Source organism: Pelophylax lessonae (assembly GCF_965119305.1).
Source record: "Pelophylax lessonae genome assembly, chromosome: 8".
Taxonomy (NCBI): Eukaryota; Metazoa; Chordata; class Amphibia; order Anura; family Ranidae; genus Pelophylax; species Pelophylax lessonae.
In genome coordinates this window covers 20677637-20799532 of record NC_138775.1, presented here as the reverse complement: position 1 = coordinate 20799532, position 121896 = coordinate 20677637, and the positions used below count along the sequence as shown (strand labels likewise).

General features: G+C 45.6%; 2 protein-coding genes across 2 annotated transcripts; one reads left to right on the top strand and one right to left on the bottom strand.

The window, feature by feature from the left end:
- Positions 1 to 708: 708 nt before the first annotated feature.
- XPC (XPC complex subunit, DNA damage recognition and repair factor) lies at positions 709 to 53629 on the bottom strand. The gene is made up of 16 exons (XM_082265399.1): positions 53478 to 53629; positions 50419 to 50614; positions 47223 to 47332; positions 44193 to 44313; positions 41710 to 41794; positions 41288 to 41445; positions 39445 to 39565; positions 35269 to 35358; positions 31859 to 32743; positions 29892 to 30052; positions 25502 to 25583; positions 12961 to 13098; positions 12677 to 12846; positions 10597 to 10690; positions 10328 to 10411; positions 709 to 1074 (listed from the first exon to the last, which is right to left on the bottom strand). The coding sequence occupies exons 1-16, from the start codon at positions 53557 to 53559 to the stop codon at positions 862 to 864; spliced, it is 2790 nt and encodes a 929-aa protein (XP_082121525.1). The 5' UTR covers positions 53560 to 53629; the 3' UTR covers positions 709 to 861.
- On the top strand, positions 53625 to 63757 carry LSM3 (LSM3 homolog, U6 small nuclear RNA and mRNA degradation associated). Its single transcript, XM_082265397.1, has 4 exons — positions 53625 to 53768; positions 60326 to 60433; positions 60568 to 60663; positions 63553 to 63757. Exons 1-4 carry the CDS (start codon positions 53748 to 53750, stop codon positions 63631 to 63633), a joined length of 306 nt encoding a protein of 101 aa, XP_082121523.1. The 5' UTR covers positions 53625 to 53747; the 3' UTR covers positions 63634 to 63757.
- Positions 63758 to 121896: the final 58139 nt, after the last annotated feature.

Here is a 121896-nt window from a genome sequence, read left to right as displayed (position 1 = left end):
CAGGGGTTCGATCTGTCCGCCGCAATGTCGCAATCCCGCTAAAATCGCAGATCACTGCCATTACTCGTTATATAAAAACAAAAAAAAACAAAAACAATAAAAATGACATAAATCTTTCCTGTAGTTAGTAAACGCGATAACTTTTATGCAAACCAATCAAAATACGCTTATTGCGATTTTTTTTTTACCAAAAATATGTAGCAGAAAACAAATTGGCCTAAAATGTTAAATTTAGATTTTTAATAGTTTCTTTTTGGGAATGTTATATAGCAGAATGTGAAAAATATTTTTTTTTCAGAATCGCTGCTCTTTTTTTGTTTATAGCATAAAAAAAAAAAAAAAAAAAAAATCGCAGAGGTGATCAAATACCACCAAAAGAAAGCTCTGTTTGTGGGGGGAAAAAGGGCATCAATTTTATTTGGGTACAGCGCCACACGGCCGCACAATTGTCCGTTAAAGTAACGCAGTGCCGAATCGCAAAATATGGCCTCGTCATTAAGGGGGAAAATCTTCCGCTCCAGAAATGGTTAAAAGCCCATCCAAAATAAAAATACAAAGAAATGCACACCGTGTGTTTCTTGGCCCCTTGAATATCAATGACAACAAATTTACAAACTTGTATTTATTTCTATGAATGGAAAATGTACACGGCTTTATCTTTTTATTATAAACAAAACATTATTATCGCTACATTGGAAAAAAAAAACTGATGTCAGTTATTAGAAATGGAAAGGACTTCGACTTCTCATCCCAGCTGCTGAAGGATTACAAGCTTGCAGTCATGCTGCGACTTGTAGTTCCTCTGCAGCAGGAAAGGAGCAGATGGTCCAGGTTCGGTTGGGGTTTATAGCACTGATGCTGTCAGAGTTTCTCAAATGGGAACAAATGCTTCTCCTCCCCCTTCTTCTCCCTCCTGGTTTTTCTTTTAGCTTTCCCCTCCTTCAGTTCCTCGGCCTGGCGGTTTTGAGGCCAGGACATGGCGGTGTCCTGCGCTGGGGTCTCAGATGTTGGTTTTTCCTCCTCATCAGATGAGAATCCTCCTCCCTCGAATGCTGCGTGTGGATAATCAGCATCCTGTTATAAGAAAAAACGACTGAAGTGACATGCAGAATCATTTTCACTGCTGTCAGGATGTTAGGCTGGTGGTGGCGGACAATTTAATAATAAAAGTGGGAGTAATCTACACCTACCGCACAACGTCTGACAATACACATAAAGGGTAACTCCACTTTCGTGGGGGAAAAAAAAATCAGCAAAAAAAGAAAAAACAATATAGCGTATAAAATTGTGACACTAATCATTGTAATTGAATCAAAGTGTTGAACTCCGCGCTAAAGGATATACAGGTCCCTCTCAAAAAATTAGCATATTGTGATAAAGTTGATTATTTTCTGTAATGTACTGATAAACATTAGACTTTCATATATTTTAGATTCATTACACACAACTGAAGTAGTGCAAGCCTTTTATTGTTTTAATATTGATGATTTTGGCATACAGCTCATGAAAACCCAAAATTCCTATCTCAAAAAATTAGCATATCATGAAAAGGTTCTCTAAACGAGCTATTAACCTAATCATCTGAATCAACTAATTAACTCTAAACACCTGCAAAAGATTCCTGAGGCTTTTAAAAACTCATTACTCAAAACCGCAATCATGGGTAAGACTGCCGACCTGACTGCTGTCCAGAAGGCCATCATTGACACCCTCAAGCAAGAGGGTAAGACACAGAAAGACATTTCTGAACGAATAGGCTGTTCTCAGAGTGCTGTATCAAGGCACCTCAGTGGGAAGTCTGTGGGAAGGAAAAAGTGTGGCAGAAAACGCTGCACAAGGAGAAGAGGTGACCGGACCCTGAGGAAGATTGTGGAGAAGGACCGATTCCAGACCTTGGGGGACCTGCGGAAGCAGTGGACTGAGTCTGGAGTAGAAACATCTAGAGCCACCGTGTACAGGCGTGTGCAGGAAATGGGCTACAGGTGCCGCATTCCCCAGGTCAAGCCACTTTTGAACCAGAAACAGCGGCAGAAGCGCCTGACCTGGGCTACAGAGAAGCAGCATTGGACTGTTGCTCAGTCATGCCCAGAAGCTGTTTAGCAGGGAATGAGGCGTCGCCCCGGAAGTGACGAACGGGGCCAGTGCAGGCGCATTCTGAGAGAAGAAGACACGGCGCAGGCGATGACGTTCAGCTCCCAGTAATCATTGCAAACCGGAAATGACGGTGCGGGCCGCGGCCGCCGAGGGAGGAAGTGGAAGAAAGGTGAGTATTTCTTTTTACAATAACAAGGTAAGTAAAAAAAAAAAATCCTAACTATCCAATTCCTTTTCAGGTGAATAAAAGCAAGCGGATGGCCACAAAATCAATTGTGTCGATTTTGTGGCCGGAACTCCGCTTTAAAGTGACTCAGTGGCAGCAAAAAAACTTTGCTGTATATATCTGGTGCATCAAAGATGATAAATAATAAATGAAAATGAACTCAGTGACAAAAAAGGTTAGTGGTCCAATGAAGTGACAAAATTAGTCCATATTAGTGACAAAATTCTTCATGTAGAATATTGGGATCAACTCCGTGGTGGGTGGTAGGTGAGGTGCTCGGTGCCCCTAAGGTAGGTAGCCCACTCACCAGAGGAACAGGATCCAACAGAGGGATTACCTCCTGTATCTATATACCTGTTCTTTACCCCTGTGTGGGGTGAGTATTTCTGGTGAGTGGGCTACCTACCTTAGGGGCACCGAGCACCTCACCTACCACCCACCACGGAGTTGATCCCAGTATTCTACATGAAGAATTTTGTCACTAATATGGACTAATTTTGTCACTTCATTGGATGGGAGGGATGTCGTTCCCCAATCCCCCCCCCCCCCCAGTGTTTTTCAGGCTTACCAGTTTTATCGGAGAGCCCATGAAACGATGCGACGGTTTGCATGGCTGGCCATAGAGGTGAACAGAGACCAGATTGTCTCTGATCACCTCTATGATCTTGGGAGGACCGGAAACTATGTCATGACATCAGTTTCGGTCTAGGGCGGAAGTAAATAATTTTTTTTTAAGCAAAACTCAGATTTTTTTTTTGATCTTTTGCTTTTAAAAAGGTAGAGAGATTTGGGGTCTCTCCATAAAGAGGACCTGTCATCTGTACCAGTGTGAAAAAATAATAATAAAACGAAATAAGCAAAAACAAAAAGGTATTCGCACCACACGTGACGTATCACTTCGACCATTAGAGCAAGAGCGAGAATTCTAGCACTAAATCTCCTCTGTAACGCTAAACTGGTATCCTGTAAAAAAAATGTTAAAGCGTCGCCGATGGAGATTTTTGAGTATTGTAGTTTGTTGCTATTCCACACGCATGGCAATTTTAAAGCGCGACATGGTAGGGGTATCCATTTACTCTGTGTAACATTATCTTTTATATTTGACCAAAAAATAAGTTATAAATTGTGTTTTTTGCAGTAAAATTTATTAACCACTTGCCGACTGCCTAACGCCGATCTACGTCGGCAGTCAGCCCCTCACAGGCAAAGTGACGTAGGGCTACATCACTAGCTTGTGAGGGTCTAGGGAGCGAGCGCGCGCCCCCGGAGGCGCGCTCCCGCGTGGTCACGGACCCCCCCCCCGCGTGTGACCAGCGGACCCGATGTCCGCCGGTCACTCGGCGATCGGCGGGGGAGAGGGAGAATGTCAGGCAGCTTGTGTAAACAAGCCACCTGTCATTCTCCTCGCTGTAAAGACACTGATCACACGGATCTACTATGTAGATCCGTTGATCAGTGTCCTTACAGCTCAAGCCACAGCCAATCACAGTAGAAAGCACGCCCCTAGGGACACACACAGCCCCTCCCTCCCAAATAAAGTTAACCCCTTCACTACCAGTGTATTTTTACAGTAACAGTGCATATGTATAGCACTGATTACTGTAGAAATGTCACTGGTAACCCCAAAAGTGTCACAAATGTCAGTCAAGGGTCCGATCTGTCCGCCCCAATGTCGCAGTACCGCAAAAAAATCGCAGATCGCCGCCATTACGCGTTAAAAAAAAAAACAACAAAAATGACAAAAATCTTTCCCTTTGTTAGTAAACGCGATAATTTTTGCGCAAACCAATCAAAATACGCTTTTTGCGATTTTTTTTACCAAACATAGGTAGCATAAAACAAATTGGCCGAAAATGTTAAAAAATTTTGATTTTTACATTTTTTTGGGGGGGAATTTCATATAAAAAAAATGTGAAAAATATTGCTATTTTTGCAAAATTGACGCTCTTTTTTTTTGTTTATAGCGCGTGATCAAAAAAATCGCACAGGTGATCAAATACCACCAAAAGAAAGCTCTATTTGTGGGAAAAAAAGGACGCCAAATTTGTTTAGGTACAGCGTCGCACGACCGCGCAATTGTCCGTTAAAGTAACACAGTTCCGAATCGCAAAATACCCCCTGGTCGGAATGGGGGTAAAATCTTCCGGGGCTTAAGTGGTTAAAGTGTATTATTTTCAAAAAGGTTGCATTTGAAAAACCGTTGTGCAAATACCATGTGACAATTATAACGATTGCCATATTATTCTCTAGGCGCAGTGATGGTGAACCTTGGCACCCCAGATGTTCTGGAACTACATTTCCCATGATGCTCATGCACTCTGCAGTTGAGTTGAGCATCATGGGAAATGTAGTTCTAAAACATCTGGGGTGCCAAGGTTCGTCATCACTGCGTCTCTGCTAAAAAAAAAAACAAAAAAAAAACAAAAAAAAAAACATATTTTTGGGTTTCTTAGTCATTTTCTAGCAAAAAAATACTGATTTTTACATGTGAAAGTGCTAGAAAATACTTGGTCTTCAAATGGTTAAACTTTTCCCAGATACAGGTGGTCCCTAGGTTACAAACAGGATAGGGTCGGTAGGTTTGTTCTTAAAGCGGAGTTCCGGCCCCAAAATAGATTTTGGGCCATCCGCTTGCTGAGGGTCACCTGAAAAAGAAATGGATGCTCCCCATTTTTTTTTCTTTTTGTTCACTTACCTTGTTTTAGAAGAAAATATAATCACCTTCCTTCCACTTAATCCCTCTGCGGCCCGCACCGTCTCTTCCAGCTTGCGATGACGCTCAGCTCCCAGGAGTCAATGCCCTGCACCGGCCCCATTTGTCACTGCCGGTGCAGGCGCGCCATTCCCTGCTAAACAGCTTCTGGGCATGCCTGCACCAGAAGTGATGAGCAGGGCTGGTGCAGGGCATTCTGGGACTCCAACGTCACGGAAGAGGATGCACGCGCTGGCTTCAGCTGCCCACACCTGAGATGGCAGCGCTGGAGAAGAAAATTTTAAGGTAAGTATTTCTTCTAAAAGGTAAGTGAACCCGGGGACGGTTCAGAGGCTATCCATTGTGGAATGTACAAACCCTGACTGTTCCGGGGGTATTTTTATCTAAATTTCACCCCCAAGGCTGGAACTCCGCTTTAAGTCGAATTTGTTTGGAAGTCTGAACAGGTATATTTTTTATGTTTAGCCCCAGCCAAAATAATAATTTCTAGGTTTTTTGGATAGCATAGGGAAGGGCTAACACCCCTGTACCATTTGTTTTGCTGTCTGTACCCCTGTTCAGAAGATTTCACCTCTCTTTCTGTCCCTATTACAATTGGATTTTGAAAATGTTGGGATGTTGTGGAAACAAGGATTGGTGATAAAGCTTCAGTGGAGACACCTTTTTCCCATGAGAACTTTTCCAGGAGTGAATTTCCCTTCATAGGGGGAGATTTCCCCTCACTTCCTGTTGTCTCTCTCCGTTTGTAACCCAGTGACCGCCTGTATTAAGAATCTGAATGAATGTAGGGCCAGATCACACAGGAGCACTGTGCGATTTACATGCATTTCTGTGCGGTGCAATTTCATCTTGTTTTCTTGCCTTTATGTCGTTTGCATTTCGATGTCTGAGAGGAGGTTGTGCACCAAGGCTAAGAGTTCATTGTGGAAGGATTTCTGGATGTCTTGGCGTCCCTAACACTATAAAGCTTAGTGGTCCCTGGGACCGGGGGTGTGACGAGACCCTTGCTCGCTCGCTTCCGCTCTCCCGACACTCCTCTGCTACTAGTGAGTCAGCTTGCAGATCGCAACGTCTGATGGTTTGCTCACCCAAGGCTCCGGGATCTGAATTACAGCTATGTGCCGTTCGGAATCCATTAGAACAAACACCAGGCAGGCTGTATGTAAGCTCAAACAGGAAGGCCTTTATTGGAAGTAAACAACACACTTTTATACAGAATTGGAAACATCCCGCCCCCAACAACTGCTTTCCTATTGGTCAATTGTAAAGTACATGGTGTCCTCCTTCAGGTCCTCCTTAGCCATGCAAATGAGGACTTGAAAATGAGTCAGCAGGGATTGGTCCGATAGCTTGATTGAAAGGACTGCCATGTGTAATGAGACAGAAGCCCCAGGGGGCAATCAATGTACACAATAGCCAGACACAGAACAATGGAGCCGTCTGGAGCCTAAGACAGAGCAGAAGACCCCCCCCCCCCCCCCCCACTGTGTAACAGATTTCAAGGAGGAAAACCTCCGCATTCCAAGGTCCATGACAGGGGGACTCTGACTCTGGCATATATTTTTCACGGGGTGGAGCACTTTACTTTACATTTCTTTACTGGTTGTGGTCACAGTGATTGGAGATCATCACAGATTATTGGCACTTTATTTTATAGTGGACTGTCACCGTTATGAATATATTTTTGGTTATTAAGTGCTAACATTTTGCATTTATTATTCAGTTTTTCACTTGCACTTCAAGTTATTTATGGGGAGTTGATGTACACCCACCTGTTTGTTATATATATATGTACACTGGAAAATGCAAGTTATGTCACAACAGTGCCTTACTTTAATAGAGATTTCAGTACAATTTCAGCCCATTCATTTTCAATCGCTTGAAAACCTCATAAAAAGTAGTACATGCACTACTTTTAAAAACTCCCTTCAACTGGATCACATGGTACTTCAGTACCACGCAATCCAGTGTGAGCAAACGCAATGCATTTGGGGTGTCATTAACTTAATATTGACACCAGTCTTAGGTCACAACTGCGGTGCATTTTAAATGCAGTGTGGGAAACGCGCAAAGAATGTGGGTTTCCCGCACCACGCTCTGGTGTGAACAGGCCCGTACTAAAGATGTAGATGTTTACTCATTAAAGTATAGGTATACCTAGCCTTATAAATAAAGAAAAATGTTTGACTCATGACCCCCCGTTGCTCTCACCACTCTGCCAAATACTCTCCCTAACCAAGCACTCCACCAAACACCCCCCTGCTCTCACTACTGCAAATACTCCCCCTCCCCAGCACTCTCCTGCTCTCACCACTGGAAATACTCCCCCCCCCAGCACTCCGACAAACACCCCCCCTGCAAATACTCCCCCCCCGAGCACTCCGCCCAACACCCCCCCACTGCTCTCACCACTGCAAATACTCCCCCCCCGAGCTTTCCACCAAACACCCCCCCCTGCTCTCACCACTGCAAATATCTCCCTCCCTAGCACTCCCCTGCTCTCACCACTGCAAATACCCCCCCCCCCACCGAGCACTCCGCCAAACACTCCCCTGCTCTCACCACTGCAAATACTCTCCCTACCCAACACTCTGCCAAACACCCCCTGCTCTCCCCACTGCAAATATCCCCCTCCCCAGCACTCCCCTGCTCTAACCACTGCAAATACTCCCCCCCCGAGCACTCCGCCAAACACTCCCCTGCTCTCACCACTGCAAATACTCCCCCTCCCCAGCAATCTGCCAAACACCCCCCTGCTCTCACCACTGCAAATACTCCCCCCTCCCTAGCACTCCCCTGCTCTAACCACTGCAAATACTCCCCCTCCCTAGCACTCCCCTGCTCTCACCACTGCAAATACTCCCCCCCGAGCACTCCGCCAAACACCCCCCCCGTAAATACTCCCCCCCGAGCACTCCGCCAAACACCCCCCCCCCTGCTCTCACCACTGCAAATACTCCCCCCCCCAACACTCTGCCAAACACCCCCCTGCTCTCACCACTGCAAATTTCTCCCCTTCCCCAGCACTGCCCTACTCTCACCACTGCAAATACTCCCCCCCCCCCCCCAGCACTCCGCCAAACACTCCCCCTGCTCTCACCACTGCAAATACTCTCCCTACCCAACACTCTGCCAAACACCCCCCTGCTCTCACCACTGCAAATTTCTCCCCCTCCCCAGCACTCCCCTACTCTAACCACTGCAAATCCTCCCCCCCCCCCCGCAGCACTCCGCCAAACACTCCCCTGCTCTCACCACTGCAAATACTCTCCCTACCCAACACTCTGCCAAACACCCCCCTGCTCTCACCACTGCAAATTTCTCCCCCTCCCTAGCACTCCCCTGCTCTCACCACTGCAAATACCCCCCCCCCCCCCCCCACCGAGCACTCCGCCAAACACTCCCCTGCTCTCACCACTGCAAATACTCTCCCTACCCAACACTCTGCCAAACACCCCCTGCTCTCCCCACTGCAAATATCCCCCTCCCCAGCACTCCCCTGCTCTAACCACTGCAAATACTCCCCCCCCCGAGCACTCCGCCAAACACTCCCCTGCTCTCACCACTGCAAATACTCCCCCTCCCCAGCAATCTGCCAAACACCCCCCTGCTCTCACCACTGCAAATACTCCCCCCTCCCTAGCACTCCCCTGCTCTAACCACTGCAAATACTCCCCCTCTCTAGCACTCCCCTGCTCTCACCACTGCAAATACTCCCCCCCCGAGCACTCCGCCAAACACCCCCCCCGTAAATACTCCCCCCCGAGCACTCCGCCAAACACCCCCCCCCTGCTCTCACCACTGCAAATACTCCCCCCCCCCCAACACTCTGCCAAACACCCCCCTGCTCTCACCACTGCAAATTTCTCCCCTTCCCCAGCACTGCCCTACTCTCACCACTGCAAATACTCCCCCCCCCCCCCCCAGCACTCCGCCAAACACTCCCCCTGCTCTCACCACTGCAAATACTCTCCCTACCCAACACTCTGCCAAACACCCCCCTGCTCTCACCACTGCAAATTTCTCCCCCTCCCCAGCACTCCCCTACTCTAACCACTGCAAATACTCCCCCCCCCCGCAGCACTCCGCCAAACACTCCCCCTGCTCTCACCACTGCAAATACTCTCCCTACCCAACACTCTGCCAAACCCCTCCTGCTCTCACCACTGCAAATACTCCCCCTCCCTAGCACTCCCCTGCTCTAACCACTGCAAATACTCCCCCCTCCCCAGCACTCCCCTGCTCTCACCACTGCAAATACTCCCCCCCCCCGAGCACTCCGCCAAACACCCCCCCCTGCTCTCATCACTGCAGATACTCCTCCCCCCGAGCACTCCCCTGTTCTCACCACTGCAAATACTCTCCCTACCCAACACTCTGCAAACCCCCCCCCCCCCCACTCTCACCACTGCAAATGCTCCCATCTCTCCTCTCCATCCTCTCCCAACACCCCCTGCTTTAAGCTCTTTGCCAAACACACCCCTGCTTCCAGCATACTGCCAACCCCCCCCCAATCCTATTCTCAGCACTCTGACAAATATTCCCTACACTCCGCCTCCCCCCTTACTCTCAGCAGTATGCCAAACACCACCCACTCCCCCTGACTCCCAACACCCTGCCAAATACCCTCTTCTCACTTTCAGCACTCTGCTAACCCCTCCCTCCACCTTCCCGACTACCACTTTGTCAAAAGCCCCCTGCTCACATTACTCTGCCAAGCACCCCATCAGCTCCCATAACTACTCTGCTCTCAGCACTATGCCAAACACCCCCCACTCCCCCTGGCTCCCAGCACCCTGCCATACACCCCCTTCTCACTTTCAGCGCTCAAACAGCCCTGACAAACAACCCCCCCAAGCATGCCAAATGCCCACTTCTCTTACTACTCAAACACCCCACCTGCTCCCATCACTCTGCCAGACCCCCACTCCCATATTCCCAGCACTCTGCCTGGTTCACAACACCCTGCCAAACACCCCCACCCGCTTTCAGCACTGCCAAATGCCCCCCTTCCCTACTCTCAGCACTCTTTCAAATGCATCCTTCCTTCATTGTCCATTCTGTATTGGCACACCTTTGACAATAGGGCAATTCATCTGCTGGCTAAAACTCTTGAAAAATCCGCAACTCTACAGCTATAGTATTTGACTTGGTTCTTGCTCACATTGGGATGTTGCCACTCCTCCATAATGAAAATTATATTACAGATTTTATAAGGAGAGAGGGGACTCTGAAATCTCTCTACACGAAAGGCAAAATAATTCCTTATTCTATCGATTCCATCACTCACTCACCCTATTGCGTGCTTTTAATCTTTCCCGGATCAGAAGTCCCTTGATCAGCAGCTTCCAGTTCCCCAGGGCTCGCTTTTCACGCTTCTGCAGCACAAGAACAGATTAGGTGGTTATATGGGCGGCTCGGCCCTAAAATTATCACAGTCGTGTTTCAGCTGGCGGATGATTCTTTTTAGCAGCAGGGAAGATGCTGGGGAACCCAGACAATGGGGTGACAATCCATGCATCCCCATGCAGATCTGTTTTATTGCAAGGACTCATCGACTCACCTCCTTCTGCTTGCGCTCGATCTCAACCTGTTCGTTTTCCCAGGCGCTCATCAGGATGTCCTTGTGCTCCTCACACACTATGTAACCGTCCATCCTGAAAGAAAACCAGTTGCACATAACAGATATAAAATCTTGCTCAGAGCTGCCACAAACATTACAATTTCTACTACAGGAGCAGGAAAAAAATGTAGGTACAGGATTAAAGTGACCCTACACACAAAAGTGTACAGGCTCCCCTCCTGGACGGAAATGGCATACTCTGATTTTACTGCACACAGCGAGCTTCTCATAATGTGCATCAGAAGCTGCAGCAAGTCAGATAAAGCCCAAATTTCCTGTTTGGATATCCAGAATTAGCTAGCCCTTTCCTCCACAGCCTGACTGTCCCTGGCCTGCCCCTTTCATTCATTATATTTTTAGTTCTATCAAATCATGGAGGCTCAGCATCACATGCAGGTGTTCTGCATGCAAATAAAAAGTCCAAGGCTGCTCATCCATCAAGGCATTTTGATATTTGCATAACTCCTCCCAAGAGTCAGCCCACTGTTTGCATCAGGGGTGGGGGCTGTTGAGAGGAGTACTGAGGCAGAGTGATGTGATGTTTTCAGGGTGCTATGTACAGATTCCTGCTGGGACAGTAACTGGTGTGGTGGTGATCAGGGACAATATGACTTGTGTGGTGGTGATCAGGGACAATATGACTTGTGTGGTGGTGATCAGGGACAATATGACTTGTGTGGCGGTGATCAGGGACAATATGACTTGTGTGGCGGTGATCAGAAACAATATGATTGGGGTAGCGGTGATTAAGGACAATATAATTGGGGTTGCAGTAATTAGGGACAATACGACTAGTGTGGTGGTGATCACAAACACTGTACCTGGTGTGGCGGGGATCAGGGACAATATGACTGGTGTGGCGGTAATCCAGGACAATATAATTGGGGTGGCGATGATCAGGGAAAATATGAATGGTGTGGTGGTGATCAGGGACTGGGACAATATGACTTGTGTGGCAGTAAATAGGGACACTGTGTGGGAGTAAGGGATCAGGGACACTGTGAGCGGGAGGAAGCGATCGGGGACACTGAGTGGGAGGAAGCGATCGGGGACACTGTGAGTGGGAGGAAGCGATTAGGGACACTGAGTGGGAAGAAGCGATTAGGGACACTGAGTGGGAAGAAGCGATTAGGGACACTGAGTGGGAGGAAGCGATTAGGGACACTGAGTGGGAGGAAGCGATTAGGGACACTGAGTGGGAGGAAGCGATCGGGGACACTGTGAGTGGGAGGAAGCGATCGGGGACACTGAGTGGGAGGAAGCGATCGGGGACACTGAGCGGGAGGAAGCGATCGGGGACACTGTGAGCGGGAGGAAGCGATTAGGGACACTGTGATTGGGAGGAAACGATTAGGGACACTGTGATTGGGAGGAAGTGATTAGGGACGCTGTGATTGGGAGGAAGCGATTAGGGACACTGTGATTGGGAGGAAGCGATTAGGGACACTGTGATTGGGAGGAAGCGATTAGGGACACTGAGTGAGAGGAAGCGATTAGGGACACAGTGAGTGAGAGGAAGCGATTAGGGACACAGTGATTGGGAGGAAGTGATTAGGGACACTGATTGACAGCACTGGTCTGGTGACATTGTACAGATGTGGCGGCGATCAGAGATAATGACATACAGTGATATCAGAGCAGCCAGCCATTGTATATGATCACTGCCACAATGGTACAAGGCCCAATTCTAGGAGGAAGTACCGATATGTCCTCCCAGGATGAGAGCGCACCCGCCTGGCCATTTATTTAAATTGTCCGGGCAGGAAGTGGTTAAAAAACTAGTAATTGATAAAACACAGATGTAATAGGAATGCATGTGCTGGTCAATGCTGCCACTTTTTAGCGGCCATGCTGCAGCCTGAACAAGTACTGATCATTCCAGGCCTACTCGCTGTGTCCGCTCTCGTATCAGCTGTATACAACTGAGCCTCGGCCCTCTGGACGGGGTGTAATCACAAGGTATGCTGCAGGAATTCAGTACAGACCGGGGCTACAATGACAAAGGACCCTTCAGCCTTACACTGGGTGCGAGAAGCCGCCGTGGAAGTCAAATCCGGTGACGGCGTGGACGCAGTCGATGTCCAGCTTCCTGGCCACGCGGTGCAGGTTAGCCAATCGCAGTTGAACACAGCCTATCGGCAACATGCAAGGCTTGAACAGATAAACGTTTCCAAACTCGTTGCGTGGAACCTGCAAGTAAAAGGAAAAGTGGAGAGCAGACAAGATGAGCGAGAGACTCCTTCAGTGAGACCAGAGGTGACCCCCGGACACAGCCAGAGGTGACCCCCGGACACAGCGACTCACCTTCCCATCCACAGCGATGGGCGGCTGATACTCCTCCGTCTGCCACAGGCCAAACAGACCAAGGTCATTGCTGTCCTTCTTCTCTCGATCCATCCATATATGGGCTTTTCTCGCTCGGTTGGACCGTCCTTTCACCATCTGTGCAGCAGACAACCAGAGAAATGCTGACACCGAGCAATGGACTTTGTCTGCACAAAGTGGACTTGCTTTATATATGTAACGTAAAAGCTGAACTCTAGACCAACCCCAGAAAAAAAAAAAACAGATGAAATACACTTACAGTGGGTACGGAAAGTATTCAGACCCCCTTAAATTTTTCACTCTTTGTTATATTGCAGCCATTTGCTAAAATCATTTAGGTTCATTCTTCTTCCTCATGAATGTACACATAGCACCCCATACTGACAGAAAAACACAGAATTGTTGACATTGTTGCAGATTTATTAAAAAAGAAAAACTGAAATATCACATGGTCCTAAGTATTCAGACCCTTGGCTCAGTATTTAGTAGAAGCCCCCTTTTGATCTAATACAGCCAGGAGTCTTTTTGGGAAAGATGCAACAAGTCTTTCACACCTGGATTTGGGGATCCTCTGCCATTCCTCCTTGCAGATCCTCTCCAGTTCTGTCAGGTTGGATGGTAAACGTTTGTGGACAGCCATTTTTAGGTCTCTCCAGAGATGCTCAATTGGGTTTAAGTCAGGGCTCTGGCTGGGCCATTCAAGAACAGTCACGGAGTTGTTGTGAAGCCACTCCTTCGTTATTTTAGCTGTGTGCTTAGGGTCATTGTCTTGTTGGAAGGTAAACCTTCGGCCCAGTCTGAGGTCCAGAGCACTCTGGAGAAGGTTTTTGTCCAGGATATCCCTGTACTTGGCCGCATTCATCTTTCCCTCGATTGCAACCAGTCGTCCTGTCCCTGCTGCTGAAAAACACCCCCACAGCATGATGCTGCCACCACCATGCTTCACTGTTGGGACTGTATTGGACAGGTGATGAGCAGTGCCTGGTTTTCTCCACACATACCGCTTAGAATTAAGGCCAAAAAGTTCTATTTTGGTCTCATCAGACCAGAGAATCTTATTTCTCACCATCTTGGAGTCCTTCAGGTGTTTTTTTAGCAAACTCCATGCGGGCTTTCATGTGTCTTACACTGAGGAGAAGCTTCCGTCGGGCCACTCTGCCATAAAGCCCCGACTGGTGGAGGGCTGCAGTGATGGTTGACTTTCTACAACTTTCTCCCATCTCCTGACTGCATCTCTGGAGCTCAGCCACAGTGATCTTTGGGTTCTTCTTTACCTCTCTCACCAAGGCTCTTCTCCCCCGATAGCTCAGTTTGGCCGGACGGCCAGCTCTAGGAAGGGTTCTGGTCGTCCCAAACGTCTTCCATTTGAGGATTATGGAGGCCACTGTGCTCTTAGGAACCTTAAGTGCAGCAGAAATCTTTTTGTAACCTTGGCCAGATCTGTGCCTTGCCACAATTCTGTCTCTGAGCTCTTCAGGCAGTTCCTTTGACCTCATGATTCTCATTTGCTCTGACATGCATTGTGATCTGGAAGGTCTTATATAGACAGGTGTGTGGCTTTCCTAATCAAGTCCAATCAGTATAATCAAACACAGCTGGACTCAAGTTAAATATATGAGTGTCACAGCAAAGGGTCTGAATACTTAGGACCATGTGATATTTCAGTTTTTCTTTTTTAATAAATCTGCAACAATGTCAACAATTCTGTGTTTTTCTGTCAGTATGGGGTGCTATGTGTACATTCATGAGGAAGAAGAATGAACTTAAATGATTTTAGCAAATGGCTGCAATATAACAAAGAGTGAAAAATTTAAGGGGGTCTGAATACTTTCCGTACCCACTGTATGTGAGCCAAAGAATTTGTATTTCTGTCCATCCAGTCTTAAGATTTGCACCGCTCTGCCACACAGTGCAGCTCTCTGGCAGAGCAGCAGACCGGATTTGATTCTCAGTTGCATTTAAGTAGCACCTGCAGGTCTTCTCTCTCCCTTAGCCTGTAAAATGACAGTGAAAAAAGAAGCAGCAGAGTGATAAACTCCTCTCTCTGCTCTCCCCTATCTGCAGGGCCATTGCACTGCAGCAACTTGTGATTGTCTCTCCCAGTATAAGCTCTGCTGTATAGAAGAGGATTAATCCAAGTCTTACTAAGATACCTAAAGCAGAACTAAAAGGAATGCATTAGGGTAAAAAATGTTTCGATAGTAGCATCCCATGAACCGTGATGTCACGCAGCCACCAAGATCTGTGCAGAGTGGGGAGCAGAGGAATGGGAATGTGATTACAAGCGCTTTTGATTTTATATTTTGTAAGTGGTTTTTATATGGGGGCTTTTAATAAACTTTACAAACGAACTGAATATCCGCGCTACCAGTGTAAGCAGCTGCCATAAACCACAATGTGATCAGAAAATGAAATATAAAATGCAGCGCTGAAAATGAAATCCTATGTATATATGGAAATGTAAATACAATAAAAAATAACGATAAAATTCTGGAACAGTCCAATCCACTCATGCACCATGGCAAGTGAGGAAATCCGTCTAATAGGTGCTTGAAAAAGTGAGAACCTCCACCACATGTATAGTGACCAATTGGCCTCTTACCGAATACAGGTGACCAATGCTCTCACAAAGGTCATTAACGCTTTTGCTCAAGGCAGGACGACCAGATTCCCAAAATGATGACAGAAGCTCCTAGATTTCTTAGATCTCCTTCCAAGGATAGGATCTATCATGTAGTGTCCCTCTCAGACATGGAATAGAGACAGGGAAAGACCATGGTGCAGTATGTTCCAAATAAAAGCGTTTATTTAAAATAAAATGCACTCACCACACGTAAAAACATGAGGGACCTTAAGAATAAAATTCAATGATCGCTGGCGGGCGATGCATTCAATCCGGCTTGTGACGTCGACGCTGACAGCTCCGCCTACATGTTTCGCAGGCAACTGCGTCATCAGGGGGGGGGAGGGAGCAGCGTAATAGACGTCTTATAAAGGCCAATAGAAACCGGACGTGCAAGCGGTCAATCGGCACGCCCTCCGAGGTCACACAGGAAGTGAAACCACGTATGGACCGCATTACGACACCGAAAGGGGTTCTCAGACCTTAGAACTAAAGGCTGATGAACCGGAAGTGTGCCTTCGTTCCGGAAACAAAACAAATGATCATCTCCCGGAAAGATGCATCCACCTTCCATGAGAAAGATCATTTAACGAAAACTCATTATACATGGATAAAAAAGGTATATGTCCACAAATGGGAAATATTACCAAAACTATATCAAAAAACATGAATTATTGTAAACAGCCCCATAGACCATCCAAGGACTCATGGGAGCTAATATGTAAAAACCGGATGTGGATCTCCAAACCCAAACCGGGGGAGAAATACAAGAATTAAAATCGAAAAAGAGTCGAGGTCACAAGCCAGAAGAATTACCAATATAACAAACATATACAATGGTGATATAAAAATCCAAAAAGTATACAATAACTCAAAGCATACAGGTTAAATGAATGTGTACAATCTAACACAACTTGATATAAAATTTAGAATCAGAAAATGATTTTATACCAGCATAATAGTCCATAACGACATAAAACACAATGTCCAAGGTTAACTGTTATTAATGAATGAATTGAGATCCAGGTCTACATTCAAACCAGATGGCCTAAGGCATTTGAGGAGATAAATCCATCGGGTTTCTAACTGTGAGATACCTCTACGTAGGTTGCCACCCCGCCAGTTAGATTGGAAAAGATCAATGACCATAAATGAGGTCCCTGTAGGGTCCCTCCCATGGTATTTGTCATAATGTTTGGATAGGTTGTGCTTCGGAAAACCCCTGCGAATGTTACCGATGTGCTCATTCATTCTCACCCGAAACTCCCTAATGGTACGCCCTACATAGTGTAGCCCACAGGGACAGGTGATTAAGTACACTACATTTTTAGTGCTGCATGTTGCAAAACATTTGATGTCATAGGTTAAACCTGTCGCATTGCACAAAAATTGAGTGTACTTCCGCTGTTTCAAATGATTAATTGAACAGACAGCACAACGTCTGCAAGGGTAGAACCCATCTCTGTCAAAAAAGAATTTAGGTCTAGTGGGAGGATCAATGATGTTCGGTGCTATCCTTAACCTTAATGGAGGGGCACCCCTAAAGACAACCGGGGGCTGGTCTGGAATCAAAGAACCCAGGACCCTGTCACTCTTCAGAATGCCCCAGTGTTTAGTCAAAATTCTTTTCACCAAAAAATGGTGAGAAGAATAGGACGTAAAAAAGGAAAAACGAGGTGAAAACCTAGTTGTCTCCCCCACTGGCCCATTAATAGGTAAAACCTCCCTCTCACGGTACAAGATCAGACTCCTATCCTCCTCCGCAGTGGCACGAATAGCGGAGTCAAGTTCGTCTGATCCATAACCTCTGTCCAGGAATCGTTCTTTTAGTACCTTGGCCTCCTCAAGGAAGTCCTGCAACAAAGTGCAGTTTCTCCTGAGTCTCCGAAACTGACTTTTAGGGACACCTTTTAGCCATGGTCTATGATGACAACTCTCTAGGCTGATGAACCCATTACGGTCCGTTTCTTTAAAAAACGTAGATGTGATTAGTTTATTATCCTGGACCCGAATTCTCAAATCCAGAAAACTAATCTCCTCCCTACTGATATCATGTTTCAGGGCTATGCCGCGATCATTGTTGTTCAGAGTGGAGAAAAAGGACTCTAAAGAGTCCCTATCTCCACCCCAAATCAACAATATATCGTCGATATAGCGCCCCCAATACAGGAGTTCAGGGATGTTCTGTCCATAAATGACTTCACCTTCCCACCTGGCCATGAAGAGGTTAGCCATTGAGGGGGAGTGATCGCTATATCACTCAACACCCCAATGAGGGTTGGAACAGACAGGGTGATTTCCAAAGGGGTCAGGGCGATTATGGTCCTTCAGGAACCCCCTCCTATAGAGGTACCCCGGATTTGAGGAGGCCTTACCAATATGATTATAGAGAAGAATGGCCCCAACAGGATGTAAGGTCACATGCCCCCTCGGGCCATGGTCAACAGTTTTTTCCCGAGGGAAAGAACAAATTCAAAAGAAGGTTAGACCAAAACGAGGGTCCAGGGGGGGTAGAAGACTCAGGGCAAAAAAGAACAAGGCGGGCCTAAGAGACCAAGGTCTTTTCAATCTGAGTAATTCAATATTGAGTGAGGAGGAGAAGCTTGTTCTTGGCGCGGGTATGAAGTTTGTACCTCCTCGCAGCCTGAACAAGTTTAATGTATTTATAGATGTACATAAATATGTCAGGAAGTTGCATGTCCAGAGATATTTAACTTCCAACCCTATTAGAAGCACCATCCCTAATTCAGATGGCTTTAGACATTCATCTCTAGCCAATGCATCACTTTTCAATCCGCCAGTGAATCTTCCACCCTCTCTGAATGTGTTCAGGGATGTGGTACTCGCGGATTTAGAAAAGGTGAATTGCAAGAGGGTGTACATGGATCCCAAATTTAAAGTGGGTATGGATTCCCTTAACAAACGTAATGACATTGTGGTACGCCCGGCGGACAAGGGCGGAGGGGTAGTGATCTTGAATAGGGTGGACTACTGTGCAGAAATGCACAGGATATTGTCCGATCAGGACACTTATCGCCCCTTGCCCAAGAATCCCACTGCTTCCTATAAGAAGGATTTGGTCTCACTGGTGGAGGATGGTTATAAGCAACAAATTTTGAATAAAAAGGAGAAGGAGTTCTTGATTCCTGTGGCACCTCGTATACCCATCATGTACTATTTGCCCAAAGTCCACAAGGACCCTCTCCACCCCCCAGGAAGACCTATCATTAGTGGCATAAATTCTATTACATCTAAAGTAGGGCGCTATATAGATCATTATCTCCAACCCATTGTCACTACTATGCCATCATATATCAGGGATACCACTCAGGTGGTTAGATCTCTGGATTCTTTTGAGTGGAGAGAGGGCCTTCTGCTGGCAACAGCGGATGTGAATTCTCTCTACACGATTATCTCTCACCATCATGGACGAGAGGCTGTACAATATTTTCTTCGGGAGGATGCGTCTCTTCCTAGGAAACAACAGGAGTGCATACTTAACCTTATGGATTATGCGATGGGGCATAATTTTTTCTGGTTTGGTGGCACCCACTATGTGCAATGCAGAGGTGTAGCCATGGGGGCAAAATTTGCCCCCTCAATGGCTAACCTCTTCATGGCCAGGTGGGAAGGTGAAGTCATTTATGGACAGAACATCCCTGAACTCCTGTATTGGGGGCGCTATATCGACGATATATTGTTGATTTGGGGTGGAGATAGGGACTCTTTAGAGTCCTTTTTCTCCACTCTGAACAACAATGATCGCGGCATAGCCCTGAAACATGACATCAGTAGGGAGGAGATTAGTTTTCTGGATTTGAGAATTCGGGTCCAGGATAATAAACTAATCACATCTACGTTTTTTAAAGAAACGGACCGTAATGGGTTCATCAGCCTAGAGAGTTGTCATCATAGACCATGGCTAAAAGGTGTCCCTAAAAGTCAGTTTCGGAGACTCAGGAGAAACTGCACTTTGTTGCAGGACTTCCTTGAGGAGGCCAAGGTACTAAAAGAACGATTCCTGGACAGAGGTTATGGATCAGACGAACTTGACTCCGCTATTCGTGCCACTGCGGAGGAGGATAGGAGTCTGATCTTGTACCGTGAGAGGGAGGTTTTACCTATTAATGGGCCAGTGGGGGAGACAACTAGGTTTTCACCTCGTTTTTCCTTTTTTACGTCCTATTCTTCTCACCATTTTTTGGTGAAAAGAATTTTGACTAAACACTGGGGCATTCTGAAGAGTGACAGGGTCCTGGGTTCTTTGATTCCAGACCAGCCCCCGGTTGTCTTTAGGGGTGCCCCTCCATTAAGGTTAAGGATAGCACCGAACATCATTGATCCTCCCACTAGACCTAAATTCTTTTTTGACAGAGATGGGTTCTACCCTTGCAGACGTTGTGCTGTCTGTTCAATTAATCATTTGAAACAGCGGAAGTACACTCAATTTTTGTGCAATGCGACAGGTTTAACCTATGACATCAAATGTTTTGCAACATGCAGCACTAAAAATGTAGTGTACTTAATCACCTGTCCCTGTGGGCTACACTATGTAGGGCGTACCATTAGGGAGTTTCGGGTGAGAATGAATGAGCACATCGGTAACATTCGCAGGGGTTTTCCGAAGCACAACCTATCCAAACATTATGACAAATACCATGGGAGGGACCCTACAGGGACCTCATTTATGGTCATTGATCTTTTCCAATCTAACTGGCGGGGTGGCAACCTACGTAGAGGTATCTCACAGTTAGAAACCCGATGGATTTATCTCCTCAAATGCCTTAGGCCATCTGGTTTGAATGTAGACCTGGATCTCAATTCATTCATTAATAACAGTTAACCTTGGACATTGTGTTTTATGTCGTTATGGACTATTATGCTGGTATAAAATCATTTTCTGATTCTAAATTTTATATCAAGTTGTGTTAGATTGTACACATTCATTTAACCTGTATGCTTTGAGTTATTGTATACTTTTTGGATTTTTATATCACCATTGTATATGTTTGTTATATTGGTAATTCTTCTGGCTTGTGACCTCGACTCTTTTTCGATTTTAATTCTTGTATTTCTCCCCCGGTTTGGGTTTGGAGATCCACATCCGGTTTTTACATATTAGCTCCCATGAGTCCTTGGATGGTCTATGGGGCTGTTTACAATAATTCATGTTTTTTGATATAGTTTTGGTAATATTTCCCATTTGTGGACATATACCTTTTTTATCCATGTATAATGAGTTTTCGTTAAATGATCTTTCTCATGGAAGGTGGATGCATCTTTCCGGGAGATGATCATTTGTTTTGTTTCCGGAACGAAGGCACACTTCCGGTTCATCAGCCTTTAGTTCTAAGGTCTGAGAACCCCTTTCGGTGTCGTAATGCGGTCCATACGTGGTTTCACTTCCTGTGTGACCTCGGAGGGCGTGCCGATTGACCACTTGCACGTCCGGTTTCTATTGGCCTTTATAAGACGTCTATTACGCTGCTCCCTCCCCCCCCCTGATGACGCAGTTGCCTGCGAAACATGTAGGCGGAGCTGTCAGCGTCGACGTCACAAGCCGGATTGAATGCATCGCCCGCCAGCGATCATTGAATTTTATTCTTAAGGTCCCTCATGTTTTTACGTGTGGTGAGTGCATTTTATTTTAAATAAACGCTTTTATTTGGAACATACTGCACCATGGTCTTTCCCTGTCTCTATTCCATGTCTGAGAGGGACACTACATGATAGATCCTATCCTTGGAAGGAGATCTAAGAAATCTAGGAGCTTCTGTCATCATTTTGGGAATCTGGTCGTCCTGCCTTGAGCAAAAGCGTTAATGACCTTTGTGAGAGCATTGGTCACCTGTATTCGGTAAGAGGCCAATTGGTCACTATACATGTGGTGGAGGTTCTCACTTTTTCAAGCACCTATTAGACGGATTTCCTCACTTGCCATGGTGCATGGGTGGATTGGACTGTTCCAGAATTTTATCGTTATTTTTTATTACTTTTAATAAACTTTGTTGCAATGGAGAGCACTATGTAGTCTGACTTTGTACTTGCATGAGATTCGCAGAGCAGTAGGAGGAGCTTGCAGAGCCGGATGCCAGGAGAGACCGGATCGGGAGATTGCAGGAGTGTTTATATACAAAACGGATTGATCTCATCTGTGAGGTGAGCAGGTTTTCCAGCCCGGTGGGGGTGTGCACCTTTTGGTGTCATTAACCACTTTAGCCCCGGAGGATTTGGCTGCTCAATGACCAGGCCCTATTTTGCGATTTGGTACCGCATGTCTTTAACGGACAATTGCGCGGTCGTGCAACGCTGTAGCAAAATGAAATTGACGTCCTTTTTTCCCACAAACAGAGCTTTCTTTTGGTGCGATTTTTATTTTTTGCGCTATAAACAAAAAAAAAAGAGCCACAATTTTGAAAAAATAATATTTTCACATTTTTTTTATATGAAATTCTCAAAAACAAAATGTAAAAATCTAAATTTTGTAACATTTTAGGCCATTTGTTTTCTGCTACATATTTTTGGTAAAAAAAAAAAAAAAATCGCAATAAGCGTATTTTAATTGGTTTGGGCAAAAGTTATTGCGTTTACTAACTACGGGAAAGATTTATGTCATTTTTTATTGTTTTTTTTAACTAGTAATGGCGGCGATCTGCGATTTTTTTTGTGGGACTGCGACAATGCGGTGGACAGATCGGACCCCTAACTGACATTTTTGACACTTTTGGGGGGACCAGGGACATTACTACAGTAATCAGTGCAATAAATATGCACTGTTACTGTAATAATGACACTGGCAAGGAAGGGGTTAACTTTATTGTTGATCAAGGGGTTAAGTGTGTCCCTAGGGGCGTGATTCTAACTGTTAGGGGGCGTGGCTAGTGAAGTCATCACAGAGACATAGGATCCTATATAGCAGGATCACATAGCTTCTGTCGTCAGCCGTCTGTCCTTCTCCCTCTCCTGAGGGAGATCGCGAGTGGCCGGCGGACATCGGAGCCGCCAGTCACACGCGCTGGCTAGGCAGGGAACGAGCGGGGGCGGGAGCGCACCGCCGGCGGCGCGCGCTCGCCCCCTACAGGCTCGTGGGCGAGCGACGTACCCCTACGTCACTTTGCCTGTAGGGGGCTGACTGCCGCAGTATATAGTCGTGCGGCGGTCGGCAAGTGGTTAAGTGATTGAAGAGCACTGCGGCGGATCTCTCTTTATATTGCATTTTTGATTTACACATGGACATTGTTTTCTGGGGGGTAGTTTTATGTATTGTTGATTTAAAAGGACTTTGATTGAAGACACACGATTTGTTATTGCAGTAAAACCTTGGGGGTTTTGCAAGACAAGCAAATTTTTTTTATAAATTATTTTTTTATATAATTTTTTTTTTATAAGTTTTGATTTGATAAACAAGCGAGGTCTTGATATACATGTAGTGTCATGTCACAACTGAGTATAATATAATATAATCATACTGAATATAAGAGAGGCGTCTCTAAATGTAGCAAGATGGTTACATTTAACCACTTGCCGACCAGTCACGTTGACTGTACTGCGGCAAAGTGGCTCGATTCCGTCCAGCGATGTAGTACTACGTTGCTGGACTCCTCCCCTTCTGGGCGGCGCTCGCGCACCGCCAGAGGCTGGCTCCCGCTGTTTTCAGTCACAGCAGGAGTCGGGCCAGGGGAGGAGCGGCGGTGATCACCGCCGCTCTTCCCCGATCGTCGGGGAATCGAGTGTGGAGATCCGCCTGCTTGTGTAAACAAAGCGGGCGGATCTCCTAAGTGACAGGCAGGGTCAGATTGCAGGGTTCAGCATAGCTGAACATGCGATCTGTCCCTGTGTCACTCAGTCACCTCCCCCACACACACGTTAGTAAGCACCAGGCATACATTAACCCCTCCCTCTCCAATAAAATTAACCCCTTCCCTGCCAGTGTAATTTTTACAGTAACAGTGCATATTTATAGCACTGATTACTGTAGTAATGTCACTGGTACCCCCAAAAGTGTAAAAAATGTCAGTCAAGGGTCCGATCTGTCCGCCGCAATGTCGCAGTCCCGCAAAAAAAAAAAAAAAAAAATTGCAGATCGCCGCCATTACTCGAAAAAAAAAACACCAAAAATGACAGATATCTTTCCCTTAGTTAGTAAACGCAATAACTTTTGTGCAAACCAATCAAAATACGCTTATTGTGATTTTTTTTTTTCTAAACATATGTAGCAGAAAACAAATTGGCCAAAAATTTTAAAAAATTTTGATTTTTACATTTTTTTGGGGGGAATTTCATATAAAAAAATGTGAAAAATATTGTTATTTTTTCAAAATTTACGCTCTTTTTTTGTTTATATCGCAAAAAGTAAAAATCGCAGAGGTGATCAAATACCACCAAAAGAAAGCTCTGTTTGTGGGAAAAAAAGGACGTAAATTTCGTTTGGGTACGGCGTCGTACGACCGCGCAATTGTCAGTTAAAGTCGCACAGTGCCAAATCGCAAAAAGTGGCCTGGACGTAAGACAGCAAAATCCTCCGGTGGTAAAGTGGTTAATTAACCAATAAAAACGATATTTAGCGGCTGTGCGCTTGTGTCTCCTTTTTGTACAGATATTTTGTCCGTCACCCAATGGAATCAAGGAGAGCTGCAACAACCTGGCATTTGAAAAGTGAATTATTTTCTAAGACTATCTACCGGCCAGTACTGAAGTGTATATTTGGTCAGCACATGAATTGGTGAAAAATATCTTTTATGGCGTTAAAAATGACCTTTCCTTTTCAATCTGCAGCTGCTGTAATTTTCTGAAATTGCAATACAATATGGCCGCCTGGAGCTGTTCTGTACACAGAATGTTTACTGACCACACCCCCAGAAACATCATTTCCTGCTTGTGTAATTGGCTCACCAATTTTCCCAGAAGTCTCCACTAAGATACAAGTCAGATTTCTGGCATCCCCTGCAACAAAAATGTCATTTTTGGTGAGATACCCCTAATAAGAACACGTCTAAAGGGATGCAGGTGTTCTAAAATTTAGTCGGACCCGTGAAAATTCCGGACCCTCGTCACTTCCGGGGACGCTCCGTCACCACCAGCTGCTGCGAGCCCCGGTGCGCATGCGCACAAGGCATTTTCAAGGTCCGATGAAATTCTAAGACTTACGAACAGCTGACTGAGAGGAGGAGGGGCTGAGGTGGGACGCACACACCGCTGCGGGAAAATGTTACAACAGAGCTGACTTAGAGGAGGAGGAGGTGGGAAGGAAGTGAATACTCATACTAAATAGTCATTATAAAAAATGTTTAGTATTTCTTATTATTTTTTTTATCATTACTATTTAGTATGAGTATTCACTTCCTTCCCGCCTCCTCTAAGTCAGCTCTGCAACATGTTCCTTGCTCGATGACGCGGCGGTGTTGTAACATTATCCCGCAGTTATGTGTGCGTCCCACCTCAGCCCCTCCTCCTCTCAGCTGTTCGTAAGTCTTAGAATTTCATCGGACCTTGAAAATGCCTTGTGCGCATGCGCACCGAGGCTCGCATCAGCTGGGTTATGACGTAGCGTCACCGGAAGTGACGAGGGTCCGGAATTTTCATAGGTCCGACAATATTTTAGAACACAGGCCCAGCAGCTTTCCTCATTAGAGTCCTGCAGCTGTCACAGCTGACAGATAATTATGAAACCACTCCCATTAGACCCACTCAGCACAGAGGAACAAGCAATGATTTATTCAGAATAACAAAAGATAGGAATCTTCAACAAAGGTTGTTATAACCCCTGCAATGTACAGAGATCACCCAGAGGGGAATGTTTTTTTCTCAACAAAAGTGGAGTTACGCTTTAAATATTACAATTGTGTATGTATCTGAATCATCACACATAATTATGGGCACATAGGAGATGTTGGTTACCTTGTAAGGCACTTCTCCCAGCCGCACCACACGGGCCTCCTTCAGCCAAGTGTCTTTGGAGTGCAGCGTCTGAACACACGACCTGAAGGATAGATCACAATCAACTCTGTGCAAGATTTACATGGCCATCAGTTGTGGGTAACCCACTGCACACATCTCATCTCACTGCTTCCAGAAAGGAGGAAAATACACTAAATGGTCAAACTAATGTGCACACCCCTCCAAACGAGATGTCCAGGTGTCCCCAATGAAGAGTACAATTACAGCATGCAAAGACATTATAGAGAATTGTCCCCTTCCAACCTTATGAGAACAGTTTGGGGTGTCATGAATGAAGGAATAATCTATCCTCCCATTTTGTTTTTTCAACTCCATCTGATTACTAAAACCCTAGACTCAGCTTAATTAAAAAGCCTATCTAAGTAAATGTCCTTGAAAGTTTCCAGGACATTACGCTTTGTGGTCAAACTGACCCTTAGAGCAAGTCTGTTTGAAGTAACTAATTATACCTTATCTTAACCCTTGGAACAAGATTGATCTAATGCCAATTAGAACTATGCCTTATTTTAATTAACTCACATGTAAGTACGTGACTTGAAGCACGTAATGGTAAACTGCTATTCTTGTATCAATTCTATGTATAATCTCCTGGAAAGGGACTTCCCCCTTCTACTCTCTCTATAGAATGTTCTTTACTGTCTGAATAAAGCCGAGCATTCTCTCACATCGTTCCTGCCATCTCTGTATCTCATTGAGTGCTCCTAGATATCTGAAGGAACTTTGATGCCTAGGGCCATGGAAGTCTGAATTATTGACAACAATGGACTGGAGCCTGAATCCATGGACACAGAATAATCCTGGTGACTGCAGGAGCAGATCAGGAGGTGAAGTAGAGGTTACTAGTAGAGGAGTGACTGCTGGGCGTATCGGAGGTTGAGTGGAGAAACAGGTCATGGAGGGGCTCACTTGGAGTCACGGTGCATACTGGGATGCAGCTGGAATTAATAGATGACACAGGATGCTTTGGGGTGCATTTAAGCCGAACATACATGGATCAACATTTGGCCGGTTTAGCAGCGGGGACCAGCCAAATTTTTAACAATATATGGGCTAGCTGGTTGTACACAAGTCCATCTATATGTACACCCAGTCTGTTGGATTGTTACAGCTGGCAACACTGATCATTGCATTCCGCCGGCAGGGAAGGCTCCCCAGAATAAAATGAAGTATAGAACAAATCCCCCTAGGGTGGGACTATGTGGGCAACCAAACATCCGCAAATAGTAAAAAATATATTTATTTAGTCATATTGGTAAAATATACATTGAAGTCACAGAAAGTGAATGTACAGCAAATACAACAACATATATGTAAAAGAGATTATATCACGGCTTGATAAAAAAAAAAAAATACTTAAACACATGAAAGAACTTTGTTGCAATAGAGCCACTTGAAACCCGACGCGTTTCAGGTGCGACACACCTTTCATCAGGGGTATATATGTAGTATCAGTAAATACCCCTGATGAAAGGTGTCGCACCCGAAACGCGTCGGGTTTCAAGTGGCTCTATGGCAACAAAGATCTTTCATGTGTTTAAGTATTTTGTATCAAGCCGTGATGTAATCTTTTTTTATTCATTATCAGATTTGAGGAGTACAACGCAATCAGCTGTCATGTTCTTTGTGAAGAAAAAGATAACACTAAGAATGAAGTGTATCCCCTGCGCCTAGGTGTGATATGTGTTCTCAAACATAAATAAAAGCAGCAGCTATAGGAATGGGTTAAAGTGTCAAAAATAGTCAATGTAGAGACTATCTACAGCGCTTGCTAATTTTACTAGTGCAAAAAAATTGATAAAAAGATATAGATAAATTAATCTAGGAAATTAGTATAAATATTCTAGTGCAATCAATGAAGAATAAGTAATAAATAAATGAATACATTAATATGGTAATATAAAACTGTATATTTAAATATGATTCAAATGTGTATCTTATGATGACAAATCAAAAAAAAAAATCAATAAATAAGCAATAGTGCAAATTAATGTGCAACCATAGAAAGTCCATAAAAATTACAATAAATTAGTCCAAGGAATCTTCCAGATCTAAATCAAAGTGCAGGTGGTTTTGTGCTCAATTATCCAATATTCGTGACTTTTGGTGGCGTGGGTTCTTTTTCCAGTGAGTTTGGTAAAAGTGGATGTGGATCACTTACCAGAGGTAGTGGGTCTTATATGCTGTATAGCACTAAGACCAATCACGCCTGTAGGCCTTCCAGGCCAAAAAGTGGGTTCCCCTGTGTCGCTCCTAATATGGGGTGAAGGCTAGATTCCTCCTCACCTTGTTCCACTCCTCAGGGTTAGGGGCCAGGGTTATGCAAGAAAGGAAATGCTCCAATAGTGTATTAAAAGTTTAAAAGTTTTTCCCACATAAGGTAAAATCACATCAAAGTAGGCTCAAATGACAGACAACCGCTGACAGTGGCGAGCGGTGTGTTCTGGCTTGCGTTCCAAAATGCGCGGTTGCGTCACGCCGTGCATTCCAAACTGACGTGTTTCGTCACTTTCTGTGACGTTATCAAAGGTCACCTACCTTTGATAACGTCACAGGAAGTGACGAAACGCGTCGCTACCTTTGATAACATCACAGGAAGTGATGAAACGCGTCATAATTGGAACGCACGGCGTGACGCAACCGCAAATTTTGTAACACAAGCCGGAACACACCGCTCGCCACTCTGCATGTCAGCGGTTGCCTGTCATTTGAGCCTACTTTGATGCGATTTTACCCTTATGTGGGAAATAAACTTTTAAACCTAATACACTATTGGAGCATTTCCTTTCTTGCATAACCCTGGCCCCTAACCCTGAGGAGTGGAACAAGGTGAGGAGGAATCTAGCCTTCACCCCATATTAGGAGCGACACAGGGGAACCCGGTTTTTGGCCTGGAAGGCCTACAAGCGTGATTGGTCTTAGTGCTATACAGCATATAAGACCCACTACCTCTGGTAAGTGATCCATTTTTACTCACTGGAAAAGGAACCCATGCCACCAAAAGTCACGAACATTGGATAATTGAGTACAAAAGCACCTGCACTTTGATTTAGATCCAGGAGATTCCTTGGACTAATTTGTCATTTTTATGGACTTTCTATGATTGCACATTAATTTGCACTATTGCTTATTTATTGATTTTTTTGATTTGTCACCATCATAGTTACATAGTAGGTGAGGTTGAATAAAGACAATAGTCCATCCAGTTCAACATGTGTAGGTGTGTGTGGCCGTAATCATCTCTCATACCCCTGAATATTCTGATCCTTGAGATGTACGTCTAAGAGTATTTTGTAAGCCACCATACTTCCCGCAGAAACCACCTCTTGTGGTAGAGAATTCCACAATCTTGTAGCCCTAACAGTAAAGAACCCCCCACGTTGCCTGAGGTTAAAACGCTTCTCCTCTAATCGCAATGTATGCCCTCGAGTCCTCATGCAATCCCTTCGACTGAACAGCTTTTTTTCTAAGCTGAGATCCCCATTGAGATATTTTTAAATTGCTATCATGTCCCCTCTCAGGCGTCTCTTCTCCAGGGAGAATAAATCGAGCAATTGCTGATGCTCTTCATAATTAAGGTCCTCCAATCCTCTAATTAGTTTAGTTGCCCTTCTCTGGACTCTCTCCAGCTCCAACACATCCCTTCTGAGGACTGGCGACCAGAACTGGACAGAATACTCCAGATGCGGTCGGACCAGAGTTTTATAAAGTGGAAGGATTATAGTCTTATCTCCGGAATACATCCCTTTCTTTATGCATGCTAATATTCTGCTGGCTTTGGCAGCTGCCGCTTGACATTGCATACTATTGCCTAGTCTATCCTCTACCAGGACTCCCAGATCTTTCTCCATTTTTGATTCCCCCAAAGGTTCCCCCCTAAAGTGTATTGTGCAAGTGCAATACCTTACACTTCTCCACATTAAACCTCATTTGCCATGTCGTTGCCCACTCCGTTATTTTGTCCAGGTCATTCTGTAGGATATCTGCTTCATGCTGTGCAGTTATTGCCCTGCCCAATTTTGTGTCGTCTGCAAAAACTGATAATGAACTAATGATCCCGACCTCAATGCTGTTTATGAATAAATTGAACAGGGTTGGTCCCAGGACCATCTTCATAAGATACACATTTGAATCATATTTATATATACAGTTCTTCATTGCCATAATAATGTATTAATTTATTTATTACTTATTCTTCATTGATTGCACTAGAATATTTATACTCATTTCCTAGATGAATTTATCTATATCTTTTTATCTATTTATTGCCCTAGTAAAATGAGCAAGCGCTGTAGATAGTCTCTACATTGACTATTTTTGTCATGTTCTTTACCTGGAATAGACGGCTTCCCCTCGGCAGTAGCCCAGGATGACAGCAGATTCTGGGTAGATAGCCTCGTATTTCAATAGATGTCTCTTCAAGGCATAGAGCGGATGATTCTTGTATTCTGTGATGGAGGTTGGCAGTGGTTTATCCAGTAATTTAGCTTCAAACTGCAGGTACAACATCAGAGATTTACAGAGTCATCACAGATATTTAAGGTTGCCTTCATTCAGTAACACATTTTCCAGCTAGAGTTTTTAAAGTCTTGAATCAAAGCGGAGCTCCAGCCCCCCCCACCGAAAAATTAAAATGTAATATTAGGACACTTAGCTGTCAAGGGATCCCACAATGTCGGCACCCCAGCAGATTTTTTAATCAGCTCTGGGATGCTGCCGTCACCATTCGATGTTAGGGAAATCGGCATTGAAGCCGCAAAGCATCACAGCCGGCTCCCTACTGTGCATGCCCAAAGCGCGCTGTGCTTTGCGAATGGCCCAGGAAGGAGGAGGGGGCCCGAACTTCCGAGGGAGCTTGCTGTTGCCACATCTTCTGGAAGTGGGGACGGGTACCTTTCCAAATCAGGATCGTTCTGTCTGAATCCCCCCCCCCCCCCCGTGCCGCTGTGTCAGAAGGAGCCGATGGCTCTGTTCTGACACTGAATCTCCGAAAAGGGTGGACCCGAGGCGCAGAGCAGTGCGCCTCGAGCCAGCCCATTTGTGTGACACTAGCGAATGAAAATTCGCTACTGTCTCACAGATCCTCCTCCTCCTTGGCCAATGCCATTGGCCGAGGAGGAGGCGGGACGCGGGAGGACTCGAAGAGACGCAGGGACTGAAGAGAGGAAGCCGCCGCTACAACAGGTAAGTCAAGTGCACTGGGGCTTGGCACGCTGTTCACTCTGCATTGTGGTCAATCAGTCTGCATTAAAATTGGGCACGCTGTGGTCAGTCTGAATTAAAAGGGGGCACGCTGTGGTCTCTCTGCATTGAAAGGGGGCACGCTGTGGTCTCTCTGCATTGAAAGGGGGCACGCTGTGGTCAGTCTGCATTGAAAGGGGGCACGCTGTGGTCAGCCTGCATTGAAAGGGGGCACGCTGTGGTCAGACTGCATTGAAAGGGGGCACGCTGTGGTCAGACTGCATTGAAAGGGGGCACGCTGTGGTCACTCTGCATTGAAAGGGGGCACGCTGTGGTCACTCTGCATTGAAAGGGGGCACGCTGTGGTCACTCTGCATTGAAAGGGGGCACGCTGTGGTCACTCTGCATTGAAAGGGGGCACGCTGTGGTCTCTCTGCATTGAAAGGGGGCACGCTGTGGTCTCTCTGCATTGAAAGGGGGCACGCTGTGGTCTCTCTGCATTGAAAGGGGGCACGCTGTGGTCACTCTGCATTGAAAGGGGGCACGCTGTGGTCACTCTGCATTGAAAGGGGGCACGCTGTGGTCACTCTGCATTGAAAGGGCGCACGCTGTGGTCACTCTGCATTGAAAGGGCGCACGCTGTGGTCACTCTGCATTGAAAGGGCGCACGCTGTGGTCACTCTGCATTGAAAGGGCGCACGCTGTGGTCACTCTGCATTGAAAGGGCGCGCGCTGTGGTCACTCTGCATTGAAGGGGGCACACTATACCTTGATTACTGAAGGCCCCTTTCACACTTTTGTGACCTCAAAGTCACGCAATTTTTTACAGCGTTTTTTCCGCAAAGCAATGCCTATTACATTTATGCATACATTTTGTACGGCCCCTGAATGATGTTACAAAAATCCAAATGGCCCTTGGCAGAAAAAAGGTTCCCCACCCCTGGTATAGAGGGATATGCTTTAGTCAGATTTCATGTCTGAGTGTTACAACCACTTTAAAGTTTCAGTGAGGGAAATGCACTCTGTGCTCCCACACATACAGTATGGTTATCACAGTCACTCTGTCTTCTGCAATCATGAAAATGCTACTAAAAAGGATAGAAGAAATATAGTTCTCACCTCGGCTTCTTCTCGATCTTCCTGATTCATGTCACGATTTCTAAAAGGCATCAGCGTCTCTTCCCACCACTCCGGATCGACGCGGCGTTTGCGGGTATTGGTCATCCACTCCGGATCATATCTACGCGTCACGTCGTTAATGTGGCCTGAGGTATCGATCCCCACAATGTAGGTGACGGGCTTGGTGGCAGCCTTGAAGCATGTTGAAGGCTTGTTCACCGTCCCATGGAGGCAATCCACACAGATCCACTTCTCCTCCTTCTCCAGGTAGACTTCCAACCACTGATCGCTGCCTCTGGGGACCGGTGGTATCTCCTCATCCTCATCTGATGAGATGACCTTGCCTCTTCTTGTCGGCTGGGCATCGTCACTCTTAGGGGAACTTTTCGCTTTGGGCTGTCCCGGACTCTTTGATGGTACTATTGAAGAGTTCGTCTTGCTCTGATTTAAGGGACTTGCAACTTTCCACACAACAGGCTCGTCCGAGTCAGAGGAATCGCTCTCCTCGCTCTCCTCGCTGTCCTCGCTCTCACTGCAGGCATATTCAGAACCGCTGCCGCCCGTCCCGCTCTCACTTTCTTCCTTGTAAGAAATTTTAGAGGCTGCTTTTCTCCGAAGCTTGTTTTTGGGGCCGGTTCTTGGCTTGGCCTCCTCATCACTCTCGGCTTGGGCCTTTTTAGACTTCTTCTTTGATTTTTTTGCCCCTTTCACAGATTTTTCTGCTGCCATTGGAGTCTCATCCTCATCGTCCTCCCCAAAAACCGGCTCCTCTTGTTTCAGCTTCTTCTTTATTTTGGGCTTCGCTTTTGATTTAGAAGGCCTCCTGGGTTTGTGGGATTTCTTTGTTGTTTTAGAGGCTGACCTCCCTGTAGAAGGACGTTTCTCCTGGAGAGGAGCACAAATCCATTTTAGAAAACTGAGCCAAAGTCTGATTCCAATGTTACCAAAACTATACTAGAAGGCCAAATTATTATTACAATAATGCACATCCCCTACAGATGTGAGCACATGGCTTGCTGCCGCCATGTTTGTTTGATGGTGAAATGACCATCAAGGCTGAACTATGACAACACGGTGCTGTGAGGGTCAAATGCTGGGAAATTAGAGAACCATGTTCACAGGGGATAAACAGCATTTGGAATACGATTAATTACGGATATCTACTGGGAGGATGTTCTGTGCCTGCTGATATCAGTTCATTATACCCACATCATGAAAAACGATCAATAAATGCTGTTTTATATGTTGCTTATACAAGGATATTCGTTTTTTTGTATTCTTCAAAAAAACCTGGTTGATCCTGCTGCTCTCTATCTCCCCCTTCTGTCCATGCCCCCAATTCAGATAGGAATTCTGCAGAGCAGTGTTGGCAGCTCTGCACATGCTCAGTTCTTAGTGAGTTTCTATGCTGAGCATTTCCTCCCTATCACATCTGAGCAGCCCACGTAACTATAGCGTACACATGTGGGCATATACACAGTGGTAAATGACAGCCCACTCCATCCCTCCTCCTCCATGCCCACTATCTAGCTCAGTGGTCTCCAAACTATGGCCCTCCAGTTGTTCAGGAACTACAATTCCCATCATGTCTAGTCATGTCTGTGAATGTCAGAGTTTTACAATGCCTCATGGGATGTGTAGTTCTGCAACAGCTGGAGGGCCGTAGTTTGGAGATCCCTGATCTAGCTAAACACAATGGGGAAAATTATATGTAGATTGATGGAGGCTTTACCTCCCTCTTATACTAACACACAGGCTGGAGGGGCGTGACACAGCCTGTGACTGGCAGAAATCCGCCCACAACTTATTGCCAAAGAATAATAAAGATTTAATTTCAAATATATATTTGTATGGCAATTAACCATTTGCCTACTGGCCACTTTCACCCCCTTTCTGCCAAGGCCAATTTTCAGCTTTCAGTCCAGTCCCCATTTGAATGATAATTGCGTGGCCATGCAACACTGTACCCATATGAAATTTTTAAAATTTTGTCCACACAAATAGAGCTTTCTTTTGGTGGTATTTAATCACCACTGGGTTTTATATTTTTTTGCTAAATAAACAAACACTGAAAATTTTGAAGAAAAAAAAAACTTTTTCATAGTTTGTTATCAAATTTTGCAAACAGGCCATTTTAATCCTTCACTGATGGGCACTGATAGACTGCTCTAATGGGCACTGATGAGGTGGCACTACTGGGCATTGATGGGCAGATATAGGCGGCACTGATGAAGCGGCACTGGTGGGCACTGATGGACTGATATGTGGCACTGATGGGCACTGGTAGGCACCACTGATAGGCACTGTTACGTGGCACTGATAGGTGACATTGATGAGGAGGCACTGGTGGGCACTGAGTGGCAGCAGCAGTGGGCACTAATTGGTAGCAGTGGTGGACACAGATTGGCAGCACTTTTGCAGAAGCCAATTATAGTCTAATTTCTCCTGTCTGAGAAGGAGCGTTAAAGAGAGCCGGTAACCGGCTTCTGTTGACATCGTGATGAGCTGTGATTGGACAACAGTTGATCACATAGTAAAGAGCCGCTGATTGGTTTCTTACCTCAATCTGTGATCGGCAGTGTCTTGAGGACACTGCGAACACAGAGCGCGCCGCCCGCGCCCAGCACCGGTTGCAATCATGGGAGGCCGTCAAATGACGTATTTTGATTGGTTTGGTGCAAACGTTATCGCGTCTACAAACTACGGGAAAGATTTATGTCATTTTTACTTTTTATTTTTTACTAGTAATGGCGGCGATCAGCGATATTTAGCGGGACTTTGACATTGCAGCGGACAGATCGGACCCCTAACTGACATTTTTGACACTTTTGGGGGGGACCAGTGACATTACTACAGTAATCAGTGCTATAAATATGTACTGTTACTGTAATAATGACACTGGCAGGGAAGGGGTTAAATGTGAGCCTAGGGGAGTGATTCTAAATGTGGAGGGGCGTGACATGTGAAATGATCATAGAGACCTGTGATCCTATATAGAAGGATCACAGGAGCTCTGTGATCATTCCAGGGAGACGAACAGTTGGCTGTGTTTACAACAGCTGACCGTTCGTCTCTCTCAACGGGGAGCGATCGCGGGTGTCAGGCGGCAAATGGAGCCGCCTGCCCCGTGCACCGGCTTTCCCGCAGACGAGCGGGGGCGGCACGCGCTCGCCCCCTAGCTGCCTGCGTGCGACCGACATATACCTACGGTGGTTTGCACAGGAGTGGCTGCCTGCCATAGTATAACTGCGGCGGGTGGTCGTAAAGTGGTTAAAAGTGAACTAATTCTGTAAAACAAAAAAAAAGTTATATATAACTGTCATTTTATGCTTCAATATATCCAAATATGGATAGAGCAATAAGTAAAACGGGAAATCATTAGAATTTGAGGGACACAGAGCCGATCTTACTTTGGCAGGTGGCTCCTTCAGAGGGATGGGCTGCAGCGACAACACCAATCGGCTCAGAAGCTGCAGAGCTCGCAGGAGGATCAGGAACAGCTGCAGAGAAACCAGAAAAAAACACAATCAGATGCATTTGTGAAAATTATCACATTTTAACCGTACATTGGTGCTTTTCAAGTGGTACCCATGCCAAGTGGCCGACCTCCTGCATTCAAAATGCAGCAGGGCAGCCGCTTGGCCTGGGACACGGAAGCAAGTGGAGATCGCTGGGTTTGGGATATCACAGTTATGGTATATACATAGTTGCACTGGTCCAGGCCAGAGCAATCTAACTATGTAAAAATATCTTTATCTGAATTTCTTCTTTAAAACACCAAAAAGACATTAAGCAGGTCAACAAACAAGACTCCAATTATTAAAGTGGTTGTAAACCTCAGATGTGAAATATGAACAAAGCATATCCCTCTATAGTGTGTACTTATCTCTATCCAGAGCACTGAGTGTCATTTTGGTCTGCTGCCTCCTTCCTCTGCTATCAGCATGAGTCACTTCTGACATGTTTTCCTGACACCAAGAGAAAAAAAGGTGACATGGGAGGGACCTCCAGCACACAGCTTGTTCCTGTGTGCTGTGTGAAGGCAGGTGTGTATCTTCCGTCCAATCAGCTCTCAGAGCTCTCCTCAATGAGCTCTGCAGTGTGTAATTTCAGCTCTCCGCTCCCTATTTTCTGAACTCTCAGACGAGCTTTATACTTTCAGCACTTTGAACAGCTGTAGAGGAGAGAAGACTGCAGAGAAACAGATACAACTTATGTGGGAGGATTTGTTTAATCTCTGTGTATCACCTGAGGCCAATCAATTCACTGGGTATATGCGAGTGTTTACAACCACTTGTCACTTGACTCTTTAACCACTTCCATACCGGGCCCATTCTGGCACTCCTCTCCTACATGTAAAAAATCATCATTTGTTTGCTAGAAAATTCCTCAGACCCGCCAAACATTTTAGGGATCGACCGATTATCGGTTGGGTCGATTATCGGGGGCCGATATTCACTTTTTTTTGAAGTATCGGTCACAAACTTGCTGATATGGCCAATATTGCTTCAGGAGGTTGTACCGGAGTGATTCCTGCAGTTATAGGCTTCACCCCGGTACCGTTTTTATAGAGCCGATGGTCGGATTTCTTGTAATAAACAACAACTGATGCAGCTAATCCGCCACTCTGCTGTTATTACAAGCAGTGGGAGGGGACGTCCCCTCCCCCCCTCCCACCGCTACGCCCAGGTCTTCCGTCCCACAGGTAGGCCCAAGCGACCAGCCAGCACGTCCGCCGGTTGGCTGAAGACCCAAACAAAGCCAGAATCGCCTCTGATCGGGTCTCCGAAGTAGTAACCCAGAATCGGTCATGACATCACTTCCGGTTACTGGAGCCTTAAAAAGAGAGCATTCAAAACAGCCAAACTTGGGGTTTTGAATGCTTTTAAGTGCAGAGGAGGGGTTTGGGGTCCTGTCACTGCCTATTACTGTCACAAGGGAGGTTTACATTCCTTGTGACAGCAATAAAAGTGATCAAAAAAAAAAAAAAAATAAAGGACAATGTGAAAAAAGAAAAAAACAAAAAACGTTAAATGTACAGAATATCAGCACCTAATATCGGTTATCGGCCTGAAGGGTGGCTGCAAAATTGGTACGGGTATCGGCACTGAAAAAATTATATTTGCTGATCCCTAAAACATTATATATGTTTTTTTAACACAGACCCTAGTAAATAAAATAGCAGTTGTTGCAACTTTTTATGTCACACAGTACTTGCACAGCAATTTTACAAACGCGTTTTATTTTGGTAAGAAAATGGTTTCATGAATAAAAAAAAAAAGCACACAAAAGTTAGCCCATTTTTTTTGTATAATGTAAAAGATGATGTAAATAGATACCCAACGCTTTCAAACTACACAAACTCGCGGAATGGCGCCAAACTTCGGTACTTAAAAATCTCCATAGGCGACTCTTTAAAAATGTTTACAGGTTACCAGTTTAGAGTTACAGAGAAAGTCTTGGACTAGAATTATTGTTCTCGCTCTAATGCTGGCCATACACTATACGAAAAAATCGTTCAAACGAATTTTCCAAAAACAAACACTCGGCCGTGAGAGCAAACGATCGTGCCATCATGTAATGACCAAATTTTGATTGATAAATCGTTCAATGGACATAAATTAATCTGTTTTTTGTTCATTTTGTCACATACATCTAGTGCAAACAGTTCGGGCGAGAAATACATTAACCTTTCAATTTATCTTTCGTTTGGCAGAATTTTCCAAACGTTCCTTTGATTTTTCAGCTCTGAAAAGTTAAAACCGGTTTTCTATTCTTGCCCATTAACTGGACGAAAAACGAATGAACGGACCAAATGACAGATTTACGAATGATTTTCAGCTAGTGTATGGCCAGGATTACGTTCGCGACGATACCTCACGTGTGGTTGGAACGCCTTTAACATATGTGGACGCGACAAAGGTATGCGTTCGCTTCTGCGTGCAAGCATGTGGAGACGGGGGCGCTTTAAAAAAATTTTTATTGTTTATTTGATTTTCTTTTTAAAATATTTTTACACTTTCCCTTAAAAAAAATGTTTGGATCACTTTTATTCTTAATACAAGGAATGTAAACATCCCTTGTAATAGGAATAGTAATACAGGAAACAGGTATGGGTTAGGGTGATATTGACAAATTGATATGCGTCATGCCATCCCCCAAAGAATTAGGGTACAAAAGGAGAAAAAATGGTCGCGATGGGGTTTTAGAGCCGGTTCACACTGGGGCGACTTGTCAGGCGACTTGGTCGCCTGACAAGTCGCCGTGGGTCGCCTGCCATAGATTAGCACAGGATCCATTCTAATAGGAGCGACACAAGTCGCTCCGACTTAGAAAAAGGGTCCTGTACTACTTTGGGGCGACCTCGGAGCGACCTGCATTGACTTCAATGATATGAAGTCCGTGCATGTCGCTCCGAGGTCGCGGTGTGTGCTGTGCACCGCGACTTCACAGGTCGCCCCGGCAAGTCGGGTCGCCTGTATGTGAACCGGCTCTTAACGAGGCACATACATACATAGGAGTAACAGACAAAGAATATTTTATATAAAAATGTAAATATTTATTAAACATATAAAAAGACAAGGAAAGAGGCTGAGTAAACCAAACAATACTCAAAACCTCATAGAAATGCAACAAGGTTACCAAATCGACTAAACGGCACGGTATTAGCCTGTTGAATAGTGATTCGAACCAGGTAGTCCCAACATGTTTCGAAATCCTATAATGATTTCTTCATCAGGGGAAAGGATAGCACAGAGTTATCTATTTATGAGAGATCATGTAATATCAATAAATCAAATCAATACATATCCAAATATATTTTTGAATAAATATACAGTAGTATATCAATATATCTATTGTCATTTGAAAGGAGTTGAATTTTTTGAGGTTGTGAGTATTTGGTTTACTCAGCCTCTTTCCTTGTCTTTTTAAAGGTTTAATAAATATTTACATTTTTATTTAAAATATTCTTTATTGTCTGTTACTCCTATGTATGTATATGCCTCGTTAAAACCCCATCGGGACCATTTTTCCTCTTTTTGTATTGTAATAGGAATAGGGCATGACAGGTCCTCTTTCTGGAGAGATGTGGGGTCTATAAGACCCCGCATCTCTCCTCTAGGCTGGAAAGACTGAGATAAAGAAAAAAAAAAGAAAAAACAATTTCAGCCTTTCCAGCCGAGTCCACAGCAGTATTTACAACTGCTAGGCCGGACGTGACATCATAACATCACACCCGGGCCTCCGAGAGTCATAGAGACTGCCAGGGACCATCTGGTCCTCGGTATTCTCTACGATTCCTTCTCTAGCTCGCTGATCGCATTGCATGGGTGAGCTGGTAGAAGCACGGTAGCGTGGCGGGGGCGGGGGAGGAAGGAGGGAAATGTCCCCTATCGCCACCTGTAAGAATGATCAAGCGGCTGAACTACCGCTATGTTTGTTCTTACAGTGCAGGGAATCGCCAGCTGCAAAAGAGGAGCTGCAGGCATTATCCAGATATCTCCACTCAAAGTCCAGGACGTCATATGACCTCCTTGGGCTGCAAGTGTTTAATAGGCCATGATAGGCATTATTTCTTCTCTTACATGAATCATTTCCTCTGCGTCTCTCACTCCGTACACCCCAAACCTCCGCTCCAAGGTACCGGACAAAGATTCTTGTTCATCCAATGACATTTCAGGATTCAAGGTGAAGGTCGATGTGAACCTGAAAATAAATCAGACATTTCCTGTGAGATCCTAGGCAGGGTGGTGACTCTTGCCCTGCAGGATGCAGAGCAGGAGGGAGACACTAAGGTGATGAAGACACAAAAGAAAAAGATGAAGCAAGTAAAAAGGTTTTCTATATATGGTTGGGGTATCTATGTGGATTTACTATTAACCACTTGACCTCAGGAAGATTTACCCCCCCCCCCCCCCCCCTTCATGACCAGGCCATTTTTTTGCAATACAGAACTTTTCTTTCCTACCAGCGTGGAAGTAATGGATTTTCTTTCCCTGCTCTGCAGGGAAAGAAAATCCATTACTTCCACACTGGCAGGACAGAGCTCTTGTTTACATAGGCAGAGCTCTGTTCTGTGTGTCTTCCTGAAGATCAGTGGGTGCCAGCGGTCATCTATTGGCCGGCACCGGCCGATCAGCATCTGTACATGATCTAGCGCAGCAGAGCCGCCTTGCCGTCGTACATGTAAGTGATATGGTCAGCAACTGGTTAAAGCTAAACTCTGAGATAAACTAATATTTTCTTTATCAGAGTCATGTGTATTCATCCTTCAGTCTTGGTTGCTTCATGTATTTCTTCCAGATCTGTGCAGTAATCCAGTGTGAGACTTCCTGTAATAAAGACCGCTCACTGCTGCTCTCTCTCCTTGTGCAGGGTGACTGTTCTTGTCTCCGCCCCCTCCTGTCGTTTTCTACAGGCAGCCTGTAGTGGGTGGAGCCTGCTAGGTCCCTCCCACATCTCTTCTTTCCCCTCTTGTGCAGGGTGACTGGTCTTGTCTCCGCCCCCTCCTGTAGTTTTCTACAGGCAGCCTGTAGTGGGTGGAGCCTGCTAGGTCCCTCCCACATCTCTTCTTTCCCCTCTTGTGCAGGGTGACTGGTCTTGTCTCCCGCCCCTCATGTAGTTTTCTAGAGGCAGCCTTTAGTGGGTGGAGCCTACTAGGTCCCTCCCACATCTCTTCTTTCCCCTCTTGTGCAGGGTGACTGGTCTTGCCTCCGCCCCCTCCTGTAGTTTTCTACAGGCAGCCTGTAGTGGGTGGAGCCTGCTAGGTCCCTCCCACATCTCTTCTTTCCCCTCTTGTGCAGGGTGACTGGTCTTGTCTCCGCCCCCTCCTGTAGTTTTCTACAGGCAGCCTGTAGTGGGTGGAGCCTGCTAGGTCCCTCCCACATCTCTTCTTTCCCCTCTTGTGCAGGGTGACTGGTCTTGTCTCCGCCCCCTCCTGTCGTTTTCTACAGGCAGCCTGTAGTGGGTGGAGCCTGCTAGGTCCCTCCCACATCTCTTCTTTCCCCTCTTGTGCAGGGTGACTGGTCTTGTCTCCGCCCCCTCCTGTAGTTTTCTACAGGCAGCCTGTAGTGGGTGGAGCCTGCTGGGCCCTCCCACAGCTCTGCTATTTGCACAGGCTATGTAAGGCATAGTGATGATGTCACTACTACATTTACAAGGGTTTGCAAGGGAATTTGGTGCGTACAAAGTGAGTTTTTAGCCTCTCTGGTTATTGAGGGATATATTTAAAGCAGGGGTTTTCAAACTACAGCCCTCCAGTGTTCAGGAACTACAATTCCCATCATGCCTAGTCATGTCTGAATGTCAGAGTTTTACAATGCCTCATGGGATGTTCCACAACAGCTGGAGGGCCGTAGTTTGAGTATCTCTGGTTTAAAGGATAGTTTTTGTTCCCGGAATTCGGCTTTAAATAAAAGATGGACATACCACTTCACCAGGTTGGTCAGGTACACCACATCCACTCTAGCAGCTGGAATGTTGGCAAACTTGGTGGGAACGACAGACAGCGCCACAGCCTGGAGGTCAGGTGAGTTGCAGGTGTTGCTGCGGTAAATGCCATTGGCCAGGAGGCAGAGGAGGTGGACCTGGAGAGTGAGAGATGTCTGAGATGAGCTCAGAGTACAGAACGACCCAAGACATAAGGAGGCATTAAACGACACACACCAGGGACCTTTATTTTATTGCTATCTGCAGCCTTGAATCTGCCCATCTTAATGCTGCAGCTGAAGATATTCTTAAAAATGCTGGGAGATTACCATAGGTACCTTGAGTGTTAGTATGAAAACCTTCACCATGCAAGACAGGAGAGTTTTATCAGTGACACGGGGATCTGTGCCCCGTCCTCTCACCTTGTGAGTGTCTTCTCGAAGCTCCTTGCAGAAGCGGCTCATCATTCTGCGCAGATAAGCAGCAAATTCCGCCTTCCTCTTCTCCCTGTAAAGCATTAAGGACTGTTATAAGCTTCTCCCGCATCTGCAAAGCCAAAGCCAAAACCCAGCACTCGGCACACTCTACATGGTGTGACATTTCACCCCCCAGACAAATAAAAGCTGGGCCAGGGAAAAAACTGTATTTAATGCACCATACCAGTCCTTGGATGTGGTGGCTGCATTGGTTTTCTTTTTTTAGTCTAGTCTAACGACAGTTTCAGCATGCACAGATAATCACTGTTGATCCTGCCAGAAAGGCAGCATCCTTCTTATGTCTTGTGAACTAAACTGCAAGCACAATGTTGTATACCTTCTGTAAAGTACTAATCCCACCCCCTCCTGTAAAAGTAGAGCAAGGGTGACAACCATTGCTCTCTTTATAGATACAGTGGAGGAGTGAGGGTAGTGAAATGACCACAGAGACCTGTGATCCTGTATAGGAGGATCACAGGCGCTCTGATCAATTCAGAGAGAAGAACGGTCAGCTGTGCCATCCTCTCTCCGTAGGCAGCAATCATGAGTGCCTGCCCGCAATCACGGCCACCGGTCGAGTGGATCGGCATCTCCGCTGCCAGGGGGGGGGGGCAGGAGCTTGCTGCTAGCTGTGCGCGAACGACCGCAGTAGGGCTACGTCCTTTCGCGCAGCCGAGCCAACCTGTCGCAGTAAATCTGCGGCGGACGGTCGGCAAGTGGTTAAAACTGAACTCCGGGATAAGCAAATATTGTTTAAACCCATTCCTCATGTGTATTCTTCTTGAATCTCGGTGAGCTTTGTTTATTTATTCCAGATCTTTGCAGTAATCCAGTATGAGAATTCCTGTAATAAAGACCGCTCACTGCTGCGCTCTTTCCTTGTACAGGGAGACTGGTCTTGTCTCCGCCCACTCCTGTAGTTTTTTGCAGGGAGCCTGTAGTGGGTGGGACCTGCTGGGCCCCTCCCACAGCTCTGCTTTCTCTCTCCTTGTGCAGGGGTACTGGTCTTGTCCCCACCCCCTCCTGTAGTTTTCTGCAGTGAGTGGGATCCCACAGCTCTGCTCTCTGCGCAGCCAATGTACAGCACAGTTTATGGTGCCCATAAAGTGGATTTATATCCTTTGTGGCTATTGCAGAATATGTTTAAATGAAAGATTTTTGTTACCAGAGTTCAGCTTTAAGGTGGTTGTAAACCTCAGACATGAAATATGAACATAGCATTTCCCTCCACAGTGTGTACTTCAATCCAGAGCACTAAGTGTAATTTCTGTCTGCTGCCTCCTTCCTCTGCTACAAGCATGAGTCACTACTGTCAAATTTTCCTGACACCATGTTTTGTCACACTTTTGGGGTTTGATATGTGTAAAGAGAGATCACACAAATACTTAAAGGAGTAACATTAAAAGTAATGACAGATACAGATATTAGAAAATATAACAAGAATACTTAACTAAAGATGCAGTTTCGCCACGGAGTCCCCCATAAAGGCGTGGCCAGGTAATCAGACTAGACACTTAAATGTTGCATGACGCAGCTCTGGATGAGACTAACTTATTCCAGTTTGGGCTGTGGTATTTAGAATTGTGTATAAGGAATAAACAACTGCCAAGCCAACTCCCTTTGCAATAGAACACCTCAAGGACTTAGTTAACAATACCATTCCTTTGGCATAAGGTAAACCCATGCTTATGTCCTAAAATGGCCTCCCTAACCAAGATTTGGAGGATTAAAATTAATTAGTGAGCCTTATTATTAATAAGGACATATAAAATATACAGTATGCCCATCACACCAAAAGAAAAAAGGTGACCAGGAGGGAGCGCCAGCACACGGCCTGTGATTGGCAGCCTCAGCTCTGTTCCTGTGTGCAGGGGGTGTGTCCCTTCCCTCCAATCAGCTCTCAGAGCTCTCCTCACTGATGTAACTCTCCATCCTCTGATTTTCAGAACTAAGATTTCTGCATTTTGAATGGATGAAGGGGAAAGACAGCTGCAGATAAACAGGTACATGTTATTTGGGATTTGTTTCATCTCTGTCTATCACATAAGACTAATCACTTTACTGGGTATATATAAGGGTTTACAACCACTTTAAGGGTCATGTCCCCCTAAAGCTGGTATTTCGGTTTAGAGTGGACAGGGCTTGGGTAATCATTGGAGTTGGTTTACTAAAACTGGAGAATGCAAAATCTGGTGCAACTATGCATGGTAGCCAATCAGCTTCTAACTTCAGTTTATTCATTAAAGCTTTGACAAAAAAAAAAAAAAAAAACTTGGGAAGCTGATTGGTTTCTATGCAGAACTGCACCAGATTTTGCACTCTGCAGTTTTAGTAAATCAACCCAATTGATTTCTTTTACATCCTTTGGATACCAGTGATGGGATCCCTTTCTCAGATTTATTAGCTTGTACAAACTAAAATGTAATTACCTCATCAGTCTTTTCTTTCTTGCCTCCGCGGTCTCAATCTCGATCTCTACTGGCTTCACGGAAGGCTCCAGGTCAGCGGATGTCGAGGCCTGTAACGACTCCAGAGTCGGCTCGTTGAGCTCTAAACACACAAAATGGATAATTGATGAGGATGGAAATAACTGGCTACCGCAAACAACAGTCCTCATTCATCAAAGAGTATGATAAAAACTGTCTGTATTCCCCACACCAACCAATCAACTCTCAGTTCAACATCTACTGAAAATCTGAAGCTGAAAGAAATAATCTGATTTTAGGTTAAAGCCGGTGCTCCAGCTTCCCCCCTCCAAAAATGAAAAGTCAGCAGTTACACATACTGTACACATATTGTAGCTGCTGACTTTTAATATTAGGACACTTACCTGTCCTGGAGTTCAGCGATGTCGGCTGTTTCCATCGGCTGTCGGGTGCTCCCGCCGCCATTGCCGGTCAGGGAACCCGGCAGTGAATCCTCGCGAAGCGCACTGCGCATTCGGATTGGCTAGGCGGCGGAGGAGGGGTCCTCACTTCGCCGCGGTGCCGTTCCAGGAAGTGCATACTTGCAAACTGTCCCTTTTTTCCTGGGACAGTCCCTGCAAATAGGAGCCTGTCCCAGGTAATTTATATTGTCCCTGGAAGCGCCCATTAATCGGGCTGCCCATAAATGTTACGCAGAAGTAGTGCAGCTGAATGGGAGAATTATTCCAACTCTGCTACTGTGCCCTTAAGTTTGAAATTCCCTTTTTTATTTCCTGTAATTCTCTCTATATTGAGTATACTCTATAATCTGATAAATAGGCGAGATTAATTATGCAGAGTGGGTGGAGCTTCAGGGAAGTGGGTGTGGTAAGTAATTGATAGCTGTGCTGCAAAGTGTCCCTGGACATTTTTTTTAAATGTTGGCAACTATGGAAGTGGGGAAGGGTACCTGTAAAAAACAGTTACCCCCCCCCCCCCCCCTGAAAGGTGCTAAATGTGGCACCGGAGGGGGGAGGAAGCAAATGAGCGGAAGTTCCACATTTGGGTGAAACTCCGCTTTAATACCGGTTCCTCTTTGATGTTGTTAAGTAAAATAAACTTACTCCCATGCAGATGATTGAAAATTTACTAAGATATACTTGGAAGTGGAAATGGATGAATCTCCTGCTGTGCTATATAATTTTACGGCTATATAATTTTTGTCGACCATCAAAACACGTCCGATTTTCGTCTCATTAGTACAGATTTCGATGGGGAAAAATCTTATGAGCAAGACTGGGCATGCTCAGAGATGAAAGAACACATAGAAAGCAATCCAACACATGACATCACTTCTGAAGTAGAATTCGGTCGTGCGGGAAAATTCGTGTGCAGTCTAGAGCACATTCCAACCAACAGACACCACTCTGGACAAAAGACGGACGACCGGTCGGCGGAAATTCGTTGCGTGTGTACGAGGCTTAAGGCTGGGTTCACACTGATGCGGTGTGGGATCCACAGTGATCCCTATCCCCACACTGCAACAGAATCGAAGGCAGTTCACACTGCGCTCTGCGAACCACTGTGGGTGTCCATTTAAAGCTAACCACTTGCCGACCACCCACCGCAGTTTTACTGCGGCAGGCTGGCTCGGCTGCGCGAAACAACGTAGGGGTACGCCGGTAGCGCAAGTGGCGCTGGGGGGCGAGCACGCGCCGCCAGAGGCGCGCTTCCGCCCCCACTAGGCAGCGGGGATGCCAATCCACGGGACCAGCAGCCGCGATTGCCACCGGGCACCCGCAATCATTCCCCGCTGAGAGAGGACGGTCAGCTGTTGTAAACACAGCTGACCGTTCTTCTCTTTGAAATGATCACAGAGCGCCTGTGATCCTTTTATATAGGAACACAGGTCTCTACGGTCATTTCACACCCATTAACACCCCTGTTAACCCCTTCCCAGCCAGTGTCATTAGTACAGTAATAGTGCATATTTTTAAAGCATTGATCACTGTATTAGTGTCACTGGTCCGCATAAAGTGTCAGTTAGTGTCCATATCGGCCGCCACAATATTGAAGTCCCATTATAAGTGGCTGATCGCCGCCATTACTAGTTTAAAAAAAAATAAAAATATCCCATAGTTTGTAGACATTAAAACTTTTGCGCAAACCAATCAATACATTGGGATTTTGTTTTTGGCCTTTTTGTGACAAGGGAAGGCTGGGATCCTGTGTTTTTGCTAAGCAGGGTTATCGATCTCTGCCTTCCCACAGTAGAAGCACCCCCCCCACACACATACACACACAGCAAGCACTCCCTAGGAACACATTTTAACCCCTTGATAGCCCCTGAAGTTAACCCCCTCCCTGCCAGTGTCATTAGTACAGTGACAGTGTATATTTTTTAGCACTGGTCCCCAAAAAATGTTGGTTAGGTGTTCAATTTTTCCGCCGCAATATCGCAGTCCCGCTATAAGTCGCTAATCGATGCCATTATTAGTAAATAAATAAAAAATTCACAAAATGTATTCCACAGGTTGTAGATGCTATAACTTTTGCGCAAACCAATTAATATACTCTGATTGGGATTTTTTTTTACCAATTTGTGTAAGCAGAATACATATTGGCCTAAATTGATGAGTATGTTTTATAGCAGAAAAGTGAAAAATATTGTTTTTTTTTTTTTTGAAAAATTGTCCGTCTTTTCCTGTTTTTTAGCGCAAAAAAAAATGCACAGGTGATCAAATACCACCAAAAGAAAGCTCTATTTGTGAGAAAAAGGACATCCATTTTATTTGGCTACAGCGTCGCACGACCGCGCAATTGTCAGTTAAAGTAACGCAGTACCGTATCGCAAAAAAAATGGCCTGGTCATGAAGGGGTGTAAAACTTCCAGAGCTCAAGTGGTTAAGACATTTCCGAATTAACAAATTCTAACATTCTGGGGTAAAGGACTATAAAGAGTTAAAAAGTTGTAGAACTCCAATTGGACACCAGAAGTGTTGTATGAAGAACACAGATGATCTCATTTCTGGATTTTAATATTTGCAGCAATACCTTCCACATCCTCCCATTCCTCATCGCTGTCCTCCGCTTCCTCCTCGCTGCTGTCTTTAATTACGGTCACATCAGGGACTGAGGCTTTCCCCTCCAAACTCAGCAAGGCTCTGCACAACACAATGTATAAAATACAGACACTAAATATTTGGATAAAAAGATAAATGACCCCTTCCCCACCCCCAAGCTTTTCCTCCCTTCCCCACTCCTGAGCCTCTCCTCCCTTCCCCACCCCCAGGCCTCTCCTCCCTCCCCCCCCCCCGAGCCTCTCCTCCCTTCCCCACCCCCGAGCCTCTCCTCCCTTCTCCACTCCTGAGCCTCTCCTCCCTTCTCCACTCCTGAGCCTCTCCTCCCTTCCCCACTCCTGAGCCTCTCCTCCCTTCCCCACTACCGGGCCTCTCCTCCCTTCCCCACTACCGGGCCTCTCCTCCCTTCCCCACCCCCAGGCCTCTCCTCCCTTCCCCACCCCCAGGCCTCTCCTCCCTTCCCCACCCCCGAGCCTCTCCTGCCTTCCCCACCCCCGAGCCTCTACTCCCTTCCCCACCCCCGAGCCTCTCCTCCCTTCCCCACCGCCGAGCCTCTCTTCCCTTCCCCACCGCCGAGCCTCTCCTCCCTTCCCCAGTCCCGAGCCTCTCCTCCCTTCCCCACTCCCGAGCCTCTCCTCCCTTCCCCACCGCCGAGCCTCTCCTCCCTTCCCCACCGCCGAGCCTCTCCTCCCTTCCCCACTGCCGAGCCTCTCCTCCCTTCCCCACTGCCGAGCCTCTCCTCCCTTCCCCACTGCCGAGCTTCTCCTCCCTTCCCCACTCCTGAGCCTCTCCTCTCTTCCCCACCATCAAGCCTCTCCTCCCTTTCCACCCTCGAGCCTCTCCTCCCTTCCCCACCCCCAAGCCTCTCCTCCCTTCCCCACCCCTGTGCAGAGCCGCTCCTCCCTTCCCCACCCCTGAGCCTCTCCTCCCTTTAATTACGGTCACATCAGGGACTGAGGCTTTCCCTTCCAAACTCAGCAAGGCTCTGCACAACACAATGCAGAAAATACAGAAACTAAATATTTGGATAAAAAGATAAGAAATTACCCCTTCCCCACCTCCAAGCTTTTCCTCCCTTCCCCACACCCGAGCCTCTCCTCCCTTCCCCACCCTCGAGCCTCTCCTCCCTTCCCCACTCCCGAGCCTCTCCTCCCTTCCCCACCCCCGAGCCTCTCCTCCCTTCCCCACTGCCGAGCCTCTCCTCCCTTCCCCACTCCCGAGCCTCTCCTCCCTTCCCCACTCCTGAGCCTTTCCTCTCTTCCTACCCCCGAGCCGAGCCTCCCTTCCCCACCCCCGAGCCTCTCCTCTCCTCCCTTCCCCACCCCCGAGCCGAGCCTCTCTTCCTACCCCCGAGCCTCTCCTCCCTACCCCACCCCCGAGCAGAGCCGCTCCTCCCTTCCCACCCCTGAGTCTCTCCTCCCTTTAATTAATGTCACATCAGGGACTGAGGCTTTCCCTTCCAAACTCAGCAAGGCTCTGCACAACACAATGCAGAAAATACAGACACTAAATATTTGGATAAAAAGATAAAAGAAATTACCCCTTCCCCACCTCCAAGCTTTTCCTCCCTTCCCCACACCCGAGCCTCTCCTCCCTTCCCCACCCTCGAGCCTCTCCTCCCTTCCCCACTCCTGAGCCTTTCCTCTCTTCTTACCCCCGAGCCGAGCCTCTCCTCCCTTCCCCACCCCCGAGCCGAGCCTCTCCTCCCTTCCCCACCCCCGAGCCTCTCCTCTCTTCCTACCCCCGAGCATCTCCTCCCTACCCCACCCCCGAGCAGAGCCTCTCCTCCCTTCCCACCCCTGAGGCTTTCCCTTCCAAACTCAGCAAGGCTTTGCACAACACAATGCAGAAAATACAAAAACAAAATATTTGGATAAAAAGTAAAGAATTGACCCCTTTCCCATCCCCGAGCCTTTCCTCCCTTCCCCACCTCCTTCTAACCTTTCCCACCAAGTACCCTCCTTCTTCCCACTTCCCTCCTTCCTCCACCCTCTCTCTTGTTTATAGAATTACCTCCCCTTGGACTTCCCAGTTAATTGCCTGGCTACCTTTCTCCCCAGAAATTCTAGGCCGACTCTTCATGAGTTGCTCCAAACTGATGACCTGTAGGGGCTTTTTAGGTGGCGCCTATGGAAAATTTGGAGTACCAATATTTGTCACCATATCACAGGTGCAAGAAGTTGAGGCTTGACATGTTTGGTATCTATTGACTCGGTGTATCCTCATCGATTATATTTTATCAAAACAAAGGTGTCATTTAATGCAATTCGGTGCCTTAAAATTAACTTTAGTTTACTTTTTACTGAAAATATAGGTTTGATAAACATAGTGTGACATTAAAAAAAAAAAAAATCAGAACTTCTTCCATTTTATTTTCCAGGAAACTAGCATTCAGTAAAATTGAGAAACTATACACTGTTGGTTGTCTTTATGGGCCTTGCTTTGTGCACTGGTCCAAATCATTTGGTGGAGGGGGGATTATGGTGTGGGGTTGTTTTTCAGGGGTTGGGCTTGGCCCCTTAGTTCCAGTGAAGGGAACTCCTAAGGCGTCGGCATACCAAGACTTTTTGGACAATTCCATGCTCCCAACTTTGTGGGAACAGTTTGGGGATGGCCCCTTCCTGTTCCAACATGACTGTGCAGCAGTGCACAAAGCAAGGTCCATAAAGACATGGATGAGCCAGTTTGGGGTGGAGGAACTTGACTGGCCTGCACAGAGTCCTGACCTCAACCCGATAGAACACATTTGGGATGAATTAGAGCAGAGACTGGGAGCCAGGCCTTCTCTCCAACATTAGTGCCTGACCTCACAAATGCCCTTCTGGAAGAATGGTCAAACATTCCCATAGACACTCCTAAACCTTGTGGACAGCCTTCCCAGAAGAGTTGAAGCTGTTATAGCTGCAAAGGGTGGGCCAACTCAATATTGAACCCTACGGACTAAGACTGGGAAGCTATTAAAGTTCATGTGCGTGTAAAGGCAGGCGTCCTGAAACTTTTGACAATATAGTGTACATTGTATTTTTTTTATTTTTGTAAAAGTGTATTTTTTTGCACAATGTACATATTGTTCTGATAAATGATACAAAGTAGGGAATTTCTGATGTGAGCACTTTTTGCCTTTGTCTAATAAAAAATCTCAGTGATTGCACATCTGATGTCACACTCACTCGATCTCCCTCTCCGTGTCTTCAGATTTAATCGGCGTGGTTTTCTTGGTTTTTTTTGCGCCTCTCTTTGCCGCGCTCCCTCTAGCTGGCTTGCCTCCGCCTCCATCAGCCTTCTTTGTGGTTTTACCACCTGGCGCTGAGCTTCTCCTTTTCTTCTGAGGCGCCTTCCCATCATCGGAAACGTCTCCCTTCCCATCTGTCAGATGAGAGCACAAAACAACAACAGATGTCCACAGGTGATCAACCTCACAAAAAACAACATATGACACACAAGCAACTGTTTGTTCTACAGCCGCCAGAGGGACTACAAGGCTCAGCCAGGACAAACACTGCATGGAGGAGGGGCACTTCGGCTTGGATTTGGGATGGGCATGTTTTATAGAGGAGCCGTCACTTCTCCCATCCAGGACATAGTGACTGCTTCTCTGGATAGGAAATCGTCCACCCACGGAAATATACAGAACTTTACCCACCCACCTCCACCACTCTGCTCACCATCCACCTCCACCACTCTGCTCACCATCCACCTCCACCACTCTGCTCACCATCCACCTCCACCACTCTGCTCACCATCCACCTCCACCATTCTGCTCACCACCCACCTCCACCACTCTGCTCACCCACCCACCTCCGCCACTCTGCTCACCGCCCACCTCCGCCACTCTGCTCACCCACCCACCTCCGCCACTCTGCTCACCGCCCACCTCCGCCACTCTGCTCACCGCCCACCTCCGCCACTCTGCTCACCCACCCACCTCCGCCACTCTGCTCACCCACCCACCTCCGCCACTCTGCTCACCCACCCACCTCCGCCACTCTGCTCACCCACCCACCTCCGCCACTCTGCTCACCGCCCACCTCCGCCACTCTGCTCACCGCCCACCTCCGCCACTCTGCTCACCGCCCACCTCCGCCACTCTGCTCACCCACCCACCTCCGCCACTCTGCTCACCCACCCACCTCCGCCACTCTGCTCACCCACCCACCTCCGCCACTCTGCTCACCCACCCACCTCCGCCACTCTGCTCACCCACCCACCTCCGCCACTCTGCTCACCCACCCACCTCCGCCACTCTGCTCACCGCCCACCTCCGCCACTCTGCTCACCCACCCACCTCCGCCACTCTGCTCACCCACCCACCTCCGCCACTCTGCTCACCCACCCACCTCCGCCACTCTGCTCACCCACCCACCTCCGCCACTCTGCTCACCCACCCACCTCCGCCACTCTGCTCACCCACCCACCTCCGCCACTCTGCTCACCCACCCACCTCCGCCACTCTGCTCACCGCCCACCTCCGCCACTCTGCTCACCCACCCACCTCCGCCACTCTGCTCACCCACCCACCTCCACCACTCTGCTCACCCACCCACCTCCACCACTCTGCTCACCCACCCACCTCCACCACTCTGCTCACCCACCCACCTCCACCACTCTGCTTACCCACCCACCTCCACCACTCTGCTTACCCACCCACCTCCACCACTCTGCTCACCACCCACCTCCACCACCACTCTGCTCACCACCCACCTCCACCACTCTGCTCACCCACCCACCGAAACATACAGAACTTTACCCACCCACCTCCACCACTCTGCTCACCACCCAACTCCACCACTCTGCTCACCACCCAACTCCACCACTCTGCTCACCCACCCACCTCCACCACTCTGCTCACCCACCCACCTCCACCACTCTTCTCACCCACCCTCCGAAACATACAGAACTTTACCCACCCACCTCCACCACTCTGCTCACCCACCTCCACACTCTTCTGTATGTATCAGTGGGTGGTGAGCAGAGTGGTGGAGGTGGGTGGTGAGCAGAGTGGTGGAGGTGGGTGGTGGTGGGTAAGCAGAGTGGTGAAGGTGGGGGGTCAGCAGAGTGGTGGAGGTGGGGGGGGTCAGCAGAGTGGTGGAGGTTGGTGGGTAAAGTTCTGTATGCATCAGTGGGTGGTGAGCACTTTACCCACCCACCTCCATCACTCTGCTCACCACCCACCGAAACATACAGAACTTTACCCACCCACCTCCACCACTCTGCTCACCCACCTTCCTCCACCACTCTGCTCACCCACCCACCGAAACATACAGAACTTTACCCACCCAACTCCACCACTCTGCTCACCCACCCACCTCCACCACTCTGCTCACCCACCCAATGAAACATACAGAACTTCACCCACCCACCTCCACCACACTGCATCCTTCCATATACGAGAATAGAATGATGGAGATGCAGGCAATAAAAATGATGATAATGATGCAGATTTGTTAAATAAATATTAAATAACAATAATAAAAATGATGATGCAGATCTAATAATAATAATAATAAGTATGCACAAATAATAATGGTGCAGAGGATGTAAAAAAAAAAAATAAAATAAAATAATAGTAATAATAATAATAATAATAATATACAGCTAACATAATAATGATGGGGAAAAGTAATAATAATGGTGCAGAGGATGCAGAAATAATAATAATATTATTATTATTTCTGCATCCTCTACACCATTATTATTACTTCTGTATCCCATCATTATTATTTTAGCTGCATCCTATTATTATTATTATTATTTCTGCATCCTCTGCACCATTATTATTACTTCTCCCCATTATCATTATTTTAGCTGTATATTATTATTATTATTTTTTACATCCTCTGCACCATTATTATTTCTGCCTCCCTAATAATATTATTAATAATAATAATGATGCAGAAATAATAATGGTGCAGAGGATGTAAAAAAAATAAATAAAATAAATAAAAATAATAATAATATACAGCTAAAATAATGATGATGGGGAGAAGTAATAATAATGGTGCAGAAGCTGCAGAAATAATAATAATAGGATGCAGCTAAAATAATGATGATGGGATACAGAAGTAATAATAATGGTAATGAGGATGGAGAAATAATAATAATAATAATAGAATGCGGCTAAAATAATGATGATGGGGGATGCAGAAATAATAATAATAGGATGGGCCATGTGACACTCAGCAGTGTCTCTCCACCAATCCGCTCTCAGTATTAGTCCCCGCCCCCTCACCCTCTGTCCTCTTGGCTGGGGCTCTCCGGGCTCTCTTCCCCCCGCTCGGTCCCCCGCACTCCCCGCCGCCTCTCTTTGCCATCTCTCGGCTCCCCTCCGTCCTCACATGCTTCTGTTGTGTAACAAACCCCTCGCAGGAAGTCACGTGTCCCTCGGCTCCATTCTGATTGGCGAAGCCGTCTCCTCTTCTCCCGGACTGGTCACGGATTTCTCGCGAGAGAGCGCGGTTACCTTGGAGACCGTCCTCTTCCGCTGCGCGCCACCGGCAACATGGCGGACGATGGAGAGCAGGTGAGGCTGTGCACAAGGGGGAGTCCAGGGGCTCCCTTGTCCTTACGTGGAGTGATGTCAGCTCTGTGTATAGGAGTCCCCCTATGTCCGACCCTCACTTGGAAGTCGGCTGTCTACCCCTCCCCCAGGCCCTGTGCTCTGGGCTGTCCCCCTTGTACTCATTCTATAACTGCCCACCTCATTGGAGGAGTGTTCTGGGGCTCCTTATGGTAACCCATGGCAACATACATGGCTGTGCCATTCACTGACGCCGCAGTCCGCCATGGCGCTTTTTGCCATATTTATCCAATTTTCAGAAGGTTTTGGTGTGTGGGCTGTCCAATGACTTCATCAGACCGGGCCAGTTTATTGTGATTCGGCACTGCGTTACTTTCACTGACAATTGCGCGGTTGTGCGACGCTGTACCCAAATAAAATTGATGTCCTTTTTCCCCATAAATAGAGCTTTTTATTTGGTGGTATTTGGTCACCTCTGCGGTTTTTATTTTTTTGCGCTATAGACAAAAAAAGAGCAACAATTTATAAAATAAATAAAAATATATATATATATATATATATATATATATATATATATATAATTTTTTTTATTAATTTATATATTATTAAAATGTATATATTTTAATAATATATAATAATAAAAAAAGTGTGTGTGTGTGTATATATATATATATATATATATATATATATATATATATATATATATATATATATATATATATATATATATATTTTTTTTTTTTTTTTATATTATTATTCATTTTTTTATGTTTACTGGATATGTTATAGCAGCAAGAAAAAAAAATTAATATATATATTTTTTTATTATTATTATTAAAATATATATATATATACTTTTTTTTATTATTCATTTTTATATATATATATATATATATATATATAATAAAAAAATATATATTAATTTTTTTTTTCTTGCTGCTATAACATATCCAATAAATGTAAAAAAAATCGAATTTCTTCAGCAGTTTAGGCCAATCTGTATTCTGCTACATGTTTTTGGAAAAAAAAAAAATCCATTAAGCAAATATTGATTTTGTGCAAAAGTTAAACTGTCTAAAAACTATATTTATTTTTTTTACTAGTAATGGCGGTGATCAGCGACTTATATTGGGATTGAGGCGGGCATATCGGACACCGAACTGCCATTTTAGACACATTTTGGGGACCAGTGCCACTAATACAGTGATCAGGGCTAAAAAAAATATGCACTGTCACTGTACTAATGAGGTTGGCTGGGAAGGGGTTAACATCAGGGGCGATCAAAGGGTTATCGGTGTGCCTAGCCAGTGTTTTCCTACTGTGTGTGCGCTGCTTTTACTAGAGGTAGACATGGATCCATGTCTTTGCTTTGCAGGAACACAGGATCCATGCCTTCCCTCCTGACACAATGGCGGATCTGCCTTGTTTACATAGGCAGACTTCCATTCTGCCTGACATCAACCCCGCTGTATCCGCCAATCGGCTCCCACTGTGTGTGTGTGTGTGTGTGTGATCACAGCGGTAGCAAGCCGCTGGCTGCGCGCCCCCTGCCCGCAAGAGCCAGATCATGTGTTCTGGCTCTCTGCTTAATGATCGGCGGGTGCAGGCGGACATCAAATCCAGGGTACCTCCAGATTTTGCCCCCGCTGTGTAAAATCACAGTGGCAGTGGATCGCCTGCGGCGCGCATGCGCACCCCAGACCCGGAAGTAAGAGATCACAATGTTTGCTGCAGAGCCATCTTGCCACTATATATGGAAGTTTATATGGTTGGCAAGTGGTTAAAGGGTTATAAGGAAATGACTCTGGATGGCTGCACTTCCAAAAATCCTTTTATTGAAGCTTCATATGGTTGACAGAGCTGGGGACAAAGAGGTAGACGCATTTAGTGCAAATGTTAGCGCTTAGTCATTACCTATTGGTGACAACACTGAAGAAATGACACTTTGCTACAATGTAAAGTAGTGAGTGTACAGCTTGTATAACAGTGTAAATTTACTGTCCCCTCAAAATAACTCAACACACAGCCAATAATGTCTAAACCTCTGGCAACAAAAGTGAGTACACCCTTAAGTGACAATGTCCAAATTGGACTCAATTAGCCATTTTCCCTCCCCGGTGTAATGTGACTCGTTAGTGTTACAAGGTGTCAGGTGTGAATGGGGAGCAGGTGTGTTATAATTGGTTTTATCACTCTCACTCTCTCATACTGGTCACTGGAAGATCAGCATGGGACCTCACGGCCAAGAACTCTGAGGATCTGAAAAAAAGAATTGTTGCTCAACATAAAGATGGCCTAGGCTATAAGAAGATTGCCAAGACCCTGAAACTGAGCTGCAGCACGGTGGCCAAGACCATACAGCGGTTTAACAGGACAGGTTCTACACAGAACAGGCCTCACCATGGTCAACAGAAGAAGTTGAGTGCACATGCTCAGTGTCATATACAGAGGTTGTCTTTGGGAAATAGAGGTATGAGTGCTGCCAGCATTGCTGCAGAGGTTGAAGGGGTGGGGGGTCAGCCTGTCAGTGCTCAGACCATACGCTGCACACTGCATAAAATTGGTCTGCATGGCTGTCATCCCAGAAGGAAGCCTCTTCTAAAGATGATGCACAAGAAAGCCCACAAATAGTTTGCTGAAGACAAGCAGACTAAGGACATGGATTACTGGAACCATCTCCTGTGGTCTGATGAGACCAAGATAAACTTATTTGGTTCAGATGGTGTCAAGCATGTGTGGCGGCAACCAGGTGAGGAGTACAAAGACAAGTGTGTCTTGCCTACAGTCAAGCATGGTGGTGGGAGTGTCATGGTCTGGGGCTGCTGGCACTGGGGAGCTACAGTTCATTGAGGGAACCATGAATGCCAACATGTACTGTGACATACTGAAGCAGAGCATGATCCCCTCCCTTCGGAGACTGGGCCGCAGGGCAGTATTCCAACATAACGACCCCAAACACCTCCAAGATGACCACTGCCTTGCTAAAGAAGCTGAGGGTAAAGGTGATGGACTGGCCAAGCATGTCTCCAGACCTAAACTCTATTAAGGATCTGTGGGGCATCCTCAAATGGAAGGTGGAGGAGCGCAAGGTCTCTAACATCAAACAGCTCTGTGATGTCATCATGGAGGAGAGGAAGAGGACTCCAGTGGCAACCTGTGAATCTCTGGTGAACTCCATGCTCAAGAGGGTTAAGGCAGTGCTGGAAAAAGTGTATGGAGAGAAAAAGACTCAGGTGGGGGGCAGTGTATGGAGAGAGAGACTGGGGGGGGGGGGGGCAGTTCATGGGGGGGAAAAAAAATTTCAAAATGCCCACGATAACAATACCATACGTATGCAGTATTGTGATTTATCGCATTACCGAAAACCGGCACATCTCTAGTATGTGTGTGTAATATATAGTGTACGTCCCATTGCCAGAAGGTTTGCTGTGTCTCCCAGCACAGTCTCAAGAGCATGGAGGAGATTCCAGAAGACAGACAGTTACTCTAGGAGAGCTGGACAGGGCCATAGAAGGTCCTTAAAGTGGAGTTCCACCCAAAAGTGGAACTTGCGCTTATATGGTTCCTCCCACCCCTCTGATGCCACTTTTGACAGGTACCCTTCCTCACTTCTGACAGCGTCACGGCACTGTACCTCTGAAGTTTGGCCCCCTCCTTCTTTCTCCGCCGCCGGGCCAATTAGAAAGCGCAGTGTGCTTTGTGCATGCGCACTAGGGAACTAGCTGTGAAGCCGAAAGGCTTTACTGCCGGGTTCCGCTAACCTGAATGGCGGTGGCAGCAACTGAGAGCCGACACAAAAATCTGCTTTGGGTGCTGACATCGTGGGAACCCTGGACAGGTAAGCTCTAATATTTAAAAGTCAGCAGCTACAGTATTTGTAGCTGCTGACTTTTATTCTTTTTTTTTCTGGGAGGTGGGCGCAGCGGAACTCCCCTTTAACCCATCAGCAGGGCCGGTATCTGCTCCTTTGTGCAAGGAGGAACAGGATGAGCCCTGCCAGAGCCCTACAAAATGACCTCCAGCAGCCACTGGTGTGAATGTCTCTGACCAAACAATCAGAAACAGACTTCATGAAGGTGGTCTGATGTCCTCTAGTGGTCGCTGTGCTCACTGCCCGGCACTGTGGATCTTGATTGGCTTTTGCCATTGAACATCAGAATTGGCAGGTCCACCACTGGCGCCCTGTGCTTTTCAGTTATGGACAAAAATGACCCTCTAGTGCAGGGGTGTCCAAACTATGGCCCTCCAGTTGTTCAGAAACTACAATTCCCATCATGCCTAGTCATGTCTGTGAATGTCAGTTTTACAATGCCTCATAGGATGTGTAGTTCTGCAACAGCTGGAGGGCCTTAGTTTGAGGATCCCTGCTCTAGTGGGAGTTTTTTTTTTAGGGCATGGGAGTACACAGGAGTATGAAAAATATAACCATATTATTGTGAAGAAAAACATGAAATTACATAATAAATTATGCGGTAAACAGCAGCGTTGTGGACCAATACATAGATAACTATACATTAACTGTTGAACGTGATGTGACAGACGATGGGACCGACACGTTTCGAAAATAGACTTTTTCCTTCTTCAGGGGCAGATGGTTAAAGTGCAAATGCTTTCTACAAATGTAGAAGATTTTTCTGCTTGTATACATAGAAAAATATATATTACATATAAGCATCTGTACTAACCTATATATAAATAGGCCTCATAGACCTGTACTGCATCATTTAAAAATGTGAGAATTTGCCTCCTGGCTAGTGAACTCACAAGGAGCAGAGGTAGAGAGGGACCCAATGATGACCACTCTGATTCTGTTTAGAAAAATCAGACAGGAAAAAGAGTCCTGATGCATACTATTATAGTTATTTTATCGTATATAAAATTGGTCAACTTCCCATGCCTACCTTGACTATGTTGTTCATTAATCAGACAAATGCAGTGATGGTCCCATGGTAATAATCTCCAGTACCAGAGAGGAGGCCGATGGCGACGCCGGATCAGCATCGCAGACATGCATCGGGTGGAAGAGAATCAGGGGGTGTGGTGTGGATAATATGCATAGGCATGGATCATAAAGGAGTGCTTTTCGCAGATTAGAGGAGGTTCACCCTGAGCACATGTGACAGACGTGAAAGGGTCTGGAGAAGCCGTGGAGAACGTTATGCTGCCTGTAACATTGTTCAGCATGACCGGTTTGGTGGTGCGTCAGTGATGGTCTGGGGAGGCATATCCATGGAGGGACGCACAGACCTCTACAGGCTAGACCAGTGTTTCTCAACTCCAGTCCTCAGGGCACAATAACAGGCCAGATTTTAAGTATTACCTTGGGGAGATGCAGACTAGAATACTGCAATCACTGAGCAGCAAATGATATCACCTGTGATGTATTTCAGTTTTTTTGCAAACCTGGCCTGTTAGTGGGTCCTGAGAACCGGAGTTGAGAAACACTGGGCTAGTCAATGGCACCCTGGCTGCCATTACATATTGGGATGAAATTCTTGGACCCATTGTCAGACCCTACGCTGGTGCAGTGGGTCCTGGGTTCCTCCTGGTGTACGACAATGTCCGGCCTCGTGGTGAGAGTAGGCAGCCAGTTCCTGGAGGATGAAGGAATTGATACCATTGAATGGCCCCCAAACTCACCTGACCTAAATCCAATACAACACCTCTGGGTCATTATGTTTCAGTCCATCCGACGCCGCCAGGTTGCACCTCAGTCTGTTCAGGAGCGCAGTGATGCCCTGGTCCAGATCTGGGAGGAAATACCTCAGGACACCATCCATCGTCTCATTAGGAGCACCCCAACGTTGCCAGACATGCATACAACCACATGGGGGCCATACAAACTACTGAGTACTATTTTTAGTTGCTGCAATGAAATTTCAGCAAAATTGATACATTTTTTCACTTTGATTTTCGGGGTGTCTTTGAATTCAGCCCTCTGTAGGGTGATCATTTCCATCAAACAATGTGGCATCCTTTCCTTCCTAACACATTACCCAGTCCATACCAGTATAGATCCTAGCGCATTACCCAGTCCATACCAGTATAGATCCTAACACATCACCCAGTCCATACCAGTATAGATCCTAGCGCATTACCCAGTCCATACCAGTATAGATCCTAGCGCATTACCCAGTCCATACCAGTATAGATCCTAGCGCATTACCCAGTCCATACCAGTATAGATGCTAACACATTACCCAGGATGTGGATGTATAGAAAAATGGCTAGATCAAGGTTTGATCTGGGTCAACGCCAGGGTTAGTGTGTGGGTCAATTAAGGGTCCAAGGTCAGGGTCAGTATATTTTGGGCAGGATCTAGGCTGTCATTGCTGAGCTCTTTCTGAAAATGCCAGTTGCCTGGCTGTCATGCTGTTTCCCTGGCTTTATTGCTTTGAGCCTCTGAACTGGAACAAGCATACAGCCAGAGATGCCAGAACTCCTCGCCTACATACTTGCAGTATTTGCTGGTTAGAGTTAGCAGCTCACTGATTGGTTGTGCTGACTTTATTTTGAGGATTGCTCCTATTAGCTAATACCTTCTGTTGTTTGACTTGCAGCCGACCACAAACACTGTGGAGGAGCCCCTGGACTTGATCCGGCTGAGCTTGGATGAACGGATCTATGTGAAGATGAGGAACGACAGAGAACTCCGGGGGAGGTTACATGTGAGTGTTTTCCCTATTATCTCTATGCTGTATAATTACAACCCTGGGAGGTTACATGTGAGTGTTTCCCTATTATCTCTATGCTGTATAACTACAACCCTGGGGTCTACATTAATCACTCCCTGTCTGAACAGGCTTATGATCAGCACTTGAATATGATCCTAGGGGATGTGGAGGAGACGGTAACCACCATTGAAATCGATGAGGAAACCTATGAGGAGATCTATAAGGTGAGTACAAGTCACATGTCACTTATGTTTGTAAAATGTTCTGACTAGATGGACACTTGTTTGAAGGAGTTCTATAGTCACAGCATACATTTTTATTTTATAACAACAGCATTGTAATAACAATACAAACCATCGTTCTATTTGGCAATCCAATAAAAGCTTCCTTGAAAAATCTCCTTTCACGTTGTGAGTTCTGCTTGTCCGGTGGCCATCTCTTTCCACAACTTCCTGGATTCCCTGCATGCTTTGCAGCTTCTCCATTTCTAAGGACTAGAGATGGGCCAAACACCCCTTGGCTCGGCTCGCAGCAGAACTCCCTAACATGGAAAAAGTTTGGACCCGAGCCACAAACCCTATTAAAGTCTATGGGACCCGAACTTGAAAAATCATAAGTCCCCATTTTATAGGCTTATATGCAAGGTATTGTCCATAAAGAATATGGGGACCCGGGTACAGCCTTGGGGGACATTTATTATTATTATTATTATTATTATTTATTATTATTAATAATAATAATAATATTTTTTAACCACTTAAGCCCCGGAAGATTTTACCCCCTTCCTGACCAGGGGGTATTTTGCGATTCGGCACTGTGTGACTTTAACGGACAATTGCGCGGTCGTGCGACACTGTACCCAAATTAATTTGACGTCCTTTTTTCCCACAAACGGCTTTCTTTTGGTGGTATTTGATCACCTGTGCGGTGTTTTTTTTTTTTTTTTTCATGATAGACCCCAGATCTCTCCATAAAGAAGACCTGTCATACTTGGGGCTCTTTCACACACTGAGTCCGTGGGACGGACTCCGTTTTTCTCAGCGGGGGATCGATCTGCCGATCCCCCCGCTGAGCAGGAGGATGACAGCTGTGTGCGGAGACACAGCTGTCAGTTCCCCATGCATCTCTATGGGGGAACCGGATGGGAACGGATCGTCTGTCCATTATCATCCGATCCGCTGGACGGATGGAAAATGGGGTTTCCATCCGTTCAGATTTGAAGGATCGGATGTCAGCGGACATGTCTCCGCTGACATCCGGTGCCCCATAGGGATGCATGGGGGCACCGTTCAGATCCGCCAAAAAAACCGACAGGCGGATCTGAATGGTCCGCCTGTGTGAAAGGGGCCTTATTCTTACCACAGGGGATGGTGTTCATTTGTTGTGATTAGCAATAAAATTGATCAAGAAAAAAAATTAAAGGGACAGTGTAAAAAGTAAATAAAACCCAAGCTCCCCCATGCCCACATGAAAATGTCCTGCATGCATGTGTAAACAGTGATTGCACCACATGTTGGGTATCGCTGCAAACATCAGAGCGGGAGCAATAATTCTACCCCGGACCTCCTGTGTAGCTTTAAACTTGTATCCTGTAAAAGGCTTTTAACCACTTTACCACCGGAGGATTTTCCTGCTAAAAGACCAGGGGTTATTTTGCGATTTTTTTACTGCGTGACTTTAACGGACAATCGCGCGGTCGTGCGACGCTGTACCTAAACGAATTTCACGTCCTTTTTTTCCCACAAACAGAGCTTTCTTTTGGTGGTATTTGATCACCTGTGCGATTTTTTGATCACGCGCTATAAACAAAAAAAGAGCGTAATTTTTGCAAAAACAACAATATTTTTCACTTTTTTTTATATGAAATTCCCCCAAAAAAAAATGTAAAAATCAAAATTTTTTAAAATTTTCGGCCAATTTGTTTTACGCTACCTATGTTTGGTAAAAAAAATCGCAAAAAGCGTATTTTGATTGGTTTGCGCAAAAGTTATCGCGTTTACTAACAAAGGGAAAGATTTTTGTCATTTTTGGTGGTTTTTTTTTTAACGAGTAATGGCGGCGATCTGCGATTTTTTTTTTTTTGCGGTACTGCGACATTGCGGCGGACAGATCGGACCCTTGACTGACATTTTTGACACTTTTGGGGGTACCAGTGACATTACTGCAGTAATCAGTGCTATATATATGCACTGTTACTGCAAAAATGACACTGGCAGGGAAGGGGTTAACAGTATTGGACAGGGAGGGGTTAAGTGTGTCCTAGGGGCGTGATTCTAACTGTGTAGGGACAGGTCTACTAGTGTAAAAACAAAGATCAACAGTTCTACATAGTAGAACTGTTTGATCTTCACTTTTACACAGGGAGAACTGACAGGTGGCTTGTTTACACAAGCCGCTCTGTCTTTCTCCCGCTGTAGCGGCGATCGTAGTGTGACCGGCGGACATCGGGTCCGCCAGTCACACTCCCGCACTCCTCCGTGAACGAGCCGAGGCGGGCGCGCGCCTCGGCGGGCGCGCGCCCGCCCGCTATTGGCTCTGGAAGGAGTGACAGGCGAGCGACGTAGACCTACGTCACTCTGCCTGGCCGGGGCCGACTGCCGCAGTAAATATACTGTGCGCAGTTGGCAAGCGGTTAAGGTGTCACCCAGGAAAATTTTAAAGGTACCATAGTTTGTCACCGTTTCATGGGCGTACTCTATTTTAAAGTGACATGTTTGGTATCTATTTGCTGGACATAACATGTTTTAAACTTTACTAAAGAAATGGGTATTTTGTGTGAACTAAAATTCATTAAAGTGTATTTATTATTTTTTCTTTCCTTAATTTGTGTTTTTTAAAATAGCCGCTCAAATATTGTGCAACCTAGAAAAAAAAAAAAAAATTGCAACCTTCTTTTTTTTTTTTTTTCCATCTCCAGGGTCTCTGCTTTCAAAAAATGAATGTAATGTTTGGTGGGGTTCTAAGTAATTGCAGATTTTTACATGTATGTAACAAGTGTCAGAATTGGCCTGGGGGTATTTTTTGTGGTTAATGGGGAAATTTTATATATGATTTTATGTTTCAACCATAGATGCGCTTGAATTAACATACCTTTTTTCTCTTTGCTCTTTTAGTCAACGAAGAGGAACATCCCCATGCTTTTTGTCCGCGGTGATGGCGTTGTGCTCGTAGCTCCTCCATTAAGAGTTGGATGAGGAGTTTCTGCAAAGCTTCTCTAACAAGCCAGAGTCCCATGAACCTCCACTGTCTCTTCTCACCCAATACTAGACACACTGGGATATTTTTCTTGCTCATAGCAGGAGAGCACATAATACAGAGTCCAATTCAGTATATCTCCTTCTGATGGGAAACTACAAGTCCCAGTATGCCTTTCCAATGAACAGGACAGGCCTTGTTTCCTATCAGCAGGAGAGCTGCAGATTGCCTATGGGTGCTGTAGCTCTGCATTGCAGAGGCAATTCTAGTCTTTACATACAGTTAAATCGTTTTTCCTTTTGGCAGTTGCCGCAGTTTTTATTTTGTAATGAATATGACGGTGTGAAAGTCCGCTCCAAAAATTACTTTTTTATATCTGATTATTAGCAGCAGAAGGCTTGTACAGGTTTTACTGTATCTGTTTGGTTTACAATGGAACTTTCAAATAATTGATGCTTGTTTTGGACATGTTGTATGTCAATTAAACTTTTATTTAGAGCTGACTAAAAGTATTTGTTGTGTGGTTGTTTTGCTTTTTGTTTGTTTTTTTTTGTTATAATGACAAACATTGCAGTGTTAGACCCCGTTCACACTGGTCGACCTCACAGGTCGCGGTGCGCAGCTCGCACCGCGACCTCGGAGCGGCCGGCACGGACTTCATATCATTGAAGTCAATGCAGGGTGCTCCGGGTCGCCCAAAAGAAGCTCCAGACCCTTTTTCTAAGTCGGAGCGACTTGTTTCGCTCCTATTAGAATGGGTCCACAGCTTCTCTATGGCAGGGGACCTGTCAGGCGACCAGGATGCCTGACAGGTCGCCCCAGTGTGAACGGGGTCTAAAACGTACAGGCTTGTAGAAATTTTCACTAAGTGACGCTTCCAATTAGTGCGATTACGGAGATCGTATGTAATTTGGAGCGCACTGCTCCTAAATTGCATGTGATCTCGTGTATATTTTTGTATAGCTGAATTTGCACCGCATCCGCAATAAACACGCACACGAGGCTTTTTTTTCATCCGCAGCAGAATCGTGTTCACACACTAGTGCGATCCGATTCTGTGCGAACTTACAGATTGCACGGTGATATGCGATTGCAACTGGGGGGTGTTAACAGTTAATTGACACCTCCAGCGTATCGCATATGGCAGTGTGAACTGCCAGAGGTGCGAATGCGATGCGGGATCACGCTGCATATTCGCAGCGTTCCTGCATCGCACAAATGTGAACCGGGACTAAAGGTCCAAAGTCTCTTCCTCTGTCGAACGTGACATCTGTGTTAGGCCCCTTTCACACATACGGTCCGATCAGATCTGCCTGTCAGTTTTTCAGGTGGACCTAAACGGATGCTCCATGCATCTCTTTGGGGCAGCGGATGTCAGCGGAGACATGGCCGCTGCCATCCAATCCTGTGTGTCAAATCCGGACAGATGAAAACCCTATTTTTTTTTTTTTTTCTTCCGTCTGGCAGATCGTATCATACGAGAACGGACAGGCGATCAGTTCTCATCCGATTCCCCCATAGGGGACAGCGGGGATCTGACAGCTCTGTCTCCGCACACAGATCGGAGATAGAGCTGTCATCTGCCTGCTCAGCGGGGATTGGCGGATCGTTCCCCCCACAGCATGGTGTATTGCATGCTATTTATTAGTGGTGCACCCAAATGAAAACTCCAATACCAAAACTGAAACCAAAATGGACAGTTTAATTGAGTTACTTTTTTTTTTTTTTTTAAATGTGGCTGGCGATTTATGCATTGAAGTCAATAGGGATGCAGCATGCCATTAACTGCACCATTTTTTATTTCTATCAGCAAAACGCAGATAACCAGATTTCCCATTTGTTCATTGACTGACAAAGCTTCTTCATTATTCAGAACCATAAGGTTATATTGCCCCCTACAGGAGTAGGGCACTAGGCAGTAAAAAGGCTTGGCTATGCCTATGTGCACTCCCAGGTGGTATACTCCCTGTTTGAAAGTCAGATGCTGAAGGATAGAGGTTTGTCTGAGTTGGTGATTCCTAGGCTGTTGAAAGCTAGGAAATCCACTTCTAGGAAGATCTACTGTTGTACGTGGAAGACGTACATTGCGTGGTGTGAGTCTCTTAGGTTTCATCCTCGCTCTTTTTCGGTGGATCAAATCTTAACCTTCCTTTTTAACAGGGGGTTGAACAGCAATTGGCCTTGAGAGGGTCAGGTATTGGCTTTGGCGTTTTTTTTTTTTTTTCCCCCCCAACGACCTTTTGCCACAGACTCCCTGGTGTGTACCTTTTCTTCAGGGTGTCTGACATTTGGTTCCTTCAGTGCGGGCTCCGTTGCTGCCCTTGGATCTTAATTTGGTGCGTTCAGCTCTTCAGAAGCCTCTCTTTGAAAATATTCGAGAGCTTTTCATGCTTTCGCTGTCACAGAAGGTGGCCTTTTTTGGTGGCTTTTACCTTATGGTGATTCACAAGGATAAGGTGGTGCTTCGCCCCTGTCTGTCATTTCTTCCTAAGGTTGTCTCTGACATTTCATTTGACTGAAGACATTGTGTTGCCTTCCCTGAGTCCCAGGTCTAAACATCTGAAGGAAATTGCCTTGCATGCCTTGGATGTGGTCCGGGCAGTTAGTGTGTACCTGGCAGCTACGGAGTCCTTTTAGGAAGTCAGATTCGCTATTTGTGCTGACAACCAAGGGGGGTGTCGGCTTCCTCTGTGATCATTTCCAGATGGATCAGACCGATGGTGGTTCAGGCCTATTCCATCAAGGGTCAGGTTCCTCCTTCCCCTATCAAGGCGCACCCTATTTGAGCGCTTAGTGCTTCCTTGGCTTTCCATTATCATGCGTCAGTGACGTAGGTTTACAAGGCGGTTACCTGGACGTCGGTGCACACTTTTACAAAGTTTTTATAAAGTGGATGTGTTGGCACCTGTGGATGCTTCTTTTGGCTGCAAGGTTTTGCAGGCTGCTGTTTAGAGGCCCTGTTCCTCTTTGAAGGGTGCATTGTTTTTCAGGTGAGCTCCAGTTTATGGTAGAGCTCTGTTACCTGATTGGCTGTGGTTAGTCTGGAGAATTTTTTTTTCTTTTGTTTTTCCCCACCCCTCATGTTTTAACACTGCTTTGGGACGTCCCAATGGTTAAGAATATCAGGAGCTGTGTCAGTCAATGAACCAAAGAAAAAAAAATTGGATTTTTGACTTACCGTAAAATCCATTTCTCTGATGTTCATTGATGGACACAGCACCCACCCCTCTGTGGAGTTGGCTTTCTTCTGACACTGCTTGTAACAAAACTAAGTGCCTATATCTGAGAGAGGGTGTATAACCCCCTGGGACTGCCCCATAGGTATAGTCAAGCTTTTTCCTGCCTAGTATTACTACTCCTGTAGGGGGCAGTATAACCCAATGGTTAAAGCGGTTGTATACTGGAAAAAAAAACCCTGCAAGACAAAGGCATAATGAGCTAGTATGCATCTCATACTAGCTCATTATGAAATACCTTAAAACGAAGCCCCAACACGGATCCCCGGACCCCGCTGTGGGAGCTGACATGCTTCCTTCGGGGTCTCTTCCGGGTTTGGCAGCTCCAGGGCTGTGAGTGGCCAGAGCCGTGATGACGCAAGTGCCCGGCATGGAACTCTGAAGGTCCGCCGGACCTTCATATATAAGGTAAGCCTTATTATAGACTTACCTGTAGGTAAAAGTCACAAAAATGAGTATACTGCGACGGCACTTCTAAGCCCGCTTCTAACGCACAGTGGATTTGCCTTTAGTAAATCAACCCCAGTATGAAATAGAATGGCAATAACAGGGTGAGATTGGGAGCCAGTAAGGCAAGATCCCGATCATGACTAGAAAGCCCATAAAACATCCCTTGCATTAACATTACTTGGAGGGCTGACAGGATGGGATTAAAGTGATTCTAGAAGCAGTATTTAAAAAGATAATAAACATGTTATTCTTATCTGCTCTGTGCAATGGTTTTGCACAGAGCTGCCTCGATTCCCTTTCTTTTGGTTTCCCCTTTGGCAGTCTTGGCTCCTCCTTGCTGAGTGCCCCCAATAGAAAGCCTCTTGCTATGGTGGCACTCTAAATAAAAGGCTCCTGAGCCGTGCGCTTGTGAACAGAAGTTGTCCATTCATACACAGAGCACAGCTCGGCCCTGTCCCCTGCTCGCTCCTCATTGGCTCACTGGCAGTGATTGAAAGCAGCGGGAGCCAAGCACATCGCTGGATTAGGATGGTCAGGACTCTGTGCAGGCCAGTCAAGTTCCTCCACCCCAAACTCGCTCAGCCATGTCTTTATGGACCTTGCTTTGTGCACTGGTACACAGTCATGTTGGAACAGGAAGGGGACATCCCCAAACTGTTCCCACAAAGTTGGGAGCATGAAATTGTCCAAAATGTCTTGGTATGCTGAAGCTTTAATGCCCCATACACACGTGCAGATCGTCGGCTGAACGATCGGCCGTCTTTTGTCCCCGGGCTGTCGTGTATGTTGAAAAGTGCAAAAGACTGCACAAGAATTTTGTCCACCGACTGCAGAAGTGATGTCATGTGATGGTTAACTTTCCTTGTCTTTTTTTCTTTTCTGAGCGTGCCCAGTCTTGCAAATCTGCTGTCTGTCGGCCAAATCTGTACTGACTGGCGAACAATCGGCCGCTCTGGTTTTGGCCAACAAAAATTTTAATGCCTGCACAACAGATTCTCTTCGGCCGAAAATGCGCTGTCGGCTGTCTGAAGCATCATACTAACAAGCCTACAATCGGCAAATCGGTCGTCGGCCGAATATTTACGCCCGACAATCGGTACGTGTGTACGGGGCTTAAGTCTAAAGGAAAAAGTCTTCAGAAAATTTTATAGTGTGTATGGCCCATTACCTTCAACTATGTAGTGCAAGGGCCTGCCTGATTGCATACAAATTGAAAGTGTTTAGGTTTGACCTCATATTATATGGTTTTGGTAAATCTAAAGGAAAAAATCTAAAGAAAATTGTATAGTGTGTATCCAGCTTTAGGCTAGCCATACATTATACAACTTTCTTGTACAATTTTACTTTAGATTTACCAAAACCATATAATATGAGGTCAAAACTAAACACTTTCAATTTGTATGCAATCAGGCAGGCCCTTGCACTACATATTGGAAGGTAAATCTAAAGGAAACTGAACAGGAAAATTGTATAATGTATGACCAGCTTTAGTGTGACTGAGCCCTCGGTGTCCTTTCACACTCAGAACTGGATTAGCAGTGATGAGGCCGGGTTCACACTGGCTGCAGGGCAGCTCACAGCAGGCGTCTGGTGCATCCCTGTTTTCCGTTTCAGGGGGCGAATCCGGTCCGAATTTTCGCCTAAATTCAGACCTGAAATGGAGCCATGGGGACTGCAAACCGCCGACACGGAGCTGTGTGAACCCGCTCCACTGAGAGCCGGTCACACTCTCCTGTCATGCGAATAGAATACGGGGAAACTCGCATCCAATTTGAATTTGCTGCCAGAGCTGATCAGGGAACACGTAGACACAGCTGCATCCTGATTGTGAGAAAAGCATACAGGAATCAGGAGAGATCACCTGACCATCATTATCTCCATCAGTGTTCAGCTTGCTGCATCTCACAGGATCCGATCCCAGCAGGTAGGACAGATGATATTTACCAATATTATTCCCAAAATATGTCAGCTCTTCTGCCGCAATGACATCATAAGAGTCCTGCAACACAGTCGCTTCGAAGGAACCGCATCTCTCTCTTAGGTCTGATGTATAGATCCTTAATAGCCGCTTGCCAACCAGCGGCCGTAGTTTTACAGCGGCAGGTCGACTCTGTCCCACAAAACGACGTACCTGTATGACGCTTTGCGGGACGGCACGTGCATGCCCATTCGCCATAGGGGAAGCTGATCAGCGGAACCGCTAGCGGGGTCGCGCTCACGCCCATTCGCCATAGGGGAAGCTGATCAGCGGAACCGCTAGCAGGGTCGCGCTCACGCCCATTCGCCATAGGGGAAGCTGATCAGCGGAACCGCTAGCGGGGTCGCGCTCACGCCCATTCGCCATAGGGGAAGCTGATCAGCGGAACCGCTAGCGGGGTCGGGCTCACGCCCATTCGCCATAGGGGAAGCTGATCAGCGGAACCGCTAGCGGGGTCGCGCTCACGCTCATTCGTCATAGGGGAAGCTGATCAGCGGAACCGCTGGCGGGGTCGCGCTCACGCCCATTCGCCATAGGGGAAGCTGATCAGTGGGGCCGGCAGCAATCGTGGCAAATTAGTCTTCTAATGAGGGAACCCGCGATCGCTACCTGTGGTGACAGAACAAATAAACACGGCAGACCGCTGTTCTGTCAGTTATAAACACAGGGATCCTGTGTTCCTCCTATTTGGGAACACAGGTTCATGCAGCAAGCCCCCCCGCAACTCCCCCCCACAGTTAGAAAGCACCCCCTAGGGACACATTTAACCATTTGATCGCCCCTTGTCGCCCCTTCCCTGCCAGTGTCATTAGTACAGTAACAGTGCTTATTTTTAGCACTGATTACTGTATTTGTGTCACTGCCCCCCCAAAAGCGTAAAAAATGTCAGTTAGGGGTCTGATCTATCCACCGCAATGTCGCAGTCCTGCTAAAAAATGCAGATCGCCGCCATTACTAGTAAAAAAATTAAATAAATAAAAATGTCATAAATCTTTCCCCTAGTTTGTAGACGCGATAACTTTTGCACAAAGCAATGAATATACACTTATTGGGATTTTTTTTTTTTACCAAAAATATGTAGCAAAATACAAATTGGCCTAAAATGATGAAAAAATTTGATTTTTAAATTTTTTATTTTTTTATTGGGAATGTTATATAGCAGAAAGTGAAAAATATTGATTTTTATTTTTTTTTTTTCAGAATTGTCGCTCTTTTTATGTTTATAGCACAAAAAATAAAAATCGCACAGGTGATCAAATACCACCAAAAGAAAGCTCTATTTGTGGGGAAAAAAGGACATACATTTTATTTGGGTACAGTGTCACAATTGTTAGTAAAACTAACACAGTGCCGTATCGCAAAAAATGACCTTGTCATTGAGGAGGGTAAAACCTTCTGGTCCAGAAGTGGTTATTGTACAGTACAAGGGGTCATATCGCTGGTTTATGATAACCACAAAAAAGTGCAGGGCTCTCCTTCAATAAAGCGCATTCAAATTATAATGCATAAATAAATATCTGAAAACAGCGTAAAAATCATCTACATAAAATCGATTTATGTGAGTCCATCTTTCCTTTTTTTTTTTTTAAATGGTTCAAAAAACAAATAAAGAAACACTTTGAAAACACATCAGATTTAAATGGGGAAAAAATCTCATGTTGGATATCTATACTGGTATGGACTGGGTAATGTGTTAGGATCTATACTGGTATGGACTGGGTAATGTGTTAGGATCTATACTGGGATGGACTGGGTACTGTGTTAGGATCTATACTGGTATGGACTGGGTAATGTGTTAGGATCTATACTGGGATGGACTGGGTAATGTGTTAGGATCTATACTGGTATGGACTGGGTAATGTGTTAGGAAGGAAAGGATGCCACATCGTTTGATGGAAATTAAAATTATCACCCTACAGAGTGCTGAATTCAAAGACAACCCGAAAATCAAAGAGAAAAAATGATGCAGCAGCTCAGAATGGTCCTTAGTAGTTTGTATGGCCCCCACGTGCTTGTATGCGTGCTTTACCACATCGGGGCACGCTCCTAATGAGACGATGGATGGTGTCCTGGGGTATTTCTTCCCAGATCTGGACCAGGGCATCACTGAGCTCCTGAACAGACTGAGGTGCAACCTGGCATTGTCAGGTGGACCGAAACATAATGTCCCAGAGGTGTTCTATTGGATTTAGGTCAGGCGAGCGTGGGGCCATTCAATGGTATTAATTCCTTAATCCTCCAGGAACTGGCTGCATACTCTCACCACATGAGGCCGGGCATTGTCGTGCACCAGGAGCAACCCAGGATCCACTGCACCAGCGTAGGGTCTGACAATGGGTCCAGGGATTTCATCCTGATTCCTAATGGCAGTCAGGGTGCCATTGTCTAGCCTGTAGAGGTCTGTGCGTCCCTCCATGGATATGTCTCCCCAGACCATCACTGACCCACCAAACCATGCTGAACGATGTTACAGGCAGCATAACGTTCTCCACGGCTTCTCCAGACCCTTTCACGTCTGTCACATGTGCTCAGGGTGAACCTGCTCTCATCTGTGAAATGCCAGTGGTGGACCTGCCGATTCTGGAGTTCAATGGCAAATCGTAGGACCCTCAGGCCACCCTCAGGAAGTCTGTTTCTGATAGGTGAGAGATATCTAGACCAGTGTCCTGCTGGAGGTCATTTTGTAGGGCTCTGGCAGGCCTCATCCTGTTCCTCCTTGCACAAAGGAGCAGATACCGGTCCTGCTGATGGGCTAAGGACCTTCTACAGCCCTGTCCAGCTCTCCTAGAGTAACTGCCCGTCTCCTGGAATCTCCTCCATGCTCTTGAGACTGTGCTGGGAGGCACAGCAAACCTTCTGGCAATGACACGTATTTATGTGCCATCCTGGACGAGATGGACTGCCTGTGCAACCTCTATAGGGTCCAGGTATCGTAGTGACACCGACCCTAGCCAAATGCAAAACTAGTGAAAAACAGTCAGGAAAGATGAGTAGGGAAAAAAAAGGCAGTGGCCTCCACCTGTAAAACCATTCCTGTTTTGGAGGTTGCCTCATTGTTGCCCATCTAGTGCACCTGTTGTTAATTTAATTAACTCCAAAGCAGCTGAAACGGATTAATTGATGTACAATTGATTAACAACCCCCTCTGCTACTTAACTGACCAGATCAATATCCCAGGAGTTTATTTTACTTGATGCTATACTCTGATTAAAACGTGTTTCTTTAATTTTTTTGAGCAGTGTATATATACAGTCCATCAATAAATGATTCAATGTCCGTGAAAAAAAAAAGTCCCATACACCAGAAACACTTCAGTATTTGTCTCTGATCACCACAGTTCCTTTCTCCCCACCTATAGGTGTCTTCTCATCTGCTTTAAACGACATCCCTAATTAAAGGAGGTCTATATCACTTTGCAGTGTTATAAGTGGCACCGCTCCCACTGGCTCTACACTCCCAATCCGTGGCTCTCAGCATGGCGTCCATCATATAGGGGGCAAGAGGAAAGGACCACAGTGCAAATCGCTAATAAAAAAGCATTTATTTCCATATAAAAATCCACTCACATTTCAGAAGTAAAAAAACAAACGTTTCACAATACAATCCTCGGCATACACAGCTCCACCTCGTCCCAGCGCGGTTATGTCACCGCCCGCCTGGGAGATGAGTAATAGGTGGTTTATACACCGGGATAGCGCAAAAAGTTTTTTCACATTTATATGGCTTATGGTTTATGATAGTAGTAGTAGTTTGCACACCCCTGCCATGGCAGCTCTTTACCAACGTGATCAACTGTGTCCACTCAAAGATGATCACAATGTAAACAGGATTGGCAATGCTTCCCTCACCGAAAAGAGCCGAAAACTGTCAAATACACACCAGGGACCTCTACACTGACAATAAGGACAATGATCATCAGTTTCCTGATTATCAGTGCAGCCCCAACAGTGCCCACCAGTCAGTGCCCATCAGTGCAGGGGAAAAATTACTTCTTTTCTTTACAAAATTTCATAACTAAGAAACTTTTTTTTTCTTTTAACCACTTAAGCCCCGGAGGATTTGGCTGCTAAAAGACCAGGGGGTATTTTGCGATTCGGAACTGCGTAACTTTAACGGACAATTGCGCGGTCGTGCGACGCTGTACCTAAACGAATTTGACGTCCTTTTTTCCCACAAACAGAGCTTTCTTTTGGTGGTATTTGATCACCTGTGCAATTTTTTGATCATGCGCTATAAACAAAAAAAGAGCGTCAATTTTGCAAAAATAACAATATTTTTCACATTTTTTTTATATGAAATTCCCCCCAAAAAAATGTAAAAATCAAAATTTTTTAACATTTTCGGGCAATTTGTTTTATGCTACATATGTTTGGTAAAAAAAAATTGCAAAAAGCGTATTTTGATTGGTTTGCGCAAAAGTTATCGCGTTTACTAACAAAAGGGAAAGATTTTTCTAATTTTTGTTGTTTTTTTTTAACGCGTAATGGCGGCGATCTGCGATTTTTTTTGCGGTACTGCGACATTGGGGCGGACAGATCGGACCCTTGACTGACATTTTTGACACTTTTGGGGTTACCAGTGACATTTCTACAGTAATCAGTGCTATAAATATGCACTGTTACTGTAAAATTACACTGGCAGTGAAGGGGTTAACTTTATTTGAGAGGGAGGGGCTGTGTGTGTCCCTAGGGGCGTGATTCTAACTGTGATTGGCTGTGGCTTGAGCTGTAGGAACAATGATCAACGGTCCTACATAGTAGAACCGTATGATCATTGTTTCTACTCAGGGGAGAATGACAGGCGGCTTGTTTACACTAGCCGCCTGCCTTTCTCCCTCTCCCCCAACGATCGCTGAGTGACCGGCGGACATCGGGTCCCCCGGTCACACGCGTGGGGGGGTCCGTGACCGAACGGGCGCGCGCTCGCTCCCCAGAGCCTCACAGGCTAGCGACGTACTGATACGTCACTCTGCCTGTGAGGGGCTGACCGCCGCAGTATCTGTACTTGCGGCGGTCGGCAAGTGGTTAACAAATAATAAAAAACCCAGCAGTGATTAAATAACACCAAAAGAAAACTCCATCTGTCTCAAAAATATGAGTACAGTGCTGCATAACCGCGCAATTGTCATTCAAAATGTGACTGCACTGAAAGCTGAAAATGAATGGATGTGGTAGCGCTGCTAAACGGAGAAAAAACTTAATAGTACAGTGTAAAAAATGATGCAAAGATATGATTCTTACTAAAGTGCAATGTGATACTGATTATATAAGGTGCGACCAACAGGATTAAATCCAAAAAAATTATATGTAATACAAAATTAATAAGATAGCACTACTAAAAAAAAAAATTATAAAAAAAATGTAAAAGGCATAAATTGTATATCATACATACTAGTTTAGTTTTAAATGTAGTGCCAAATAAGGTGAAAAATCTAAAAAAAAGTGCAATATGGTACAGAGGTCCAGTTCTATCCAAAGTGAAAAAATAAATAAGCATCCACTCCGAAAGTGCAAATGTGCAATATAGAGGAAATCTAAAAAAGTCTCTATTGGGAAAGAAATGGAAAATGTGCCGCTATCACCAGGTGAAATGTCTGCTCACCTCCATAATTCACCCACTAGGGGGTCTCAAGCAGATAGGTTAATGCCGTCCGTTCAATAGGACACTCCACTGTATTTGGTGTCACTCCAAATAGGATAGTACATACGAAGAAAAAAGGAAGACAATCTCCAATGGTGCAGCATCGATAAATTCAGGAGGCATGAACCCAAAAACCAAATTTAATTATTAAACTCTAATTTATTAAAGTAAGAACCAGCTTTAACAATCATAACTTCAAAGAGGTTACATCAAAACGTCAAACCTGCCCACCGCTTGGCACCTCTCGTTACACCTTATCCATCATGGCTTCAACTGGAGGCTTCCACAGCGCTACCACATCCATTAATTTTATTTATTTCACACGTGGGAACACATTTAGGTGGTAGCAGCAGCTAGTTTTTTTATAAGGGTCTGCACTGCTCTGGAGTTTTCTGCAGGTGGCCGGCAGTGGGTGGAACCTGCTGAGCCCTTCCCACAGCTCTGCTCTCTCTCCTTGTGCAGGTTGACTGGTCTTGTCGCCGCCCCCGACTGTAGTTTTCTGCAGGTGGCCGGTAGTGGGTGGAGCCTGCTGAGCCCTTCCCACAGCTCTGCTCTCTCTCCTTGTGCAGGTTGACTGGTCTTGTCGCCGCCCCCGACTGTAGTTTTCTGCAGGTGGCCGGTAGTGGGTGGAGCCTGCTGGGCCCTCCCACAGCTCTGCTCTCTCTCCTTGTGCAGGTTGACTGGTCTTGTCGCCGCCCCCGACTGTAGTTTTCTGCAGGTGGCCGGTAGTGGGTGGAGCCTGCTGGGCCCTCCCACAGCTCTGCTCTCTCTCCTTGTGCAGGTTGACTGGTCTTGTCGCCGCCCCCGACTGTAGTTTTCTGCAGGTGGCCGGTAGTGGGTGGAGCCTGCTGAGCCCTTCCCACAGCTCTGCTCTCTCTCCTTGTGCAGGTTGACTGGTCTTGTCGCCGCCCCCGACTGTAGTTTTCTGCAGGTGGCCGGTAGTGGGTGGAGCCTGCTGGGCCCTCCCACAGCTCTGCTCTCTCTCCTTGTGCAGGTTGACTGGTCTTGTCGCCGCCCCCGACTGTAGTTTTCTGCAGGTGGCCGGTAGTGGGTGGAGCCTGCTGGGCCCTCCCACAGCTCTGCTCTCTCTCCTTGTGCAGGTTGACTGGTCTTGTCGCCGCCCCCGACTGTAGTTTTCTGCAGGTGGCCGGTAGTGGGTGGAGCCTGCTGGGCCCTCCCACAGCTCTGCTCTCTCTCCTTGTGCAGGTTGACTGGTCTTGTCGCCGCCCCCGACTGTAGTTTTCTGCAGGTGGCCGGTAGTGGGTGGAGCCTGCTGGGCCCTCCCACAGCTCTGCTCTCTCTCCTTGTGCAGGTTGACTGGTCTTATGGCCGCCCCCTCCTGTGGTTTTCTACAGGTGACCTGTAGAAGGTGGATCCTGCTAAGCCCCTCCCACAGCTCTGCTCTCTGCACAGGCTATGTACAGCACAGTGATGATGTCACTGCTGCTTTTCCAAGGTAATATCTGGGTTTTCAAAGGCATTTAGGCTCGGTTCACACTATTGCGATGCGGGAAGGCTGCGAATTCGCAGCCTGTTCCCGCATCGCACACGCACCCCCGGCAGTTCACACTGCCATATGCGATCCGCTGGGGGTGTCAATGTAATCTTAACGACACCCCCAGTTTGATCGCATATCGCAGTGCGATCGTGCAGTTCGCACAGGATCGGATCGCACAAGTGTGAACCGCTGTGCGATCCGATCCTGATGCGGCAGCAAAAATGCCTCCTGTGCGTCTTTGCTGCCGGTGCGGTGCGAATTTAGCCATACAAACTGTATGGCTAAACTCGCACCGCACAGCTGATCGCATGTCATGTCGGAGCAGTGCGCTCCGACATGACATGCGAACCCGGCACACGCAGAAGTGTGAACCGGCTCTAAATCACAAAAAGTGTGTGTGTGTTTTTTTTATTTTGTGGCTAATGTGGAATATATTGAAATGCACATTTTATGCTGGAGTTCAGCTTTAAACATTTCCCTTTTTATTTACAAAATTTTAAATACACAGCAAGGAATTTTAAAAAGGAAAAAAAAAAAACAAACAAATTCTTATTTCTTTTTCGGTGTGAATATTTCCTGTATATTGAACATGCCAGATCCAAAGTCGGTCACTAGGAGGTGCTGTTCTCCTCCTATACTCATGCAGTGGAGTATTCTCTCCATCGCTTGCTTATGTTAAGTGTATCTAAAGGCAGAACTGTTATTCTTCCTATTGGATGGGATGTAGAGCCCCTGTCAGGCTTTTATTATGGTCTGTGTACAGGGACTGCAAAAGGCTGATACCGGGTCACACTCATACAATTAACCACTTTAAGAACGAAAGGATTTGCCCCCTTAATGACCAGGCCATATTTTGCGATTTGGCACTGCCTTACTTTAACGGACAATTGCGTGGTCGTGCGACGCTGTACCCAAATAAACTTGATGTCCCTTTTTCCCCACAAACAGAGCTTTCTTTTGGTGGTATTTGATCACCTGTGCGATTTTTTTTTTTTTTTTGCGCTATAAACAAAAAAAGAGCGACAATATTTTTTCACATTCTGCTATATGAAATTCTCAAAAAAAGAAATGTAAAATTCAAAATTTTTTAACATTTTAGGCCAATTTGTTTTCTGCTACATATTTTTGGTAAAAAAAAAATCGCAATAAGCGTATTTTGATCGATTTGCGCAAAAGTTATCGCATCTACTAACTAGGGGAAAGATTTGTCATTTTTATTGATTATTTTTTTTTTTTTTTACTAGTAATGGCGGCGATCTGCAATTTTTTGCCGGACTTCGACATTGCGCCGGACAGATCGGACCCCTGACTGACATTTGGGACACTTTTGGGGGGACCAGTGACATTACTACAGTAATCAATGCTATAAATATGCACTGTTACTGTAATAATGACATTGACAGGGAAGGCGTTAACAGTATAGGTGATCAAGGGGTTAAATGTGAGCCTAGGGGAGTGATTCTAACTGTGGGGGGCGTGGCTTCTGAGATGAACATAGAGACCTGTGATCCTATACAGGAGCGCTACGATCTTTTCAGGGAGAAGAACGGTCAGCTGTGTTTACAACAGCTGACCGTTCTTCTCTGTCAGCGGGGAGCGATTGCGGGTGTTAGGCGGCAATCGGAGCCCTCTGACACACGCATCGGCTTCCCCGCTGGCGAGTGGGGGCGGAAGTGCGCTGCCGGCGGTGTGCGCTCGCCCCCCAGGAGCGAGCGCCATACATGAACGCCGATTCGCCCGGGAGCGGCTGCCTGTCGCAGTACATCTGTGGCAGGCGGTCGTAAACTGGTTAACACTGGTAGATCACACAGTGGAAAGGTAGGGAGCGACTATGCTGTGTTAGTTTGATAGACTTTTACAATGACAGGTCACAGAGTGAAGAGACAGAGAGTGACTGAGTTGTGTTAGTGTGATTGACTTGTACAATAACAGGTCACAGAGTGAAGAGACAGAGAGTGACTGAGCTGTGTTAGTGTGATTGACTTGTACAATAACAGGTCACAGAGTGAAGAGGCAGAGAGTGACTGAGCTGTGTTAGTGTGATTGACTTGTACAATAACAGGTCACAGAGTGAAGAGACAGAGAGTGACTGAGTTGTGTTAGTGTGATTGACTTGTAAAGAGGCAGGGAGTGACTGAGCTGTGTTAGTGTGATGGACTTGTAAAGAGGCAGGGAATGACTGAGCTGTGTTAGTGTGATGGACTTTTGCACTGGCAGGTCAGAGTGAAGAGGCAGAGAGTGACTGAGCTGTGTTAGTGTGATGGACTTGTAAAGAGGCAGGGAGTGACTGAGCTGTGTTAGTGTGATGGACTTGTAAAGAGGCAGGGAGTGACTGAACTGTGTTAGTGTGATGGACTTGTAAAGAGGCAGGGAATGACTGAGCTGTGTTAGTGTGATGGACTTGTAAAGAGGCAGGGAATGACTGAGCTGTGTTAGTGTGATGGACTTTTGCACTGGCAGGTCAGAGTGAAGAGGCAGAGAGTGACTGAGCTGTGTTAGTGTGATGGACTTGTAAAGAGGCAGGGAGTGACTGAGCTGTGTTAGTGTGATGGACTTGTAAAGAGGCAGGGAATGACTGAGCTGTGTTAGTGTGATGGACTTGTACAATAACAGGTCACAGAGTGAAGAGGCAGAGAGTGACTGAGCTGTGTTAGTGTGATGGACTTGTAAAGAGGCAGGGAGTGACTGAGCTGTGTTAGTGTGATGGACTTGTAAAGAGGCAGGGAATGACTGAGCTGTGTTAGTGTGATGGACTTTTGCACTGGCAGGTCAGAGTGAAGAGGCAGGGAGTGACTGAGCTGTGTTAGTGTGATGGACTTGTAAAGAGGCAGGGAATGACTGAGCTGTGTTAGTGTGATGGACTTGTACAATAACAGGTCACAGAGTGAAGAGGCAGAGAGTGACTGAGCTGTGTTAGTGTGATGGACTTGTAAAGAGGCAGGGAATGACTGAGCTGTGTTAGTGTGATGGACTTGTACAATAACAGGTCACAGAGTGAAGAGGCAGAGAGTGACTGAGCTGTGTTAGTGTGATGGACTTGTAAAGAGGCAGGGAGTGACTGAGCTGTGTTAGTGTGATGGACTTGTAAAGAGGCAGGGAATGACTGAGCTGTGTTAGTGTGATGGACTTTTGCACTGGCAGGTCAGAGTGAAGAGGCAGAGAGTGACTGAGCTGTGTTAGTGTGATGGACTTGTAAAGAGGCAGGGAGTGACTGAGCTGTGTTAGTGTGATGGACTTGTACAATAACAGGTCACAGAGTGAAGAGGCAGAGAGTGACTGAGCTGTGTTAGTGTGATGGACTTGTAAAGAGGCAGGGAATGACTGAGCTGTGTTAGTGTGATGGACTTTTGCACTGGCAGGTCAGAGTGAAGAGGCAGAGAGTGACTGAGCTGTGTTAGTGTGATGGACTTGTAAAGAGGCAGGGAGTGACTGAGCTGTGTTAGTGTGATGGACTTGTACAATAACAGGTCACAGAGTGAAGAGGCAGAGAGTGACTGAGCTGTGTTAGTGTGATGGACTTGTAAAGAGGCAGGGAATGACTGAGCTGTGTTAGTGTGATGGACTTTTGCACTGGCAGATCAGAGTGAAGAGGCAGAGAGTGACTGAGCTGTGTTAGTGTGATGGACTTTTACACTGGCAGGTCACCGAGTAAAGAGGCAGGGAGTGACTGAGCTGTGTTAGTGTAATGGATGTTTACATTGATGGGTCACAGGGTAAAGCAGCAGCAGGCAGAACTTTTATGACTGTTGGGGTGATTTACTAAAACTGGAGAATGCAAAATCTGGTGCAGCTCTGCATAGAAACCAATCAGCATTAGTGATGGGCCGAACACCCCCCTGTTTGGTTCGCACCAGATCATCTTGAACAGGGAAAAAGTTCTAGCGAACATGCGGACCCTATTAAAGTCTATGGGACACGAACATGAAAAATCAAAAGTCCTCATTTTAAAGGCTTATATGCAAGTTATTGCCATAAAAAGTGTATGGGGACCTGGGTACTGCCCTTGGGGACATGTATCAATGCCAAAAAAAAAATAAAATAAACAATAGTTTTTCAAGGAGCAGAGATTTTAATGAGGCTTAAAGTGAAACAATAAAAATGAGAAATTCCTTTAAATATCACGCATGGGGGGTCCTCTTGATGTGCCTGTAAAGTGGCGCATCTGTACGATGTATGGAGCCTGCTGCAGCAAAACTGACATTTCTAAGGCCCCTTTCACATGGGCTTTCCAATACAGTCCACCTTTCAGTTTTTTAAAGGGGATCTGATCGGATGCTCCATGCATCCTTATGGAGCAGCGGATGTCAGCGGTGACATGTCCGCTGACACCCACTGCTATCCGATCCAATCCTGTCCATGAAATCTGGACGGATGGAAACCCTATTTTTCATCCGTCTGGAGGATCGGTTTGGATGAAAACCGACAGGCGGTCCGTTTTCATCCGATCTCCCATAGAGGACAGCGGGGATCTGACAGGTCTGTCTCTGCACACAGAGTGGAGACGGGGCTGTCATCCACTCTGCTCAGCGGGGATCGGCGGATCGATCCCCCGCTGAGAAAAACGGAGTCTGCCAGGCGCACCGCTCGTGTGAAAGGACCCTAAGTCCATTTTTAATTTATCTGTTGACCGATGAAAAGCAGACATCAATGCATCTCTATGGAAAAATGGATGTAAATTGATGAGCATTCATCTACATCAGTTTACATCCGCATCCATCATCATTCATTTTTTTTTTTTAACATGGGGGCCCCCAGATCCTGGCCCCCCTCCATGTGAATGGGTATTGGATACATCGTACCCCTACCTATTGACCAAAAAAAAGTGTCAAAACGTAAGAACCACGGGAAACAGTTTTTGACAAGTTCTTTATTAAAAAATAAAAAAATAGTGTCCCTTGATGTAAATTCATCGTCATTCACACTCGCCGGACCCGAAATTAATATATTTTTTTTTTAATTTGCTGCCGCCTCCTTGGAGGCGTCCCGCCGAATGCCTTCTCTCCGCTTTGACAGCTCTTATAAAGGCAAGGGGCACCGCCCTCTTCTGACTTCATGTGACATCAGAAGGGGCGTTGCCTCTGGGTGACGTAGCTTGGTGGCCCCGCCCCTTACCTATATAAGTTATGATTGACAATGGATTTACATTGAGGGACACTATTTGTTTTATTTTTTAATAAAGGATATGTCAAAAACAGTTTCCTGTGGTTCTTACTTTTTGGTGACTGGGTAGGGGTGCTATGTACCAGATACAATACAAAGTTAATGACACCCCCAGATCAGTGCGCATATCGAAGTGCGGACTGTCAATTCGGACAGGAATCGGATCGCATAGGTGTCAGATTCTGGTGCGGACCAAAAAAAGGGTCCTGCACGAATTTGATCCGAATGCAATGCAAATTCAGCCTTACAGATTGCACAGATATCGCATGTAAATTGCACTGCAGTGCGGTGCGATTCACATGCAATGTCTTTCATCGCACCAATGTGAACTGAGCCAAAAAGCACTACAGAAACTCTCAAAAGTAACCTGCATAGGTGTGAATCGAGCCGAAGTCTAATAGCCTAGCAGTCAGTATTCCTGACTAGTTGCTCTAAGGCTCCGGAAATTGGCGTCTCGGATCGCGGGTAGAACTGTCGCAGTTCTGCCCCCGATCCCGAATCATTGCAAACTCAGACTCCGTTCACATATTGGCATCTCGGATCGCGGGCAGAATCGCGGCAATTCTGCCCGCGATCCCGAATCAATGCAATGCGCAGGATGCCCGCGCAATTCCCATGACTTACAATGGCACCCCAAACGCGGTCGTACAACGAATCGCAGTAAAATTGCGCAAACAAAATCGCGGGACGCCTGTCGCCCCAAAAAAGTACAAGAACTTGTCCCCATAAAGTGTCACTTAGTTTCTTAAATGTCCGCCACAATATCGCAATCCCGCTATAAAAGTCACTGATCACTGCCATTAGTAGTAACAAATAAATTAAAATATATCCTCTAGTTTGTAGATGCGATAACTTTTGCGCAAACCAATCAATATACGCTTATTGGGATTTTTTTTGTACCAAAAACATGTAGCAGAATCCATATTGGCCTAAATTGATGATTTTTTTTTTTTTTTTTTTAATTGGATATGTTTTATAGTAAAAGTTTTTTTTTTTTTTTTTTTTTTTTTTTTTCTTTTACAAAATAGCGCTCTTTTTTTTGTTTTTATAGCACAAAAAAATAAAATGCAGAAGTGATCAAATACAACCAAAAGAAAATGCTTTTTGCAATTCTGCCGGCGATCGCAAATCATTGCAAAACGCAGGACGCCCCTACGATTCCTGTGACTTGCAATGGTCCCCCAAACGTGGCTTGTGCGATTTTACCAACGTTCGGGGGGACCATTGCAAGTCACAGGAATCGTACGGGAGTCCTGCGCTTTGCAATGATTTGCCATCGCGGGCAAAATTGCGGCGATTCTGCCCGCGATCCGAGACGCCAATATGTCAACGGAGCCTGACTTACAGCACCCGCTTACATTCTTCCTCCTCGCTGTCTTGGAGGACGGCTGGTTGGCACTGTAAACTCTTCGTCCTTGGGCCAGTTATCCGGTCAAGTACCATAAAGAAAAGGTCCGATCTGCCAGGAAGGCCTAATCATTTAATTCGTGCTTGTCATGGATTTGCCAGCCTAAGCCATGCCCCAAAAATATGATCCGAAGCATGTGGTCAGATTGTATCTCACCTTGTCAGCGCCGGCCTTGTCCTTGCTTAATGACAATCACACGCAGCACAGAGCGAAGTCACAGCCTGGCAGGGGGTCCCTATCATCCCTACTCCTTTCCAAGAATCCAGGGTCTTCTAGCTGTGAGCATTCGGATATACAACACTGTATCTGCATCAGGATTACAGGAGGCAGGAGGAATGCATGGCGAGGGACTGTCTCTGATTTGGAGGGACTGTCTCTGATTTGGAGGGACTGTCTCTGATTTGGAGGGACTGTCTCTGATTTGGAGGGACTGTCCCTGGTTTGGATCAAAGTCCCTCTGTCCCTCTTTCCTCCTCATTGGTCCCTCATTTTGGTCTGATCTATATAAAATGCACGATTTAGCTTTCAAAAAGTGTTTCCCAGTGCTAAACCTTTCATCCAACTTCTAAATTTGCTACATTTGTAAATTACAGTAAAAAAGAATAGTAGTGGTAAAGAAAAGCACTTGTGGGTTTAACCACCTAACCTCCAGAAGGCCCCCCCCCCCCCCCCCTTGTGAATAGGCCATTTTTTGCGATACATCACTACATAACTTTAACTGACAATTGTGCAGGTGTGCGACGCTGTACCCGTATAAAATTAATTTTTTTGTGCTATAAACAAAAAAAAGCAACAATTTTGTAAAAAAAATAATTAACTTACTGTTATAAAACACGTCCATTAAAAAAAAATAATAAATCATCATCAATTTAGGCTAATATGTATTCTACTACATGTTTTTGGTACAAAAAAAATCCCAGTAGGCGTATATTGATTGGTTTTTGCATAGGTTATAGCATCTACAAACTATGGGATATATTTTTATTTGTTACTACTAATGGCAGTGATTAGCGACTTTTATAGCGGGACTGCGATATTGTGGTGGACAATTTGGACACTTAACTGACACTCTTTGGAGATAGGTGACACTAATACAGTCATCAGTGGTAAAAATATGCATGGTCACTGTACTAATGACACTGGCTGGGAAGGGGTTAACATCAGGGATGATCAAAGGGTTAACTGTGTTCCTAGCTGGTGTTTGTGCACTGTGTCTGAGGTACTTTTACTAAGGGAAGGCGTGGATCTGTGCCCCTGCTTTGCAGGAACACAGGATCAATGCCTTCGCTACTGACAGAACACCATTCTGCCTGTGTACTACTACTAAACAATCGGCAGGTGCCAGCGGACATCGAGCCTTCGGCAGTGCACATGAGCGCGCCCTACTTTACGCCTGTTTGGGCGCACAGCTGCCGCCCTGTAGCAGTAAAACTGCCATAGGGCGGTCAGCAAGTGGTTAACTCTCCCATCAACATTGATTATTTTTTAATCCTCATGATGCTAGCATTAGTAAATAGGAAAGTATCATCTATACTTTTTTTTTCTTTAGTTTCTTCCTGGTTTCTTGCCTAAGCAAATGATGTCCAACATCCATGGCCCAGACAAGGGGTGGGCAGAAGGAGAAGCTATCCTGGGCACTGTCAGATTGCGGGGGGAGCAATACCATAAGGAGATTGGAGGGAAGGAGATTTGTGTTGAGCATTGTTCTAGGAGGAGAAATTTGGGGTGAGGGGGTGCTAAGAGTGGTGATTTAGGGGGATTTGTGTTGGGAGGAGGGATGGGAGAAGAATAATTGTGCTAGAAGGGGAAATTTTCAGGGTAGAGGAACTGTGCTAGGATGGGTACAAAATAAAAATAATAAATCATGGAGACATGGGTGGATGGAGACATGGATGGGTGGATGGAGACATGGATGGATGGGGGACCAGGGGGAGTGTACTTTCCATATTAAAAATGAATTAGAGTTTTTGGTTTGTGGCGCTCAGATGCAGTTAAGATCTGCTTTAGACACTTCCTGCCCGCCATATATTAAATTGACAGCCGCAAAGTGGTTACAGCAGAGTTCCACTCAAAAGATGATCTTCCATTTATCAGTCCCCCACCCCCTCCGGTGCCACATTTGGCACCATTCAGGGGGAAGCTGGTACCTGTTTTTGACAGGTACCCTGTCCCCACTTCAGTCGGACCTCCCCGCAGCGAGGTGCACCAGAAGTTTGGCCCCCTTCTCCTCTCAGGCCAGTAACCGAGCGCAGCACACTTGCGTAGTAGGGACCCGGCCGTGAAGCCGCAAGGCTTCACTACCGGGTTCCCTTACCGGCAATAGTGGCAGCGGCACCCGACAACCAATGTAAACATCGGCTGCAGTGCAGACATGGCTGGATTCCAGGACAGCTAAGTGTTCTGATATTAAAAGTCAGCAGCTACAGTATGTGTAGCTGCTGACTTTTAATTTTTGGAGGGGGGGGGGGGTGGGCGGAACTCCGCTTTAAGTTATTTATTTTTACTCCAATTGTTGTAATATTGACTTATCCCTTGCTGACACCTATTCTATTCTTAGCCTGTATAAGCAGATGCAATCACCACGGACAATCGTTATCAGATAGCTGAACTCCCTAGACACCATTTCTTTCCATCCACATAGGTTTTATTGCAAGCAGTAGGTATAGCAGACAACAAAATATAGCAGATGATTGAAGGATGGTATCTGCAGGTCAAAACATGGTAATATGTTCCGGATGCAAGCTTATTGTATGAAGGCGGAGACAGATGTGGCCATCTCTATCCCACAAGCAGCATAAAGAAAAAGGAACAGGAAATACATCACAAATGGGGGGGGGGGGGACAGGAAGGAGCACTGAAGGGAAAGACAGAAAGGCGAGTGCAACAACCAAAATAACCACAAGATGGCAGTATAATGACCAAATAAATAGACCATAACTATGCATTATATTATATCTTGCATATTGGTGTAACAGCACACTCCCCGTCTGGTTTTGTAAATACCACTATGTTAGTCATAACGGTAGTTATGCAATGCAAATAAAGAATTGTGCAATTTGCAGTTGTCTTGAACCTGAAAGACAAAAGAAAAACATGCATGTATATGCAACATCAATAACTAGATAAGGCATAAAGTGGTGTCAGAGTCCAAGGCACATTATTCTTGTGGCAGAAACTGAATCCAACAAACCCAGGAGGAAAGTTCTGTCTCCAAAAGGCAAGAGTAGAACAAGTTCAGTAATTGGTCTGAGGAAAGTCTTTACAGTTCCTTGTCTGGCAACTTTCACCTCTACCTTATGCCCCGTACACACGTGCAGATTATCTGAAGACTTTTGTCTGCAGACTTACCAAAACCATATAATATGAGGTCAAACCTAAACACTTTCAATTTGTATGCAATCCGGCAGGCCCTTGCACTACATAGAAAAGGTAAGTCTGCAGACAAAAGTCTTCAGATAATCTGCACGTGTGTACGGGGCATTACGTACCATTCCATCATCGCTAGGCATGGTTCTTACAATGAGTCCCGTGGGCCATTCAATTCTGCCGGCTTGTTGATCCTTGAGGAGAATTGGATCTCCAACTTGCAGGTTAGGGTTCAGACGTTGCCATTTTCTGCATCCTTGCAGACGAGAAAGATACTCCATCTTCCAACAATTCCAGAAGCGGTTGGCAAGGTGTTTGTATTTGCTTCTATTGCTCACGGTATAAGTTCCCCACTTTAAAGTCTCCAGGTTTAACAGGAACAGACCCAAGCTTCTGGGTAAGAAGAGTAGCTGGAGTAAGGATGGTTGGGGACTCTGGATCTTTGTCAGGATCTAGAAGACTGAAGACTTGAGCTGAAGTTTCTTCTGTATGATCCAGCAGGAATTCAGGTCCTATTAACCAAGAATAATTTGCAAAGACACTTGCAGACATTGGTCTGGTGGCATGATCCGCAGGAACATGATGCCATTGTTCAGGCCTTGAGGATTTTCTGATACTTTCTGCACGGTTACTGACATAGACACAGAAGCGTTTTTTCCGATAGTATATATAGCCCAAAACAACCTTGCTGTCTGTGTAGAATTTGATGTAGTCTATCTGAATGTCTAGCTCACGTGGTATAAAATCCGCAACTTCTACGGCTAGAAGAGTCCCACAAAGTTCAAGCCTGGGATTTGTGTGTTCAGGCTTAGGTGCTAACTTAGCTTTACCAAACAGAAACCCTACATGGGTTTGATTGTGAGAGTCTCTTACCTTGAGGTAGGGTACAGCTGCTATGGCCTCAGAGGATCGCTCCTGAGAAGATGTGAAACTCTTTTCTCTGACTTGCAGCAAGAGAAGCTGATGAGTAGCGGTGTGGTTTGTCAATTCCATCTAAGGCAGGGATTCTCAAACTATGGCCCTCCAGCTGTTGCGGAACTACACGTACCATGAGGCATTGTAAAACTCTGACATTAACAGCCATGACTAGGCATGATGGGAATTGTAGTTCCTGAACAACTGGAGGGCCATAGTTTGAAGACCCTTGATCTAAGGCATGTAGAGATTGTTTCCAGGACTCCTACTTTGAATATTTGCCTGTTGGTAGTGATAGTGGAGCATCCCAATCTTGAATAGTCTCTGATAGTTGTCTTAATAGGGATTTACTTTGTATGGTAATGGGAGCCACAAATCCCAGTGGATCATATAGACTGTTCACCACTGACAGAACACCCCGTTTGGTAAATGGCTTGTCTGCAGAGCTGACTTGAAGCCAAAAGTGTTTTTTTAATAAGTTCCACCATAAGCCTAGACTTCTTTGAACAGGAGGCATGTCCATTCCCAGATTTAAATCCTGTGGAATGATCGCCATGCTGAAAGGCTTTCATCACAGCAGCACTGTTTGAGGCAATCTTATGGAGCCTGAGGTTGGCATACCTTGAGTCCTTTGCAGCAGGTCTATGGCTTCTTCATCTGTGGGTAAGGATTTGAGTCCATTGTCCACATAAAAGTCTCTCTCAACAAAGTGTCGAGCATCTGCGCCATATTCCTTTTCACCATCAAGAGCAGTCCTTCGTAGGCCATGTGTTGCAACAGCAGGTGAGGGACGGTTTCCGAAGACATGTACTTTCATACGGTATTCAATCACTTCATTGTTTATGTTGTTGTCACGGTGCCACAGAAACCATAGGAAGTTCCTATGGTCTTTTCTCTTACTATAAAGCAATGAACATTTGTTCAATGTCAGCAGTTATGGCAACTGACTCTTCTGAACCTCATAACTACTCCTACAAGGTTGTTGGTTAGGTTTGGAACAGTGTGGAGAACATCATTCAGGGATACGCCTTGATGCTTGGCACTGGAGTCAAACCCTACCCTGATTTGCTTTGGTTTACATGGATGATACACTCCAAAGAAAGGCCGATACCAGCACTCATCCTGTTCTAGAAGAGGTGGAGCTGGCTCAGCATGATCATATTCAAAGATCCTTTTCATAAAGGCAATGAAGTGGTCCTTCATTTCAGGCCTGTTCTTTAGTGTTCTCTGAAGTGAGTTGAATCTGGATAAAGCTTGTTCATGATTGTTTGGAAGTCTAATCCTTGCAGCACGAAGAGGTAATGGTGCAACACAGCTGTTTGAATTCTTCAAGAATGAATCTATGTCCATTATTGTGATGAACGCTACATCTTCAATTGACAAAGCTATTCTGTTGTCATCACGTGTAGTACAAAACACTGTGCTACCTAAGCTGTCATCACGTGGAATGGAAATAACATCAGATACCTGGATCATGTCAGGTGGCTTCTCCTTTACTTTCATAATGATGAGGGCATTGCCTGAATTGAGATGCATGCCCATTTCTTAGCATATGAGTCTTAACTACTTAAGCCCCAGCCCTATTTCGGACACTTTTTGTTTACAAGTTAAAACCAGTATTTTTTCCTAGAAAACTACTTAGAACCCCCAAACATTATATATATTTTTAGCAAAGACTCTGGAGAATAAAATGTCGGTCATTGCAATATTTTTTGTCACACGGTATTTGTGCAGCGGTCTTTAAAACGCCCTTTTTTGGGAAAAATTTTGAAAAATCACATTTCACTGCATTTAAAAAATACTAAACAGTAAAGTTAGCCCATTTTTTTTGTATATTGTGAAAGATGATGTCACGCCGAGTAAATAGATACCCAACATGTTACGGTTTAAAATTGCGCCCCCCCCCCCCCGTGGGATGGCGACAAACTTCGGTCAATAGAGATCTCAATAGGCGATGCTTTAAATTTTTTTAACGGTTACCAGTTTAGAGTTAGAGTGTAGCTCTTTTTTTTTAATTATTGCTCACGCTCTGGCGATCGCGGCGATACCTCACATGTGTGGTTTGAACAGAGATTTCATTCGCGGCTCAACTTCTGTATACGTTTTTTTTTGTGCGCGAGCTAACGGTGCCGGGGCGGCTAAAATTTTTTTTTTTTATTTTTTTTTTTCCTATTTATTTTTTTTTTAACTTTATTACAGTTTAAAAAAAAACAAAAATCTGATCACTTTTATTGCTGTCACAAGCAATGTAAACATCCCTTGTGACACCAATATGCAGTGACAGGTACTCTTTATGGAGGGATCGAGGGTCTAAAAGACCCCAAACCCCTCCACTACACTTCCATGTATGCAAAACGCCGAAAACTGCGTTTTTGCATACAGCCGTTTTTTTAATTATCCGCCTTTTGCAGCACAGTAACCCGGAAGTGACGTCATGGACACCGCCTCCGGGTTACGTCATCGGAGACCCGATCGAAGCCATTTCCGGCATTGATCGGGACTCCATTCAGCAGGCGGACGTGCCGGCTGGGTGCTCGGGGCTCCCGGTGGGACGGGAGCCCCCAGTAAAGTCACGGAAGGCAGCGGGAGGGGGGGGACGTGCGCATTCTGTTCAAGCATACATCGCCCACTATCACCCAGCCTAGATCAAGTCTTTATGCATATGGGGCTTTGTCAGATCCACTGCACTGCTGACATACTTTATGTATTCTGAGAATGTCTCTTCCCAGCAAGACTAAGATTTCGGCATCCATGTCCATTGGAGGAATCTCAGTAACCAGGTGCCTTAAGTGGGGAGGGTGTAGGAATCTCTTTCCTGTTGTCTGGTATTTGGTCACACTCGACTAATCTTGGTAAGGGTATGCCCTTCTTCGCCTTGATATGAGAAACCATGAACCCATCGGCTCTTCTGCCAGAGGTTTCGACACGACCAGAACAAGCGTTGAGAGTATATGGTGTAGCATGTCCCTTTATGCCAAAGATCTCAAAGAATTTAGGTTTAACCAGGGATCTGTTGCTCTGCTCGTCTATTATTGGATACATCTTGGTAGCTTTCTCAGGTTGATCCTTTGGATATATTTTGACTAGACATATGTTGGCACAGCATTTGTGGCTTGATCCTTCTCCCCAGACCTCATGAAGATGAAACATTTGTTGTGGTTGGAGCATGGCTTCGTTGCTCCCCGCCATGATTTGACGCAGGGTTCAATGTAGATGGCTGCTGTGGATTGTCTAGACGTTGTGCAGGATGCATAGCTGTCACGTTTTTGTCACTACTGCAGTCTGTGCACTTGATGACAACTTTACAATCTTTAGCAAAATGGTCATAGGAAGCACAGCACCTATAGCATATCCAAGTTTCTGGAGAATCTCCCTGCATTCTTGGACAGTCTTTGCCCTAAGCCCACGACATTTCTTAGGAGGGTGAGGTTTGTTGTGAATAGGGCACTGACGATTAGGATCTTTATCTCTATCACCTGTCCCACTCTGGTGAGCAGGAGAGGTTACAGGAGGCGAGATGTCAGAGAGGCCCGGAGTAAAGGAGAAAAGAGACATGGACGGAGGGCCGGCATGACAGGGGTTAAAGGGGTTTGGGACAAGGAGGGGTTTTTAGCCCAGTAGTATAGAAAATATAAGTGGTGGGACTTTTAATTCCTGTTTTGGCCAGGAAAGGGTGGAGCTACAGGGAGAGGTCAAGCTTAGGGGCCTCAAGAAGTCTTTAGTCAGAGGAAAGCTGCATTGGAGAATATTTCCCACCCTCCCTCCCATTTTCTTGTATTTTCTTATTTTTTTCTGACTTTTGGCTTTGTGGTCCACCGCCCTTGTTTTGTTTTAACAGAGGCTTTCTTCTTTTGGGGTGTTTCTTTGTCATGGCAGCAAGCGGGGTACAAGGTCCTGGTAGGTTAGTATGGTGCAAACTTATACTTGGTAGGGATCCGTCTGAGGTACGGCTCCCAGATGGTGCAAACTTATACTTGGTAGGGATCCGTCTGAGGTACGGCTCCCAGATGGTGCAAACTTATACTTGGTAGGGATCCGTCTGAGGTACGGCTCCCAGATGGTGCAAACTTATACTTGGTAGGGATCCGTCTGAGGTACGGCTCCCAGATGGTGCAAACTTATACTTGGTAAGGACCCGTCTGAGGTACGGCTCCCAGATGGTGCAAACTTATACTTGGTAGGGACCCGTATGAGGTACGGCTCCCAGATGGTGCAAACTTATACTTGGTAAGGACCCGTCTGAGGTACGGCTCCCAGATGGTGCAAACTTATACTTGGTAGGGACCCGTCTGAGGTACGGCTCCCTGATGGTGCAAACTTATACTTGGTAGGGACCCGTCTGAGGTACGGCTCCCAGATGGTGCAAACTTATACTTGGTAGGGACCCGTCTGAGGTACGGCTCCCTGATGGTGCAAACTTATACTTGGTAGGGACCCGTCTGAGGTACGGCTCCCAGATGGTGCAAACTTATACTTGGTAGGGACCCGTCTGCGGTACGGCTCCCAGATGGTGCAAACTTATACTTGGTAGGGACCCGTCTGAGGTACGGCTCCCTGATGGTGCAAACTTATACTTGGTAGGGACCTGTCTGAGGTACGGCTCCCAGTAGTTGGTATGTTGGTACCTGCGACTGGTTGTCTCTGAGCCGGTGCTGTGGCGGCTGGAGGCCTAATTAAGTCGGACGCAGGTACCTCCTTCTTTGATGCCTACCGGGACCTTGAGGCTCCAGTAAAAAACTGGGTTTAACGTGTTATTTACCTGTTATGTATACAGTTTGTTAATAAAAGGCTGCTATGGCCATTTAACTCCAACCTGTGGTCATGTGGTTATTTATAATGGAGGAGGAGAGTGATGGTCAGAGCAGAATGAAGACAAATCATCTTTAATCCTCTAGTCATGTCTTTTTAGTAGATACAGCTCTATTTATGTCTCTCTATGTTTAGCTTTGTTATACAATGATGATGATGATGACAGGCTGGCTATACTCAAAAAAGCTAAAGCTGGGATCATTTCTCATCCAGGCTTGTTCACCGATGAACCTGCAAAAATATGAGAATGGAGGAAAGGATACATTATAGTCTATTTTATATTGAGCCCTGTTGTGCCCATTTCTCCTGCAGGTTTTACGGCAGTTTAGACACCACTGGATGTCCAGAAAGCTTAGCCCAGATAGGCGAGGGTCTGCCTTTGTCACCTCTAACTCCATGAGGAGGTCGCTTAGTTCTTGAAGCTTGCGATGATCTTTATTACCTATTTTTGGAAAGTTTTGCAGTCTCTTGAATAGAGCGCTTTCTATGGCTTTAGAACTACCGTAGGTTTGCTCAAGTCTTGCCCATGCAGCAGCAAGACCTGCATCTGCGTAGTAATGTACTAATCTCAGTCTTTTAACACGATCTGCAGATTCTGGCCCAGAGACTTTTATTTATTTATTTATTTCAGGTTCTTTGTATAACGCTGTCAATTTACGCAGCGCTTTACATATACATTGCACATTCACATCAGTCCCTGCCCTCAAGGAGCTTACAATCTAAGGTCCCTAACTCACATTCATACATGCATAGTAGGGCCAATTTTATACAGGATCCAATTAACCTACCAGCATGTCTTTGGAGTGACTTTATGAGCAAATCAAGTTCCTCCTTGGCGGTAAGCTTGAGATCAACAATAGCAGCTTTGTAGGTTGATTGTTTTTTATGTACAATCCCAGTCTATATACTATCTTGACCAGGAATTCCCAAACTATGGCCCTCCAGTTGTTCAGGAACTACAATTCCCATCATTCACCCCTTTTTTATGGATAGTGTAGGACCCACTGATAATGGGGTACTTTGACGCAGTGGTGGGCTTGAGCACGATATGGCCATATGGTGGGACTAAATCCCCATTTTTATTTATGGATTGTCTCCATATTTGATAGTCATTTCTTTTGCATGTGTGCGCTATTCTTTTTTAATATACAATTCCCATCATGCCTGGTCATGTCTGTGAATGTCAGAGTTTTACAATGCCTCATTGGATGTGTAGTTCTGCAACAGCTGCAGTGCCGTAGTTTGGGAATCCCTCATCTAGACAACTCAGAGGTTGATTGGGTAATTTTTTACTTTGTTGGTGACAACTAAGACCACTCTAATTTATAATGTGGTTTATTTATGATTCCAATAGCCCCACAGGACAAGGGCGGCTGATATTGGGTCTCACTTTGATCTGAGAACAACGGTTTAATTAGATCTCTTGTATAGATGAACCAGTGGACCTTTGGTCTTCGGTAATATAGCGTCCTTAGATTGATACTGAATAACCTCAGTAGAATTTGATTTCCCGTACTAGCGAACCGATTGACTTCCAGTCTTCGGCAATATGGTGACCATATCATTTCCGTTTGCTCGCAAGATGGTGTTTTTTCAACTTCCAGTTTAACAATATTGCAATTTCTGGGTCTGTGGTTATTCAAACAAGGTTTTAACAAGACGTCAGTGATAGGCGGATCCCTTGATAACGTGTTTGAGCACGAAACGCTTCGGGAGGGGCTACACTCTGACGTCTCGACTGACGCGTCCTTGTGGAAGGAGCGGCGGTCTTCCATGTGAGTTTTTTTATGCCCAATTTTTTATTTACATGTATTTCTTTTTTTTATCAATAAATACTACACTATATTAGCATAGTTTTTGGCTCCTATTGGTGAGCATTTTTTATACAGTGGTTATCGCATGAATAGTGACCATGGGATTGTCATAGCGATCTACTTTTCCAACACGCTGATGGACAGCAATACAGAGCCTATTTATTCCTTCATCTGATGAGTGTACAGAATGGTGGAGGGAGAGCACATTAAAGATCTCTGATGGTAACACATGAGGTGTATCTCCTCCTGTATTTCACGGCTGGTTTTTGGCTTGTGTCTGGTGAGTGTTCTGGCACTCTGTGTCTATCACTGGAGAAACCTTTTCTGAACACAGCGATTCATGTAGCCGTTTGTGGACTGCGAATTATACATTTGGATTCATTGTTTGGGCTTCATGTTCACAAATCTGACTTTCTGGGGAAGCCTTCCATTGTTTGGACTGCCACTTGTTTAAACACGGTCATCATTATTAGCGCTGCACTTAATTTTACTTTTTATATGGAGGAGTTGGACTGCCTGTGCAACCTCTATAGGGTCCGAGTATCGCCTCATGCTACCAGTAGTGACACTGACCCCAGCCAAATGCAAAACTAGTAAAAAATATGAGTAGGGGAAAAAAATGTCAGTGGCCTCCACCTGTAAAATAATTTCTGTTTTGGAGGATGTCTCATTGTTGCCCATCTAGTGCACCTGTTTATTAAACACCAATGCAGCTGAAACTGATTAACCACTTTACCACTAGAGCATTTTGCTGTCTTACGTCTGGGCCACTTTTTGCGATTCGGCGCTGTGTGACTTTAACTGACAATTGCGCAGTCGTGCGACGCCAAACAAAATTTTTTCCCCACAAACAGAGCTTTCTTTTGGTGCTGTTTGATCTTCTGTGCGATTTTTACTTTTTGCGCTATAAACAAAAAAAGAGCGTTTATTTTGAAAAAATAACAATATTTTTAACATTTTTTTATATGAAATTCCCCCCCCCCCAAAAAAAATGTAAAAATCACATTTTTTTAAAATTTTTGGCCAATTTGTTTTATGCTACATATGTTTGGTAAAAAAAAATCACAATAAGCGTATTTTGATTGGTTTGCGCAAAAGTTATTGCGTTTACTAACAAAGGGAAAGATTTTTGTCATTTTTGGTGTTTTTTTTTTTAACGAGTAATGGCGGCGATCTGCAATTTTTTTTGCAGGACTGCGACATTGCGGCGGACAGATCGGACCCTTGACTGACATTTTTGACACTTTTGGGGGTACCAGTGACATTACTGCAGTAATCAGTGCTATATATATGCACTGTTACTGTAAAAATGACACTGGCAGGGAAGGGGTTAATTTTATTGGAGAGGGAGGGGTTAATGTATGCCTGGTGCTTACTGACGTGTGGGGGGGGAGGTGACTGAGTGACACAGGGACAGATCCAGGGTTCAGCTATGCTGAACCCTGCAATCTGACCCTGCCTGTCACTTGGGAGATCCGCCCGCTTGTGTTTACACAGGCGGGCGGATCTCCACACTCGATCCCCGACAATCGGGGAAGAGCGGCGGCGATCGCCGCTGCTCCTCCCCTGGCCCGACTCCCGCTGTGACTGAAAACAGCGGGAGCGAGCCTCTGGCGGCGCGCATGCGCCGCCCACAAGGGGAGTGTCTGACGACGTAGGTCTACGTCGTCAGACCTACAAGAGCCACTTTGCCGCAGTAGTACTACGGTACTCAGCGGTAAAGTGGTTAAGAACCCCCTCTGCTACTTAACTGACCAGCTCAATATCCCAGGAGTTTAATTGACACCTTTGTGGGGACCAGTGACATTACTACAGTAATCAGGGCTAAAAATATGCACTGTTACTGTAATAATGACACTGGCAGGGAAGGGGTTAACACTGTGGGTGATCAAGGGGTTAAATGTGAGCCTAGGGGAGTGTTTCTAACTGTATGGGGGCCTGGCTTGTGAAATGATCACAGAGACCTGTGATCCTATATAGAAGGATCAAAGGAGCTCTGTGATCATTCCAGAGAGAAGAACACAGCTGACTGTTCTTCTCTCTCAGCGGGGAGCGATCATGGGTGCCAGGAGGCAATCGGAGCCGCCGGCCTTGTGTATCGGAGTCCCTGCTGCCGAGGGGGGGGTGGGAGCGCGCCGCTGGCGGTACGTGCCAGCCCCCTAGCTGCAGGCACGTGACCGACGTAGCCCTACATTGGTTCATGTAGGAGGGCCAGCTTGCTGCAGTATATATGCGGTGGGAGCGGTCTGGAACCGATGTAGCACTATTTCCAGGCATTGGGCCTGAGGTGGGTCTGCCATTGTTACCGGAAACACTTCCCAACACATTTAGGTTGAAAACCCAAGTGTGAGAACTGAGACAGTGACCATTCCGGCATCTTTGGTTTGTGTTGTTTATTTTATAATGGGGATGGGAGAAGGGAATGAGTGGGATATTCCTCTGGCTCAACTAGGTTTAACTGGGACACTGTACAGAAAAACGCCCGTTGGCACTGTCCTGACGCCGGCTGAATGCCGTCCAACGCTTCCTGTCGCTTGAAAATGCTGTTATGCTGAACTTGTGCTAGAACTTCAATTTTAACTCCTTGGTTAACTCAGAAGATCCAGGACTGTAATGATCCTTGACTCTTGACACTCTGTCTAGCTCAAAGGTCCTGTGTATGACTCCCTCCAGCCCTTCACTGACTGAGGTAGCTCCTTGTAACTGCTTGTACTGCTGCAACTCTTAACACTGCACACTTGACTCTTCAGGGCCCAACCGCTGGTGCCCCCTCTACACTTCCAGGGTCCTTTCACTAGGCAACCCCCTCTACACTTCAGGGTCCTTTCACTAGGCAACCCCCTTGACACTTGCAGGCTCCAGGATCCCTGGGACCTTCACCAGAGTGGTCCCCTCTACACTAGGCAGACCCCAGGGGCAGATCACAGTACTCACGACCTTGGAAGGCTTTCCTGGAACTGAACCCCTCTTCCTCCGCTGGTCCCCGGCACCCCGGATCCTCTCTGCAGCTCAGCTCTCCCTTCTGGATACTCAGGCAGCCACCCAAGACACCGATCCTTCTGACAGGAGGAGAGACAGCCGTACTCTTCCTCCTTGGACTCTGCTTCCCGCCAAAGACGCTGCGTCATGCGTTCCCCCTCAAACTTATACCCACCCCCAGAATCCTCTGCAGCAGAATCTGCCTTCTGGGGTCGATACAAGCCCAAATGGGCCACTGATTGGATTTCCTCCACTGCCCAATGAGAATCCTCTCACAGAGCCAGTGGGGAGTCTCCCCTCTCAGTAACAGACATGACATGACAGCCCAGCTGAAATCATGGCCCTGCTGTTAGGCAGCGAATGCCCATTATACCTTTACCTAGCACCTACCTGTAGGGTGCTACCCTGGTTATGCACACTGCTAGTAATGTTTAGGTATTACTACTAATAATAGTGGAGTTCAATAAGCAAAGCGTGGATCTCTCAGTAACGCGCCGTATTTTTCCAGCCATTATAATTTGTTTTTAAAATCAAAAAGATTTATCAGCCTTGTGTCAAAACTTGTTGTTTAATTCTAATTCCAAAACCGTACCTCTCGCCAAAGATCACTAAGCTTCCCGCGGCACATAATTATCGCCTATTTCCTGTTTTTTCATAGCTGCACGATGCAGAACAATATAATTATCGCATCGCCTTTTGGGTCACCTTTTTGAACTTTTGAATGTAGCGGTTTGCTTTTGATCCCAATTAAATCAGAGCCTGCATATTGTCATTCTCATTTTTGGACGACTGCTGCATGTTATGTCATCGAGGTTTTGGTAAGATCCATGGATGGAAATGCAGCTGCGTTAGGCTTTCCATTGAGATCTGCTTAAAGCTCACCATACGCTGTTAGTCTTTTTTTTTTTTTTTTCAGATTCCCCCGTGCCGAAACATTGTATTTTGACAGTGATGCAAAGAAAGAAAAAAGCATTTAACCCCCCCCCCCCCCATAAAAACGTTGGACTTAATGGAAAAATTATTATTAGAAAAATATAAAAATATATTTAAAAAAATGTCCAGTGAAACAAGTCCAACAATAAATCAAGATTCCTTAAGAAGGTATATCCAGTGGCAGCCTGTCCATTAGGGGCGCTGTCCCCCCATCCATGCGTCCGGCCCCCTAATCTACACGCAGGGCGCCGGACGCATGGATTCCAATGGGGTTTTTTTTTTTCTTTTTTGATTGAAGCACGTGATTAGAGCCCAGAGCACTGCACCCTGAGCCCAACAAAGAAAGAAAAAAGCATTTAACCCCCCATAAAACCATTGTACTTATTGGAAAAATATCATTAGAAAAATATATAAAACATAATGTCCAGTGAAACAAGTCCAACAATAACTCAAGATTCCTTAAGAAGGTATATCCGGTGGCAGCCCGTCCATTGGGGGCGCAGCCCCCCCTATACATGCATCCGGCCCCCTAATCTATATGCAGGGCGCAGGACGCATGGATTCCAATGGGGTTTTTTCTTGAAGCACGGGATTAGAGCCAGAGGCTCTAATAGACTTCAAAAAGGTGGGCTCGGGGCGCACCCTGAGCACTGCACCCTGAGCCCACCCAGTTGTGTGACAATAGCGAATGAACATTCGCTATTGTCACATGGATTCTCCTCCTAGCCAATCGGGAAGCGGGTCCTGAGACCTGTTTCCCAAATGGCTGAAAGGAGAAGCCATGCCATTGGCCGAGGAGGAGACGCAGGAGACTGAGGGGGAAGCCGCTGCTGCCTGCCCTCCACATGTCCAGGTTGAGTGAGCCGGTGACGGTGTGCGGGCTAGGTTGGCCGGGGGAGGTATGGTGTGGTCTGTCTGACGCCCCCCGGCCCATGGAGCACCAGCCGCCACTGGGTTTATCAGATGTGTGGTGAGAAAATATTGAATATAGTGATAACAACACCCTCCCTGCTAAATGTGGAAGAAATTCCCACTCACCAAACGATGTTGATCGCTCCTACCTTATGGCAAGTGGGATCAAAGCAGGCTTCAATGGTCTCCGTGACCTAGGACCAGATGGGAGCGGTGCAACGCGTCAGCAATGGTTTGTGGGGTAGCTCTGGCTGAGGCCCCCCAACACCTTTGCTATACACAAGTCAGGTCAGCAGAGTGGTGTCACCGATATCTACAAGCATTGTTACCGCTAGATGAATAGGACGCCAGATACCCCCACGTCTGAGGACCAGGGGGAGAGTGTCTCTATTCTTGCTTTTAGCAGCACTTCAAGTTTTTTGTCCAAGTTCACAAATGTGCGGGGATGCCAATAATCCTTAACCACTTCTGGCCCAGGAAGATTTTCCCCCTTTGGTCTTCGGAAGTAAAGCGGCCTTAGATTGATACCGAATAACCTCAGTAGAATTTTAGATTTCCCGTAGTAGCGAACCGATTGAATTCCGGTCTTCGGCAATATGGCGGCCATACCATTTTCGGTCGCAAGATGGTGTGTTTTCAACTTCCAGTTGAACAATTTTGCAATTTCTGGGTCTGTGGTTATTTAACCACTTCTGGACCGGAACGATTTCCCCCCCTTAATGACCAGGCCATTATTTGCGATTCGGCACTGTATTCATTTAACGGACAATTGCGCGGTCGTGCGACGCTTTACCCAAATAAAATCGATGACCTTTTTTTCTTACAAATAGAGCTTAGTTTGGTGACATTTGATCACCTGTGAGATTTTTATTTTTTGCGCTATAAACAAAAAACCGAGCGACAATTCTGAAAAAAAAAAAAAAACATTTTTCACTTTCTGCTATATAACATTCTCAAAACGAAAACATTTAAAAATCTAAATTTTTTAACATTTTGGGCCAATTTGTTTTCGTCTACATATTTTTGGTTAAAAAAAAATCGCAATAAGCGTATTTTGATTGGTTTGCGCAAAAGTTATCGCGTCTACAACTACGGGAAAGATTTATGTAATTTTTTTTTTTTTTTACTAGTAATGGTGGCGATCTGCGATTTTTAGCGGGACTGCGACATTGCGGCGGACAGATTGGACCCCTATGTGACATTTTTGACACTTTTAGGGGGACCAGTGACATTAGAAACAAACAAAGGTAAAATTCCCAGTTCAATCTGCTAGCCAGTCTGCTTACCAACCAAATTAACCTGTCTAACAGTTTGCGTCAAAACAGGGGTTTAGTTAACACACATTTGCAAACGCATGTGAAAGCTGCAGGGCTATGCAGGACTATGAAGGCCAGTAATAGGTGGGGGCAGTGGCCATTTTGTTTGTTGTTAATGTGTACTGGTGAGTGGACATACTGGATGCCTTTGCTGTAATACCATCAGCTGGGCTTCCATTATGCCCCCAATTACCTTTCAGAGGAGGGATGGGCCACCTCCAGGCTCACCTGCCCCATATCTATCCATTCGCTTGCATGTGCTTCCACTGTGAAGGCTCTTATAAATTCATTAGAGTTAGGACTGCAGGTAATACAGGGAGCCGTGGAGTGGCCCTGCAGATTTCACATGCGTTTGCAAACGTGTGTTAACTAAACCCCTGTTTTGACGCAAACTGTTAGACAGGTTAATTTGGTTGGTAAGCAGACTGGCTAGCAGATTGAACTGGGAATTTTACCTTTGTTTGTTTCATGTGTGGAGCCCTTCCATGTGTTCTTTGCTATGAAGGCCAGTAATAGGTGGGGGCAGTGGCCATTTTGTTTGTGGACCAGTGACATTACTACAGTAATCAGTGCTAAAAATATGCACTGTTACTGTACTAATGACACTGACAGGGAAGGGGTTAACATTGTGGGCGATCAATGGGTTAAATGTGAGCCTAGGGGAGTGATTCTTACTGTGTGGGGGCGTGGCTTGTGAAATGATCATAGAGACCTGTGATCCTATATAGAAGGATCACAGGGGTTCTGTGATCATTCCAGAGAGAAGAACGGTCAGCTGTATTTACAACAGCTGACCGTCCTCTCTCAGCAGGGAACGATTGCGTGTGTCAGGCGGCAATCAGAGCCGCCTGCCCAGTGCATAGGCTTCCCCGGTGCCGAGTGGGGGCGGGAGCGCGCCGGCGGCGTCATGTGCTCGTCCTCTAGCTGCAGGCGCGTGACTGACGTTTGGGCAGGAGGGCCGCACTGCCACAGTAAAAAGGAGGCGGGCAGTGCGGAAGAGGTTAAAGGCACCCCCCACGCGTCAGCAAACACAACATGTTTTTGGGTGCATGAAACTGCATGGCACTGCAAAACCATGCGGCTCCATGCACCCGCGGTTTTAAAAAAGGGTTTTTCCTCACGTTTCTCGCAGGTACAGCAGCCAATTCAAATGAATGCACATGTGTAAACCTACACTGGAACAGGTAGAACCCCATTGAGGAAATTATTTTTGCTTCCTGCCCCGGTGACATTGTCTCCCTTTTACGCTTTTAATGCAAAGTAACAGAAAACAAAGTTTGGGTTGGAAGTTGAGCTTTAAAGAGATTAGTTTTTCTTTTAAATTCACACTGAGATGTAAAAGTCATGCTTTGCCCCCATCCCAAGCTGTATATATCGACCTACCATTACCTGAGCCGAGGTGAACCCTTGAACCTGGGCCCGGCTGAACCACTTGCCGGTCTCCCCCCTTGCTAACCTTGCCTAATCCTAATGCATTGTGTCAGGTAGCTATAATCAGCTGCCCTGCCTTCTTTAATGGATCAGATTAGCGCAGTTAATGAATTATTTTTAGGCAGCAAATCTCAAGCTGTGAAAGGCTTTTTTGTTTCCGTCTGGGAACAAATTGCGGCTAAATTACTTGACATTTCCCCGGCTGACGTGCGGGAGGGAAGAAAACAAAAGCGAAGTAATTTTATTCCAGGCACCTGTGCTAGAGTTCGCTGAAAAGATGGCGGGGGGGTTCACCTGACGATTAAGAGGAAATCCAGCCTATTAGAGAATGTAATTGGTTGTGGCCGCCGCAGACTGAAGTATGGTTTCTTTCCCAGAACTCTCTGTCCAATCGCTCCATCTTATACAAACTTCCAAAAATGTTATAGTGTTACCAAACCCAGGAGCCTGCAGTCACTATATCTGATCTCCCCAGGAGCCTGCATTCACTATATCTGCTCTCCCCAGTTGACTGCATTCACTATATCTGGTCTCCCCAGGAGCCTGCATTCACTATATCTGATCTCCCCAGGAGCCTGCATTCACTATATCTGCTCTCCCCAGGAGTCTGCATTCACTATATCTGCTCTCCCTAGGAGCCTGCATTCACTATATCTGCTCTCCCCAGTTGACTGCATTCACTATATCTGATCTCCCCAGGAGACTGCATTCACTATATCTGCTCTCCCCAGGAGACTGCATTCACTATATCTGCTCTCCCCAGGAGACTGCATTCATTATATCTGCTCTCCCTAGGAGACTGCATTCACTATATCTGCTCTCCCCAGTTGACTGCATTCACTATATCTGATCTCCCCAGCAGCCTGCATTCACTATATCTGCTATCCCCAGAAGCCTGCATTCACTATATCTGCTCTCCCCAGTTGACTGCATTCACTATATCTGGTCTCCCCATGAGCCTGCATTCAGTATATCTGTTCTCCCCAGGAGCCTGCATTCCCTATATCTGCTCTCCCCAGGAGCCTGCATTCACTATATCTGCTCTCCCCGGGAGCCTGCAGTCACTATATCTGTTCCGCTTCTTGGGTCCCCTGCGTTACCATTAGCAAATGACAGTAGATAAACGGCATTAAAAGTTCTTGGCTCAGTCAATGATCAGTCCAGGGGATTTAGTTTTTGTGTTTTATTTAGAATTGGAATGGGAGAAGGCATGAGTGGGATACTCCAACTAGTAACTATGCACAATTCTGAGGACAACTGACTGTAGAATGCAGCAAGGCCACTGCTTCACCCTGCCACTGAAGTGAAGATAAGATTACTGTTCCTGCTTGAAGACTCTCTTTAGGGTTAATAACTTGGCACCCCCTTTACTCTCACTGCCTGTGTGCTGACATCCATCCGCTGACTCTAGCCACTGGAGTGGCCCCCTTCCTGGGCAGACCCCTAGGCCTGCTTCCCTGTACGCCTGGACACTGTTTTTCCAGAGTTGCTCTGCCTTCACCTCCTCAGTCAGCTTCCAATGGACCTCTGCGTTCAGCCACATTTTCTGGTCCACTAGGCCGACTGCCTGTGACCACCATCAACAGTAAACAGGAGGAGAGACAGTCGTCACCCTCCTCCTGGGACCTGGCTTCCCGTCCAAAAACCCCCCTGTCACATGTGCCCTTGGCTTTTATAAGGTATCCCAGGATGCACCACTGTTTGTGCCAACCCACTTAGATAGTTACAAAAGCCTGTGTGTCACTGGCTGGGTTTCCTCCACTGTCCAACAGGCGCCCCTATTGGATACAATGGGGACACTCCCTCAGTTCAGATGAATCACTCCCTGGACACATGTAACAGGCCTAACTACTAATCAGGCTCCCCTGATAAGCAGACAGAGCAACAATACTTTCCCTGCCTAGCACCCACCTAGGAGGGTGCTACATCCAGAAGAAGCTTCTAGAGTTTAGGTAGAAAGAATTCAAATAACTAGCCTAAATATTTATCACGCTTCAGTCAACCGCTGGAAAGGAGTGTGCAGTAGGGGGCTGGAATGGGGGTAAATAGTTTAAAACACTGAAGTGCAGGGTTCCTTCTCCCCATGAGGGTTCCAGAGGTGCGGCCCATCAGCCCACGGACCATGCAGCTGCTATAGGAGGTCTCGGAAGTTCCAGAAGTAAATAAACTTTTCTCAGAAACTGTCCACAGAACAACACCAACAGGAATCTAGTCCTGAGAGGAGCCATCTCACTCATTGGGTTGTGTCTGGAGGAAGCTGGAAGTCGGCAGCTGTCCTGGGAACTTGTGGGTAGTGACCCTAAGTGTATCCTTGAAGCTGTGTTTGTTGGGAATCTGCACTGGCTACTGATTACTGTGCTTGGCGCAAGGTACTCAGACTTTCAAAAGACTTGCCTCATGGCCTTGAGCTGTGTGACCCTAGACTATCCAGTATTCTACAAGTACTAAAGAGAAGCATTTATACTAGTGATCGACCGATATTGTTTTTTTGATACCGATATTTTGGTCATCGGATCTAGCTATCGGCTGATATTTTCGGACATGTAAAAAATGTTTTTTTATTTTTCTAAAGGTACTCCTTGTGGAGGGATCTGGGGGTCTAAAAGACCCCAAGCCCCTTCTCGGCACCAAAAAGCACTCAAAACACCAAGTTTGGCTGTTTTGAATGCTGTCAGTTTTTTTAATTCGACGCAGAGTACCTGGAAGTCATGTCATAACATCAGTTCCGGGTTTTTTACATGGAGACGCGGGTCTTCTTTTCAGCGGTGGAGGTAGGATGCCCGGGGTCTCCCGGTGGGACAGGAGACCCGGGCGAGCCGCGGAAGGCGATGGGAGGGGGGGGGGACGTCCCCTCCCGCTCCTTGTAATGACAGCCGAGCGGCTTCTCAGCCACATCGGTTGTCATTACAAGACAGCCGACCGTCGGCTATGGACGCCGGTATCGGAGTGATGCCTCTAGCTGCAGGCATCACCACGGTACAAGCACTTTCCCTAAATATCGGCAATATCGGTAACCTCAGGGACCAATTACGATATATCGGGGAAAGTGCATATCGGCCCCTGATATATCGGTGTTGCTGATAATCGGTCGATCCCTAATTTATACCACGGAGGCCCTAACCTTTTTAAATTTCAATATTTTTATTGAAGTAATAAGACAATGCCATATAAGGCACAATTTTTGAATAATAGTGCAAACCGATGTGAAACCGAACATAAATACAGGAATGTTTTTCCCTCAAAATATTTATAGATAAAAGACCTCCTAATAAACAGGGAGATCTCAACATTAAACAATTTCGGTAGGAATACCAGTAGAGCTAACAAAACAGTATAGTAAAATAGAAATTATCAATAGGGTCAAAGAATAAATGTCCAATCCTCTAGGGACTGACTGCATGATATCCCTTTTGAGCCATTTCAATATGTGATATTGGTAATGGTTATGTCGTGGGGGAAAGAAATGGGGGGGGGGGGTAGAGAGAGAGGGAAAAAGGTGGGGGGTTTTGGGAAATAGGGAGGGGGTAGAGAAAAAAAAAAAAAAGACCAGTAAGAGGAAAACCCCAATGTACATTCCTATGAGTATCATCAGTATAGAACTACATGTTCCATCAGAACATCTTGTAATTGAAGAAATCAGATAAACCCAACTGAAAATTCTAAGAAAGAGGGGGAAAAATAGGGGAGAAGATCAAGGAAAGAAAAGGAGGAAAGGAAAGAGGAGAGAAAGAGGGCCAGTCAGTAATAAATTAGGTTACAGAGAAGTATCGTATCCATGGACCCCATGTCGCATTGAATTTCTTAATAGAATTGCAGAGAATTCAGGTAAGTTTAATATTAATCTTGATCCAGTTAAGTTTATTATTCACGTATTCAAGGGGAACCATCAACTGCTTCCAATATTTAGCAATAGTTATTCTAGCTGCTAAAAGTATATATGTAAGAGTTTTATTGATTTTTTTTTTTTTTTTTGGGGACCTCCTCAGGAAACTTTTGAAAGTGCTGGTTCCGGGGATCTATGGATATTAGCCCCTGTCAGTAAATGTATCAAGTTAAATATGCAATTCCAGAATCGGGTGTCTACAGGGCTCTGCCACCAAACATGATACATTGTACCCATCTGGCCACAACTCCTAAAGCAAATGAGGGATGCAGATGGGTGCATCTTCGAAACTGGTCAGGACCAAATGCCAACGTAGGAGCATTTTATAGTTTGCTTCAATTAGTATTGTGTTAATGGATATTGTTGATAAAGCATAGGCAATATCTTGACAGTCAGATAATTCAAGAGTGGTATTCAGGTCTCATTCCCATTGATTCATATAAGGGAGTTTACTAGTCGGATCAGTAAGAGTGGCTTATACCGTAGATACCCGTCCCTGTAGGAGGCCTTTCGTTTGACAAGATAATTAAAAATTTGTAAGTTTAAGGGGTCTCTCTAGCGAATTAAGTTTAGATCGTACAAAAGAGATAAGCTGATTGTACTGGAATATTTCACTAGTGGGCATTTGCAATGTGTCTTTAAAATATTGCAAGGAATATGGTTGATCCCCATTGAGGGAGTCACCTATCTTAAAAAGCTCCTTGTTAAGCCACTGGCATCAGTCAGTCCGGGGGAGAACTCAGTTTTGCAAAACAAGGGGCCAGCGGGGTATATGGAGATTACAAAGGTTTTCAATGCTTCACTCCATCCCAAACCGCTAGAGAATGATAAGCATAGGACATGAGATAGAGGGGCGAAAACAGCTAGGAAGCCACATTAGAGAACCAATGGCAAAAGGGTGGCAAGAGAGAGCTTCAATAGAGACCCAAAGAGGTATAGATCCCTTGTATAGGAAAGCTGAGTTATTTGAGCAGCTTGATAATAAGCCTGTAAATTAGGGAGGCCAAGCCCACCACTCGGTTTCTAAACCTACAACGTCAATTTATTCATTCTGGGTTATTTTTTGCCCCAAATAAAGCGAAGGACTTCTGATTGTAAATTCTGTAGATCTCCCCTTGGGACAGCAATTGATAAGGTTCTAAAATAAAGTATCCTGGGTATAAATGTAATTTTAATAGAGTTGAACGCCTATGCACATGTGCATACGCAGAGGCGCCTTGAATAGTTAGAGGCTACCATGGAATAGTTTGAGGCTACCTCACGTTCGAGGCTTCACTTTATCCCTCTGTGATTGTGGCTGCAGCTGCCCCTTCCCTGTATGTGTGGCGGCGGTTTCCATCTTGGATCCCTTCCTGGTCACACGAGGCGGGTAGCAGGGGCTGCTGTAAGTCTTCCCCGCCGACTGTGTTGACATATAGTGGGTCCCAGTGCTGTACACTCGGTGCCCCGACACAACTCTGGATCAGCTGGTGGCGGGAGTGTGCAGAGCAGTGTAGGCTTGCATCCGCTCCAGCTGCCTGTGCATGCGCTCCTAAGTGCCCTAACCTTTTTAAAGAATCAACTCCTGACCTTCAGCCTAGAGGGCTTGGACTCTACACTATCCACTACTATATGCCAAAGAGCTTTGCTTCATGGTCTTCAGCTGTGAGGGTTTTGGATTGTTCAAGTACTAGTGCACATTTAGGGAGAAGATTGTCCTCTTAATTGATACAGTATGTGTTACTCATTTGACATCTTCTTCCCCTAACCCCTCTCCTGTTACACGTTCTTCAAACAATAAACTTCAAGACAACCCTGGACTGTTCATTAGAGCCAGTGTGAATGGACTGTTTTTTGGATGACTGGTGGCTTCTGCACTGTTTGGGAAAAAGTCAGTAGAATTCAGTGGCCCCTATGGGGGCGGCGCTACATATGATTCATGCATTCTATATGTTCTGTATCTTTTATGTATAGATTTGGGTTTTAGCCCAGATGAAGGGGGATTCTTCAACCCCAGAAATGTATTGGCTACTATTTGTCCATTAGTTGGGACTTCATTGTCAAGAATAAAGGAAAAACTGAGTTTTGAACTGATTGTTTGGTGCTTGGTTCCTTCTGTTCATGTAGGTAGATTGACCTCCTATTACCTGGGATGTTTAAATCTTGTGAGATTTTCTGTAATACTGTACCTAATCAGGAGAGAAAATACATCCCTTTCCCTTTCACATCGTTGACTTCCTCTTTCTACTCCACTTTCTGTTTCAGTACATTTTTATTAATTAAGGTTTCCAGTAAATACAAAGTAAGGTTTGCAGTTCCGATGGTTTAGACCAGTGTTTCAATCAAGGCACCCTTTAAAAACTTTGGACAATCTCAAGGCACCCTTTAAAAATTATGGACAGTCTAGAGGCGCCCCATTCTAAAATGTAAAAGCTTTTCTAATAGTTTTACATAATGTAGCAACAGCCACAAGTCCAAGTAGGACACTCAACTTTAGAGGCGATTTATTCTTCCAGAGCAAATATACTTTTTAAAACTGGTACTGACTAGTATACCAATGTTTCTGTTCTCCCCCAGTTTTTCACCATCACTCAGCTAATGTGACGCCAATGCTGATGGAGAGGGGCAGGGGACAAGGATGCTATACAGGTGACTGACATCCTCCTTATCAACTGATGATGCAAACCTGTAACTTCATCCACATGCTGGCTCATATACAATTTTTTGGGCAATTTTTAGGCATTTTGCCAAGGCACCCCTGAAGGAACGTCAAGGCACACCATGGTGCCTGGGCACCCTGGTTGAAAAAGGCTGTTTTAGACAGTATGCTGCAAGTACATCTGAGAATGCCAACCCCTAATGAATGGCAGCAACTGATAGGATGGTTGACGTCAAAATATAAGTGTAGCCCTCATAAAGTTAATTTGTGGAGCTTGTGGAATGGATTTGTTCAAGATGGCAGAAGTTTTTAGCGATTGGGTTCAAAGCACTTCCTTTGCCCAAATGGCTTGTAAGCAGAGAAGTTAGATCTGGATCCAGACAGATAACTTATAAGGAAAAATAATGCAGTAGAGGAGAAGAAAATGAACCAAAAGGAAAAGAGAGGTAATTTAAGGAAGCTCAGGGAAAAGGGAGGGTGGGGGCTACTTGGAGGTAAATCCAGGCCACTTCATACCCTCATGCATCTAGGTCGAATTTGTCAGAGAACCAAAAATGAGTGACAAATGTCAATGGGGAGGGGGGATATGCTTAATCTAAAGAGTTCTTTACTTTTTTTCCCCTCTCAATTTCTTCTATTCCTTTTTTTTAAAGTTCCTCCTCCCTTCTTCCCCCCTCTTCTCCTCCCTCCTCCCTTCTTCTCCCTCTTCTTCTCCTCCCCCCTCCTTTCTTCTCTCTCCTCTTCTCCTCCCTCCCTCTTCCCCCTCTTCTTCTCCTCATTCTTCTTCTCCTCTCTCTTTCCCTTCCCATATGTTCCATTTCATTGCCGTAATTTTTTCTCTCTCTTCTTCTCCCTCCTCTCCTTTCTTACAATATGTTCCATTTCATTGCCTTCATTTTTCCTCCCTCTTCTTCTCTCTATTCTCTCTTTTCTTCCCATATTTTCCATTTCGTTGCCTTCTTTTTTCCTCCATTGCCTTCTCTTCTTTCCCCATCCCATCTCTTCCCCTTTCAGTTCTTTATCCATCTCCTCTTTCTACTTTCCTTTTGAATTTCCTCTTTCCTTCTCAGTTGCAGTACCCACGATCTACAAAAAGTCACATGATGACTCAGCCCACCCGGCTCCACTTAAATAGAATATTGATTTAGGGTGGCCTAAATTTAATAATGTAAGCTTTAATCAACAAAAATGATAAAACTCTGACACCCCTGGCACATCAGTAGATATAAGCCCCTGGATGGCATTAGCAGTTTATCAGTGGATTTCCCTCGTAGCCTGGATGTGATCTGTCGTCGTGCCATATAAAGCACTGCTTTGCCAACATCTCATATTAAGCACAATTTATCTCTGTTTAATGTGAAGTACTCTGGGGAATTTTAGTGGCAGGTGTTGTGGAAACTGAAGTGCCAATAGACCTATTAATAGCTGTGCTGATTGATACTCCCTATCTTCCCACTATTTATGATTACATACATCTGATCAAGATGAGCTGATCAAGACTAACCTAGAATTCTAGGCTGCACAGGAGGAGGAGGATTCAATCATTCCAGCACCTACTTTTACCTACAGATCAAAGTGGTGGATGTTTTGCGAAGTACATCCTTGTTTTGGTACTATCTAGTACACATCACCACCATACACCATTGTTCTGGAACCTCAAAGCAACAGTATGCCATTATTTTTCGACCACGAAGCATTCGTTTGTCATTGTACTATGAGATACGTGTACCACTGTTCTATGATCCTCAAGCATCAATGCAACATTGTTGCATGATACCCAAGTGTCAGGGCACCATTGTTCTCTGATCCCCAAAGATTGGAGTGCCATTGATCTATGGTCCTCAAGCACCAATGTAACATTGTTCTATGATACCCAAGTGTCAGTGAACCACTTTTCTATGACCCCCAATTGTTAATGCATCATTGTTCTGGAACCTTCCAGAATCACTGTTCAGTTGTTCTATGACCACCAAAAGTCCATATGGCACTGCCCTTTTAGAAACAAGCACTTGTGCGCCATTGTTCTATGATCCCCAAATGTCAATGCTCGTTTTTTCTACTATTTCCAAGCATCAGTGAGCCATTGTTCTTTGATTCCCAAGCATAAAAATGCTATTATTCTATGATCCCCAAGTGCCAATGTGCCACTCTTCTTTGATCCCCAATCATCAATGTGCCATTGTTGTATGACCCATCCTGTTTTATGGTCCTCAGGCATTATTGTCTGTTATATGATTCCCAGGCATCAATGCACCATTGTTCTATGATCCCATCCCCCCAAAGGTTGGTTCGCCATTGGTCTGTGGTCCCCAGGTATTATTGTGCCATTGTTCTATGATTCCCGAACATCAATGCGCCATTGTTTTAGGAACCCCAAACGGTGGTGTGCCATTGGTCTATGACCCACAGACATTAGTGTGCCACTGTTCTGGGACCTCTGAGCATCAGTGTGTCATTGGGACTGTTCTAGTATCTAGTAAGACATATAGCTTTGGAATTTCCAGTACTAGAAGAGGTAGAATTTGAAATTCTCTAAGATTAGTATTTTATCTACAGCAAAAGATTCAGTAGTTTCAAACTTCCTTTAAGCCCATTCATACCTACTGTAGGTGTTGACTCTCCATTCATGCATTAGTAGGTTGCAGTGCCCTTGATTATCAGTGGTACCCCAACACATTAAAGGAACAAACACTTACTTTGTCCCTCACTGCATTGCATGGTAACGTCTTACCCTATGTTGTGGTGGTGTTCTGCATTACAAAAAGTGCATGTCCGGCTTAAGATCCACTGTGGTGAATGGGCTAACTTAACGCAACACACTTTAAAACACATGCTTTAACAAACGCAAACAACCAGACAGGTGTCAAAAGGCCCCTAGAAGTTTAAAAAATAGTCAAACTATTGAAATACAGTGCATATACTGTATACACCATGTTTCCTTTTAAACACGGTTCATTTTTATCATCCATACAATGGGTTGCCTTTCTCACCTTGCTGCTATGGAGTCTTCATCCCAAACAGAAACCTGACACTGGCTTTGTCTGCTTCAAGGGCAAAATGAAAGCAAAGAATTTGGAACATGGCAAATCTATCAATGATGGCCATTCCGGCATCAGCTATAATAATATACATACCGGACAAAAGACTTTCCATGGCAGAGCAGCACGTCCACTGACACAGTATCATGGCACATACTGAGGCAGAAGCTTGGCCTTAGAAACCCCAACAAGCAGCATAATATGCAATAATGATAAAATTGAGTCACTCACTATTTAAGAGTAGATTTTCTACCAACCATGACAAAATATCTGAGATTTGGACCTAACCCTCTGGGACAATCGTACAGAACTCTGAGACAAGGAGTCTGATCTGTAGATTAAAGTGGATGTCTACTATTTTTCTTTTTAGTTTTGGACAGAAGTCCCAGCTGACCTCTTTCTAGGTAGTCCTAATGGCCAATACATTATTGTAACATCCCAGTGCCTTCCTCTCAAAACCAATCCTTTGTTCCATCAATGTCCCTCGTGATATACAGTATTATTACTTTATTATAAGGTATAGGACTGCATATTCTGAGCACCCTGTGATCCTTTTCCTACAAGGTTTCAGTGCTCAGGGCTATTGTTGAGTGTATGTAAACTCTAATTATGAAATGTAGGGACTGCATGTCTTTGTCTCTTATAATCCACATAATATTTAATTTTATAGAATAAATCGAAGACCATCTAAATACCTGGAGCTCCTGTGAACGACCTTGCCTTCCTATAGTTTACTGACCATGATAACGACTACACGACATGCCCATGCCCATGACATGCAGAGTGGTAGTGGTGTGCCCGGAGTTGGAAAGCAGAGAGAGAAGTTTGAACTGTTGAGGCGGGGGTTCTTATTACAGGCTTATCATGCCATTGACCACCAATGCTGGGGGGTAAGGGGGGTGCTCTTTACAGCATAAGCCTGCTGCTGACCACCAATGCTGAGGTGTGTGGGAGGGGGGCTCTCATTATTTCTTCAGCCTGCCATTGGACCACCAGTGACGGGAGGACAGGTTATTATTACAGCCTGTCCCTGACCACCGATGCTAAGGGGTGTGTGTGTGTGTGTGTGGGGGGGGGGTTATTGCGGCTTATTCCTGCCACTGGACCACCAGCGCCAGGAGGAGGGGTTATTATTACAGCCTGCCACTGACCACTACTCCTGGGATCTTTAACATTAATACCCCTGACCACCAATGAAGGGGAAATTATTGCACCGACTTGAACCAGTGCTGGGGTGGTTACCAAAAATGGGCCTTTATTTACTGCCACACTACAAGCCTCCTCCCTGTTTGGCTCCACCCCAGGTCATTCCAGGAAGTCTATATTAACCAGTGCACTGCAGGCCTGCTTTGCTGTTCAACAGTGTTTGTTAGTTTGTGTTCCTGTCTGCCGTGTGCTTCATCCACCTTTCTGTGTACCGACTTTGGTTCATCTCTGACTAGCCCTGTTTGACCCTGACCTTTGGCCTTTCCCTTGGTTACCCTCGTCTGCCTGTTGCCCCAACCTCGGCTTACCCATCACTATCCCTTGTGTCCTGAGTGGCTGCTTCTCCTCTCTCCCTACGGAGCGTGACCCGGGGGACCCCAGGGACCGCGACCTGGGCCCAGCTGCAGCTAAGTCCATCCTCACCACTAGAGGCTCTGGTGAACACCTGCTGGGTCTTAGACTCCGTGCCCTGGGGAATCTTGGGCTCAGGTTTCTGTCCATCTGCAGCAGTCAGCTATTGGGTTCACTACCTTGCGGTGCACCCCTGCCTCCAACAGGGTGCAGTTGTCACCTGGCCACAGGTGACCTGACACCTGTTTGGCATCTTTGCCCTGGGCACTGCATAACCTTGTCCCGGCACTGCCTCTGTCTGGTTTTATGTGCTGTCTGTGACCCGAGTGGGGGTGGAGATTTCTTTTCTTTACCTATCTCAGTTACTGGTGCCAACGAAGATGGGAAGTCGAGGGTGATGTACTATATAGGCAATTAAAAAAACACGTCTTAGTACAACCCAATTCCAAAAAAGTTGGGACACTGTACAAATTGTGAGTAAAAAAGGAATGGACTAATTTACAAATCTCATAAACTTATATTTTATTCACAATATAATATAGATAACATATCAAATGTTGAAAGTGAGACATTTTGAAATGTCATGCCAAATATTGGCTTATTTTGGATTTTATGAGAGCTACACATTCCAAAAAAGTTGGGAAGGTAGCAATAAGAGGCCGGAAAAGTTAAATGTACATATAAGGAACAGCTGGAGGACCAATTTGCAACTTATTAGGTCAATTGGCAACATGGTTGGGTATAAAAAGAGCCTCTCTGAGTGGCAGTGTCTCTCAGAAGTCAAGATGGGCAGAGGATCACCAATTCCCCCAATGCTGCAGCGAAAAATAGTGTAGCAATATCAGAAAGGAGTTTCTCAGAGAAAAATTGCAAAGAGTTTGAAGTTCTCATCATCTACAGTACATAATATCATCCAAAGATTCAGAGAATCTGGAACAATCTCTGTGCGTAAGGGTCAAGGCTGGAAAACCATACTGGATGGCGGTGATCTTCGGGCCCTTAGACGGCACTGCATCACATACAGGAATGCTACTGTAATGGAAATCACAACATGGGCTCAGGAATACTTCCAGAAAACATTGTCGGTGAACACAATCCACCGTGCCATTCACCGTTGCCGGCTAAAACTCTAAAGGCCAAAAAAGAAGCCAAATCTAAACATGATCCAGAAGCGCAGGCGTTTTCTCTGGGCCAAGGCTCATTTAAAATGGACTGTGGCAAAGTGGAAAACTGTTCTGTGGTCAGACGAATCAAAATTTGAAGTTCTTTTTGGAAAACTGGGACGCCATGTCATCGGGACTAAAGAGGACAAGGACAACCCAAGCTGTTATCAGCGCTCAGTTCAGAAGCCTGCATCTCTGATAGTATGGGGTTCCATGAGTGCGTGTGGCATGGGCAGCTTACACATCTGGAAAGGCACCATCAATGCTGAAAGGTATATCCAAGTTCTAGAACAAAATATGCTCCCATCCAGACGTTGTCTCTTTCAGGGAAGACCTTGTATTTTCCAACATGACAATGCCAGACCACATACTGCATCAATTACAACATCATGGCTGCGCAGAAGAAGGATCCGGATACTGAAATGGCCAGCCTGCAGTCCAGACCTTTCACCCATAGAAAACATTTGGTGCATCATAAAGAGGAAGATGGGACAAAGAAGACCTAAGACAGTTGAGCCACTAGAAGCCTGTTTTAGACAAGAATGGGACAACATTCCTATTCCTAAACCTCGGCAACTTGTCTCCTCAGTCCCCAGACGTTTGCAGACTGTTATAAAAAGAAGAGGGGAGGCCACACAATGGTAAACATGGCCTTGTCCCAACTTTTTTGAGATGTGTCGATGCCATGAAATTTAAAATCAACTTATTTTTCCCTTAAAATGATACATTTTCTCAGTTTAAACATTTGATATGTCATCTATGTTGTATTCTGAATAAAATATTGAAATTTTAAACTTCCACATCATTGCATTTTGTTTTTATTCACAATTTGAACAGTGTCCCAACATTTTTGGAATCGGGTTTGTAGATTGGAGCAATTTTCATGACTCCTCTTCCTCCCCCCCCCCCTCCCTTATAGGGGGGTTTCTTCTGTTGCAGAGTGCGATCACTGGGTGCAGCGGAGTCCATTCAGATCAGACATTGTGGAGTAAACAGGAACTGGCTTCTTTATTGGAACATAACACAGATTACCTTCTCATGGTGAGAAAAACACAGACAGGAAGAGATAACCAACAAGTTCAATACATTGTACAGGAAATACACATCATACAAAATGCATAGCATATCACTTAGCATTAGCGACACCTACTGTCCTATTTATGAACTGCAATAGACTAAGCTTAAAGTTGTTGTATCTCCAACACCCCTTCTCAACAGCTAAGGCTTAGTCTATTAGACCCATCTTCTTTGTATTTCGCTTTAAAAGTCCATTTACAGCCTATGGCTTTCCTTCCGGGTGGTAGTTCTGTAAGTTTCCATGTTTTAGTGTCATGCATGGATTTTATCTCTTCATCAGCAGCCTTTATCCATTTATTTGCTTCTTGTTCTGAAAGCTGAGAAATTTCTTCCCAAGTTGCAGGTTCGTTGATACTGGCAGTACTTGCTTTGTATGAGAGACGTACAGGTGGTTTACCTTTGTTTTCTCTTGTTGAACGTCTCGGTTTTGTGTCTGAGCCTTCTTGTATCTGCTCTTCAGTACTGGTAGAGTCTGCACTCACTTCAACTGTTTGTTCAGAAGTTACAGAGATGGGCTGGTCAATGTCAGTTTTCTCTTCTATTCTTGCTTCTACTGTTGTCATTACATTGTCTCTTAAATCTTCAACAAAAGTTATGCTGTTGCTAATGGTAACCTTGTCTGTTTTTTGGATTTAAGATTCTGTAACCTTTGACATTGTCACTATATCCAACGAAGATACCTTCAAATGCTCTGTTTTGGAGTTTGGTGCGTTTTTCTTCAGGTATATAGATAAATGCTTTGCATCCAAAAACTCTTAGGTGTTTTACATTCGGCTTCTCATTGTGCCAAAGTTCATATGGAGTTTTCTCTATTGTTCTGGAAAGAATTCTGCTCTGCAGATATGTAGCTGTCATAGCTGCTTCACCCCAGTATTTTTGTGGTAGTCCAGAGTCTATCAGCATACATCTGATCATTTCAGTCAGAGTTCTGTTCTTTCTTTCAGCTACTCCATTTTGTTCTGGTGTATATGGGACTGTCTTTTGATGTTCTATTCCATTCTGTTTTAAGTACTCTTGTATCTTATATCCTGTGAATTCACCTCCATTATCGCTCCGAAGTATGAGAGGCTTCCTCTGAAACTTGTTACTGGTCTTTATTATGTAGTCTTGTAATTTGTCAAAAACTTCACTCTTGTGTTGCATTAGGTAGGTGACTGTGTATCTTGAATAGTCGTCTATGAAAGTCACTATGTACCTTTTGCCTCCAGGTGTAGGTGGGTTTAGGGGACCACACACGTCACTGTGAACTAAGTCAAGTGGTCTTGAAGCTCTTTTCTGACTGACTTTGGGAAGTGTTGCTCTTGTAGCTTTGGATTTAATGCAACATTCACACTTAACAGTAACTGGACAAGGGGATATTGTTAGATCCCTTGTCAGATTCCTCCTCTGTAGTTCCTGTATGCATTCTGGGTGTCTGTGACCTAGACGTCTGTGCCATATATGTATACAGTCATTGTGCTTGTGTGTACATAGTCTCACCTTTTCCTTCACTGTGTCGAGGTGATATAGATGATCATCCAGCTTGGCACTTGCTACTGTCTGGTTGCCGTTTAGGATTGAACACTTGTCACCTTGGAATGTTACAGTTAGTCCTCTGGCTGTCAGACGCTTCACAGATAAGAGTCCTCCTTCTAGATTAGGAACATAAAGCACATCTTTCACTGGTATGGCTAGGTTGTGTCCCGCATCATCAGGGCATACAAGGGTTCCATGCCCATATCCTTCTGCATGTATTTTGCTTCCATCTGCAAGATAAATAATTTCTTTGTTGTTCCGATCAAGTTCTGTGAAAAAACTTCTATCACTTGTCATGTGACTGGTTGCCCCGAATCGATGCACCAGCCTCGACATTTATGGTTGCCTGTCACTTTAAATGTGGCATTCCAGTTTCCTTCCCATGGATCAATGATTATGGCTTTGACCTTTTGTTTAGCATAAGAGGGACGCTGTCTTCTTTGCTCTGCTTTCCATATAGTACAGTCTTTCTTTACGTGTCCCTGTTTGTGACATCTGAAACACACTCTGGTCTCTTTCCTGTGTAACCTTGTGTCTGTAGCTTTAAGAGCGGTTTTGGTGTCGGTTTCTGTGCAGTCATGCACTAATTCCTTTCTTCTCTGATACTCATCTATGAGCCTGGTTTTTACAAATGCTAGCGTCAGATCTGTCTCAGGCCGTGTCTCCAGTGCATTGATCAGTGCAGTATATGTATCGGGCAAACTGCATAACAACATGGCTGCTCCGTGGGTGTCTGTTATATTCTCCCCGATTGATCTGAGTTGCGCAATCACTTCCAGCATTACATTTATATGCGCCTGCATGTCCTGATCTCTGCTAAGTCTCATTTTGTAAAGTTTCCGCAGTAGAAACAGCTTGCTGTTTAAACTGGATCTTTCATGCAGTCTATTTAGAATGTCCCACATGCCTTTCGCTGTGTCCTCATGGCGTATATGTATAAGCTGATCATCCTCCACTAGTAAGCTTATGGTGGCCCGTGTCTGTTTTTCTTGTCCCAGTCCTGATTACTGTCCTGTGGCCTCTCTGTGGTGGTAACCTCCCACAAGTCATCTCTAGATAATAGCATTTCCACTTTAAACTTCCATAGCTGATAATTGTCATTGTTCAGCTTAGCCACTGAGAGTTTAAGTTCTGAGTTTCCAGACATTTTTCCCTCCTTTATATATAAACAGTCTTACTTGTCTATTGGAGATGTCACTGGAAACCTTCCTTATGTCGATCTCCGCATCAGTCACACTGTCTCCCATTCAAGGCTTTGTTCTGCATGGGCCGCACCTGGTCAGAAGACTTTATCTGGATCCTGGGCCCATAACCTGTTGCAGAGTGCGATCACTGGGTGCAGCGGTGTCCATTCAGATCAGACATTGTGGAGTAAACAGGAACTGGCTTCTTTATTGGAACATAACACAGATTACCTTCTCATGGTGAGAAAAACACAGACAGGAAGAGATAACCAACAAGTTCAATACATTGTACAGGAAATACACATCATACAAAATGCATAGCATATCACTTAGCATTAGCGACACCTACTGTCCTATTTATGAACTGCAATAGACTAAGCTTAAAGTTGTATCTCCAACATCTTCTCCTTCCTCTCCCAGTTACCGGTGCAACATGGGGAAGGAAGTGATTAACCACTTGCCGACCGCCGCATGACTATTTACTGCGGCAGTCAGCCCCTCACAGGCAAAGCGACGTACTACTACGTCGCTAGCCTGTGAGGGTCTAGGGAGCGAGCGCGCATCCCCGCTCCCGAGTGGTCACGGACCCCCCCGCGCGTGTGACCGGCGGACCCGATGTCCGCCGGTCACTCACGATCGTCGGTGGAGAGGGAGAAAGGCAGGCGGCTAGTGTAAACAAGCCGCCTGTCAGTCTCCCCTGTGTATGAATGATGATCATACGGTTCTACTATGTAGGACCTTTGATCACTGTTCATACATCTCAAGCCACAGCCAATCACAGTTAGAATCACGCCCCTAGGGACACACATAGCCCCTCCCTCTCAAAAAAAGTTAACTGCCAGTGTAATTTTACAGTAACAGTGCATATGTATAGCACTGATTACTGTAGAAATGTCACTGGTAACCCCAAAAGTGTCAAAAATGTCAGTCAAGGGTCTGATCTGTCCGCCGCAATGTCGCAGTACCGCAAAAAAAAATCGCAGATCGCCGCCATTACGCGTTAAAAAAAACAACAAAAATGACAAAAATCTTTCCCTTTGTTAGTAAACGTGATAACTTTTGCGCAAACCAATCAAAATACGCTTTTTGCAATTTTTTTTTTACCAAACATATGTAGCATAAAACAAATGGCGCTTTTCCACTGCATGGAACCGTAACGGTTCGGCACGCTTTTGTGCTTTTCCACTGCTGGTACCGCATGGTATAGGGTCGGAACGGTTCGGTACGGTACGGTATAGGTTTGCTTTTCCACTGCATGGAACCGAACGGTACGGTACGGTACGGCTCTGAAAAAACAGTACCTACTCGATTGTGGTTCCAACAGGTACCAAACTGGTACCATATCCCACAATCCTTTGCATGCAGTCACTACTAGCCACTGATTGGTCAGAGAATCACACCCACCCCGTTGTTATCCCACCCACTTAACTTTAGTACTACTTTAGTGGAAAAGCAAACCTATACCGTACCGTACCGAACCGTTCCGACACTATACCATATGGTACCAGCAGTGGAAAAGCAAACCGGGCCAAGCAGGGCCGAGTAGAGCCGAGCTGGTACTAGCCGGTACTTGCAGTGGAAAAGTGCCAAAATTGGCCGAAAATGTTAAAAAATTTGGATTTTTACATTTTTTTGGGGGAATTTCATATAAAAAAATGTGAAAAATATTATTTTTGCAAAATTGACGCTCTTTTTTTGTTTATAGCGCATGATCAAAAAATCGCACAGGTGATCAAACACCGCCAAAAGAAAGCTCTGTTTGTGGGAAAAAAAGGACGTCAAATTCGTTCGGGTACAGCGTCGCACCACCGCGCAATTGTCCGTTAAAGTCACGCAGGTCCGAATCGCAAAATAGGCCCTGGTCAGGAAGGGGGTAAAATCTTCGGGGCTTAAGTGGTTAAAATAGACCTTCACCCATCAATAATTGTGATGTTTCCTTCCTCCTCCTCTCATGATTGGATATTTTTTTCTTTTTTTTAAAGCAGTTCTTTAGTTCACCTCCCAGATGGCGCCAGTTCCCAGGTAGCAGTCCTGATGTGTGTGTGGGAAACCCTGCACGTGTGTAAATGTGCTTCGGGCTCTCTCAGGACACCTGCACAGGGGGTGGGGTGAAATTCTTGCTTAGGCAAGAAACGCGTAAGTACTGCTTTGCAGCACAAATTCATTTATTTAAAAAAAAAATGTATTAAAAAAAAAAAAAAAAGACAGTGAAGGTGGAGGAAGCGGGGCAGCACAACATCTCTTTTAGGGTGAGAGCCAGTTCACACCAGAGCGCGGTGGGGGAAACCCGCATTCTGTGAGCATTTCCCGCACCACGTTCAAAATGCACTGCAGTTGCGATCTTCAGTGAGTGTCAATAATACGTTTGTGACAGCCTAGAGACACAGTCCATTGGCCCCGCACCAAATTGCATGGTACAGAAGCACTGGTTGCAGTGAGTCCCTGTATGCACTATTTTTGATGCGGCGCAAAATGAATGCACTGAAATCGCACCACAAAGAACACTCACTGAAGACCGAAACTGCAGGGCATTTTGAACGTGGTGCGGGAAATGCGCACAGAATCGCGCCAGGACGTGATGTGAACCGGCCCTGGAGGCCCACTTTAACATTTATCTGTACTGCACTTCCTTGTTTTTTTGACTGGGCAAGAATGGCGTTAGCCCCGCCCTCTGCACGTGCGCTGATGTGCCGCAGGGCTTCGGGTCACGAGAGAGCACAGCAGCGCCTCTCTGAAGTATATGTGCCGGTGCAAAGACAACAACTATGGAAGTCCTAAACGTTGCCGTTCTTTGCTCATGCGTGGGAAATCTCCTGCACATGCGCAGATATGTGGAAACCTCTGCCAGGACCTTTTATCCTTCCTCAGGACATCCAAAACTAAAACTAAAAATGCATTTCTGGCTGGACTTTTGCTGACCATACGCTAGTAGAACTTTCTTTCAACATTTTTCGTTTTAGGAACGTTCGATTTTCAAAATGTTAATGGAGTTCATTTTCGACGGCAGCAACGAGAAAATTCGAAACCGCAGAATGAAATTTTTTTTTTTCCTCAAATAAACAACGAGCATTATATCGCCTGCTTTAACCCCTTGAACACCACACGGTCGCGCTGCAACCGTGTGCAATGCACTCGATTTGTGGTGCGCTCGCAGAGCGTCCCCATTCACATTCGTTGCCAGGTGAGCACCACGCGTCTTTGCTCCCCTAATGGCACTTGTAAAGTTGTAAAGTCAGAAGGTTTTTTATCATAATGCAGGGGTGTCAAACTCAATTTAATCGCAAGCCGCATCAGCATTATGGTCGCCCCTCAGAGGGCATCTATCTGTAGCCCACCACCATCAGAAGTCAAGAGCCCCCCCACCCTCCCTTACATCACAGTGCAACCCCCTTACCATGTGATGCTGCTGGGAGGAAGCTGGGAAGCAGAAACTGCAGGGTCTGGAGGAGGACCAGAGGAGGGCTGGAGTCAGCTGAATTCTGAGACCAGTGGAGGCGGAGACGAGGGGGTGCTGCGGCTGCACAGAGAGGTGCAGGATCTGTAGAAGGAGTTGTGTCCTCTCTGCTGTCAACTGCTGAGATGGGTGGGGGGGGGGGAGGGGTATGAAACGAGCCACAGGGAAGCACAGGATCTGGCAGAGGAGTTCACATGAAATGGACTAGCGGCCCGGATATCACATCTGCCGGGCACCCACAATCGCTCCCTGTGGAGACAGAACGGCAGTCTGCCATTTTAAACCACGTCAAACCACTGATCTGTCAGTAATGAACACAGGGATCCTGTATTGCTCATATTTAGGAACACAGGTCTCTGCGTTCATCCGGCAAGTCCATCCCCCACACAGTTAGAAAGCAACCCCTAGGTTGCTCAGTGTGCATTCCAGAGAGAACAATGGTCTGCTGTATTTACAACAGTCTCCCGTGTTCCTCCTATTTAGGATCACAGGTCTCGGTGTTGATTCCATAAGCCCATCCCCCCTCAGTTAGAAAACACCCCCTAGGGACACATTTAACCCTTTGATTGCCCCTTGTGTTAACCCCTTCCCTGCCAGTGTCAGTATTACAGTAACAGTGCATATTTTTAGCACTGATTACTGTAGTAATGTCACTGGTGCCCCCAAAAGTGTCAAAAATGTCAGTTAGGGGTCCGATCTGTCCGCCGCAATGTCACAGTTCCGCTAAAAATCGCAGATCGCCGCTATTACTGGTAAAAAAAAAAAAACGAGATAAAAATGACATAAATTTTTCCGTAGTTTGTAGACGTGATAACCTTTGCGCAAACCAATCAAAATACGCTTATTGGGATTTTCTTTACCAAAAATATAAAGCAGAATACAAATTGGCCTAAAAGGATGAAAAAATT

Bases quoted from the DNA above. Each gene is read 5' to 3' on its own strand.
- XPC (XM_082265399.1), bottom strand. From the start codon at position 53,559: ATGGCAAAGAGAGGCGGCGGGGAGTGCGGGGGACCGAGCGGGGGGAAG. The intron at 30,053-31,858 runs GTGAGAACTATA...TTGTACCTGCAG, and splicing joins AAGATCGAGAAGAAGCCGAG to TTTGAAGCTAAATTACTGGA. The intron at 12,847-12,960 runs GTGAGTCGCTGT...TTTTACTTGCAG, and splicing joins CCATCGCTGTGGATGGGAAG to GTTCCACGCAACGAGTTTGG.
- LSM3 (XM_082265397.1), top strand. From the start codon at position 53,748: ATGGCGGACGATGGAGAGCAG. The intron at 53,769-60,325 runs GTGAGGCTGTGC...TTTGACTTGCAG, and splicing joins TGGCGGACGATGGAGAGCAG to CCGACCACAAACACTGTGGA. The intron at 60,664-63,552 runs GTGAGTACAAGT...TTGCTCTTTTAG, and splicing joins CCTATGAGGAGATCTATAAG to TCAACGAAGAGGAACATCCC.